The following is a 144,179-nucleotide window of genomic DNA, read 5'->3' as shown; positions in this document are numbered from 1 at the left end:
GGATGAAGGCCCAACTCATATTGCCTCACTTAACCTTTATTAACCTCTCCCTGTTTTCAAATACAGTCACACTGCAGACTCGTCTATTTCCCAGGAGAAACCTAACACACCTTGGTGTGCTCCAAGACTTTAGTGATATTCATATATAAAGTGTTATTCTTACACTGCTAGGATTGCACTAGGGTCTCTTTAGAGTATCTCATTGACACAATCCTCAGTTACATTGCACTGAGAAATCTTAGACACAGAAGGGAAGCCCGAAGACCTGTCGCTCGATTTAAGAAAAAGGCTACAGTGATGACTTTAATCACCAGGGGGCGTCACTAACTCAGCAACTGGCTCTTTAATGCAAAGACATTGTATTACCAGATACATATTTAAAGTTCCTTCACTTATTCAGAGAAATAATTACTGAATACAACACATGGGCCAAACAGTGTTCTAGATCCTGGGAGACACAGCAATGAATAAGAAAAATGAGATCTTTACCCCTGAGCTTGTTTAGATTTCGCTCAAAAATGATGGTTTGAACAGCCTAAACTGGTAAGAAATATGACACAAACAAATGGAAAGAAACCCCATGCTCATGGTTTGGAAGACTTTGTATTGTTAAAATGTCTATACTACCCAAAGTAATGTACAGACTTCATGCAATACCAGTCGAAATCCCAAGGACATTGTTTAGAGAAATATACAATTTTAAAGTTCATACAGAACCACAAAGGACCAGCAATAGCCAAGTCAAAATTAACAAAGAAGAAATCCATAGCTGATCTTTGACAACAGTGTTAGGAATACACGTGAGGAAATGATAGTCTCCTCAAGAAACGGTGCTGAGAAAATTAAATATCCACAATCCAAAGAATAAAATTGGACCCTTATCATGCATCATACACAAAAATCAACTGAAAACGGATTGAAGGCTTAAATGCAAGATCCAAAAGTTTAAAACTCCTAGAAGAAAACATAAAACGCCATGATGTTAGTCTTGGCAACAATTTCATTGATGTGACACCAAAAGCATGGAAACAGAAACAAAAATAAACAGGTGGGACTGCATCACAGTAAAAAGCTCTTTATAGCAAACCGAATACCAGCAGAGTGCAAAGGCAATTTGCGAAATGGGAGAATATGTTTGTAAACCATCTATCTAGCAAGGAGTCAACATCCCCAAAATATATAAGGAGCTCCTACCACTCAATAGGAAAAAAAAAAGTGACCAAATTTAAAAATGGGCTTAGAGGTTGAATAGCTATTTTTCCAAAGAAGACTTACATACGGCCAACAGGAATATGAAAAAGTACTCAGTATCCAAATCATCAATTCAGTCCAGTCACTCAGTCATGTTCAGCTCTTTGAGACTCCATGCACACCAGGCTTCCCTGTCCATCACCAACTCCTGGAGCTTGCTCAAACTCATGTCCATCGAGTCAGTGATGCCATCCAACCATCTCATCCTCTGCCATCCCCTTCTCCTCCTGTCTTCAATCTTTCCCAGCATCAAGATCTTTTCCAGTGAGTCAGTTCTTTGCATCAGGTGGCCAAAGTTTTGAAATTTCAGCTTCAGCATCAGTCCTTCCAATGAATATTCAGGACTGATTTCCTTTAGGAGGGACTGGTTGGATCTCCTTATAGTCCAAGGTATTCTCAATAATCTTCTCCAACACCACAGTTCAAAAGCATCAATTCTTTGGCACTCAGCTTTCTTTATAGTCCAACTCTCACATCCATACATGACTACTGGAAAAACCATAACTTTGACTAGATGAACTTTTGCCAGCAGTGATGTCTCTGCTTTTTATTATGCTGTCTAGGTTGGTCATAGCTTTACATCCAAGGAGCAAGCATCTTTTAATTTCATGGCTGCAGGCACCATGAAATTAACAGCTCTCTCTCTAGAGAGCTGTTATCAAAAAAGCAAAAGACATCAAATGTTGACAAGGACACAGAGTAATTGGAACCCTTTCCCAGTTTGTCAAAATGCAAAATGGTGCAGCTGTTATTGAAAACAGAATGGAAATTCCTCAAAATTTAAAAATAGGACTATCATGTGATCCAGCAATCTCACTTCTCAGTATTTACATAAAATAAATGAAATCAGAATCTCAAGAGATACTAGCAGTTCTTTGTTCACTGTAGCACTGTTAACAATATCCAAGATGTGGAAGCAACCCAAATGTCTATCAGCAGATGAACAGATAAAGAAAATGTAGTATGCCCTTACAACAGAATACTAGGCAGCCTTAAAAAAAAGAAAATTCTGCAATATGTAACAATATGCATAAATTCCGAGGAAATTATGTTATGTGAAATAAGTCAGGCACAGAATATATATACATCATGAAGGTGAAGATAGTGAAAGCAAAAGTCACTCAGTCATGTCCGACTCTTTGCGACCCCATGGACTAGACAGTCAATGGAATTCTCCAGGCCAGAATACTGGAGTGGGTAGCCTTTCCCTTCTCCAGGGGATCTTCCCAACCCAGGGATGGAACCCAGGACTCCTGCATTGCAGACAGATTCTTTACCAACTGAGCTATCAGGGAAGACTGATAGCTTCTGTATATCATGCTGATCTATATCATGCTGATATATATCATGATTCCACTTAAATGAAGTATCTAAAAGAATCAAATTCACAGAGTAAAAGAGTGGAATGTTGGTTGCCAGGGATTTGAGGGTGGGAGAAATGAGAAGTTGCTAATTAATGGGCATAAAGTTTTAGTCAAATAGAATGAAAGTGCTCTGGAAATCTGTACACTATTTTACTTGTCAACGATATTGTACCGTATACTTAAATTTTTAACAGGGTAAATTTCATGTCAAGTGTTCTTATCACAATAAAATAAAACAAAATTTAAAAATTGTTGAGGGATCAGACTACTGTGTGCTATTGTATTTGGACTGGATATTCAGTAGTGAATGAGACAAGGTGGTCCTAGTTTTCACTGAGTTTACAACACAGTGTGTGCTAAGCCGCTTCAGTCGTGTCTGACTCTGTGACCCTATGGACTGTACCCTGACAGGCTCCTCTGTCTGTGGGATTCTCCAAGCAAGAACACTGGAGTGGGTTGCCCTGCCCTCCTCCAGGGGATCCTCCCCACCCAGAGATTGAACCCGCATCTCTTACAGCTCCTGTATTGGCAGGCAGGTTCTTTACCACCAACATAGTAGGGAACACTGCTGCTGCTGCTAAGTCGCTTCAGTCGTGTCCAACTCTGTGTGACCCCGGAGACGGCAGCCCACCAGGCTCCCCCATCCCCGGGATTCTCCAGGCAAGAACACTGGAGTGGGTTGCCATTTCCTTCTCCAGTGCATGAAAGTGAAAAGTGAAAGTGAAGTTGCTCAGTTGTGTCCATCTCCTAGTGACCCCATGGACTGCAGCCCACCAGGCCTCTCTGTCCATGGGATTTTCCAGACAAGAGTACTGAAGTGGGTTGCCATTGCCTTCTCTGAGTAGGGAACACAGAACTAATTTTTAAGTGTCCACTTAAGACCAATGATAAGCTGGTAAATATATTGCAAGGTGATACCACAGTACGCAATAGGGTAACCCAAATCTTTTTAGAGTTTAAGGAAAGCTTTTCTAAAGAAGGAGATGAGTAAAAATAACCCGGAAAATTTTTTCCAGGAAGACACTCAAGACAGAAGTAACTAAAAACAACTCAGTTAAACATGGCATGATACAGGAATGAACGAAGAAGTGTTTAAGCACTAAGAGGGTGCATAGGAAAAGAGGCTGCATAGGAAGCTCTTCTAATTTTATTTTCTTCGTGGTGATCTGGGACATATCTGTTAATCTGCATGTAGTTCAGAGTAACCTCAGCCTTACAACAGCCTCGGGACCAGTCCAGAGCCATAGACTTTGGACGTGTGCTGGGTGTTGCTTGTCAAAACAAAGTAAAGCTCATTGAGTTTAATTAGGATGAGACTAGCTCTGAGCAAATAATAAATTAAATAACAATACATGTGACTCATGATAGAAAATGATAGAAAACATGCCGAAAGTTCAGGGCAAAAATGCAGCATAATGTGACCTAATCAAAATTACTTTCATTTTAAGAATGGCAATTAGTATGTTACAGGTATTGGAGATGGAGGGGAGGAGGGCCAACAAGAAATTCAAGTTCTTTCCTGAATCTGAGAAAATGACAGCATAGATATTTTAGGCATATTTAGTTAGCTTCATGTATGAAACAACTCAATTTTTTGTATTTTTGCTTTTTAAAAAATAGATCTGAGATGACTCTTTTTGAAAAGTGAAAGTGTCTTTTGTAAATAATATGTATTATTAAGCTTATGTATTTTTCTCTTTTGGCTTCCTAGGAAAATGATTTGAGGATGAGCTAAAATGGAAATTTAAAGGGAATTAAAAAAAAAAAAAAAAAAGGACTCACAAGAGCTGAATAAGAGGATAAAAGAATGCCAAAACAGAGGCGGGGGGAAAAGAGAATTTTGGTGCATGTAATTATTTAGTAAAATTAGTAATTATCTGTTGAAGAACTACTAAATGACAAATACTGGATTAGACTCTGAAAATGGGATAGTGGCAATATTTTAAAATTAGTAATATTTACGTCTTATCTCTAAGATTTTCCAAGTTTGATCCAGATGAGAAATATAAAAATAATCACAATACAACATGATAAATTCTGTAACCCAGGAGAATACAATCCAAATTCAAATGTGAGGAGAGACCAAAACAAAGAACGATAGACTGTAGTAACTACCATTATTTTTGCGTTTTCATTATTCTTTCCCCTTCCTTTCTCAGGTGATGGAACTTTTGTTTTCTGGGAAAAACCATATCATGTGTTTGTGTGAGGCCATAAGGATATTTCTTGTGAGACATGCGTGCTTCGTCACTTCAGTCACGTACGACTCTTTGCAACCCTGTGGACTGTAGCCCACCAGACTCCTCTGTCCATGGGATTCTCCAGGCAAGAATACTGGAGTGGGATGCCATGCCCTCCTCCAGGGGAGCTTCCTACCCAGGGATTGAACTCAGGTCTCCTGCTCTGGTGGATGGGTCACTAGCACCACTTGGAAGCCCTTCTTGTGAGGTAGGTTTACCCAAACATGGCTCTGTAGAGCCCTGATCCAAGTGAGTAGTGTTACATGCCAGACAAACATGCCCCTTTGTGAACTCTTCTTTAAGGACTGTTGGGAAAGATTATCCTACCACTGAGGTTAGTAAACTTGAAAGATTTAAGTGGATGACTTCAGCAGCCATTTTGTGGACCACCTGAAGAGCAGAGATGGCAAGAGTTACAGAATCTGAAGGAGCCTCAGGACCTAGCCATTCATAAAAGTGACCATACCTCATCACATCCAGGAAATTTAATGTGAGGTTCTTTTTCTCCCACTTGAAAGTAAAAATAATTCTGACTTACACAGGTGATATCACTATGTAACTGTTAACTAGCATATGTATTTTTACAGAGAAAACTCATCTTGATATTCAATCTTGAGTATTTATTAAAGAATTATAAGGTCATAATTTTTCCATTCAAAGGCAGACATGTCTAATGAACTCTGATTTTTTTTTTTTTTTGCATTGCTAGTTAGGTAGATCTGAAATAGTTCAAAAGCATAAAATAGAAAAGTAAGTTTATGAGATATTCGACTACAAGTCTTCTGAGATTTTTCAAACAACACAATGCCTTCTGTTAGATTCTGAGATTGTGAATCTGACATGAAGATGAAAATACACACAGGAAATGAGGTGGATTAGTGAGTGGAGAGAACCTAATTTAAAACTCATTGTAAAAATTACCTAGTAACAATTTAGGCCACTGCACTTTCACTTATAAGTGTATTTTAATAGACTAAAAAAAGAAGGAGAATTTATGAAGTGTTTAACTCCCAGCATAAAGCTGCTGGAGTTGACAAGTTCATTTTTAATATTTGATTTGAAAATCTTGAGCACAGCAGTAGCAAGTTAAGATACGAATTAAATGTTACAGGCAACAGCAGAGATGCACATTTTAATCGAATTTCCCATGAATAGAAGGTTATAACGTCCCCACTGGAGGGAAAGTATCATCATCTCACAGCCTGAATTTCACTTTGGATGGTTTGGAAGCAAGTCTCAATATTCTCTGTCTTCTTAGTTTGTTCCCCAGTTTGCATGAAGAATCTCAGAATATTATCAGAAGGACTAGTAGAACATAAGCTTTATTTACTCCAATATAAAATAAAACGTTTAAAAAAATAAAAGCAGTCAGTCAGTTACAAAGGTGACCAAGTGAATGAATTCCATGTGATATGGGATTAGCAGCAGATGCCTTGATAAGGCAATTCATTCCTTCAAGGATATCTGCCCATGTAATGCTGGTCTTGCCTTTGCAATTAAATGTCATCTGCAGGTTTTTCTCTCTGAAAGAGCTCAGTGATCCTAAAGTAAAAATTAAATCCCTTGTTCTTTGACTGTCTAAGGGCAGCCAGCTTTTTCTTCTCATGTACAGGAAGCTCTTCATGAAGTTTCATATTCAACTTTTAAGACAAATGCAGAAGATTAAAAAAATGCTATTATCAACTCTACTAATGCTGTAATAAATTGCCATAGTCTTACCATATTCCCTGAAAGACCCAGAGGCTCCCACGTGATAGGCTCCCATTTTGTGTCTAATGCTTTCTCCATAACACAGTAAGCACACAGATACATAAGAGTTTGCTGAGAAAAGAGCAATACAAGAAGGAAAATGACATCAGGAATCACATTTTGAGAGCAAGAAGATTATCATGTTCCTTTGCTGATGACAATGATGAGATTTCACAGAGAAGCTAAGGACTCAAAATAAAATACTATCAAAAGAGAAATCGCAGAATGGGAGGTGAGAGTGTGGCTTGGGTCCAGAGCCCAGATGTCATGTTGGCGGCTGTGTAATGTCAGTCCAGTTCCAGGCAGAACTGGTTACCATGGTGGTAACTGAGACAAAAGACAAATGAAGCTGAAGGACACTGAAGGCTTGCAGAAGAGGTGTCCACCACAGGGGAACTGATAGAAAACTTAGATCCAAGTTTGTAGTCAGTGAATGCTCAGAACCTATACCACACAATTAGACATAAACTCATTATTTTTAATTAACTGTTTAATTTGGGGGTCTGTCCCCAAACATCCTCATTTTTTTCTTTGCCTTGAAGTAAGTTCAGTTCAGTTCAGTCACTCAGTCGTGTCCGACTCTTTGCAACCCCATGAACTGCAGCACGCCAGGCATCCTTGTCCATCAGCAACTCCCGGAGCCTACACACACTCAGGTCCATTGAGTCGATGATGCCATCCAACCATCTCATCCTCTGCTGTCCCCTTCTCCTCCTGCCCTCAATCTTTCCCAGAATCAGGGTCTTTTCAAATGAGTCAGCTCTTTGCATCAGGTGGCCGAAGCAGTGGAGTTTCAGCTTCAACATCAGTACTTCCAATGAACACCCAAGACTGATCTCCTTTAGGATGTACTGGTCGGATCTCCTTGCAGTCCAAGGGACTCTCAAGAGTCTTCTCCAACACTACAGTTCAAAAGCATCAATTCTTCAGCGCTCAGTTTTCTTCACAGTCCAACTCTCACATCCATACATGACTACTTGGAAAACCATAGCCTTGACTAGACAGACCTTTGTTGGCAAAGTAATGTCTCTGCTTTTTAATATTCTACCTCAGTTCAGTTCAGTCATACAGTTGTATCCGACCCTTTGCAACTCCATGAATTGCAGCACACCAGGCCTCCCTGTCTACAGCCAACTCCCAGAGCCTACCCAAACTCAGGTCCACTGAGTCGGTGATGCCATCCAGCCATCTCATCCTCTGTCGTCCCTTTTCTCCTCCTGCCCCCAATCCCTCCCAGCATCAGGGTCTTTTCCAATGAGTCAACTCTTCACATGAGGTAGCCAAAGTACTGGAGTTTCAGCCTCAGCATCAATCCTTCCAATGAACACCCAGGACTGGTCTCTGTTAGGATGAACTGGTTGGATCTCCTTGCAGTCCAAGGGACTCTCAAGAGTATTCTCCAGCACCACAGTTCAAAAGCATCAATTCTTCAGCACTCCACTTTCTTCACAGTCCAACTCACATCCATATATGACCACTGGAAAAACCATAGCCTTGACTAGACGGTCCTTTGTTGGCAAAGTAATGTCTCTGCTTTTGAATATGCTATCTAGGTTGGTCATAACTTTCCTTCCAAAGACTGAGCATCTTTTAATTTCATGGCTGCAATCACCATCTGCAGTGTTTTGGAGCCCCCCAAAATAAAGTCTGACACTGTTTCCACTGTTTCCCCATCTATTTTCCATGAAGTGATGGGACCAGATGCCATGATCTTCGTTTTCTGAATGTTGAGCTTTAAGCCAACTTTTTCACTCTCCACTTTCACTTTCATCAAGAGGCTTTTTAGTTTCTCTTTACTTTCTTCCATAAGGGTGGTGTCATCTGCATATCTGAGGTTATTCATATTTCTCCCAGCAATCTTGATTCCAGCTTGTGCATCTTCCAGCCCAGCGTTTCTCATGATGTACTCTGCATAGAAGTTAAGTAAGCAGGGTAACAATAGACAGCCTTGACGTACTCCTTTTCCTCTTTGGAACCAGTCTGTTGTTCCATGTCCAGTTCTAACTGTTGCTTCCTGACCTGCATATAGGTTTCTCATGTTCTGTCTAGGTTGGTCATAATTTTCATTCCAAGGAGTAAGCATCTTTTAATTTCATGGCTGCAGTCACCATCTGCAGTGATTTTGGAGCCCCCCAAAAACAAAGTCAGCCACAGTTTCCCCATATTTGCCATGAAATGATGGGACCATATTCCATGATCTTAATTTTCTGAATGTGGAGCTTTAAGCCAACTTTTTCACTCTCACTTTCATCAAGAGGGTCTTTAGGTCTTCTTCGCTTTCTTCCATAAGGGTAGTGTCATCTGCATATCTGAGGTTATTGCTATTTCTCCAAGCAATCTTGATTCTAGCTTGTGCTTCATCCAGCCCGCATTTCTCATGATGTACTCTGCATATAAATTAAATAAGTAGGGTGACAATATACAGCCTTGACATACTCCTTTTCCTATTTGGAAACAGTATGTAGGTCTTTATAATTATAACCAAACTTATAACTGAAACCAAACAAAATTTAAAAACCCACTATTGATAAATACTATACCATATAGTTTACAGAAGGCAGGCAAAATTCAACGTTGCATATGATGAACAAAAACAAGGTTACGTTTCATAATGCTTAACATAGTTGGATTTCTACCAGTACAAACCTCTGGCACCAGAAGCATGTTTTCCCTCTTATAACCAAAAACAATTATTAATACTATATTGAAAATGCCTTTTGGCTTTTACCTTTATATCTTATTTCTGTCTTAGAAACTCAATAATTATTCCTTACTTATTAAATTTCCACAATTATATTTTTATTACATGTTTGTATGGATATGTAAAATATATTTATGTACATATACATGACATAAATACAAATAATATATATGTGTGTTGTATATATGTATGTATGGAGAGAGAGAAATGGGAGGGTTAAGTAGATTACATACACTTTATTATTTACTACTTGATGAAAACATAAAGTTGATGTTTGTTTCACTTATTCTAATTGGTATAATGCACATTTTAACATATTACATTAAACATATTTAATTTTGACATGTTACGTTAAACAGAAAGCACTTTAGTAATGGCAATGTCCTCATTCACAATGATCCAGAGAAGAAATTACTTTTCAATTTAGTCTGCAGCTATTCCTAGGAAATGTAAGCTATTAACTGCATGCAATTTTGCATATTTAAATATTTATACTTGGCTTATAAATATTTATACTTTAATAATTCTGTAGATTAAAAGTAAATGAAAATCTGCTATAAATATATACTACTACTATGTGAATAAATAACATATACTACAATTAAGTGAATGGATGGTAGGTGGTAGTTTTCAGATGACTCAGTGTTACAGTGGGAGGTTACATAGAAGCAAGGAGAAGAGGCTAGAAGATCCACATGGTAGTGGATGACAGTTGGAGACATTAGTACCCACTCATTTAGGTGAATATAGATTTGATTGTTACATGTGGAAACATATGTAGATATTATATATACATAGGTTACTCTATACACATATATCTCCTTACTTTGTTGACTTACAGGACATAGAAGCAACTTGGAAGCAATGAGCATACCTCATGCCCTGATCTTGTTTGCTGATACCATTCTCCAACAAAAGAGTCCAGGGCTCCTTGGGGCCTTGGAGAAAAGTTTGACCGTGATACTGGGCAGGAAATATACAAGATGAGGCTGGTGCATTTTGTAGGGGCAGAAAGTAAGGAAGTGCTACATTTTTAAAAATATATAAAAAAAGTATGTTGATGGGAATATGTTAAAGGCACCAGAGGAGCCAAATGAAAGAGCTCCAAATGCCAAAGTTGAGGAACAAAATAATATTGGAGTATAACCCCCAATATAAAGCAGGTACCAATGGGTCCATTCTAATATAAATAAATGAGGTAGACTATAACTCCCGACTCTTCAAGTGTGCATTGTATATAGCAACTGTTATGGCTTAAGTTGTTATCGTCCAGTTGTTAAGTCCTGACTCTCTGTGACCCCGTGGACTGCAGCACACAAGCCTTCCCTGTCCTTCAATATCTCCAGGAGCTTGCTCAAATTCACGTCCATTGGGTTGGTGATGCCATCCAACCATTTCTTCTTCTGTCTCCCCCTTCTCCTCCTGCCCTCAATCTTTCCCAGCATCAGGATCTTTTCCAGTGAGTCGGCCCTTCACATCAGGTGACCAACGTATTAGAGCCTCAGTTTTAGCATCAGTTGAACTGTATTCCCTCAAACTGTATTTGCTAAAGCCCAAGCTTTTGCTACCTCAGAATTTGACTTTATTTAGGACTAGGATTATTGCAGATGTAGTTACTTAAAATGAGGCCATACTGGGGTAGGGTGAGCTCCTAATCAAATATGACTAGAGTCATTTTTTAAATTAGTTTTTATTACATTGTGGTCGCTTTACTCTGTTGTGTTATTTTCTGCTGTATGGAAAAGTGAATCAATTATCCATATATCCCCTCTTTTTTTGGATTTACTTCCCATTTAGGTCACCACAGAGCACTGAGTAGAGTTCCCTGTGCTATATATATAGTAAGTTATCATTAGTTATCTGTTTTATACATAGTCAGCCTCATTGACATTTTATACATATATAAAATTTATATATATATATAATTTATTTATATGTATATAAGATGTCAATCCCAATCTATCCTACTCTCCACCTCCCCAACTTGGTATCCATATGTTTGTTACCTACATCTGTGTTTCTATTTCTCCTTTTAAAATGGGGAAATTTGGACACAGTCATAAATGAGCACAGGGACAACATCAAGTGAACATGAAGGTAGAGACTGAGACGATGTGTGTACAAATCAAAAAACTCCAAAGATGCTAGCGAACACCTGAAGCTGGGAGAAAGGCATGAAGCAGATTCTCCCCCACTGTCTTCAGAAGGAACTGACCCTGCTGACGTTTTTGACCTCAGGCTTTCTTGCTTCCAAAACTGTGACACAATAATTATCTGATATTTAAGCCAGCCAGTTGGTGGTACTTTGTTATGGCACCCCCAGAGAACTAAACCTTCCTTAAGGTTTATTTAAGGAAGCACCTTCCTTTCAAAGAATAGACTATGGAAAGAGAAAATAGAGTAACTCTATAGTTGAGGAATTGGAGAAGGAAATGGCAACCCACTCCAGTGTTCTTGCCTGGAGAATCCCAGGGATGGCGGAGCCTGGTGGGCTGCCGTCTATGGGGTCACATAGAGTCAGACACGACTGAAGCGACTTAGCAGCAGCAGCAGCAGCAGCATAGTTGAGGAACCTGACAACACCGTCTCAGCCAGGTTAACTCATCACAACTGTGATGAGTCATATTCATAGTATTTACCCATAATATGATGCAATGAAAAGGACATCTTCCATATGGTCTTCCTCCCAAAAACCTGTAACCCCAGTCTAGTCATAAAACAACACCAGACAAATCCCAAATAAGGGACAGTCTATGAAATACATGGCCTGTATTCCCCAAATTTTTCAAGGTCATCAGAATCAAGGGAAGTCTGAGGGACTATCACTTCCTAGAGGAACCTAAGACCTGTTAACTAAAATTAATGTGCTGGATCCAAGAACAGAAAAAGGGCATCAGAGTAAAAGTAAGAAAATATGAATAATTTATGAACTTTTAGTTAGTAATATGTCAACATTATTTATAACAAATATGCAATATGTTCATAATGGAAACTGGGCCTGGGTTATATAGGAATTCTCTGTATTTTCAACTTTATGTTAATCCAAAATGTTCAGAAATTAAGTTTATTTTACAAAGAAAATGAAAGAAATTGAATCTGTTACCTATCTCGTAATATATTTAAGATGAGTAAAGCAAAGTACTGTGAAACAGATATATTTTATGTGAAATTCGGTTTGCAATAATTGCCAACATGCTCATAAAAGTTGCCATGCACATTAAATTAAAAATAGTCTGATCATAAATTATCAATACAAATTATGTAGTTCAGTGAGGCAGAATGACATTTCAAACATGCGTTCCAACAGTTTTTTTTTTAATCATTTCAGACTTGAGACGAATAAATCTTTTTCCTATCAGTTTACTATCATAATATTCTTTGACATATTATCCTTAGACAGTTACATAAACAACTTATGGCTCATTTATTTTCAGCTGAATAATTTTTTATCTTCTACACTAAAGACTTAAAAAAAATGAATTCAAAGATTTATCAGTGTTTTTTAATCCTGTGTGTTGCATGCAAAATCAAACCTGTTTGGGGATTTGGGACAGACTTATTCTGTCATTCTTTGCTTGGTCAATTTCAGGCTATTGCTCTTTAAAATCAAGAGAAGACAAGGTAGACAATTTTAAAAAGCAGCTGAACCATTAAACTACCAAGTCATGTGTAATATATTAACTTTCCAAATAGGATAAACTTTTTTCCACAATTACTTTTTTGTGTGTGGGAAGCGGCAACATTTGAAATCTACCCTCATAGCTCAGTTGGTAAAGAATCCGCCTGCAATACAGGAGACCCTGGTTCAATTCCTAGCTTGGGAAGATTGGCTGGAGAAGGGATAGGCTACCCACTCCTATATTCTTGGGCTTCCCTTGTGGCTCAGCTGGTAAAGAACCCACCTGTAATGCCGGAGACCTGGGTTCAATCCCTGGAGTAAGGGGAAGGCTACCCACTCCAGTATTCTGGCCTGGAGAATTCCATGGATGGTATAGTCCATGGGATTGCAAAGAGCAGGACACGGCTGAGTGACTTTCCCTTTCCCTTTCTTTCTTTCTCTTAGCATAACTTTCAAGTATATAATACAGTATTGTTAACTATAGTCACTATGCTACATATTAGATCTCCAGAATTTGGCTTATAACTGGAAGTTTGTACACTTTGACCAACAGCTCTCAATTTTCCCCAGCTCCCAGCCCCTGTTAACCACCATTCAACTGTTTTTATGAGTTTTATACTCTCTGAATTTATCATTTTTAGATTCCAAATATAAGTAATATTGTACGGAATTTGCCATTTTTTGTCTGACTCATTTCATTTAGCATGATGTCATCAGAGGCCATCCATGTCACAAATGGCGTGAGTCCCTTCCTTTTACTGCTGAATGCGTGTGTGCATATGCATTTATTACATACATGCACTCAAGCACACACACACCTCTTCTTTATTTATCTGTTGATGGACACAGGTTGTTCCCATGTCTTGGTATTGTGAATGATGCTATAGTAAATATGGGTGTGCAGATATCTTTTCAATATAGGAAAAACTTTATTATTTTTTAAAAAATTGAGATATGGTTGATTATAATATTATATAAATTTTACAGGTATCGAACATAGAGATTCACAATTTTTAAAGGTTATACTCCGTTTATGAAAGAAAGTATTAGTTGCTCAGTCAACTCCAACTCTTTGCAACCCCATGGACTGTAGTCTGCCAGGCTCCTCTGCCCATGAGATTCTCCAAGCAAGAATAATGGATTGGATTGCCATTCCCTTCTCCAAAGGATCTTTCCGACCCAGGGATCAAACCCAGGTCTCCCATATTGCAGGCAGATTCTTTACCATCTGAGTCACCAAGGCAGTCCATTTACTTCTGCTTCTTAGTCACTTTAGTTTTGTCCGACTCTGTGCAACCCTGTAGACTGCAACCTGCCAGGCTTCTCTGTCCTTGGGATTCTCTAGGCAAGAGTAGTAGAGTGGGTTGCCATGCCCTCCTCCAGGGGATCTTCCCTACCCAGGGATCAAACCAAGGTCTCCTGTGTTGCAGGCAGATTCTTTACCACTGAGGCTACAGGGAAGCCCAAATCCATATATAGTTATTATTAAATATTAGCTGTATTCCTGTTATACACTATATCCTTGTAGTTTATTTATTGTATACATAATAGTTTGTACCTTTTAATCCAATACATCTGTCTTACCTCTCTGCCCTCCCCTCTTCCCACTGATAACCACTAGTTTGTTTTGCTTATCTGCGTCTGTCTCCATTTTGCTATACACACTATACATGCTAGTTTGTTGTATTTTTTAGATTCCAAATATGTGATATCATACATTATTTGTCTTTCTTTGTCTGACTTATTTGATAGTATAATACCCTCCAAGTCTATTCATATTATTACAAATTCCTTTTTATAACTGAGTAATATTCCATTGACTCAGATGGTAAAGAATCTGCCTGCAGTGCAAGAGACCCAGGTTTGATCCCTGAGTCAGAATGATCTCCTGGAGAAGGGAATTGCTACCCACTCCAGTATTCTTGCCTGGAGATGTCCATGGTCAGAGGAGCCTGGGGGGCTACAGTCCATGGGGTAACAAAGAGTTAGATACAGCAGAGTGACCTTCAGACACACACTACAATATTTCATTGTATGTGTATGTGTGTATGTAATACCTATATGTGTACGTCTTTTCTGTCTATTCATCTGTTGATGGGCACTTTGGTTGCTTTCATATCTTAGATATTATAAATGATGCTGCTATGAACATTAGGGTCATTAGGGTCTTGTATCTTTTCAAATTAGAGTTGTTGTTGTTGTTGTTGTTTTTAATATGCACCCAGGAGTGAAATTGCTAGATCATATGATAATTCTACATTTAGTTTTTTGAGACATTCATGCTGTTCAGTGGCTGCAGCAAATTATGTTCCCACCAACAGTGTATGAGGGTCCCCTTTCTCCACATCCTTGCCACCAGTAGTTATGGGTGGTCATTTTGATAATTGTCATTTTGACAGGTGTGACATGACAGCTTGTGGTTTTAATTTGCATTTATCTGATGATTAATGATGTTGAGCATCTTTTCATGTGCCTATTGGTCATCTGCATATCTTCTTTGGAAAAATGTCATTTCTGGTCTGTCCATTTTTCAATTGAGTTGTTTGTTTTTTTGATGCTGAGTTGTAGGAGCTGTTTATATATTTTTGATATTAAGCCCTTATAGGTCATATCATTTGCAAATATTTTCTCACCTTCAGTAGGTTCTTTTTTTGTCAATGGTTTAATCTCCAACCCATCTAGGCATGGACTGTCCTTAAAATATTTAGAGAAGCTGGGTCCACTGTTGGGTTTCTAATATATCAAGGGTCTCTACCTTCTCAGACCAGGAGAATCAGTATTTTCTAACATCCTTCTTATTCAAAGCATTACTCCCCAAACACTTAACATGATTGCCCTCTTAAAGGCTCCTGGTGGTCCTGTTGGATTTTTGCTTCACTCTTCAGGCATTGTCGTGTTATCTTTGCTCAACCAACTGCTGCTACTTCCCAGCTCTCAAAGGCTACTTTATAACACTTAAAGCCATGTGTCATGCTGTCACCCCTCTTCCTGTTAGTTCCTGGGCATAGCAAATGCCATTGTTGTTTCACATAACCCTTGCAGTCTCTGGCATATAAAGAGGAGAGAAAAGCGTGTTATTTTAAAGGCTACAGCCATTTCTAAATTATCAGGCAAATGCCAGCATCCTCCCTTTGCTATTATAAGGACCTCCTTGGTGACTTTTTTAGCCTCACATAAATAAGACCATGAGAAAATGAAAATGCTCATGTTTCAGATCAAGCTGTTGTTAATGTTTAATTATGTAAAAGACTTTTCTAATTTTGAGTTAAGTTAGTCTTTGCAAAGATTACTGTGTTGTTAAGGCATATTGATTTTCTCTGCCTAGAGCAAGTTGGGAGAGTGAAATAGAGCTGAGAAAAGATTAATTTATCCCAAAGAAAGAGAAGCAGCCCCCAGTGATCTGGAAATAAGCAGCAGCTGACAAAGATGTGTCTGTTGGGAGAACTTAGATCAAAGAGAATGAGATAACACAGTAGAGGAGAACGTCTTCAGATGGTCAGTTTTAACCTTTTCTTCTGTTGATTATAATTCCCTTCCATTTAAGAGAATGAACTCTGCAGGCAGACTGTCTGGGATTAAATCCTGGGTTAATCACTTATTAGTTAAATATCTTTTGGAAATTTGCATATCTCCCCATTGCTTCAGTGTTTTATCTAGAAAACAGATAATAATACTTTGTCATAGGATTGGTGGCATAATTAAGTCAATATATACAGTCTCTCACCCTAGCAAGTGCTGAATACATCATTGTTATTATTACCAATATTATGCTCTCAACACTTGGTAAAATGGCTAAAGATGAGAGTACTGCTCTAGCTGTGCTTAGAGGCTTTTATCTATGTTTTGGGATGAAGTATGCTCAGGAATGAGAAAGTTATGATGAGAACCGGGGGCAATCTGTAAGGGAGAAAAAGAAGCGATAAGCAAGACAAAATAGATTTTTAGGGCACATAAGGAGTGATATCAAAAATATTTGGGAAGAAAATTAGACTTCCTGCAATTATCCAGTATGGGAGCTTAGATCATTATGGAATATATATTAAAAGTAATAGACATCCTGAAGGTCTAAAGAATTTCAGGATACTGAGAGTTTGATTATAATCTTAATAAAGATTTTTCTATGTCGCAGACATAATTTATTGATCTTCTGTGTGTACCTGACACTTTCTAGGTGTTAGAGATATAGCTAGAGCATACATTTTGGTTGAGGAGAAAAATAACGAGCTAGTAAACAAATACATGCCAGATAATTACAAATGATGTTAAATGCTGTAAACAGAGCATAATGACAGTAATTTCAGAACACATATTTTCTGTAATGTTATCAGGAAAGGATTCTCTGAAAAAGGAGTACATAGGCCAAAATCTCAAATATATGAAAGAAGAAGCCTAAAATGTCAAGAGAATAATTTCCCAGGCAGAGGGAAAGCAAAGTGCAAGTGTTCTGAAGCCGGAAAAAGCTTGATGTGTCCGAGGTACAAAAAGCCGACCAGTCTGACTGACATCTGGTCCAGCAAGTGGTTCACAGGGGTGGTTCACTAACATCTAGCAGACAGTCATCAGCCAGGAAACACAAACTGCGTTAGGCCTATTGACAGAAGACTTATATGGAATTGGTGAAGTGGATGCTGAAGCCCAGTAACAGCCAGAAGCAACGGTAAGGTGAACACCAGATAGAAAAGGCAGGGAGCAGCTACTCCCTCAACAAGTAGGAGAAGCAGATGGAAGGGTTTGGAACTGTCAGAACCCGGAGTTCAGAGGAGTGGCTGTGGAGATATGGCTCAGACATCTGAGGACTGTATGCTGATTACCTGATGTTGGGATCTCAGAAACTCAGAAGAGTCCCTAAGCTTTGCTCTGATATTAGAGGAAGGACCATTGCTCCTCCTGCACTGATGCCTCAGAGGAGCAAATAAGGGAACTGGAGAGCCAGACCCAGGACCATGAGATGGTGGCTCTCGGGGGTCAAAATGAGACTAGTTATGAACATGCCAACAAAAACTGAAAACTAGAATCAAATTTTTCCCGAGTGTAAGTGCCACTTCTAGAGTGATACTGACAGGTACAAAGCAAATAGGAATCATGAAATTCCTTCTTTCCTTTTCCTGCATTCCAGTCTCCTCCTAGTGAGCTCTGTTTGAAGAAACTAGCCAGCAATGGGGAAATATAACTTACAGAGTTCCAACCATCAACCTGAAGAACTTAGAATCAGAATGACTTGACTTCTGGGCTCTATTCATAGAAAGTCTGATTCACTAGATCTCAACTGAGCAGCAAAAATCTGTGGTATTAAGGTATCCAGGTGAGTCTGAAGTTCAGCTGAATTTGGAAACCATGGGTCCAGAACAAACCCTTCAATCTATAGTGAGGAAACTGAACAAAGGCAGTGAAGCATCCTATGCTTTATGATGGCTCATTTTGTCTTAGTTTGCCTGGGCCATGAGGTGCCCAATATATTGAGTCAAATATTATTCTGGGTGTTTCTGTGTTTTGGATGAGTTTAACATTGAAGCTGATGGACTAAGTAGTTTGCCCTCAATAGTGTGGATGTGCTTCATCTAATCAATGGCACCCCATTCCAGTACTCTTGCCTGGAAAATCCCATGGACAGAGGAGCCTGGAAGGCTGCAGTCCATGGGATCGCCAAGAGTCGGACACAACTGAGCGAATTCACTTTCACCTTTAACTTTCATACATTGGAGAAGGAAATGGCAACCCACTCCAGTGTTCTTGCCTGGAGAATCCCAGGGGTGGAGCCTGGTAGTCTGCCTTCTATGGGGTTGCACAGAGTCAGACACGACTGAAGCGACTTAGCAGCAGCAGCAGCTTCATCTAATCAGGCTGTATAGAGTACAAAGTTGAGGAGAGAACTTCCCCTCTCTGACTGACCTTGAGCTGGGACATTGGCTTTTTCTTGCCTTCAAACTGGAAATGAAACATTGAATTTCAAGCCTGCAGGTCTTTGTTTTTGTTTTTTTTTTTTTTAAATGATACTCCATTTATTGTTTTTTTTGTTTTTTTTGTTTTTTTTTTTTTTTACTGGTTTGACAAATGTTTATTGAGTATCAGGCACTCTTTTAAACATTTTTCTTTTTTTTTCTTTTTTTTTTTTTTTTAAATTTTAAAATCTTTAATTCTTACATGCATTCCCAAACATGAACCCCCCTCCCACCTCCCTCCCCATAACATCTTTCTGGGTCATCCCCATGCACCAGCCCCAAGCATGCTGCATCCTGCATCAGACATAGACTGGCGATTCAATTCACATGATAGTATACATGTTAGAATGTCATTCTCCCAAATCATCCCACCCTCTCCCTCTCCCTCTGAGTCCAAAAGTCCGTTCTATACATCTGTGTCTCTTTCCCTGTCTTGCATGCAGGGTCATCATTGCCATCTTCCTAAATTCCATATATATGTGTTAGTATACTGTATTGGTGTTTTTCTTTCTGGCTTACTTCACTCTGTATAATCGGCTCCAGTTTCATCCATCTCATCAGAACTGATTCAAATGAATTCTTTTTAACTGCTGAGTAATACTCCATTGTGTATATGTACCACAGCTTTCTTATCCATTCATCTGCTGATGGACATCTAGGTTGTTTCCATGTCCTGGCTATTATAAACAGTGCTGCGATGAACATTGGGGTACATGTGTCTCTTTCAATTCTGGTTTCCTCGGTGTGTATGCCCAGAAGTGGGATTGCTGGGTCATAAGGTAGTTCTATTTGCAATTTTTTAAGGAATCTCCACACTGTTCTCCATAGTGGCTGTACTAGTTTGCATTCCCACCAACAGTGTAGGAGGGTTCCCTTTTCTCCACACCCTCTCCAGCATTTATTGCTTGCAGATTTTTGGATCGCAGCCATTCTGACTGGTGTGAAGTGGTACCTCATTGTGGTTTTGATTTGCATTTCTCTAATAATGAGTGATGTTGAGCATCTTTTCATGTGTTTGTTAGCCATCCGTATGTCTTCTTTGGAGAAATGTCTATTTAGTTCTTTGGCCCATTTTTTGATTGGGTCGTTTATTTTTCTGGAGTTGAGCTGCAGAAGTTGCTTGTATATTTTTGAGATTAGTTGTTTGTCAGTTGCTTCATTTGCTATGATTTTCTCCCATTCAGAAGGCTGTCTTTTCACCTTGCTTATATTTTCCTTTGTTGTGCAGAAGCTTTTAATTTTAATTAGATCCCATTTGTTTATTTTTGCTTTTATTTCCAGAATTCTGGGAGGTGGATCATAGAGGATCCTGCTGTGATTTATGTCTGAGAGTGTTTTGCCTATGTTCTCCTCTAGGAGTTTTATAGTTTCTGATCTTACATTTAGATCTTTAATCCATTTTGAGTTTATTTTTGTGTGCGGTGTTAGAAAGTGATCTAGTTTCATTCTTTTACAAGTGGTTGACCAGTTTTCCCAGCACCACTTGTTAAAGAGATTGTCTTTACTCCATTGTATATTCTTGCCTCCTTTGTCAAAGATAAGGTGTCCATATGTGTGTGGATTTATCTCTGGGCTTTCTATTTTGTTCCATTGATCTATATGTCTGTCTTTGTGCCAGTACCATACTGTCTTGATGACTGTGTCAAGCCTGCAGGTCTTTGAAATAAATCAACACCATTGGCTCTCCTAGGTCTCCAGCTTACTGAATGCAGATCTTGGAATTTATTTTGTTGTTTAAGATTGTTTTGGTTGGTTTTGTTTTTTTTTTAAATTAAAGTATAGTTGATTTACATTTCAAGTATACAGCAAAGTGATTCATTTACACACACACACATAGAACACATGTTTTCTTTTTCAGATTCTTTTCCATTATAGGTTATTACAGATACTGAATAAGTTCCCTGTGCTACACAGGAGGTCCTTGTTGTTTTTATATTTTGTATACAGAGTACATAGCAGATCTTGGAATTTGTCAGCCTCCATATTTGCATGATCTCATTCTTATATCACTTTCAATATGTATACATCCTATTGGTTTTATTTCTCTTGAGAATCCTGACTAATATACGGTCTGTAACACTGAAGTTCTGGTTAGATGTAAGAAAAAAATGAAAACTTATCCTATTTATCATCAATAATTGCTGCCTGCTTAGCATGGATCATTTGTTATTCTATAATTGGTTTATTGATCCACTGGCTATAAATTATGTTTCACATTTGCTTGAGTGAAAACATAATCACATGTATTAGATTATAATGATATCTTGTAGTTTTCCCCATATAATTAGGAGATAGCCATTAGGGTACCATAAAGCCCAGCTGAATGATGTCTAACAAATTGTTAGACATTAGACATTGTTAGAGCTGGAAGAGAGAAAGATAGCAGCAAATGTGTAAAATATGTGGATAGTGCAAAGATGAAGAATGATGCAGTAAAGGGAAAAAATGGAGTAATTATATTTTCAGGGGATTTTATGTTTACAGACTGAACAGAACAGAATTTAATATGGAAAAAAAATCCCAGTAAGTATAGCATACAGTGAGAAAAATATTCCGGTAAGATATGAGCAGCCTGAGAACAGGGCGTGACTGTGGGAAAGTTACTCTGTAAATGTAACAAACAGATTTGGTGGGGAAGAATAGCATGTTTTCAGCGTGTCATAAATCTGCATGATTTAGATTTTAAAATACCCAGACCATTGATCAAAGGGGCAGAATCAATGCTGTGAAAAGCACTCTAAATTTACCCTGTCCTCCATACATTTTGGAACAGCACAATTGCTAAGCTGTGAGGGCTACAATGCCCATGGAGAATAATTAGAATAACTGTACTTTAAGATATAAAGCTAGGAATACTTGATTACTTCTCTTCTTGAGTGTTTCTCTTCTCCAAATATATTAAACATCCCATTGCTTCCTTCTCCTCAAATATATTAAAATATAAACTATCTTTAGTTAAATTTACTATTCTCAAGGAAAATGGAGATAATCCTTGGTGTTTCAAGCCTATAAGAATTTTTCCTTGATTTCATACAGTTGTTCTACTTACCAACAATAAGTAAAAAATACATGCACAGGACTTTGCATAACATCTACTGGTTAAGGGTGTACATGAAGCAAAAGCTCATGTTTTTCCACACGCATCAGTGAACAACTTCTTAAGGCTGCCCATGTAAGGAAAATGCCTACTGGACCAGGGACTTCCTTTCACCCAAAGTGTCCCACAGATCCATTCTTTAACAGCAGGATTTCATTGTACATAAGTCAACGCTAGTAAAGCAATGCTCAAAATTCTCCAAGCCAGGCTTCAGCAATACATGAACCATGAACTTCCTGATGTACAAGCTGGTTTTAGAAAAAGCAGAGGAACCAGAGATCAAATTGCCAACATCCACTGGATCATGGAAAAAGCAAGAGAGTTCCAGAAAACATCTATTTCTGCTTTATTGACTATGCCAAAGCCTGTGACTGTGTGGATCACAACAAACTGTGGAAAATTCTGAAAGAGATGGGAATACCAGACCACCTGACTTGCCTCTTGAGAAACTTGTATGCAGGTCAGGAAGCAACAGTTATAACTGGACATGGAACAACAGACTGGTTCCAAATAGGAAAAGGAGTATGTCAAGGCTGTCTATTTTCACCCTGCTTATTTAACTTCTATGCAGAGTACATCATGAGAAATGCTGGGCTGGAATAATCACAAGCTGGAATCAAGACTGCCAGGAGAAATCTCAATAACCTCAGATATGCAGATGATACCACATTTATGACAAAAATTGAGGAGGAACTAAAAAGCCTTTTGATGAAAGTGAAAGAGGAGAGTGAAAAAGATGGCTTAAAGCTCAATATTCAGAAAACTAAGATCATGGCATCTGGTCCCATCACTTCATGGGAAATAGATGGGGAAACAGTGGAAACAGTGTCAGACTTTATTTTTTTAGGCTCCAAAATCACTGCAGATGGTGACTACAGCCATAAAATTAAAAGATGCTTACTCCTTGGAAGAAAAGTTATGACCAACCTAGGTAGCATATTGAAAAACAGAGACATTATTTTTCCAACAAAGGTCCATCTAGTCAAGGCTATGGTTTTCCCAGTGGTCATGTATGGATGTGAGAGTTGGACTGTGAAGAAAGCTGAGCACTGCAGAGTTGCTGCTTTTGAACTGTGGTGTTGGATAAGACTCTTGAGAGTCCCTTGGACTGCAAGGAGATCCAACCAGTCCATTCTGAAGGAGATCATCCCTGGGTTTTCTTTGGAAGGAATGATGCTAAGCTGAAACTCCAGTATTTTGGCCACTTCATGCAACTAGTTGATTCATTGGAAAAGACTCTGATGCTGGGAGGGATTGGGGGTAGGAGGAGAAGGGGACGACAGAGGATGAGATGGCTGGATAGCATTACTGACTTGATGCACATGAGTCTGAGTGAACTCCAGGAGTTGGTGATGGACAGGGAGGCCTGGCATGCTGTGATTCACGGGGTTGCAAAGAGTCAGACATGACTGAGCTACTGAACTGAACTGAAGTCAACACAAATAAATTAGAGGACAAAAGACAGTCAGGTTGGGACGTCCTAACCTCCGCATCTCCAGTATCTGATTATTTTCTTGAGTGCTTTCTTCTGAAAACACAGTAACTTAGTAAACCAGCAACTGAAGCAAACTTGAATGCTGGTGATTGACTGAATTCAGTAGTGACTTACAGTAACACAGAAGGTGAGTGGTAGGGATGACACTTTGTAAGATCAGTATGATCTGAGGTCAAGAGGTAAGCCTCACCACCCAAAGTATTTCTTAACATTATCTTAAATTATGCTATTAAAAGATTCTATCTTTAGTTTAAGGTATATCCCTCATTAATATGTAATAGTTTATCCATTTGCAACATAAATAGAATTATTTTTGTATTCCAAACTCTCCGCTTAATCTCTCATCTGGATCCAGGCTTTGACATCTGTAACCCCAGGTCTCGACCAAAACAGAGCGCATCACGCAAGTTCCTTGCTGGCTGGCTTCTGGCAGCTCTGGTCAATGGAAGGAAGCAGCGGGAGGACAGGCGGAATGGGGAGTGAGTATCGTGGAGTTTTTCCTTCCTAGTTTCATGCCTACGTGCTGTGCCTTTGGCAAAAGCTGAGTCTCTACCTGAGCATAGCTCCTATCCAGGGCTCTTCATTCTGTGTTCATGAACTTGACATTGTTAGTTTCCCAGTGTCTCCACCATCCTTTCTCATTCCAGCAGCTTTGGTAATGCCTCTTTAAGTAGTGACTTCAATATAGTTCTTTATTTGAACTCTGTCTTCATTTACCAGGTTCTTTAATGATAACTTTTCTAAGGGAGACCCACTTTCTGTAAAGGGGAAGAAGCGCAAGGAGGGGAGGGGTAGTTGGAGAAGGAGGAACGTTCAGGAGGCTACAGAGTGGACCCCGGTTTCTTATTTGAGATGGACCTTCCCCAAATGACAACACCTTGGTATGTGAAAGCTCCTAATCTCCAAATTAACATTCTATGTCTGAGGGCATTGATTTTATATATTATTCTGGTAGATTTTTAACTCTATAAGAGCGGAGTAGTTTTTGGTTTTGTGTTGTTGTTCTTGACTGTTTTGTCTGCCAGTAACCTAGTCCTAAAGCTGAGCATATAGCAGCTCATCAGTAAGTATTTGTTAAATTGGAGAAGTGACAGGATTCTTCTTCGAATGTGTAAATTAATGGACATATGAATGAAAGTTCATCGACTAATCATTTTCTTTAAACAGCCCGCATGCTCTTGGATCTTATCCTTACTATTTCTTGGAGACACAGTGATATGCACCAACTAAGGTATACTCAGGAAAAATAGGGGATCCTAAAATGACCTACTGTTATAGAGAAGGATTTTACCTAGATATATTTGACATAAGTACATTGTACAGTAATAAATAAATTAAACTTCCCAGCTATTGCAAAGAAACATGCTTATATATTAACTATAACAAACAGTTTTATAGAGACAACCAAATGTCTAGTCTATCTTCTGGATAGGTTACTTAAGCTCTTGATATTCCTATTTCTTCATCTATATAATAAGATACAGTATATTATACTGTTTAGGAGCAGTGATGTGCTGGTAAGAAAAAAAAAAGCATGGAGCTTCTTTATACCATTTGCTGGATTCTGTGCTATAAATATTGCCCCTAAACTCCTTAGTTTTCTGTTGCTGCCATACCAGTTTCCTACACACACTCATCTCTCTGAGTCCGCTTCTGTTTTTACATCTCTTCTCAAACTGCAGTTGGGGAAATTTCTAAGGATCAATGTTATCAAATTAACCCACCTAGATAATCCAAGATAATCTCCCCACAGTCAGTATCCTTAATGACATGTAAAAGTCCCTTTTTCCATGAAAGAAACTTGTTCACAGGTTCTAGGACTAGTTAAAACACAGACAACTTTGAGAGGACATTATTTTGCTGCTGACATTCACCATGGCCAGTTTCAAACTACCAGGGTGATGTCAACTGGCTCACAAGGCTCCTGAAAGTTTAACAAAGAGCTCTTGTGAGCCAGAAGATGCAGCTAGTTCCTGATATCAGAATTCAGAGCGTAAATTCCAGTCAGAATGCCTAGATTTGAATCTTGATTCAGCAGTATAGAACTGTGTGCTTTGAGCAAGTTACTTAACTGCTATATATAAAAAGTAAGATTTCCAAAAAAAAAAGTGAGATTTCATTGGACATTTGAGAGAATAAACAGCAGAGATAATACATGTAAAATAATCAGAAAATTCAAGCACTTTGAATTTTCTTTGTATGGTAACTCTTTGTTTTTGCTTGTATTACCTTTTTATGGAGGTACAATTGACATATAGAATTGTGTTGTACACATGAAATAAGTATAAAATATATTTGTATATATTGCAAAATGACCACCAAATAAGTGCAGTTAACATCTGTCCACATATATTGTTACAAACATTTTTCTTATAATGCAGATTTTTAAGATCTACTCTTTTAGCAACTTTCAAATCTGTGATATAGCATTAGTAATTATAGTCACCATGCTGTATCTCCCATTATTTCTTTATTTTATAACTGAAAGTTTTTACTTCTTGATCCCTTTCACCCATTTCTCCCACCCACCCCTCAGACGCTGCCTTTGGTAACCACCAATCTGGTTTCTGACCTTTATTTTATTTTGTTTTCATTCTACATGTCAGTGACATCATGCAGTATTTTTCTTTCACTATCTGACTTATTCCACTTAGCATTAATGCTCTCAGAGTCTAGTTGTCACAAATGGCAATATTTCCTTTTTGAAACTGAATAGTATTCCATGTTTAGGTATAAAACATCTTCTTCATCCGTTCATTCATCAGTGAATCCTAAATAATGCTGTAATGAACATGAGAGTATGTTCTGCATTGACTTTGTATCCCTAAATTTTGCTGAGTTTGTTTATTAGTTCTAACATTTTTTTCACAATCTTTAGGGCTTTCTATTTATACATGTCATCTGCAAATAGTGACAATTTTACTTCTTCCTTTTGAACAAGTAACCCAATTTATCCAGCTAGGTCTTTCAAAACTATGTTAAATGTTAGTGGCAAGAGTGAGAATCCTTGAATTATTCCTGTACCTAAAGGAAAAGCTTTGGACTTTTCACTGTTGAGTATTAATATTATGTTAGCTGCTGGCTTTCTTGTATCATCCTCAAATTGATATTAGGGTAACAAATGATCTTTATTCCAGTAAAAATCAATTATTAAATTTTCATGTATACAATGATCAAGTAAATAGAAAGTTCAAAGCACTTATTTCCCTCCCAAGGCACTCTGGAATGCAAAGTCAAGTGGGCCTTAGAAAGCATCACTACAAACAAACCTAGTGGAGGTGACGGCATTCCAGTTGAGCTGTTTCAAATCCTAAAAGATGATGTTGTGAAAGTGCTGCACTTGATATGCCAGCAAATTTGGAAAGCTCAGCAGTGGCCACAGGACTAGGAAAGGTCAGTTTTCATTCCAATCCCAAAGAAAGACAATGCCAAAAGATGCTCAAAGTACAGCCCAATTGCACTCATCTCACACACTAGTCAAGTAATGCTCAAAATTATCCAAGCCAGGCTTCAGCAATACGGGAACCATGAACTTCCAGATGTTCAAACTGAATTTAGAAAAGGCAGAGGAACCAGAGATCAAATTGCCAACATCTGTTGGATCATTGAAAAAGCAAGAGAGTTCCAGAAAAATATCTACTTCTGTTTTATTGACTATGCCAAAGCCTTCATTGTGTGGATCACAGCAAACTCTGGAAAATTATGAAACAGATGGGCATACCAGACCACCTGACCTGCCTCTTGAGAAATCAGTGTGCAGGTCAGGAAGAAAAAGTTAGAAATGGACATGAAACAACAGACTGGTTCCGAATAGGAAAAAGAGTACATCAAGGCTGTATATTGTCTCCCTGCTTATTTAACTTATATGCAGAGTACATCATGAGAAATGCTGGGCTGGAAGAAGCACAAGCTGGAATCAAGATTGCCGGGAGAAATATCAATAACCTCAGATATGCAGATGACATCACACTTATAGCAGAAAGTGAAGGAGAACTAAAGAGCCTCTTTGATGAAAGTGAAAGAGGAGAGTGAAAAAGTTAGCTTAAACTCGAACTTCAAAAAAATAAGATCATGGCATCTGGTCCCATCATTTCATGGCAAACAGATGGGGAAACAGTGACAGATTTTATTTACTTGGGCTCCAAAATCACTGCAGATGATGATTGCAGCCATGAAATTAAAAGACAATTGCTCCTTGGGAGAAAAGTTATGACCAACCTAGATAGCATATTAAAAAGCAGAGACATTACTTTTCCAACAAATGTCCATCTAGTCAAGGCTATGGTTTTTCGAGTAGTCATGTATGGGTGTAAGAGTTGGACAATAAAGAAAGCTGAGTGCCAAAGAACTGATGCTTTTGAACAGTGGTGTTGGAGAAGACTCTTGAGAGTCCCTTGGACTGCAAGGAAATCAAACCAGTCCATCCTAAAGGAAATCAGTCCTGAATATTCATTAGAAGGACTGATGTTGAAGCTGAAACTCCAGTACTTTTACCAACTGATGCAAAGAACTGACTCATTTGAAAAGTCGCTGATGCTGGGAAAGATTGAAGGCAGGAGGAGAAGGGGACCACAGAGGATGAGATGGCTGGGTGGCATCACTGACTCAATGAACATAAGTTTGAGTAAATACCGAGAGTGGTGATGGACAGGGAGGCCTGGCATGCTGCAGTCCCTGGGGTTACAAAGAATTGGACACAGCTGAGTGACTGAACTTAACTGAAGGCTTATGTAATTTATGTTCATAGTGATTATTTTAAAATATATCAAAAAATTCTGGAATTTCCACACTGTTCTCCACAGTGGCTGTACTGGTTTGCATTCTCACCAACAGTGTAAGAAGGTTCCCTTTTCTCCACACCCTCTCCAGCATTTGTTGCTTGTAGACTTTTGGATTGCAGCCCTTCTGACTGGTGTGAAATGGTACCTCATTGTGGTCTTGATTTGCATTTCTCTGATAATGAGTGATGTTGAGCATCTTTTCATGTGTTTGTTTTGCCATCTGTATGTCTTCTTTGGAGAAATGTCTATTTAGTTCTTTGGCCCATTTTTTGATTGGGTCATTTATTTTTCTGGAGTTGAGCTTCAGGAGTTGCATGTGTATTTTTGAGATTAGTTGTTTGTCCGTTGCTTCATTTGCTATTATTCTCTCCCATTCCGAAGGCTGTCTTTCACCTTGCTTATAGTTTCCTTTGTTGTGCAGAAGCTTTTAATTTTAATTAGATCCCACTTGTTTATTTTTGCTTTTATTTCCAGTATTCTGGGAGGTTGGGTCATAGCGGATTCTGCTGTGATTTATGTCAGAGAGTGTTTTGCCTATGTTCTCCTCTAGGAGTTTTATAGTTTCTGGTCTTACGTTTAGATCTTTAATCCATTTTGAGTTTACTTTTGTGTATGGTGTTAGAAATTGTTCTAGTTTCATTCTTTTACAAGTAGTTGACCAATTTTCCCAGCACCACTTGTTAAAGAGATGCAAACTAGATGTCCATCAGCAGATGAATGGATAAGAAAGCTGTGGTACATGTACACAATGGAGTACTACTCAGCCATTAAAAAGAATACATTTGAATCAGTTCTAATGAGGTGGATGAAACTGGAGCCTATTATACAGAGTGAAGTAAGCCAGAAAGAGAAACACCAATACAGTATACTAACACATATATATGGAATTTAGAAAGATGGTAATGATAACCCTGTATGTGAGACAGCAAAAGAGACACAGATGTATAGAACAGACTTTTGGACTCTGTGGGAGAGGGAGAGGGTGGGATGATTTGGGATAATGGCATTGAAATATGTATAATATCATGTAAAAAACAAATCACCAGTCCAGGTTCAATGCAAGATACAGGATGCTTGGGGCTGGTGCACTGGGATAACCCAGAGAGATGGTATGGGGAGGGAGGTGGGAGGGGGGTTCAGGACTGGGAACTCATGTACACCCGTGGTGGATTCATGTTGATGTATGGCAAAACCAATACAGTATTGTAAACTAAAATAAAGTAAAATTTAAAAAATAAATTTAAAAAATAAAATATATCAAAAGACTCATGGACCTCCTGAAATTTTGAAGAAAAAATGCAATGAATTGTGAAGTGTTTGTGTTGCTTCTACCTTGTTCTAGCAAAGTTCTTGGATGTTATGTTGTTAGAATTTCAAGTAGTTACAATATCACAACTTAAGAAAAGGAAAAGGATTCTAAAATAGACAGTAAAGTTGGAGTAAAATAGCATTGCAGTATCACCTTGGAAGAGAGAAAAAATGAAGTCTTTGGCAGTATACTCTACTCAAACAAAGGGGTAAAACAGGGAGGGGCTTAAGGAAAGAGTAATCTTCTAGGTTCTAGAATTCTGATAAAGTGCCATCTTGAGCAGAGGCTAAGTTGCAACATTTTGCATACTTAGCAAGATGCTGGAGAGATTACCCTGTGTCCCTCTTTATACTTCTAACTAAATAAATGTTTCCTCCAATTTTTTTTCATCATAAGTATCCAAAGTATTTCATATCTTTGGAGTCATAACAATCTACCAGACAACTCACTTGTTTGTTTATTTAATTGCTAACAAATATTTATTGTTATTATCCAGAAATTATTGACAAAAGAAGCCAAAGTAGGACAAAAAACATATGCGGCTCAGATAGAATCTGCAAGTTTACTTACTGCTCTAGCTAGCTCCTAAATCCTCTTGGTCCAAATGTATTGAGTAGATCCTGAGTTATCTAAGGTCATAGAGTAATTTAGGTGTTGATTCTCTTCTTGGTCCATGTGATTGATAAAGAAAAACGTGGAAGAGACATCCCAGATCCCTAAAGTTGCTGAGGGAGATGGAAAAAATGAAAAAATATGTACATCTGGAAGAGCTGAATAATATTAAAGTCCAATAATCATAAAATTTTGAAAAAATCTGATTGGTTATCCAACAATTCACAGATCTGGAAGCATCCAGTGTAGAAGAAGTTTTAAAGAATTGTATAAAGCAAGAGGATTTTATAAACCACAGTGAAAATGGAAGTCACTCAGTTATGTCTGACTCTTTGAGACCCCATGGACTATACAGTCCATGGTATCCTCCAGGCCAGAATACTGAAGTGGGCAGCCTTTCCCTTCTCCAGGGGATCTTCCCAAGCCAGGGATCGAACCCAAGTCTGTCACATTGCAGGCAGACTTTTTAACCAGCTGAGCCACAAGGGAAGCCCAAGAATACTGGAGTGAGTAGCCCATCCCTTCTCCAGTGGATCTTCCTGACATAGGAATCGAACCAGGGTCTCCTGCATTGCAGGTGGATTCTTTACCAACTGAACTATCAGGGAAGCCCATAGACTGCAGTGAGCAGGAACAAAGATGTTATCCTGGGTGTTTGCTGATTGGTTAAAGCAGTGTTACTTTCTTTACATGGAGCAAAGGGAAGTCTTGCAGCCAGGTCAGGAAACTTGTGCTGAGCAGCCAAACACTGAATGGGTTGACCTTGGCTTTCCTTTTCTTGAACAGTTGAGCATATAAACTTAGTTAAGTTCTGCTTGGCTGATGTGGAGTTTAGCATAAGCAGCTCCATCTTGGGCTTAGTCTAGACACTTCAGTGGTAATAATTATGATCTAAAAAAATAATCAAAGCAACATTTGGTTAGTCAGAGAAATGAGCAATAGAGACAAACAAAGGAGTCAAACAAAGGAGATCACAATGGCTGGAAGAGCCATGAAGGAGAAAGATTTAAGAATTGTTTCATTTGGGTAGAAGGCTGAAGAGAAGAGTTTATTCCAGGTATGGATTAGTAGCATGTGCCGAGGGCCAGTGTTGTCTGTGATGTGCTTGTGGGTAATGAGGAGAACATTTGGAGTAACCTCTCATTTAGAATTTTCCCCTTTCAACCCCATATAATGACCTTAAAAAGTATTTATTTATTTTAATTGGAGGATAATTACTTTACAATATTGTGATGGTTTCTGCCATATATCAGTATGAGTCAGTCATAGGCATATGTATGTCCCACTCTCCTGAACAACTCTCCCACCTCCCTCCCCACCCCATCCCTCCAGGTTGTCACAGAGCACCAGCTTCCGGTGCCCTGGGTCATACATCAAACTCCCGCCGGCTCTCTGTTTCACATTTGGTAATGTGTATGTTTCAGTGCTGTTCTCTCAAATCATCCCACCCTCTCCTTCTCCCAGGGTTCAGAGGCTGGCGTTTACGTCTGTGTCTCCTTCGCTGTCCTGCACATCAGATTATTGCTACCATCTTTCTAGATTCCATATAATGGACCTTTATTTCAGCCATTACAAACCACACTTTCCAGCTTTTCTTATGGAAAAAAAGAAAAAAAGAAAAACAGTCGTTAAAAAACAGCCATCGCTTTTATTTTCTTCATATTACTTTCTTGGCGTGGCCTCTACTTAAAACCTATTTACTTATTTTTAAAATTCTATCTTCTAATAGCATTTGTAAAATAAAGGAAATCTAATTCTAACTTTCTGCCCTGATATTTAAGGATGCTGAATGTCAAAGAATAAGACAGTCTGCTGGAGGGAAGTTTCCATGACAAGAAGCCCAGCTGTGTCACAGTGCTATTCCTTTTAGGCTCTTTTTATACTGTGTGCTCAGAGGTTCCGTTGTGTCTGACTCATTACGACTCCATGGACCATAGGCCACCAGGCTCTCTGTCCATGGGAGTTTCCAGGCAGGAATACTAGAGTGGATACTGCTTCATGCCATTTCAGTGTGAAGAAGTGTCCTGAAAACAATATACTGATAAAAAGGACATATTTATTACTGCTTCTCCACATTTTTATCAGTTTTATATCTATAATTGTACTTTCCAAAATTTATTTTGTATTGAGCCTAATATAATATACTAATATGAAGGATATATATCAGATTAATATTTTTGGTTAACTGCTCTTGTTTGGAAGGAAAAGATTAACCATGGTTCCTCCTCCGTATAGGAAACAGGCTTCTTTTTCTCCCTGATTGTTTAGTTCTGAAAGAATAGGTTGCCTTTCTGGGAGTTTGTAGCCTGTGGCTCCACCCACAAGTCAGAGAACTTATTAGATTTTCAGTATTCTCAGCATAGCATTAGAAAGAAAACTGCAAAATAATGAGGGCAGACACCTGGCCACATGTGCTTTTGTTTACTATTATATCCTCAGAACATAGCATAGTATATGGCACATAGTAGGTGTTCAGATAATATATGCTGAATGAAAAATTAATGAATGAAAACTTCTTGAGAAAAAAATTTTCAAGCTGTTGGAGTCACAGCATCTAACATTCTACCTGACTCTAGCTGATTGGTGTTTAACTGGATGAAAAAACAATCATGAATGAATGAATGCAAGAAATGATCTCCATTGAAAATGCACACGTGTTCAAAAGGGATGGGTACTACGTCCCACTTGCTTTTCTCTAACAAGAGAGACCCAAAATTGCAATCTATCCAAGGACTCTATTGTCCTAATACAGTCAAATGAATACACTGCCAGTTTGCCTCGTGAGCAGAGTAATGTGGAAGCCCCAGGCTGCAGGCTGAGGAATGAAGTATTTCTCATTGACCCTTGCAAACTATGCAGGTCAGGCTTGGCTCTGCATCTGTTACTGTTGCTCACGGCGCCAGTGTCACCACAGGTACACTTGCTGACTTTTAGCTCCCAAGGAAAGTATCTTTGCAGAGTCCGAGGAAAGATGCCTGTGTTTTCAAGTATGTCTCTGGTGTTCAGCTGTCAGATGAATGAATGGAAAATATATTTCTACTAAGAAAAAGAAAAAAAAGTGTGGATCTCTTTCTCCAAAGCAAGAACCATCAGTCTCATACTTCTGCCAGAGCTCAGGGCAAGATGCACCTCTGTTCTTACTACAGAAGTTGTAGTAAGTGTTGGTCAGCCTCAGTGTTGATCCATGTGCTTCCTATTCAACTATAGTCATTTATAGCATCAGCCCCAGTCTTTTTGGCACCAGACACCATTTCCATGGGAGACAGTTTTCCACGGACTTGGGTAGGGTGGCTGGTTTGGGGATGATTCAAGTTCATTACATCTGTTGTACACTTTATTTCTATTATTATTACATCAGGGCTTCCCTTGTGGCTCAGCTGATAAAAGAATCCGCCTGCAATTTAGGAGACCTGGGTTCAATCTCTGGATTGGGAAGATCCCCTGAAGAAGGGAAAGGCTACCCACTCCAGTATTCTGGCCTAGAGAATTCCATGGACTGTATAGTCCATGAGGCCGCAAAGAGTCAGATACACCTAGTGACTTTCAATCAACCAATCATTATTACATCAGCTCCACTTCAGATCAACAGGTGTTAGATCCCGGAGGCTGGGGACCCCTGCTCTATAGTTGACCTTAAGTTCCTTTTACTTTGACTCCTAATCTACAGGAAAAACCTTCCCAGAAGTAATGTTTCTTATAAAAGCATTAGCATCTAGATATTTTATTATTCAAAAAAATTTTCCCTGAAGGGTATGTAGACCCTAACTGCACTTCTGATCTATCTACAGAAAATTAAAGGTATTATAATTTAATTCTTTCATACTAGAATGTACTGTTCTTGAGGAAACAAAACAAAACAATGTATTCATCTCTTTATTTCTGATAATATAGATGCTCAATGAATGCTTGCTGATTAGTGTGATGAATGGATGGAGAGACAGATGGACAGATGGGAGAGACCTGTATATATGTATACCAAAGCATAGCAGCCCTCAACAGGGAAACAGTATGAGGAGGAGTCATCTCATTTCTTTGCCCTTGGTCCCAGAAATGTTATGTGAAATAAAATATTTCTCCAGTCCTCAAAGAACTTATAATCTAGGTGATAAGTGATGCAATAGAGTGTTTGCTTGCTGATTAACCTTTGGGAAATGCTTCCTATAAATGGAAATTCTAAATTACTTTTGAGAAACTTGTACCTGTCAGGTGATCAAAGCAGCATCTCTCTCTGATAAGAATAAGCAACGTGGCAGGTGAGGTAGTATAGGGAGAGAATTGACTGCCTTTGGCCTCATTTGGGATGAACTTAAATTGGCATATATGGTAAGTCAGGGGTGATTCATAGCATTCCCAGAAACCAGCCTGGGATCATTGCCAAGCTAACTGGGAAGCAGTTTTTAAATTTGAGAGATTGACATTTGGTCTCTCTTCTTCCAACAAAAAAAGATTCTGTGCTATTAAATGGAACATTTTCTCTCTCTATGTTCATGTGAATTTATTGTCTGTTTTGTCCATAATGATAATAATGGTAATATGTTTTTACTTACATTTTTTGTCTAAAAATCAAGTTTCGTGTATAAGTCATAAAATATTTTGGTATAAATATGTGGAAAAAAAAACTGCTCCAAAAGAGCAGCCTCAAAATTAGGCAAATTTAGTAACCTCCTTTGTGGAAATAATTGAAGGAGGCCAGGAAGGCTCTCACACACTCTACCATTGCCCCAAATGTCTGAATTTGTGCATTGAAATCTATACATCTTATTATGTATTTTTTCAGGCTTTTGGAGGCTCCTTATGAGAGTGATAACACTTAGTGGTACTAAATCACCTTTAAGTTGAATTCTCCAGGTATGTGATGCATGAGCCATCATAACATAATCATCTTCTCTCTTTCACTCATAAATTGGTGCCAGCACTCATGGAGTCAGAATCTTCCAGACAGATTTCTAGGTGGCCATGCCAAGGGGTTGAGATTGAGCTGCAAAATGATGTATATTTCTCTCCCAGTTCTGAATAGATCTACTCAGAGCTGGCAGAGAACAAGTGATTAGCCTACCTTTATGTCAATATAAAACAATGCAAATGATCACAGAAAAAAATAATCCCAGTGATAATTTTGCGCTTATCAATGATCAAAACGTTAGTCACTCCAAAGGAAAATATAACAATCATCTGGGCTTTTAATACTTGTGATAAATGAATGATGTAAAGTTAAGGAAAAGCACAAAGAAGCATTCATCTCCAAAAAAATTGATTTTGTGAATAAATGCTCCATATCCATTTTGAACATTGTCATACAGGACCCCAAGGAAATTGAATAAATGTATATGTTTTGCCCTAATGAAGCTTCTAATCAAAAGGAAAGCTACATTGTTGAACTATGAAACCATAAAATTCCATTAAGGAACTGAGTAAAAATATAAAGCAAGGACTAAGAGATTCAGAATTTAAAAAAAGAAAAACTGGCTAATAGCATAGTATAGTAACAGCATTTTAAAAACCTGTTTTTCCATACCATTTTCACAATTTTTTTATCATTTCTACATATGACTTATATAATTATTGAGATGAGATTTAAATTTCTATGAAGTATAATTGCTTTACATGCTGTGTTAGTTTCTGTTCTCTGCGTGTGTGTATGTTCAGTCACCAAGTCATGTCTGACTCTTTGCAACCCCAATGGACCGTAGCCTGCCAGGTTCCTCTATGCATGGAATTTTCCAGGCAAGAATACTGGAATAGGTCGCCATTTCTTCTTCCAAAGGATCTTTCCAGCCCAGGGATGAACTCCTATCTCTTGCATCTACTGCATCAGCAGGCAGGTTCTTCACTACTGAGCCACCAGGGAAGCCTGGTGTTTCTGCTGTACACCAAGGTGAATCTGCCATCGGTATATATCCCTTCCCTCTTGTACCTCTCTCCCATCCCTCTGTTCCCACCCATCTCGGTCAGCACAGGACAGCGAGCTAAGCTTTCTGTGCTGCACAGCCGGCTTCCACTAGCGATCTGTTTCGCACGTGGTAGTGTATATACGTCAGTTTTACTCTCTCAGTTCATCCCACCCTCTCCCCCGCTTCGCTGTGTCTACATTTCCACTCTCTATCTCCATGTCTCTATTCCTTCCCTGAAAATAGGTCCATCTGTACCGTTTTTGCGAAGAAGGCAGTGGCAACCCTCTCCAGTGCTCTTGCCTGGAGAATCCCAGGGACGGGGGAGCCTGGTGGGCTGCCGTCTATGGGGCACACAGAGTCGGACACAACTGAAGCGACTTAGCTGCAGCAGCTGTACCATTTTTGAAGATTCCACAGATATGCGTTAATATACGATATTTGTTTTCTCTTTCTGAGTTTCTTCATTCCGTATGACAGACTCTGGGTCCATCCACATCTCTGCAAGTGACTTCATTTTGTTCCTTTTCATGGCTGAGTAATATTTCATGTATATATGCACCACATCTTCTTTATCCATTCCTTTTTTGAAGGCCATTTAGATTGCTTCCATGTCCTTGCTATTGTAAACAGTACTGTAATAAATATTGGGGTACATGCATCTTTTAAAATTATTTCTGGCTATGTGCTCAGTAGTGGTATTGCTGGATCATCTGGTAGCTCTATTTTCAGTTTTTTAAGGAACCTCCCTGCTGTTGTCTATAGTGGCTCTGCCAATTTATAGTCCCACCAACAGTATAGGAGGGTTGCATTTTTTCCACACCTGCTCCAGCATTTATCATTTGTAGATTTTTTAATGATGGCCATTCTGACCAGTGTGAGGTAATACCTCACTGGAGTTTTGATTTGCAAATCAAAGCAATATTGACTTTTTAGTCTATATGGAATCTCTTCTTATTCTCAAAATTTATTTGATAAATGCTGGCATAGAATTTTTGTGAATGTCAAATATCACATTAGAAATATTTTTATTATATAAATCAAATAGAGCTTTTAAGCTGACTGTCCCACTGATTTATCATACTGAGCATCCCTGGTTATTGTGGGAGAGCAGTGCTTCTGATGGACCTATGGGTTGGTTTCCAGGTTAAATGTGAGGCACAAAACCTTAGTTTCTGTAAGCAAGGCACAGACTCCAGTCGAACCTTCTAGATATGCTGGTCCCAAATCCCCATGTCTCCTTTGTGGTGATGTGTTGAACCCAATCATATTTGTTGAACTCACGCTATGCACAATATATCAAATATGGTGATATAGTAAGGCATAAATATAAGGAGGATGGTTTTATTCTTTTAATAAGCTTACAATCTCTAGGAAAACAAAGAGAAACAGTACCCAACGTTACCCAACAATGAGTGCCAAACCCAATACAAACAAACTCTATACTTTCAAATATTATACCATACATTTTTACAGTGCTTAATAGCAACAATGCTAAAACTTAACTGATATAATGACTTAAGGTACCCACTGAATTAAAATCGCCAGCTTGATCCCAGAAATCCGAATTTTTAGAAAACTCAGCAATGACTCTGATGATCAGCCAGGATTGGCAGCCACTGTTTTAAAGTTTAGCAAAGTGAGGAACATTCTGTTAAAACCATTTTTTACTTCTGATAAAATAATCACAGTGATGTGGAGGGAAATGCCTTAATGAATGCTAAAGAAGGTAAGGCTTGCACTCAGGCCAGAGCAGACTGCACAAACTTTAAGGAAAAACAGATGATGTTTAGCATAAGGATGGAGGGGTGTGTTGATCACTCTGCTTCTTGTCACCATGAGTGTCCCAGAACCTGGTACCCTCTGCTCATAAGGATATATTGAGGATGGTCCAAATACTGTTAGGTGAAGGTCTTGATCATTTTGGGTGAGATTTCTTCTTTTCAGAAATGATTGAAAGAAGCTAGGACAGTCAACCCTCTGCATCCTCCAGTTCCACATCCACCAACAGTGGATCAAAAACATTTGGAAAAAAAATTCTATAGCATTTCAAAAATCAAAACTTGAATTTACCAAGCATGGGCAAGTATTTATGTAGCAATTACATTGTATTTACAACTATTTATATAAGATGACATTATATTAAGTTTTATAAGTAATATAGAGATAATTCAAAGTATATGGGAAGATGTTTCTAGGTTATATACAAATACTACACCACTTATATAAGGACGTCAGTGAATTTTGGTATCCGTGGGGGTCTTAGAATCAACCCCTCAGGGATACTGAGAAATGAGTGTATGCTATAGCCACAGGTGGAGCCAGCCTGAGTACAAGGACAGTTCATTGGCAAGAGTGGATTTGAGAAGCTCACTGAGAATTAGTATAAAAGCTCCAAAGCCCTCCTTTTATAGGAGAGGATGCTCTAAATCTCTCCCAAACTATGTACTTACCAGTAAGCGAACTCATACATTCACTTTATTGTTTTCTCTGCTTTGAGTTAAATTTTGCCTTTTTTACATCCTAAACCAATGTAACAATTCATTTATTAAATATTTACTGAAGACTAATTTTGGATAACATATTGTTCTTAGCACTTAGGAAATATTAATGAACAAATAAAGAACCTGTCTATAGTTTGGTGACCAATTGCTGTCATGTACTACAAGCTACTAATAACTGGAAATATTTGCTTGTTTGAGAGTAGGGCAGCTATAGTGTTTGCACCTAGCCAGTTAGTCTAGTTTTTTGATTAATATGATCATTCATTTGGTAATGATTTATGGAAGCCCTATAAACTAGTTAATCTATTTAGTGTATGTAACTGTTAGTACATTAATAATGAGCTTTTTCCTTAGATAATATACTTTTTAACATAGTTTAAATCCATCTGCTTCGAGAAGGAACTTAAAATGAGAATGAAGAGATTTACATATTTCAGTTTCCTACAGAAGACTGCCTGCTATATATGTAAGAGAACAGACATTATTTTCACCCTTAGCCATGAGTTAGATTTACTGATGGTTACCCAAAACATGACTTTGACTATAAATGTTGTGTTAAATGCTACTCTTTTCCCATTGACTGACATTTCCTTCAGGCCCCCATTAGGTCATCTTCCCCTCTACTTTCTATCTAAGCTTCTTCTACTAAAAGGCTTGTAAATACGGGCTGTATCTGAATGAAGTCATCTAGCTCATAATCTCATATTCTCTGACACCATGGGGGCTTTGCTTGTCTACATTTCCAGCCTGGCTCTTCAGATCTAATAACAGTTATTCATATTTTAATGAGAATTTTACTTAATATGTTTCCTGTCTGGACTATTTCTACTTTGTCTATTTCTCCTTATAATAAAAATGCCAAGCAGAGAAGGAAAACATCATGGCATGCTGTCACATGCCACAGGTGTGGCCACCAGCTCCTCCTGTTTGTTCCAACCCTGCTTTCATTTAATCCTGTCGTCCTCTGAAGTTATTGAACTTAAAAAAAAAAAATTCCTTAAATCACTTATGTTCCCAGTTTTATCTTATCTCTTTTATAGTTCCTGTCAATGTGTAGTCTTAATAAATTCCCAAAGAAAAGGCTATTTTTATGTGCTTGGTTCAAGACCTGCCAAAAGCACCCGTCACTAGTAGACTTTTTTGATATTTTAATAATTATATTCTTCAGGCTGTAAATTCTCTGGGGAAATAAACCTTGGTTCATGACTTCATTCCATGCTTTAAAATGGAAGACCCTAAAGTGTTTTTGTTCCTCTTGTTGATTATATCTGGCTATATTTATCATATTATAAATTAAAACTAAATTAATGACATGTTTATTGATAAATTCATTTTAAAATAACAATTATAAGTTAATTATATATTAATAGAAACACTATATTTCATTAAAAATACTATACTTTCCAAAACAGAAAAATAATATAGAAGAGTAGCATGCCTAGGTTAAGTAAGGTTCTTCTAGAGATCAGTGTTTCTCAAAATGTGATCCTCAGACCAGAAAATCACAAGTACCTGGAAACTTACTAGAAATACAAATTCATAGGTCTTAACCCAGATATATTGAATCATTCACCAGGGATGGGGCCTAGCAATCTGGGTTTCAACGAATGCTGATGCACACCGATGAGTGGGAACCACTGTCCTAGCCGTCTATTCTACTCAGGAACAAAGCATATCCCCCATTAAGAAAAGATGAATAAACAAGACACACAGCCAAGAACTGGAGCAAAATGGGGCCTTCTTTGAGTCATGTAAAACTCTTTCAGTTAGCAAGTACAACAAGAAACATAGAACTCTGGATAAATCGGAGATTATTGGGGGACCATCTGTTCCTGGAGAGGTATGTTGTTTCACGCTAAACAATAACAATGTATGTTGAAAACCACTGAGTTTAAGAATGAGGATTTTGGCTGAATTTGCATGAATGATTGAATGAATTGTGCCATGATCAACTATGTGTTATGGATACATAGACATGAGAGAACAACCCTCAAGCAGTATTTATGCTATCTTAAATGTATCTAGCCCTTTCAAACTTAAGTGAAAATAATTGAGACAGAGATATTAAGGAACTTGGCCAAAAGTCAACAGTGAGTGAGTTTCAGAACCTGAACTAGAGATTCAGGACATCTGACCCACAATCTAACACTAATGCTTTCACATATGTCAGAAGGCAGTAGCTTCACAGCTCATACAATGCAATTTTTACATATTTTCACACAGACTCTTCTACTAAAAGCAGAGCTGTTCCTCTGCCAGATTTTACTAAGTAACTAAATAGCTCCTTTAGAACTGAGTGCTGCATTCTGTTCAATGACTAGGAGTGGCAATTTAGCTTCTTTACATGTTATTCAAAACAGTGCAATTCCCAAACAGACAAGACAAGAACAATTCTCTTCCAGAAAGACAACTTGATACATTAATTGAAGCAGTGTTACTGAATCCAAAAGTAATTACATTCCCAAATACTTAAGAAGAATAAAGAGGGGGATTGTTTTCTTAAATAGAGACATGCAATTCAATGTAATGAATTAAAAAGGAAAGAAAGGGAAATTAAACTTGGATAAAGGACATCCTGACAGTATATACTAATGAATAATGGAGCACACTGCAAGAGAGACACAAAGAAGATCCATTACTTAGGAAGCTGCTTTCTCACAGCAAGATTTCCTTTTGTAAAGCTATAGGATGGAAGACCAGTTTCTGCTTTTATGCCTTATTTTGTATTTGGAAGAATATATTTCATAGATCTTGGAAAGGGAAAGGATTCTCTTAAAATAAAGGTCGTATATTTGCCACATATTTTAGTGGGACAACATTTCATTAGAGATACATATTACAATTAGGAAAAATTAAAACTATTCATGAAGCTTTTGCTATCGAAGAATAGTAAGGTTAAAAAGGATCTTGCACAAAAGCGTCAGGGATTTGTCCCCAAAAAATCTCAGCTTGTCAATGAATATTTAACCCTTGCTGTATAAATGCAAAGAGAAGAAAAAGCTAAAGTAAAGAGAGGTCAAGATTATGGTAGGAAATACATACATTGACAGAAAAGACAATAGTAATGAAAGTGCCCTTACGTTTGTTCATACTAGTCTCAGAGAAAAAGCTTTTGCATAGACTCCTGAGACTCATATAAGGAAGTAATGAAGAATTCCAGTCCAATCAAAGTTATATATTGTGGATAGACCATCACTGCCACAAACTTTTACCAGGATCAACAACTCAGTGTATCTGGCAAAATTAATAAAATTCATAGAAGAACTTTGAAAATAAGGGATTTTAGAGGTCATGAAATCATAGATAATAAAGCCATAAACTCTGATATAGAAGAAAGCTTAGAGATACTCTATTAAAATCATTTCTCATTGCTTTTCCTTCTTTTTTTCCTTGCTGTTTATTGAACATATTTCTAAACTTTACCATCATACTTTCTTACTTGTTCAAGCAAAAAATTCTGAACATAAATTATACTTTGAACTTTAATTAATGACTCAAAGTTATCAGCCTAAAGGAACATGTATTTAGTTCTCTCTTGTTGCACAGTAAATTACCACAAACTTAATGACTTGAAAAATGCCTCTTTATATGCTTGTAGTTTCCATGGGTCTGGCCTGTATTAGCCAGTCCTATACTCAAAGTAATAGAGGAAAACAACCAAATGGGAAAGACTAGAGATCTCTTCAACAAAATTAGAGATACCAAGGGAACATTTCATGAAAAGATGGGCTCGATAAAGGAAAGAAATTGTATGGACCTAACAGAAGCAGAAGATATTAAGAAGAGGTGGCAAGAATACACAGAAGAACTATACAAAAAAAGAGCTTCATGACCCAGATGATCGTGATGGTGTGATCACTTCCCCAGAGCCAGATATCCTGGAATGTGAAGACATCCTGGAATATGAAGTCAAGTGGGCCTTAGAAAGCATCACTATGAACAAAGCTAGTGGAGATGATGGAATTCCAGTTGAGCTGTTTCAAATCCTGAAAGATGATGCTGTGAAAGTGTTGCACTCAATATGCCAGCAAATTTGGAAAACTCAGCAGTGGCCACAGGACTGGAAAAGCTCAGTTTTCATTCCAGTCCCCAAGACAATGCCAAAGAATGCTCACTACCGCACAATTGCACTCATCTCACATGCTAGTAAAGTAATGCTCAAAATTCTCCAAGCCAGGCTTCAGCAATACATGAACCGTGAACTTCCAGATTTTCAAGCTGGTTTTAGAAAAGGCAGAGGAACCAGAGATCAAATTGCCAACATCTGCTGGATCATGGAAAAAGCAAGAGAGTTCCAGAAAAACATCTATTTCTGCTTTATTGACTATGTCAAAGCCTTTGACTGTGTGGATCACACTAAACTGTGGAAAATTCTGAAAGAAATGGGAATACCAGACCACCTGACCTGTCTCTTGAGAAAACTGTATGCAGGTCAGGAAGCAACAGTTAGAACTGGACATGGAACAACAGACGTTCCCAATAGGAAAAGGAGTACATCATAGCTGTATATTGTCACCCTGCTTATTTAACTTATATGCAGAGTACATCATGAGAAATGCTGGACTGGAAGAAGCACAAGCTGGAATCAAGATTTCTGGGAGAAATATCAATAACCTCAGATATGCAGATGATACCATCAGAAAGTGAAGTGGAACTAAAAAGCCTCTTGATGAAAGTCAAAGAGGAGAGTGAAAAAGTTGGCTCAAAGCTCAATATTCAGAAAATGAAGATCGTGGCATCTGGTCCCATCATTTCATGGGAAATATATCGGAAAAGAGTGGAAACAGACTTTATTTTTTTAGGCTCCAAAATCACTGCAGATGGTGATTGCAGCCATGAAATTAAAAGACACTTGCTCCCTGGAAGGAAAGTTATGACCGACCTAGGTAGCATATTCAAAAGCAGAGACTTTACTTTTCCAACAAAGGTCTGTCTAGTTAAGGCTATGGTTTTTCCAGTGGTCATGTATGGATGTGAGAGTTGAACTGTAAGGAAAGCTGAGTGCCAAAGAATTGATGCTTTTGAACTGTGGTGTTGGAGAAGACTGTTGAGAGTCCCTTGGACTGCAAGGAGATCCAACAAGTCCATTCTGAAGATCAGTCCTGGGTGTTCATTGGAAGGACTGATGCTGAGGCTGAAATGCCAATACTTTGGCCACCTCATGTGACGAGTTGACTCATTGGAAAAGACTGTGATGCTGGGAGGGATTGGGGGCAGGAGGAAAAGGGGACGACAGAGGATGAGATGGTTGGATGGCATTACCCACTCGATGGACATGAGTTTGAGTAAACTCTAGGAGTTGGTGATGGACAAGGAGGCCTGGTGTGCTGCGATTCGTGGGGTCACAAAGAGTCAGACACGACTGAACGACTGAACTGAACTGATACTCACGCTTTGTGTCAGAAGGCTGATTTGAATGAAAAAAAATTAGGAGAAAAGAGTGTCTTGAAAGCTAATTTTGCTATGTTCTAGTTTTATAATTAATATAAAATGTTATTTGCCCAGTCATGTCTGACTCTTTGTGACCTCATGAACTGTAGCCCACCAGGCTCCTCTGTCCATGGAATTCTCCAGGCAAGAATACTGGAGTGGGTTGCTATGCTCTTCTCTAGGGGATCTTCCTGATCCAGAGATCAAACCCTGATCTCCTGCAATGCAGGCAGATTCTTTACTGTCTGCACCACCAAGGAAGCCCTTATGATTAATGTGTGTGCATGCTCAGTCACTTCAGTTATGTCTGACTCTCTGTGACCCTATGGGCTGCAGCCTGCTAGGCTCCTCTGTCCATGGAATTCCTCAGGCAAGAATACTGGAGTGAGTTGCCATGCTCTCCAGGGAATCGTCCTGACCCAGGATTTCAAACCTGCCTCTCCTGTAGGCAGATTGTTTTCCTCTAAGCCACCACTTCAGTACAGTTCAGTTGCTCAGTCATGTCCGACTCTTTGCGACCCCATGAATTGCAGCACGCCAGGCCTCCCTGTCCATCATCAACTCCCGAAGTTCACTCAGACTCACGTCCATCGAGTCGGGGATGCCATCCAGCCATCTCATTCTCTGTCGTCCCCTTCTCCTCTTGCCCCCAACCCCTCCCAGCATCAGAGTCTTTTCCAATGAGTCAATTCTTCACATGAGGTGGCCAAAATTGGAGTTTCAGCTTTAACATCAGACCTTCCAAAAAACATTCAGGAATAATCTCCTTTAGAATGGACTGGTTGGATCTCCTTGCAGTCCAAGGGACTCTCAAGAGTCTTCTCCAACACCACAGTTCAAAAGCATCAATTCTTCGGTGCTCAGCTTTCTTCAGAGTCTAACTCTCACATACATACATGACCACTGGAAAAACCATAGCCTTGACTAGATGGACCTTTGTTGGAAAATTAATGTCTCTGCTTTTCAATATGCTACCTAGATTGGTCTTAACTTTCCTTCCAAGAGGCAAGTATCTTTTAATTTCATGGCTGCAATCATCATCTGCAGTGATTTTGGAGTCTAAAAAAGTAAAGTCTGTTTCCACTGTTTCCCCATCTATTTCCCATGAAGTGATGGGACCAGATGCCATGATCTTCATTTTCTGAATGTTGAGCTTTAAGCCAACTTTTTACTCTCCTCTTTGACTTTCATCAAGAGGTTTTTTAGCTCCTCTTCACTTTCTGCCATAAGGGTGGTATCATCTGCATATCTGAGGTTATTGATATTTCTCCCAGAAATCTTGATTCCAGCTTGTGCTTCTTCCAGCCCAGGGTTTCTCATGATATATATACTCTGCATATAAGTTAAATAAGCAGGGTGACAATATACAGCCTTGATGTACTCCTTTTCCTATTTGGAACCAGTCTGTTGTTTCCTGTCCAGTTCTAACTGTTATTTCCTAACCTGCATATAGATTTCTCAAGAGGCAGGTCAGATGATCTGGTATTCCCATCTCTTTCAGAATTTTCCACAGTTTATTGTGATCCACACAGTCAAAGGCTTTGACATAGTCAGTAAAGCAGAAATAGATGTTTTTCTGGAACTCTCTTGCTTTTTTGATGATCCAGCAGATGTTGGCAATTTATCTCTGGTTCCTCTGCCTTTTCTAAAACCAGCTTGAACATCTGGAAGTTCACAGTTCACATATTGTTGAAGCCTGGCTTTGAGAATTTTGAGCATTACTTCACTAGCGTGTGAGATGAGTGCAACTGTGCAGTAGTTTGAGCATTCTTTGGCATTGCCTTTCTTTAGGATTGGAATGAACACTGAGCTTTTCCAGTCCTGTGGCCACTGCTGAGTTTTCCAAATTTGCTGGCATATTGAGTATAGCACTTTCACAGCATCATCTTTCAGGATTTGAAACAGCTCAACTGGAATTCCATCATCTCCACTAGCTTTGTTCATAGTGATGCTTTCTAAGGCCCACTTGACTTCACATTCTAGGATGTCTGGCTCTGGGTAAGTGATCACACCATCATGATTATCTGGGTCGTGAAGCTCTTTTTTGTATAGTTCTTCTGTGTTTTCTTGCCACCTCTTCTTAATATCTTCTGCTTCTGTTAGGTCCATATCATTTCTGTCCTTTATTGAGCCCATCTTTGCATGAAATGTTCCCTTGGTATCTCTAATTTTCTTGAAGAGATCTCTAGTCTTTCCCATTCTAATGTTTTTCTCTATTTGTTTGCACTGATCACTGAGAAAGGCTTTCTTATCTCTCCTTGCTATTCTTTGGAACTCTGCATTCAGATGCTTATATCTGTCCTTTTCTCCTTTGCTTTTCACTTCTCTTCTTTTCACAGCTATTTGTAAGGCCTCCCCAGACAGCCATTTTGTTTTTTTTGCATTTCTTTTCCATGGCGATAGTCTTGATCCCTGTCTCCTGCACAATGTCACAAACCTCTGTCCATAGTTCATCAGGCACTCTATCTATCAGATCTAGTCCCTTAAATCTGTTTCTTACTTCCACTGTATAATCATAGGGATTTAATTTAGGTCATACCTGAATGGTCTAGTGGTTTTCCCTACTTTCTTTAATTTAAATCTGAATATTGCAATAAGGAGTTCATGATCTGAGCCACAGTCAGCTCCCAGTTTTGCTTTTCCTGACTATATAGAGCTTCTCCATCTTTGGCTGCAAAGAATATAATCAATCTGATTTCGGTGTTGACCATCTGGTGATGTCCATGTGTAGAGTCTTCTCTTGTGTTGTTGGAAGAGGGTGTTTGCTATGACCAGTGCATTCTCTTGGCAGAACTCTATTAGCCTTTGCCCTGCTTCATTCTGTACTCCAAGGCTAAATTTGCCTGTTACTCCAGGTGTTTCTTGACTTCCTACTTTTGCATTCCAGTCCCCTATAATGAAAAAAAAAACCCATCTTTTTTGGGTGTTAGTTCTAAAAGGTCTTGTAGGTCTTCAGAGAACCATTCTACTTCAGCTTCTTCAGCATTTGTGGTTGGGGCATAGACTTGGAGTACCATGGTATTGGATGGTTTCTCTTGGAAATGAACAGAGTTCATTCTGCTGTTTTTGAGAGTGCATCCAGTTACTGCATTTCAGACTCTTGTTGACCATGATGGCTACTCCATTTCTTCTAAGGGATTCTTGCCCACAGTAGTAGATATAATGGTCATCTGAGTTGAATTCACCCATTCCAGTCCATTTTAGTTTGCTGATACCTAAAATGTCAATGTTTACTCTTGCCATCTCCTGTCTGACCGCTTCCAATTTGCCTTGATTCATGGACCTAACATTCCAGGTTCCTATACAAAGTTGCTCTTTACCGCATAGGACCTTGCTTTCATCATCAGCCACATCCACAACTGGGTGTTGTTTTTGCTTTGGCTTCATCCCTTCATTCTTGAGTTATTTCTCCACTGATCTCCAATAGCATATTGGGCACCTATCGACCTAGGGAGTTCATCTTTCAATGTCCTATATTTTTGCCTTTTCATACTCTTCATGGGGTTCTCAAGGCAGGAATACTGAAGTGGTTTGCCATTCCCTTCTCCAGTGGACCACATTTTGTCAGAAGTCTCCACCATGACCCGTCCAGCTTGGATAGCCCTACATGGCTTGGCTTAATAGTTTCATTGAGTTAGACAAGGCTGTGGTCCATGTGATTAGATTGGTTAACTAACACACAGTCAGCATTCAATAAATTGGTATTTATTATTAATCTTTCTTCAGTGGCATAGTATTTTGGGCTTGCCGTATCTATAAGTGATTTCCTCTTCCCCCCATTTGCTATAGCAGTCTGCTATTAACACCAATGATTCTAATCTTTGCATTTTTGCTGCCCTTCTTATCATTTTTTTTTTTACCTCGCTTGTAAAGCCAAGGCTCTATTCCTTTTCTTAAAATCTGATAGGACTGATAATCACAGTATTTTTTTGTTTATGCTTGATAAATTAATTACCTCAATCAGGATAATAGGGATTTACAATGAAACATATTTTTCTCACATAGTTTTTGTGCTCTTTGTTACAAATAGGCTATGAATTTCTCTTCCATGCTCCAGAATCCAGACTGATCAAACTTTCTTATTTGAGACATTACTGATCTCAGAGGAACATAATGGAAACACTGGAAGGCTCATGTAGCTTCTGCTTAAATATGATACTCATATGTCACTGGGCACTCTAAATTATATGACCAGAGTAAAAACAATGGGGCAGGAATTCACTGCCTTTCCACAGAGAGAAGTGGCAAGTATTTTAGTACAATCAGTTACATTTCAGTGGTCATCTTTGTAGTTCAACTATTTTCAGCTGTCATGCCTGTTTTTTCTTTATGTTCAACGGCTGTTCTATGGCTATCATGCTGTGTTTTATGATGCTTTGTGGAAGGGGTATTATTCATCATTTTTTATAATATAATCTCAGAAGTACATTATTTTAAAATTGCAACCAAAACATTCTGAAAATAATATTTTTAAATAATCTTAATTCAGAAATATACTCTGAATATATGTAACCCATTTTCTTTTGCTGGCAAACCATAGCAACACTTTATTCAAAATATTTCAAAAGCAAGAACGTAATTATTTAGAAATCAAATAATTTAATCACATTTATTTGAAAGTGAAGTGAGTCAAAAATACATATACTCTGTAATACTTTTAATAGTTTATACTTTAAAATTTTATTTCCAGATAATTTCAGAGAAATTACACCATTTCCTATGATCAGTAATAGATTACACTCTCATGTCTATTGCATTGACTGAAGAAACAGAAAATACAATGTAACATAAAGGTCTCTATAACACAAGAGTTTTCATATATTTTGTTTCTTTATATCAAATGAGAATTAGACATTTCAGAATATTAGAGCATAATTTAGCCACAAAATGATGTACTGTTACACTAACAATATACTGATCATGAATGAGGTTACACTCCAAAATGGCTTATAACAAATATTTTTAAAGTATCATGCAAAACAATTATTTGACAATATAAAGAATTTTGTATGTAAAGTCTTGAATGTTTCCTTAGTTTTATCTGAGATACAGAGGCCCTCTTGTGGTGATATCTAGGCATTTGCAGTGACTGTTTTTTAAGTTTCAACTTGTCTGGCACAGATATGGCTTTTCAAATGAATTAAGTCCTGGGTCATTTAAAATTTTTGAGGTCTTCAGCATGTATAAAAATGGCCAAAAAGATGTCTACAAAGAATATAATATAGTTCATTTAAACTTTTTAGGACACCTACTAAAACGAAATATAAATCTGCTCTTTAAAATGAGAGAAAAGATCAAAAATACTAATTCACAGTGTATGACTGGGTGTGTAGGCTATCAACAGAACCAAATTTAAATGTGTACAATACTCAGCTTTCAGGGGAGTCAGTTTATCTCTGTGATTTTGACATGACTGTTTCTGGTAACACAGATGAGTGAAACCTAATATTTAGTTCCTCTGGGTCAAATGTTCCTCTTTCCCAATTGTCCCAATTCCCTGCCTCAGTTCCTGATGCCACCCTGCCTAGTCTTGTGAACAGATGAATTGTCTCAAAAGACTATAAACTAAAATAAAAAATATTTCATATCTAGCATAGTACACAGCCTGCTCTATTTTCTTCTCTTTTCCTCCTATGTTACTCTAGGGTCTGTGCTTACCATGAAAAATGAAAATAATAATTGAGAGAGTACTTTGAGCAGGAATTATGTAGAAAGGGCAGTGACCTTCAGCTTCTCTGTATGTAAATATCACTTGAGAATATAGATTCTTCAGGTCCGTAGCCAAAATTTCTGACTTAGGGGTCCTGTGAAACTCAATTTTAATACCCATTCCAGATTTTTTTAGGTCCATTTGGCTACAAGAGTAATTCTTAGCTTTGGCTATAGAATCAACTGAGGGACTTTAAAATTCTGATTCCTAGGATTCACTCAAGATTACTTCAATCAGGATTTCTCAGAATGGGTCCAGGCACCTCCTGCTGATTCTAACATGCAACTAATTTGAGAACTACTGGAATAGAGCACAGAAGCATGGATGTGCGGTAGCCTGAACAGCCTAGGACCACCAGGTACCCACTTAAAGTTCAACAAAGTTGGGTTGATTGTCTCATTGCAATGAGGGAGATTGCACACTGAAGGAACAGTGGTGTCTCACTGAGGAACGGCCAAGACAGGGTTATTTTAGGTCATGGGTATAGGGTGGAGTTGAGTATTTTTATAGACTCAAAGCAAAACAGCTTGTATAAAGAAATCAACATCAGGTCTGCACTGCAAAGTGCACCTACAGTCCTGTTTCCTTGGACACACTAACGTTGAGACAGAGGGGCAGTGTTGTATCCAGAAACCCTTTATCAGAGGCTCTGCACTCAGGTTGTCAATCAAGACCATTTTTCTGTGTCAAAGTGACTTACATCCTCCAGACAAGAGAGGGATATTTCCTTCTTACTGATATGATTTCAGACAGCAAACTTTCTGATAGTCTGTGATTTTGGATAACAAAATTTCTCAGTATGTAAGAAAGCAGCAGTCACTCAAAGTGGACACTTTGCAGCTGCAGTGTATTTAGTGAAGAAATACTGAATCCTGTTAACTTTGCAACTGGTTTCATCTGTGTCAGTTATTCCAGCTTGATGAATGGCAGAGCAGAGTCTGATCTAAATTTTACCTTTTCAGACAGAATATTGGCCCCAACTCTGTTGCTTTCAGAAGGAAGATGGCACAGGAAGAGGGCCCAAGCATGACAGCGTGTAGATATGATTCATGCATTAATTCAGCAGAGACTTACTGAGTCCCTACTACATGTGGGGGCCTGTGCAGGGTACTGGAAATTCTGTGATGAACAGAACTGTCTCTTCCCTCAAGAAACTTTCAGACTCGTAGAAAAAAACAGATAAATAGGCAAATACAGCAGGGCATAGGTGCTGTAACTAGGGCTGCCAAGGACAATTAACTGAGTCTTGGTGGTTCAGGGGACTAGAAAAAGTTTACCCTAGGTTATGGAAGAGAGAGGGCTATGGAGGGGAAGGGGGCAAGGGAGTCAAAGGCAAAATGTTGGAAGCAGAGGAAAAAGGACTTTGAAAACAGAATCATCTAAGCTCTGATCCAGGCTCTACCAGACTGGGTATCACTGTAATCCTGAACTGCAGTTTTCTCATCTGTAAAATAAGGATACCAAAACAGAGACACATTCAGTAAGTGCCAGACAGAGTACTGAGTAATAAAATTACATCAGTGAACAAAAGAAACAAGCTCCCTGACCCTTGGATAACATGCACGAAGGTGGAGGTTTACAAAAATAATAACTATAATTGAATTATAAATTATTTAGTATATTAGGTAATAAATGCAGAGTGGATAAAATTGAAAGTGCTAGTTGAGGGCATGAGAATGGCGAGTGGAGGTTTAAGGATGTGAAGTCAGAAAAAAACCCTTTGACATAGTCCAGGGGCATCTGATGAGGTTAGGGACAAGACGCTAGCTTGACTAAGCTACAGGGGAAACCCAAGTCCTGCGTCAGCTACTCTTTCGACCTCACTTGACACTTCCCTTTCTTCTGAACTACTGCTTTTTTAAATTCAGGAAGCCTATGTCCCTTAGATGAAGTCCTCATTCTGTACACAGCAATGATGCCCAAGACCTCATTGCTAAATGGCCTTGTTTTGCAGCCACTATTTTCAAGGGCTCTCTATGTGTCTGAATAGCTAGGTATGGTAATATGGCTCTAACTATTGGTGATTACTGATATCTACTGCAAATAGCCCAGTATTTGGGCATCACCTGTTTTGTGTTAGGTCAATATGCAATATTATCCTAATCTGTCAGTCTCTTAAGTCTAAGGGAACATTTAACTAACTGAGCTGAGACACATAGCAATAATCATAACCCATCCCACCTCCTGGGCCTTTTCCCATTCCCATCCTCAAAAGTGGTATCTGTTTGTACCACTGATATGAATTAGAGATATTGTTTTTCAAAATGAGAAGTAGGAATAGAGAAAGTTTAGGAAAAAATAGATATATCGATTTCCCTCCTTTATTCTCCTTAGGTTAGTAGCAACATGATGTGGTAGGAGCCAAGCCAACAACCTGCCTTTGGATCCTATGTCGCTCAATTGCGACATTAATCAAGGCACTCAGTCTTTATAGTCTCCTTTCCTCTCTTGTAGAACTGGGCTGTGTACCTTCCTTTTAGGGCACTGGAAGAATTAAAGGAGTAAATACTTGCAAAAGACTAAGCCAAAAGACCCTGGTTCATTACAGGCAATGAACAATATATTGATCTCATTCCTTGGTTCTTCTTTCTTTTTTAACCCATAAAGCATAACCAGGGGACTGTCTCTTACTCTATTTCTTTGCTCCTGGCATTAAACAGATTGTCTGACCCAGGGTTTGTATTCAGTAGTACATATATACTGAATAAATGGATTTAACATTTTTTTTTCATTGAAAATTAGCTATATTTGCTAAGGTCTCTTACATCCTGGAATCTGCCCATGCCTGCTATATTACTTCCCTTCATATACTTTGTTTTAAACTGGCAATGACAATAGGATATGATCTGTTCATTCGTAAAAGAAATATTGTAAAAGATTTAAGCCGATATCTGTTTTATCCAATAGACCAATCAAAGACAATCCAAAGGCTTACCTATGGTGTAGAATTTCATGTTATTCACCTCAAAGTGATCAATTTATACAAATCAATATGAATTAATATAAAAGTGGTTAATTAACTGATTAATAAATTTATTAATTAAAGCAGTCAATTTTATTAATTTATGTAAATTATAAATTTATATAAATATACTTAAATATGCTGTTTTCTTATGAATCTTCATAACCTGATAATTAGAATATAAATGGCAACTTAGCAATATGTATCAAGAGCCTTAAAAGTTTTCCTAGTAAGTAACCTCATTTCCAAAAATGTATCCAAATGAAATAATTTATATACACATGTAGAAAATGATCATGCACCATTTTTTGAAAAGAAGGAAATCATCTGAACACCCAACAAGGGAAGAAAGGATGAATGAAGCAGGGTAAACAATTATAGTCATCTTAAGTACAGGCTTAGAAGAAATTAATACACATATTCACCAATACCAATAGATAACTACAGAAAGTTAATAAAAACCCTGTTCATGAGAGGTGCAAACTGGAATCTACTAAAATCCCTAGTTACAGTGAAATGGATATGTAACTTATAGTATCTGCATATAATGAAATAGTATTTATTTATGAGAAGGAGCAAGCAATTGCCACACAAACAAGATGAATGAATTTCAACAAAGTAAATTTGAATTCAAAAGCCAGACATTAAAGAATATATAATGTATTATTCCACTTTTTAAATTTTTTTAAAATGGATAATACTAAAATTAAGTGGGAAATAGATGGGGAAACAGTGGAAACAGTATCAGACTTTATTTTTTGAGGCTCCAAAATCACTGCATATGGTGACTGCAGCCATGAAATTAAAAGACGCTTAGTCCTTGGAAGAGAAGTTATGACCAACCTAGACAGCATATTCAAAAGCAGAGACATTACTTTGCTGACTAAGGTCCGTCTAGTCAAGGCTATGGTTTTCCCAGTGGTCATGTATGGATGTGAGAGTTGGACTGTGAAGAAGGCTGAGCGCCGAAGAATTGATGCTTTTGAACTGTGGTGTTGGAGAAGACTCTTGTGAGTCCCTTGGACTGCAAGGACATCCAACCAGTCCATTCTAAAGGAGATCAACCCTGGGTGTCCTTTGGAAGGAATAATGCTAAAGCTGAAACTCCAGTACTTTGGCCACCTCATGCGAAGAGTTGACTCATTGGAAAAGACTGTGATGTTGGGAGGGATTGGGGGCAGGAGGAGAAGGGGACAACAGAGGATGAGATGGCTGGATGGTATCACTGACTCAATGGATGTGAGTCTGAGTGAACTCCGGGAGCTGGTGATGGACAGGGAGGCCTGGTGTGCTGCGATTCACAGGGTCGCAAAGAGTCAGACACGACTGAGTGACTGAACTGACTGACTGATGATTGTGAAGTGAGATAGTTATTAAAACATTTAAAGATATTGGAAAATGCTCATAATTTAATAAAAGACAGTAACATTTAAAACTATATATAATATATGATCCCCATTCTGCAAAAAAAAAAAAAAAAAGTTGCTGTGAGAAACATCAGTCAGGATCTCAATAGGAAATGTATGACACACTCAAATTAGGATAATTAGAGGAGGCTTTGTCTTAAAAGCCTGGGCAGGGTGTGGGGGACCACAAGGGGCAGCGATGCAATAGTGTTACTACCCCAGACCTGATGAGACATGAGCAGGAGAGGCTCCCAGTGCCAGGAGAGAGCTGTTCATAGAGGAGAGGGTCACTGGCCCTTAGGTAAAGATGCAGCCTGGCTGCAGTGAATTCAAGGGAGGAAGGAAGGGAACATTTAACTCATTCTCCTCCATCCTCCCAGCCTCCCACTGGGGCTCCCTGCTAACCCTGAAGCCAAAGTGTCATGGCTGTGGTCCTTACAGGTCAGCCCACCAGGAGGAGCACAGGCTGCACGGGGAGGGTGTGGGCGTGGCACACGTGCCCTCTGATTGCCGAAGCGGGAGGAGGGGTTTCAGAGAAGACCCATTTTGTTCTTTATGTACCTGTCTATTTGTTGCAATAATATACAAGGTTTTTAATTCTAGGGGAAAATGTGCGTCCGAGTGTGTGAAGGGATGTGTGCCTGTGAGGTTATGAATGTAAAGGAATTTATGTGTGTGTGTGAGAGACAGTGCAGGTGGGTATGTGTGAGCGTGGATATGAACGTATACAGGTAATGTGAGATGGTGTACTTGTGCATGTATCTGTGGGGTATGAATGGTAATGAGCGTGTGTGTGTATGAGTTGTGGGAGGGAGGCGTGGATGCATTTGTGAAAGCCCGGGTGTGAGAGTGCACAAGTGGATCTGAGGTGGTATGTGCGTAAGGTTGTCTATGGTGGGGAGTTGTATGTGAAAAAGCGTGTTAGTGTGGGAGGCTGTTTGTGTGTGAGTGTGAATGCATGTGAGAATGTTGTACAGGTGGATGAGAGTTTCTGTTCCTGTAAGGGGCAGACATGTTTGTGACAGGTGTGTGCGAGGGGACGTGTGCATTTATATGAGTGAGTACCCTTGTTGGGCTGTGAGGACAGAGAGAGGGTGTGTGAGATGTGTGTGAGTGAGAGGGAGGCGGGTGAGTAAGACTATGTGTGAAGATCTGTGTGTATTAGTGTGCATGTGTGCATAAGCATGCACATAGGTGCATTTATATGTTGATGCATCTGTAACATAGAAGTGAAAACGTTTCCTTCAAGGAAAATAGAAAAGTGGAGAAAATATTTTCATAATAGTAGTCTCTAGTGGTGGAATAAGAGGCAGATCTAATTTTCTTGACTCTTCTGTTATTTTGTAGTCAAAAAAACAATGAACATTTCAGTCTGTTTCCTTCATTCCCAGAGCACATGGGAAATATTGTACTTTTCTGGAAACAGGTAAAAATAATAAAACATCTTGACTGTTATAAGGTTTCTTGACAAGAATGTGTTTGAAAATTGGACTTCTCTCTTTCTTAACATATAACCATACAGATATCTTAAGTCTCTGGTTAATTTATAGAATGAGATCCTGTCTTTACATATGAGAACCATATGAATGTTTAATTCTTCATATAATTTCATTAATTTTCAGCTGTTCCCATAATCAAAACTAATAGTTATTGGTATTTGCAATCCAAGGCCCTATGGTCTTCCATTAGTGGATTGGCATTAAGAATCTAATGAACCACCATGTCACGCTGTTTCGGGAGCTAAAGTGCTTTAGGGTTACCAAAGCCTCAAAGTGTAAACACAAATATTAACAGGGATTATCAATGATGGAGTGGCTTAGGTAATTATTACTATTTTTTCTTTTAATTTTTTCCTTTTTAAGGCAGCTTTTTAAAAAATAGTGATCCTGTAGGGCTTATGTAATAAGGTTTCTGTCAAACTGGTTTAGTAGCAGGTTGTTTTCCTAAGTCTGCACAAAAGACACCACTATTCCATCATCTCTCTGCTGCCTCACTTCACTGATAATAAAATATGAGGCTTTCCAGATTCTAGGCTATATCTTACTAAAAACTTGTGGCAGTCAATGGCTGGAGTGTTAGTCTATTTTTAATTTATTTCAACCTTGGCTGTTTTTTAAAAGTGATTTTCTATCATCAACATCAGGCCTCTGCAGCCTAATTTATTTTGCATTGTTACCTGTGGGCTCCACAGTATAACTAGAATGTGAATTAGCTACTTGGAGTTCTGAGTGACTAGTTTACTTTTATGTAGATTATAATAAAAAGGAATTCTGTATATCATATATATATATATATGTATTACCTTTCTTTTATACTTAACGTGCTACCTCAGCTATTAAAATATACACAGGACATATTCTATTACAAATGCTATTTAGTTTGGCTTAAGACAATCTTGCTTGCAGAACATACGTTACTGAACCCTGAGCAAGGACTCAAACCCGCAGATGCTTTTTATGGTCTGATTAGTGCTTGTCAGCACTCTGCTTGTCTCAATATTGCATCTAGCAAATAGTTCACTTCAAACAACATTACTGGGAAACTTCTAGTAAAATGTTAACAGAAACCATCTTCAAACCATCTACGACCTTTTTTCTAGGGCTAAAGCAAGAGCAGTGGGGCTTAATTCGGCCACCTCAGACCACTGCTGTGGTTCAGTGAACACTTTATTATCCCACTTGAATTTGAGCTCTTCTGCAAGATCATTCCTGCCGATCTTGCGGAGATGGCGAGCTAGGAGGCGAAGTTTGTCGGTGGAATTTGGGAGTGATCTTTTCCAAAAACAAAGAAGTTCATGGGTCTGTTCTGTGAGATCATCAGGGTTCTTCAGTTTGATGAGCTGAATGGTGCTGCGGCGAAGAGGGAGTGAGGAGGAGAGACACAGGGCATTCTCCTCTGAGAGCTCATCCGCCAGCCAGTAGAGCAAGTTGTCCCACAGGGCTTCTGCCAGAAACACAGGGGACACTCAGAGTTAGAACCCTTTCCTGGGGGGTGTGCTCATCCAACCCTCCACCTGTTCACAGGAAACCTGTTCAATCTCTGGTTTGGCCTCTCGGCAGCAGAATGATGTCGGCCCACCCAGAACAGCTGAGAGCCTTTGGGATCTTCTTCTGAGGGAACCACCTATTGCAGAGGGTTAGAAATGCTTCTCCAATGTTAACTTCCCTGAGATCAAGGAGGGCTTGTTAACATGGTACTCAGGTCCCCACCCTGGATAGTCTAAATAAAACTAGGATATGGGCAAAACTTAGCATTTTTAACAAGCACCCGCATGACGCTGATGCTGAGGTCCCCAACCACATTTGAATAGTACTATGTTAAAAGACATTTTTAGGTTCAAAAAATACTTCTCTTAACTAGTGCTAACCTAATACATAAACAATTGCAGCAGTTAGGCAATCCTCACACCCCAGTCCCCCAACTACAGACATACACACGCACACATACATAAACTCACCAAGATCCACTCTCCACAGATGAGTTCTACAGAAGGTCCATTGCATGTCCTTCCCTTGGCTTCTGGACTATTTAGAACCATAAACATCTCTGAATATATCCCATATGTTCAGCTTACCCTTTCCCTTACCCTGTGACTCCTGCTACCGCTTAAATGTATGATTCCAATTTTCTATTGTTGTTACTTATTTTGTTGTGTAGCCCTCACTCTTAGAAAACCCCTCAGACCCCACCATCTCTCTCCTTCCGCATGTAAGTTCTAACCTGCATCACAGCCACTTTCTCCCACTCATGCGAAAGTCTGCACTAGTTTCCCTGGTTTGGTGTCAGAAAAGAGCTCTCTGTCTGCCACCTTTTACTGTATTCTATCCACCTCCTCACATAGATTGCACCTGCTTTTACATGATAAATCATACCACTTTTCTGTGAAAGCTACTCAGGAAATGGAGCCAACACATCCGTCCTCTCCACTGTCACTTTCATACCAACATTCCGCTTCCTTCCTGCAATATATTCATTTTAATGCCCACGCTACATGGGTAGGCCTTCTTCTCCCTGACAGCATCATCTGTCTCTTGCCGTTGGCAGGCCCCGTCATCAGCAATCCTGTCAATAACTATTTGCACCTCTGACCTCCTCATTTCTAAATCTCATCAACATCACCGACCTGTGTGATGACTCAGAAACTGACTTTCATGGCCAATCCTTACATTTCATCACCAGCCGGAATTTTTCTGTCTCCTTGGCTTCACCTGCTCAGTATTATTGCTAACCACTGCCCCTAAACCTCCACAGCTTTTATTCCTTTGCTCCTGCTTAATATGCTTCTTGCCTCATTACAGCAAGTCCTTTGACGCCCACACCATTCCATCATGTCTGCCTTTGAATGCATACTACCCATAACAGTCAGCTCTATATGTCAATGATGGGCTTGCATCCTCCTTAAAGTCTGCTGTCCTCTTTAGCTTTCGATGTTCTCAATTTGTCAGCCATCAATTCTGTCTTACTTACATGGTAATCAACTACTGAGATATCCCAGGTTATAAAAGAAACAGAATGTGATCCTCAAGTTCTATGTTCTGCACACATTTTAAGTCTTCAGCAGCTTACAAATTCATTAAAAATTCTGTTTCCCGAGTTCAATTTAAAATTTTCCACAGGAGTGTCGATCAAGTCTCAGTCTCACTCTTACTGTGTTTCACTTAGCCAGCGGCTCTTCCTCCTAACTTTCCCCAAGGCCATTTGACCTGAGTTCTCATCATCTCACGTTCATTTCAAAGTCACTTTTTTATAGAATCTCACTCCACTGTGCTTGACGGGTGCCATCCCCACAGTGTTTTTCATCAAATAATTTCCCTTCACACCATTTCCTTAACCACTCTTCCATCAGGCTCTTTCCAGGCTTCCCACAAGTAGTATCAGGCTTTCCTTTCCTTGTTTCTCCTACTGTTTCTAGCTCCCAGGCTCGCTCTCTGCTTCCTATTCCATAAAATCTTTTTGTGCCTAACGTAAATTTGATGCCTTAAATCCATCAATATAAACTCTTTCCTAGGCCCTTGCTTTGGGGTTATATAGCCTCTTTAAAAAAAATTATTTTATTTAAGTATTGTTGATTTATATGGTGTGTTAATTTCTTCTGTGCAGCAAAGTGACTCAGATATGTATACATTATTTTTCATATTCTTTTCCATATAGTTTATCACAGCATATTGATATCCTCTTTTAAAACTCTGTTTAAGCTTTTCTTTCCAATCTTTCTAAAGCCCTCTTAGATACTACTTATAGCAAATGATTCTGCATCTTCTCCAGCTTCCACAGAGCATTTTACTCCTTCCCATGGGTTCCATGGCCTGCCCTGGTGTTCCTGTTTTCTCTCTCTTCCCTCAGTGCTGACTTTCTTCCTCCTAATTGTGCTGAATTGCTGCTTCCTAGCTCAGGCCCCTTCTATTTCTGCCCCTCCCCTTGAAATTCACCATCTGCCATAACCATCTCCCCTGGGAGATGTGAAATATCCCAGATCTAGTGTATCGTCATCTTTAACTCTGTTTTCCTAAATCCCGGTACAGGCACACCTTGTTTTCTTGTGCTTTGCTTTATTGCCCTTCATGGATACTGCATTGCTTGTTGTGGTTGTTCGCAAATTGAAGATTTGTGGCAACTCTGGGTCAAGAAAATCTATGAGTGCCATTTTTCCAACATCTTTGCCCACTTTGTGTCTCTGTGTCACATTTTGGTCCTTCTCACAGTTTTTCAAATTTTTTCATTATTTTATTTGGTATGGTGATCTGTGATCCGTGATCATTGATGTTACTATTGTAAAAAGATTATGACTCACTGAAGGCTCAGAAAACGGTCAGCATTTTTTTAGCAGTGAAATATTTTTAACATATGTACATTAGTTTTTAGACATAATTCTATTGCACACTTAGACTACAGTATAATGTAAATGTAACTTTTAAATGTACTAGGAAACCCCAAAATTCATGTGATTTTATCATGATATTTGCTTTATTGTGATGGTTTGAAACCAAACCCGCACTCATCTGCAATATTCATCTCCTGGTTATCTTTACCAGTTTATAGTACAGCAAATTTAAATTCCACATTACTAAAATTGAAATCAACTTTAGTTTTTCCCTCCCTCCACCTGATCCTTTACTCTATTCACTATTTCAGTAAATGGGACCACTCAGCTTAGTATACTAACACACATAAGATTATCCCAGTTTCTCAAAGCCTATTGTATCTTATCACCTATACTCAAGTTTTATTGGCTCTAACTGTAATCATACCTCAGATGTTTCTCCCACTTTATAGTCTTATGGATTCAATCATGCCCTACCTCTTTTTTCTGGAAAACTACAAGAACCAGGGTTATAACTCATACCCCTGCTATCAATGTAGGCTGACTTTCGTCTCCTACACAACTAACAACAAGAAGTTTTCAAAGTCTAATCTGATCTTGTTCATTCCTTGTTAATACATCTCTTGGGGCCTCCTTCATTGTCTAAACTTCTCAACTTAGCATTTAAATCTGTTTATAATTTTATCCTGCTACCATCACCCTGCAGCAGCTCAGATCGCATTGGCCATGCAAGACCACATTGTATAACAATTTAAGATTCCCTGGTACACGTAAGAAAGCTCACTATACCCTTGTCCTCTCTAGTGGTTGTTACCAGTGGGAGTGGGAGAGCTTTTATTTGAACACCAAGTTCTTCAAAGTCAACACTATCAACCCGCTGGGTTTTCATCTACTACTATTGTTGTTTTAGTGGGGATTTTTTGTTTGGTTTTGGGGGTTTGGGCTTTTGTGTTTTCTTCTTGCTCTATCTCCTGCTCTCACTGAAAATATCAATTTTATTGCCTCTGAGAGAGTGTATAATGCTAAGGTTTATGCCCATCCTACTTACTTCTAATTTAATTCAGCAAAGCTTGTGAAGTGTTTATACACCTCCACAAAGAAAACCCCTAAACGAAATGCTATGCCATCAGTTGGGAGACTGACACAATAGTCAAGACGCACTCAATGATATCTTTCGAAGACCTATAAATTGTCACAATAGTAATTATTAGCATCACAAAATGAATCATTCAGAGACTAAAAAAGAATAAAAGTGTCAAATTCTGAAATATGTGTCATTGTTATATAGCTGGATTAACCATAACCACAATCAAATTTTATATTTCTCTTGTGGTTTCATACCTCTATATATACCTCTATTTAAAATCTATTTTAAGATTCAAAACCTAATAGTCAACATTTCAGAACAAACCATAGTAGTTTGTTTACCAAATAAAGCAATTACTAGTTACCTTAGTTAAACAGTACTTAGTAAAGTTTATATTTCTTATAGACTTTCATAAAAGTGTAACTACATCTCCATGTAGGAATTTTGTTTGTATGTACATGACTTATAAAGGAAAACTTATTTATTCGGCTGATAAGAAATGATTATTTAGCAAACTATTGTTAATAGCGAAGTTCTCTGTTTTTTCTAAGATTCACATAAAATATAAAATATAAGAAGAAAAGAGCACCATCATAATGAGGACACAGCAAATATTCCTTACCGAGTGGATCTGCAGAAATTCTTTTGGTACTCTGTGGACGGTTGATTAATTTTTCATGCTTTGGAGAGAAAGGGACACAGAATAAGCAGAAGAAATCATTAATTTATGAACAAGATACACATAAAAGTCCTTCTGAACTTCACCCCTGTTTGGGAAAAGTCCTGAATTGCATGCCTTGCAAAATTACATTGTGTATTTGTGTCTGCATGCTCAGCAATTGCTTTCCCAAGATAAGGCAACATATATTAACACAAATCTTTCAGAAAATATAAATCAGGAATATGCATATAAATATTATTATAGCAGTTTAATTAACTCTGAATAAACACTTTCTAAACTAAAATTTAAAACTGTTAATACAGCTAACAAAGAGCAAGCTACCTCTATGATACAAACATAATATTTAGTAAAAGCCACTGTGGCCCAGGCACCTTGCTCAACACTCAGCACCAGGCCTGGTACCTGGTGGATACTCAAACATTAGTTTTTGTGAATAAATGAGTGAATCAATGTGCAGACATAATGCTAAAAACAATCAAGTCTTTAAGCCAATATTATCCTGAAATCAACATTTCGTCAAGAATAAATCAAATATATAATCATTACTTTTCTACACTGTCCACAGAATGGTTTGTTCTCAGTTGCTATAGAATCAGGAAAAATAGCACAGGAGAGTAAGTAAAAATATAGAAGTTTGAAAACCTGGTCAGTGCTCTGGACAGTTTATTTTCGTCCTCAGCTCTGAAACATGATTTAATAAAAGCACACACACACCTCAGAAACCTATACACAGATATTCATAGCAACTTTATTTGTAATAGCTAAAAACTGGAAATGACTAAAATTTTTTGCAGCAGGTGAATGGCTAAAAAAACTATTGAACGTCCACAGGTGGGATACAATTAAATAATAAAGAGGATAAGTCACTGATAAATGCCACACCTTGCATGAACTTCAGAGTATTGTGCTGAGTGAAAAATTTCAGTCTCAAAAGGTCATATATTGTGATTCCATTTATATCACATTGTTGAACTTATAGAATTACAAAGATATAGAACAGATGGGTGATTTCCAGGGGTTAGGATGCTGGTAGAAGATTATAAAAATGTAGCACAAGGTAGGTCTTTGTAATGCTAGAACAACTGTATATCTTGAATGCAGTGGTTACACAAATCTACACATCTGATAAAAGAGTAACAGTACTATATACCCATGTTTTATTGATGTCAACTTCCTGGCTTTGATATTTTGCTATAGTTATGTTAAGGTGTAACCACTGAGGAAAACTGGGTGAGAATATCTAGCATCTCTCTGTACTATATTTAGCAACTTCCTGTAAATCTATAATTATTTCAAAATAAAACTGATTTTTTAAAAAGTCTTCTCATAGCAATGATACAAGAATGATGTAGAACTCTATATTAATGCATTATAAACTGCTTCATTAAAAGCACTAATTTATTAAATCTGAATATAATACTTTGTAGGTATTCTTGTCATATATACTACATAGACATGTATATAAAACATCCATTAAGGCTTACAAGCAAAATGGTGGCATAGGAAGCTCCAGATCTAAAAATAGATTAAAGGTCAATGTAAGATCTGAAATCATAAAATCCTAGACAAAAACATAGGCAGTAACATTGTGGATCTCACTCCAAAGGCAAAGGAAAAGTAAAAATAAGCAAATTGGACTACATAAATTAAAAAAAATAACTTCTGAAGAGTTAAGGCAAACTGTTATCAAAATGAAATAGCAGCCTACTGAATGGGAAAAGATATTATTTATCTATGGGATTAATATCTAAAATACATTTAAAAAACTCACATAACTCAATAACAAATAATTTAAAAATGGACAGGGAATCTGAACAGACACTTTGCAAAGAAGACATAGAGATGGCTAACAGGCATAGAAAGATGTTCAACACTACTAATTACTAGGGAAATGTCAATCAAAATTATAATGAGACAGTATTTGCAGAATGGCTATTATTGAAAAGAGAAAAAATAACAAATGTTAGAGAGGACAGGAAAAAAGAAAGCACTCATTGTTGTGGGGCTGCAGATTGGTGCAGCCACTATGGAAAACAGTATGGACGTTCTTCAAAAATTAAGAATAGAACTACTATATTTCCACTTCTTGGTATTTATCTTAATAATATAAAAGCACTAAGTTGAAAAGATAGATGCACCCTTATGTTTATGTTTATTGCAATATATTACAGTTGTCAGACATGGAAAAAATCTAAGTGTCCATCAATAGGTGAATGGATAAAGAAGATACATTATATATATATATATATATATATATATACCCGAGGCTTCCCAGGTGGCTCTAGTGGTAAATAACCTGCTTGCCAGTACAGGAGAGGTAAGAGACAACAGTTTCGATCTCTGAGTCACTAATATCCCCCGGAGGAGGGCACAACAACCCACTCCAGTGTTCTTGCCTGGAGAATCCCCATGAACAGAAGAGGCTGGTGGGCTACAGTCCATGGGGTCACAAAAAGTTGAACATGACTGAGTGACTTAGCATGCACAAATATATACAGTGAAATACTGTGCTATGTGCTTAGCCACTTAGTTGTGTCTGACTTTTTGAGACTCCTTGGACGGTAGCCCACCAGGCTCCTCTGTCCATGGGGATTCTCCAGGCAAGAATACTGGAGAGGGTTCCCATGCCCTCCTCCAGGGGATCTTCCCAACCCAAGGATCAAACCTAGGTCTCCCATATTGCAGGCAGATTCTTTACCATCCAAGCCATCAGGGAAACCCAAGAATACAGTGAAATACTACTCAGCCACAAAAAAGAATGAAATTCTCCCACTTGTGACAACTTGGATGAACTTCAAAGGTATTATGCTAAGTGAAATAAATCAGATGGAGAAAGACAAATACCATATGATTTCATTCATATGTCCAATCTCAAAAGAAAAATCCAAAGGAATAAATAAAATAAATCCAGAGCAAACTCAGATACAGGTATCAGAATTGTGGTTTCCAGAGGAGAAGGGGGCTGGAGGGGTTAGTGAAATGGGTGATGGAGGTGAACTGTACAAAGACGGAGGGTAACTAGACTTGTAGTGGTGATCACTGTGTAATGTATACACATATTGAATTCTAATGCTGTACACCTAAAATTTTAAAAAAAACCTTACAGTAAGAAATTTTAATGGGAGGAGATTAAGAATCAACATAAGAACAATATAAATCCAAGAATATTGATACTGTAGTATTTCAAAAGAAGTGCACAGATTTTTGAGGCATTAACTTTGTACTTAATCCTCGCCAAAAAAAATGAGAAATGCCAGTTTAAATCATGCAGCAGATTCTGTCATTCCCACCAATGGACATATGACCTGGACTGAGTCTAGGACGAGAGGTACACATTGGATTTTTTCTTTATTGTATGTAAACAATTTACCACCCACCCTTCCAGTCATTCTTTCTTCACAGATGGCTCGTAGCACCTTGATACACTGAGAGTGATTCTGGTGTTCAAGTATATGTATTTTTTGACATATGTGAAAATTCAAGCCATGTTCTTTATCTGGAACCCAATTGCAGAAGCAGTGAATTGTGGATGCATGGGAAATCTTGGGTCTTTTATACTTCCAGGCACTATGCTGGTCTCCCATATATTCTCATCATTCAGGGATTTTCAGCACCCTTCTTATTCCTTCCCTCCCTCTTTCTTTCTTTTTTCTTTTCATTCCTTTTTTTTTTCTTCTGTGCACTATTTTTGCCTTGCATACCACCTTTAAAATCTCACTGGTGCTCAGGGTCAGCTCCAAGCCAAGCAGGGAAGCCAATGCTTGTCCTACAGTGTCTGCTCCCACAGATTCTGTGTCTACACAGGGTTACCTGGATGCCTTCACTGGCAGGATTGACTCTGATTTTTCCCTACTTATCTCTCTTCTCTTCTTAGCATCAACAAATGCTATTCTGTTGCATCCCCTAAAGGGTCTACTATTTGCTAGAGGAAATTTTGTTATTCCTCTCAGGTAACCTGCTCTTATGCTAATATTGTAGCCTTTATTTTGACAAATAAAGTTTCTAAAATGACGCTTTCAACATGTTACTTCTCAGGAAGGCTGACTAGCAAATCTAAACCTGACTCTCAAGTTTTCAGTTTTACGTATATACCTTGTAAAAGGATGTAGTGGGGTTTATGGGGCAGTTTCTTCTTCACTATACTCCATCAGTATAAGAGTGTAAATAATTCAAATATATACAAGTATGTCTTGTTACAACACAGCTCTCATTGACTTGGAAGTGTTTTTAAAAGATTGGAACTAAAAACAGTCACTTACACCTGGAAGGGGTATTGTGTCTTAAGTGTTACAGGCCACTGCTTTCATACAGAGTGAAGTAAGCCAGAAAGAAAAACACCAATACAGTATACTAACACATATATATGGAATTTAGGAAGATGGCAATGACGACCCTGTATGCAAGACAGGAAAAAAGACACAGAGGTGTATAACGGACTTTTGGACTCAGAGGGAGAGGGAGAGGGTGGGATGATTTGGGAGAATGGGAATTCTAACATGTATACTATCATGTAAGAATTGAATCGCCAGTCCATGTCTGACGTAGGGTGCAGCATGCTTGGGGCTGGTGCATGGGGATAACCCAGAGAGATGTTGTGGGGAGGGAGGTGGGAGGGGGGGTCATGTTTGGGAACGCATGTAAGAATTAAAGATTTTAAAATTAAAAAAAAAATAAATTAAAAAAAAAAAAAGACTCCTTCAATTACTATTGTTTCCATGTTCCTTAAATACAACCCTGTTACTGAATTTTTAAAACTTAAGAAACATTTTTAGTTGAGTTTATACCAACTTGGTCTTTTATGAGCAACAACAAAAATATTAATTTGAGCACATCCTTTATTTTATCTGACATTATTTTTAGTGATCCACCTAAAAGTTTCCCTTCATTGTATCTTTTCACCGCTCCAGAAACCAGCCATGATCAGTCTGGGCTCTGCTTATTAGACTATCATCTCTTTGAGGGCCAATAAAGTACCTTGTTCCTATATTAATTCTTCTTTAATATTAATATTAAAGTATTAATTGTTCCTATATTAATGCTTTACATGGTATTGACATGTACACATAGGGTGGTAAGAACTATTTAACTTTTGTGATACTTTCTCTTGACTTGAATGATCTCTTCTTTCATATCCTACCATGTTTCCAAGACCACTGATCATTTCCACTGCTTTTATCAACTCCTCTGGTTCCTGGTTTCTTATCTGAGGATTTATGTACTATCACTCAATTTATCTCTTCATGTCTTGTGCTGTCATCAATGCCACTCATATACCATTACTTGCATATGTTTGTTTTCCCTCCCCAGTTAGACTTTCAGTAATTTTTGTATCCTTGTATTTTCAATAAAATAATTATTTTTATTACCATAATAATATTTTCCCTCATGGTAAAGTTTTGACTCCAAATAATTGTCAGGTCTGCTACTCAAATGAACTTATTGTTGGGTGATTTATGGAACATTGAAGATACCTGTTCCCTGTCCAGGTTAGGGCCCATTGCCCTGGTCTTCACTTTCCTTCTCTAGCCTCTCAAGGGCCTTTGCAAATACCTCTTTTATTTTACGTCCAGAATCCCCTGAAATGCATCAAGGTATAATATCAACTTGAACAGAATACCAAGAGCTCATCTCCTATTGAGATCTTGACAAGGACTTCTCCATCTTTTGACATGGAAACTTCCATGTCAAAAAAGCTGAGTTAAGCAACAAAACAAATTGATGAGACTGATTACATCAGATAGTGTGCCACACAAAATTTAAAGTCTCAACAAAATACGTATCTCCTTCTTAGGTGTTACACAGAAATTAAAGTCCCAAAATACAGACAATACCATCCTCTACCCCTTGTTCTGATTCATCAGTCTTAGCCAAGTCAACCATATTCACACTCCCTGTAAGAGTCTGGTCCCCTGTACAGCTTCTTTAGCAGTTGCTGTATGAAATCATCTTCCAAAAATAGCACAGCTCCTTTGGCAGACACCTCCAGAACTACAGAACTCCAGCTCTGAGTCTCATGAGCCACACAGCACAGCACAGCACAGACTCAATATTCCCCAGAGCTATCTGGTCACACAAGAAAGAGCAAAGCACCTCTGCTGCTAAGTCACTTCAGTCATGCCCGACTCTGTGCGACCCCATAGACAGCAGCCCACCAGGCTCCACCGTCCCTGGAATTCTCCAGGCAAGAACATTGGAGTGGGTTGCCATTTCCTTCTCCAATGCGTGAAAGTGAAAAGTGAAGGGAAGTCGCTCAGTCGTGTCCGACTCTTCGCGACCCCATGGAGCCTGTAGCCTACCAGGCTCCTCTGTCCATGGGATTTTCCAGGCAAGAGTACTGGAGTGGGGTGCCATCGCAAAGCACCTCAAGATTTAGAAGTAACTGAAAGCCAGAAACAAATGTAGCTAGCTTCTCTTACTCCTGCAAGAGTCTTTATCACTAATTCTCATATGTGAGGGCATTTTCCAAACAAAAGTTACTTCCTCAAACAAAATTATTTAACAGTTAGTTACAGCTCATATTGAGGTCATTAACCACAGACCATAGCAGGACATTAGGGTAAGCAAGGACAGTGTGTAGACAGAGAGAAAATGAGGAAACAAAAGATTCTATTATTTCAGCTTCTTTAGGGTCTCAGCCAATCTCCACTGCTTGAGCAGAATCCATTAGACATAAATGGCTGACCTTCCTTCAGAACAATTGCTTTTCTTTACCTGCCTGACCAGGTCAGCAAACATCTGTCTCTGTCATCTTTGCAATCTCCTTTGCTTTCTCCTCCTTCTTGCACCTTTTGGTCACTCTGCCCTTGACTCCATCGATTGGATTCTGAAGATAATTCAGAGTGCTTTTCCCAAGGCTTTCCACCTGTGCTTTTATTGGAAGAATTTATTGTCTATTTCCTACAACCTGATCCTATTATGCCCATATGCTCTCCTGTGCATGCCAGTGCAAGGCACAATAGCCTCCTGCCCTCACTGATGACTGGAAACAAACTGCTTGAAATGTTCCTCAGGCTGCAACACTTCCACTTTCTCTGGTTCCTCTAGTTCCATGATATCCAAGAGCTGTATTTCCCCTGCTACTTCAGAACCACAGAATGGATGTGAGCACAGAAGCCGTGGAACATGGAGACCCCAGAGGCCAACCGGAGCTCTCAGTGTCATGATCTCTTTCCCTACAGGACCATGCCTCTGTTGAAATAAATCTCTAGGCCCAAGAAGAATCTGCACTCCTTCCCAGGATGCCACATCAGCAAAGCAAAACTTAGAAAACATTCATGTCCTCATAAATGTTCTGCTTGACCAGACATACAGTGTATCCTGTCAGCCAGTCCATAAAGGCCAAGCCCAGTCCAGGCCTTCTCATGCCCATCAGGGGTGACTTTGTGGCCCCAGCCAGTTGGATATTTTCTGTCTGTCTCATCCTTGCTCTTGTTCTTTATCTTATAAATTTTTTTAACCTTTTGCCCCATTTTGTAGTTCCTTGAAAGGAGACCATCCACTTCATGAAGTCTTAAAGTTTACTTGTATCACTTAAGCTGTCTTCTTTAACCATTGTTAAATTTCTTTACAGTTGTACATCAGTAGATCCTATTGTATCATTTTCTGTGTTTTCTTTTATATCAGTGCTTCTATTTACCACAGGGTTACTACACCATACCCTCAAGCCTCAATTCTTCATAGCTCTGGGGATTCTCTGTGGACAGTTATGAAGACTGTTATCACCACAAATTTAAAGTCTGTTGTTTCAGCTGGGGACTGGGACTGCTCAGCAATATTTTTATATGTCCCTGAAGACCTCTTCCACCATTGCTTACAGAAACTATCGCACACATTTACCACTCTTTGCAAGACTTCTACCTCACCCTTGCCCGACACTCTCAGCAAGGGGCTTTATCTTCTACTCACAGAGAAAATAAGGCAGTGTTCTCAAACCATAGCATTCATGAAAATGAATCTTGAGTAAAAGGCAAAAATTAAATTCATACTTTGAATTGGTCTCAGATAAGGCCACATTTGTAATACAGATTGTTCTTATTCCAAAGTATGGTGGCTCCAGTTTGAAAAGCACCATTGAGTTGGACTTAGCATCAGTTATCAACTAGCATTCCAAATGTGTCCCAGCAATGTATGGAAGAATGAAACACATATCTTTATCCAAGAAATAATGGAGATATCTAATATCACGTCAGGGCCAAAGTGAGATTCTGATTGCTTCTTACACAACCGATGCTATAGAGGTGCAGTAATAAAATTGATTTCTCACTCAAAAATTGCTTCATAGGAGTTGCACAGATGACTTCACTCTGACGCGTACCTCCTCACATAGAAACCCCAACTCAGGCAAAGTCCCACCCAGGTGTTTCTGGCAGCCTTATGGGCTTTACTCTGTTGGTATCCACACGTTCCCCCAGCTTCAGCACAATGGTCAGCCAGGCGACACAAGCATCAAAGCTCTTTTTGAGGGCACAGCAGTTTCCCTTCCTGTGTATATCACAGAGTCTATCATGTGTCCTCCCAGGTAGTGCCCTGAGTGTTCTACCCATACCACAGTTTCGCTCCCGAGGTTTCACGTAGGTGCAGTTATTCTGTATCAGGGGTTACCATGGCTTTGTCTGTTGCAGCCCCACTACCATTCTGCTGGGTCCTTAAGCAGTGACACCATTCTAACCTGCTCCACATGAAGCCCATCGTCTTTCCTACTTTTCTCCAGAGCAAAGCAGTTCTCCATCAGTGACCACTATGATCTCTCCTGGTGTGTAAATTGTGTGGTGAAATGTGACAGAATGAAGTAAGTGTCTCCCTACCCCTTGGGTTACATGACATTACGGTGATATGAACTTTGCCCTGTTGTGTCACAGGACTCAATTAAATATATCTTCTGTTTTCAAATTATAATCATTCCCCTTAGGACAAGGAGCTGAACTGAGACTCAGATTTCATTAATAATTATAGTACTCTGTTCTCAACATCTGATGGCCTGTATGCTTTAAATGTATTTTAATATGTGACACATTTAACATAGAATATTTGGTATAAATTTAGATGTCTTTAATAAAAAATTATTTATATTCTAATATATATAAAAATGTGTGTAGGGGAGGGCAAACACACTCTGAGTCCTCTGCAAATAGAACTCTGTCAAGTCATATCTCATATTCAGTTATTTCAGACTCAGCAGTGAATACAGTTTAATTTCTTACTCCAGGAATCACTTCAGCTTCTATGCAAATAATCTTATGAGTTGGATGAATCTCAGCACTTATTTATCAGGCTTGTCTGAAACTCTCAAAATTGAGCCTGCTTCAGAGTTATTTACAAAGTGTGTTCTTCTGGGTTATCTCATCTGACTTTTCCCAAAATGCTGTGAGGAAGATAAGAGTTCTTACTCTTTTCCTCTTGGATGAAAGAGACTATCAAGGCTTAAAAGTAGTGAGGTCTTGTGGCCGAGACTTCAGAGTGAGGGAACTGTGGCCTCAATACCACTCTGATGAACTCCAAAACATATGCTTTCCTTAATACGAGGCTGCTTGAGCATGAGGGCTCTTGGGTAAGACTGAGTCTAAACCTCATTCTGTCCATTGTTGACTCCTGAGTCAATTCATGCCTTGGTTCCCTAAACTTTAAAATTTCTATCATTATCGTGTCTCCTTCCTAGATGTGTAGTGAACTTTAAATGAAATACAATGTGTAACATACTTTAGATGAAATAAAATGGAATACTTTCATTGAATTCCTTGCACAGAGTGTGTGCTCAGTGTCACTTAATTTTGTCACACGATTCTTGATAGACCTAGAGTCTCGTTTTGTATCAGAAACGTTTTGATACCTCTCAAATTCCAATACAATAAATGATTGTCCAAAGATCCATTTGTAGAGAAAAGCAAGTACCCTATATTAACACATGTATGTGGAATCTAGAAAATGGTACGGATGATCTTATTTGCAAAGCAGAAACAGAGACACTGATGTAGTGACCACACAAATGGATACCAAAATGAAGGGCAGTGGGATGAACTGGGGGACTGGGATTGTCATATATACACTACTCCTACTATGTATGAAATAAACACTGTTGGTGGGCATGCAAACTAGTACAGCCACTATGGAGAACAGCGTGGAGATTCCTTAAAAACTGGAAATAGAACTGCCTCAATTCATGGGGTCGCAAAGAGTCCAACACGACTGAGCAACTGAACTGAACTGAACGAGCAATCCCACTGTTGGGCATACACACTGAGGAAACCAGAATTGAAAGAGACACGTGTACCCCAATGTTCATCGCAGCACTGTTTATAATAGCCAGGACATGGAAGCAACCTAGATGTCCATCAACAGATGAATGGATAAGAAAGCTGTGGTACATATACACAATGGAGTATTGCTCAGCCATTAAAAAGAATACATTTGAATCAGTTCTAATGAGATGGATGAAACTGGAGCCAATTATACAGAGTGAAGTAAGCCAGAAAGAAAAACACCAATACCGTATACTAACGCATATATATGGAATTTAGAAAGATGGTAATGATAACCCTGTAGGCGAGATAGCCAAAGAGACACAGATGTATAGAACAGTCTTTTGGACTCTGTGGGAGAGGGAGAGGGTAGGATGATTTGGAAGAATGGCATTGAAACATGTATAATATCATATATGAAATGAATCACCAGTCCAGGTTCAATGCAGAATACAGGATGCTTGGGGCTGGTGCACTGGGAGAACCCAGAGGGATGGTATGGGGAGGGAGGTGGGAGGGGGGTTCAGGATTCAGAACATGTGTACACCCATGGCAGATTCATGTTGATGTATGGCAAAACCAATACAATATTGTAAAGTAATTAACCTCCAATTAAAATAAATAAATTTAGTTCTAACACAAATAGAGGTTTGGGAATGCTTTTAAATTGGTATGTTAATCAATCAAAAAAAAAAAAAGGAAAGAAATAACTAATGAGAACCTACATATAGCACAGGGGGCTCCATACCCAGTGCCCTGTGGTGACCTAAACGTGAAGGAAATCTGAAACAGAGAGGATATATGTATATATACAGCTGTTCATCTTGCTATACAGTGGAAATTAATGCAATATTATAAAGCAACTCTACTCCAGTGAAATTAATTTTAAAAGATCCATTTCTAAATGAGGTAAATCCTATAACTTTATGTATAGTGAGACACAACTTAAGTGTTACATGACATAATGGCATTGGAGATGGCCCCTTTCCCTGTGTTCTCATAGCCCACCTGGGTTCAGCAGCTGCAGACTATTAAATCTCTGATAGAAAGAAGCTCAGAGTTTCAATCTTGGTCAGGGCTCACCCTTATTATAATGTGCTTTGAGGAATCTTAGGATGGCGCCATAGTTAAGTAAGGTAGCCTCACACTAGGAGTGTGTTAAGTGAAGTGTTCAGTCACTCAGTTGTGTCTGACTCTTTGTGACCCCATGGGCTGTAGCCTGCCGGGCTCATTTGTCCATGGAATCCTCCAGGCAAGAATACTAGAGTGGGTAACCGTTTCCTTTTCCAGGGGATCTGGGAACATACACCAAAAAGACTAGAGTGAAAAATAAAGCAGTGGAAACAGCCATTATAGGCTGGCTTCAGCACTGATTTGTTTTAGTTCAGTTCAGTTCTTCTTCAGTCATGTCTGACTCTTTGCAACCCCATGAATTGCAGCATGCCAGGCCTCCCTGTCCATCACCATCTCTCAGAGTTCACTCAGACTCACGTCCATTGAGTCCGTGATGCCATCCAGCCATCTCATCCTCGGTCGTTCCCTTCTCCTCCTGCCCGCAATTCCTCCCAGCATCACAGTCTTTTCCAGTGATTCAACTCTTCTCATGAGGTGGCCAAAGTACTGGAGTTTCAGCTTCAGCATCATTCCCTCCAAGGAAACCCCAGGGCTGATCTCCTTCAGAATGGACTTGTTGGATCTCCTTGCAGTCCAAGGGACTCTCAACAGTCTTCTCCAACACCACAGTTCAAAAGCATCAATTCTTCAGCACTCAGCCTTCTTCACAGTCCAACTCTCACATCCATACATGACCACTGGAAAAACCATAGCCTTGACTAGACGGACCTTAGTTGGCAAAGTAAAGTCTCTGCTTTTGAATATGCTCTAGATTGGTCATAATTTTTCTTCCATGAGTAAGCATCCTTTAATTACATGGCAGCAGTCACCATTTGCAGTGATTCTGGAGCCCCCAAAAATGAAGTCTGACACTGTTTCCACTGTTTCCCATCTATTTCCCATGAAGTGATGGGACCGGATGCCATGATCTTCGTTTTCTGAATGTTGAGCTTTAAGCCAACTTTTTCACTCTCCTCTTTCACTTTCATCAAGAGGCTTTTTAGTTCCTCTTCACTTTCTGCCATAAGGGTGGTGTCGTCTGCATATCTGAAGTTATTGATATTTCTCCTGGCAGTCTTGATTCCAGCTTTGTGTTTCTTCCAGTCCAGTGTTTCTCATGAGATACTCTGCATATGAGTTAAATAAGCAGGGTGACAATATACAGCCTTGATGTACTCCTTTTCCTATTTGGAACCAGTCTGTTGCTCCACGTCCAGTTCTAACTGTTGCTTCCTGACCTGCATACAGATTTCTCAAGAGGCAGGTCAGGTGGTCTGGTATTCCCATCTCTCTCAGAATTTTCCACAGTTTATTGTGATCCACAGTCAAAGGCTTTGCATAGTCAATAACGCAGAAATAGATGTTTTTCTGGAACTCTCTTGCTTTTTCCATGATCCAGTGGATGTTGGCAATTTGATCTCTGGTTCCTCTGCCTTTTCTAAAACCAGCTTGAACATCTGGAAGTTCATGGTTCACGTATTGCTGAAGCCTGGCTTGGAGAATTTTGAGCATTACTTTACTAGCGTGTGAGATGCGTGCAATTGTGCGGTAGTTTGAGCATTCTTTGGCATTGCCTTTATTTGAGATTGGAAGGAAGACTGACCTTTTCCAGTCCTGTGGCCACTGCTGAGTTTTCCAAATTTGCTGGCATATTGAGTACAGCACTTTCACAGCATCATCTTTCAGGATTTGAAATAGCTCAAGTGGAATTCCGTCACCTCCACTAGCTTTGTTCATAGTGTTGCTTTCTAAGGCCCACTTGACTTCACATTCCAGCATGTCTGGTTCTAGATGAATGATCACACCATCATGATTATCTGGGTCATGAAGATCTTTTTTGTACAGTTCTTCTATGTATTCTTGCCACCTCTTAATATCTTCTGCTTCTGTTAGGTCCAGACAATTTCTGTCCTTTATCAAGCCCATCTATGCATGAAATGTTCCCTTGGTATCTCTTATTTTCTTGCAGAGATCTCTAATCTATCCCATTCTATTGTTTTCCTCCATTTATTTGCACTGATCGCTGAGGAAGACTTTCTTATCTCTTGCTATCCTTTGGAACTCTGCATTCAGATGCTTATCTCTGTCCTTTTTTCCTTTGCTTTTCACCTCTCTTCTTTTCATAGCTATTGGTAAGGCCTCCCCAGACAGCCATTTTGCTTTTCTGCATTTCTTTTCCATGGGGATAATCTTGATCCCTGTCTCCTGTACAATGTCACGAACCTCATTAGATCTAGGCCCTTAAATCTATTTCTCACATTCACTGTATAATCATAAGGGATTTGATTTAGGTCATACCTGAATGGTCTAGCGGTTTTCCCTACTTTCTTCAATTTGAGTCTAAAGTTGGTAATAAGGAGTTCATGATCTGAGCCACAGTCAGCTCTTGGTCTTGTTTTTGTTGACTGTATAGAGCTTCTCCATCTTTGGCTGCAAAGAATATAATCAATCTGATTTTGGTGTTGGCCATCTGGTGATGTCCATGTGTAGAGTCTTCTCTTGTGTTGTTGGAAGAGGGTGTTTGCTATGACCAGTGCATTTTCTTGGCAAAACTCTATTAGTCTTTGCCCTGCTTCATTCCGCATTCCAAAGCCAAATTTGCCTGTTACTCCAGGTGTTTCTTGACTTCCTACTTTTGCATTCCAGTCCCCTATCATGAAAAGGACATCTTTTTGGGGTGTTAGTTCTAAAAGGTCTTGTAGGTCTTCATAGAACCATTCAACTTCAGCTTCAGTGTTACTGGTTGAGGCATAGGCTTGGATTACTATGATATTGAATGGTTTGCCTTGGAAACGAACAGAGATCATTCTTTCGTTTTTGAGATTGCATCCAAGTACTGCATTTCAGACTCTTTTGTTGACCATGATGGCTAGTCCATTTCTTCTGAGGGATTGCTGCCCTCAGTAGTAGATATAATGGTCATCTGAGTTAAATTCACCCATTCCAGTCCATTTTAGTTCACTGATTTCTAGAATGTCAATGTTCACTCTGCCATCTCTTGTTTGACCACTTCAAATTTGCCTTGATTCATGGACCTGACATTCCAGGTTCCTATGCAATATTGCTCTTTACAGCATCAGACCTTGCTTCTATCACCAGTCACATCCACAGCTGGGTATTGTTTTTGCTTTGGCTCCATCCTTTCATTCTCTCTGGAGTTATTTCTGCACTGATCTCCAGTAGCTCATCATTGTGCCTTCCATTCCAGCTTAAAATAACAAATATGGGTAAAATTAGGGAATTAAACAAAGTTGTTGCTGAAATTTCTGCAAGTTCACCACAATAACCTATAAAACCAAATTGAAAGTACAAAAGAAGTCAGGAAAATTATAAATCCTTATCATAATAAAACATATTTTGAAGTGAAAAATGGAAAGAGTGACATAAAATGACATCTTTTGCACCTCAAGTAATATCCTATTCTTTTGTTTTTCTAATTTTGCTTTATATTTGATTGACAGTGCTGTGTTAGTTTCAAGTGAATGGTATACTGACTCAGTTATTTGCGTGCTAAGTTGCTTCAGTCATGTCCAACTCTTTGCAACCCTATGGACTGTAGCCTGCCAGGCTCCTCTGTCCATGGGACTCTCCAGGCAAGAATACTGGAGTGGGTTGCCATGCCCTCCTCCAGGGGATCTTTCCAACCCAAGGACTGAACCCATGTCTCTTATGTCTCCTGCACTGGCAGGCAGGTTCTTTACCAGTAGTGCCACTTGGGAAGCCCCCAATTATAACATGTGTGGTTACTAATTTCAAGGATACCTACAATAATTCAATTCAGTTCAGTTGCTCTGTTATTTCCAACTCTTTCTGACCCCATATACTGCAGCATGCCAGGCTTCCCTTGTCCATCACCAACTCCTGGAGCTTGCTCAAACTCATGTCCATCAAGTCAGTGATGCCACCCAACCATTTTCTCTGTGTCCCCTTCTCCTCCTGCTTTCAATCATTCCCAGCGTCAGGGTCTTTTCCAATGAGTCAGTTCCTTGCATTAGGTGGCCAAAGTATTGGAGCTTCAGCTTCAGTATCAGTCCTTCCAATGACTATTCAGGACTGATTTCCTTTAGGATGGACTGGTTTGTCTCCTAGAAGTCCAAGGGACTCTCAAGAGTCTTCTCTAGCACCACAGTTCAAAAGAATCAATTCTTCAGTGCTCAGCTTTCTTTATAGTCCAGTTCTCACATCCATACATGACTACTGGAAAAACCATAGTTTTGACTAGATGGACCTTTGTTGGCAAAGTAATGTCTCTGCTTTTCAATATACTGTCAAGGTTAGTCATAACTTTTCTTCCAAGGAACAAGCATCTTTTAATTTCTTGGCTGCAGTCACCATCTGCAGTGATTTTGGAGCCCCAAAAAATAGTCTCTCACTGTTTCCCCATCTATTTGCATGAAGTGATGGGACTGGATGCCATGATCTTAGTTTTTTAAATGTTGAGTTTTAACCTAGCTTTTTTACTCTCCTCTTTCACTTTCATCAAGAGGTTCTTTATTTCTTCTTTTCTTTCTGCTATAAAGGTGGTTGTCATCTGCTTATCTGTGGCTATTGATATTTCTCCTGGCAATCTTGATTCCATCTTCTGCTTAATCCAGTCTGGCATTTTGCATGATGTACTCTGCATATACATTAAACAAGCAGGTTGACAATATACAGCCTTGACGTATGCCATTCCCAATTTCAAACCAGTCTGTTGTTCTACATCCAGTTTAAACTGTTGCTTCTTGACCTGCATACAGATTTCTCAGGAGGCAGGTAAGGTGATCTGGTATTCCCATCTCTTTCAGAATTTTACAGTTGGTTGTGATTTACATAGTCAAAGGCTTTGGTGTAGTCAGTAAAGCAGAAGTAGATGTTTTTTTCTGGAATCCTCTTGTTTTATTGATGATCCAACAGATGGTCGTAATTTGATCTCTGGTTCCTCTGCTTTATCTAAATACAGCTTGAACATCTGGAAGTTCATAGTTCATGTACTGTTGAACGCTGGCTTGGAGAATTTTGAGCATTACTTTGGTGCAGTAGTTTGAACATTCTTTGGCATTGCCTTTCTTTGGGATTGGAGGGGAAACTCGCCTTTTCCAGTCCTGTGGCCACTGCTGAGTTTTCCAAATTTGCTGGCATATTGAGTGCAGTGCTTTCATAGGATCATCTTTCAGGATTTCAAAAATAGCTCAACTGGAATTCCATCACCTTAACTAGCTTTGTTCATACTGATGCTTCCTAAGGCCCACTTGACTTCATATTCCAGGATGTCTGGCTCTAGGTGAGTTATCACACCATCATGGTTATCTGGGTCATGAAGATCTTACTATTGCTATTTGGTGGATATAGAAATAACAAGTTATAGGCTTTTCTTCTTTAATTTACACATGCCTACTATTTCTTGGGGGCTTTCCTGGTGGCTCAGACAGTAAAGAATCTGCCTGCAATGCAGGAGAGCTGTGGTTGGGAAGCCCCATAGAGAAGGAAATTGCAACCCACTCCAGTATTCTTACCTGGAAAATTCCATGGACAGAGAAGTCTGGTTGGCTACAATCCATGGGGTTTGTAAAGAGTCAGACATGACTGAACAAGCAACAAACACACTAGTTCTTGGAGTCTCTACTGAAGAACCAGTTTTTGTGTAAAGTAACATGTTAAAAACCTTCCAGTACTTTAAGTACCATCTAACATGGATGCCACACAGAATTATAGCTAAAGGGCAGCATTACACATCCAACAAAAAAAAATGTGATGCTGATATTAGCATTTTTATCATTTACCTTAAGGCAATTATTCATGGAGAGATTTTCACAGATAATTATGATAATATCTTGTGGCAACAACTCCTCCATCCAGCCTTAACTGTCATACCTCTCCCATACCCCAACACTTATTGTAGATTTTTCTGATAAATAGGTCATTTATTTTGTAGTCAAAAGATATAAAAGTGGAAATGGTATGAATAATATATCAAGGAAATATGTATAATTAGTATATTTTTGTGTATCTTTAGCATGGATTTTGCCAAAAGCCTTTAAGATATCATAGCTACATGCAAGTTTTAACCGCTTACTTTACTCTTTATTTATTTCACATAGAGGCCTCTTCAACTAAGTAATAGCGGCCATTTGCTTAACTTGAGTTCATTTATCACATCATAGTAATAAACTGTAGAGTTTCAAACTTCATAATGTATGACTCCTATAAAACTCTTAGAGATTTTATATTATAAATACATTAGATAGAATATTGATCAAAGAAGTAATCTGATATAAAATACTAATGTTAGCATAAAATCTCTGTGCTTCAGTTATGAGTCCAACATAATACAAGTCAAACAAGAGCTTATAGTAGCACTGAGTGAGGACCTACAGGCATGAAGAACTAGGCTAGATTTTCGGTTTCCAGTTAGGCATGTGAGAGGCTAGAAGTTGCCATTCTGTCCTAAAGAGTGAAAAGCAGAACAAGCTGAAAAATCAACAACTGTCTTTAAATTTGTCAGAGAAACAAGGTCATAGGGGCAAACCTCTTTGTCAAATTTGAAGAGGCTGACAAGGAGCTACTGAGAATCACAACTAACCAGAGCAGAAACCCACAGCACAAACAACCACAGGAACTAGGGCCAGGCTAAGGAAACCTGAACTATAACTGACAAATTGCTGGAGGCACAGTGAGGGCAAGTCCAAGAGCTCAGGAGAAGACTCTAGGAGTTCCCAGTCATGGGGAAATTGTCCACACTTTTGTGAATTTCACCTCTAGGAACTCAACCAGATTCTTACAGTGAATATCTGAGAAAAATCCCATTGTGCTTCTTGTAGGGAGAGGGGAAAGGAAGCCTTTTGAAATACCCCAGAGCACTCTGTTCTATAGAAGGCCTGCCCTCAGAAGAAACTATTTAACCAAAGCTTAATTTGCTGGTGTTTTATCAGGCATAACTGACCTAGGGGGAGGGAAATAGCCATCTTCAGGTCCCTCTAGCCATCCAGTCCCACCAAAGGTGGACGGGAAGGAGACATGGGCTCACTGAAGACTGAGACCAAGTCATAGACCTATAGAACACGTGCCTTCCCTCATGCTTACCACCACATCACTAAAGTTCTATTTATAGCAGTTCCCTTTACCCAGTACATCAGTACATCGTGTTCAGCCATCAAGAGAAGCAATTACAAAACAGGCTAAATGGCAAAAAGCAGTTTGAAGAGACCAAGTCAACATCAGAACTAGAGTCAGATATAGCAGTACTGTGAGAATTATCAGATAGGAATTTTTTAAAACTATGATTAATATGCTAAAGGCTCCAGTGTAAAAGTGAACGGCATAAAAGAACAGATGTGCAGTGTAAGCAGAGAGATGGAAAGTCTCAGAAAGAACCAAAGAGATATGCTAGAGATCAAAACATTGCAAGAGTAATGAAGAATGTCTTTAGAAGGATTATTAGTACATGGACATGGACATGGAAAGAATTTGAGCTTGAGGATATCTAAACAGAAAACCCCAAACTGAAAATCAAGAGGAAAAAGATTAAAATGGAACATCTAAGAACTGTGAAATGACTATAAAAACCTGTGTGCAATAGGAATTCCAGGAAAAGAGAAAGAAACAGAAGTATTTGAAACAATAATGGGTGAGAGTTTCCCAGATTAATATCAGACACCAAACCACAGATTCAGGAAGCTCAGAGAATACCAAGCAGGATTGGTGGCAACAACTGGGCTAAATGTGTAACTATATTATTTCATTCCAAACCAAGTTTGAAAATTTGCTATTCCCTTTTCACAGATGTAACTTTTCCAAGGTAACATGGAACTAATCTTGAAATCCAGTTCTATCTAAAGCCCTGTCTTAAAGAATTCCAATTAAAGCCCTGAGTTAAACATTATTTCTTCCAGTTAATGATATTAGCTACAATTTTAATTACTTATCATGTACCAGTAATAACTTTAATAACTGAAAATATATTACATAACCTTGGTGGAGTCTAGTATATCTATACTTTTGTGAGGTAGTTCTTATACTCACTTTACAAATGAGAAGACTGAAGTTTATTTTTTTTAATTGAGATATAGTTGATTTACAATGTTAATTTTTGCTCTACAGCAAAGTGATTCAGTTACACATATGTGTGTGTGTTAGTCACTTAGTTGTGTCTGACTCTTTGTGACCCCATGGACTGTAGCCCACCAGGCTCCTCTGTCTATGGGATTCTCCAGGCAAAAATACGGGAGTGGTTAGCCATTCCCTTCTTCAGGGTATACATTTTTTTTCTATTCTTTTCTACTATGGTTTATCCTAGAATACTGAATATAGTTCCCTGTGCTATATGGTAGGACATTGCTATTTATCCAGTCTCTATATAATAGCTTACATCTGCTAACACCAACCTCCCACTCCAACCCACCTCCAAACACTTCTTCCCCTGGCAACCACTTGTCTTTTCTGTACATCCATGAGTCTGTTTCTGCTTTGAAGATAGGTTCATTTGTGTCATATTTTAGATTCCACATATAAGTGATAACATATATTATTCATCTTTCTCTTTCTGACTTATTCACTGAATATGATAATCTCCAGTTGGATCCATGGAGCTACAAAGAACATTATCTCATCATATTTGTGCCTGAGTAGTATTCTGCTGTATACATGAACCACATCTTTATCCATTCATTTGTCCATTGACATTTAGGTTGTTTTCATGTTTTTCGTATTGTAAATAGTGCTGCTATGAACATAAAGGTGCATTTATCTTTTTTGAATTATAGTTTTATCCAACTATATGCCCAGGGCTTCCCTGGTGGCTCAGAGGTTAAAGTGTCTGCCTGCAATGCGGGAGACCTGGGTCAGGAAGATCCCTGGAGAAGGAAATGGCAACCCACTCCAGTATTCTTGCCTGGAGAATCCCATGGACAGAGGAGCTTGGTGGGGTACAGTCCATGGGGTCGCAGAGTCGGACATGACTGAGCGACGTCACTTTCATTTTCATATGCCCAGGAGTAGAACTGCTGAATCATGAGGTAATTCTCTTTTTAGTTTTCTGAGAAACTTCTATACTGTTTTCCACAGTGGTTGCACCACTTACATTCCCACCAACTTACATTCCCACCAACAGTAGAGGAGGGTTCCCTAGAAAACTGAAGCTCAGAGAGATTAAATAACTTGACCAAAAACATACATATTAAGTATCAGATGTGAAACCCAGGTCTCCTGCATTGTAAGCAAGACGCTTTGCCGTCTGAGCCACCAGGGAAGTCATCCTGAAGCTAAAATTTGTAAGACTGTGGATCCTTTATTTATAGCCTGTGTATATAAAGGGAAGGATGTGAGACAGGGCTTTCCCTTGGCCATTCTAGTACCTTTTGTATTAAGCTCACCAGTCATAAATATCATCACTGCTCTGGACTTGGAAGCAGTATTAGATAGAAGGACAGAGGTCAATTCCTAATGATACTATCTATCAACCTTGTGATCTTAAAGTTTGTGTCCCATTTGCCTCATTCATGAAATTGACATGATGATATACAGTATCTGCTTCAGAGTGCCCTTAAAAGAAATCTTTTGCTACATCATATAACTTTGAGCAGATCATTGCATGTAATAAGTACTTAAGATAATAGCTATTACTTAACATTTTTCTTTAAAACTACTTTTGCACCTACAGAAATACATTTTAAAAAATCATATTTCAGGCATAAGTGGAAATACCATTTAACTTGTATAAATACATGGAAATCTTAAAAACAAATACAATTAAAAATCTTATTATCTTGCCAGCCAAAATCTCTGAGCCTGAGAATTGCTCTCTGCTTGTTAACTCTGCAGGTATTTCAGAGAGCTAAGAAATCATGTAAGCACCAATCTAAGATCTACTGAGAGGATCAGGGATTCAAAAGGATTAAAAATAAAATAAGTGCCTCACTATGTGAATCTATTTTATTCAAAGCTGGTATGTTATTGTTCTAAAAAATAAAGTACTTAGAATTCTAAAATTTTGGGAAAATGTAACTGAGCATCGACTTTTATTTGCCAGTAATCTTACCTTTTACCATCTTTTACTGTAAACATGCAAGGAAAGTATTTTTGTTCTTTTAAAACCATAAAGAACATTTTGAGAGTACTGAGTGATAGGTCAGCAACAAAAAGTTAAAAATGTGAACTCATAACCTGAGCCAGAGGAAGCTGGAGCTTTCATCATGCTAAAAAGGATAGCAGTGTCTCTGCTCTGAAAATGAGGAGCTATGAGCTATCTATGTGGATAGAACAGAGGAACCTACTGGGCTGTTCAGAAGTCACTGTGTATGTAAAACCAAGATGACAGAGAAATCTGCTTCTGCCTCAGGAGCTTAAAATTCCAGATAACAAAGTTTCAGCAAAAGATTCAAGCACCCTGGCTTCCTGAAAGATCTAGAGTTGCCAAATGCATTGAAAGGGGCAAAAGATAGGAGAGGAAATACGATGTCGTGACAGAAGTGGCAGACAAAAGGAAACAGAAGACCCAGCTTGTGTAAGGAATGGGGGAAGCGGAAGAGCATGGGACAGCATGGGAGCACCGGGTCTTCGCACAGCCTCTGCCCTGGGAGATCATGTGAGTCGAGCCAAGTCATCTAAACTCTTGCTAAAATCTCAGATTGGTGAAACAGAGATGATGGCTCCTACCTCTGAAGTATGCTCTGAGGCTAGATTAAGGTGATGTCTGTAAAGGATGTCACCTACACTGAGAATTCAGCAAATGGAGGAGGAGACTTACAAGCCAAGTGCAACGTACCGATACTTTTCAGAACTCGTTTTTTGAACAAATTCATAATAAAAGGAGGAACGTGAGTCAGTAGGTAAATATAGAACATGGCTTGGGTAGTAGATACTATTAGTAAATAACTACTAATTCTATTGGGTTTTGCCATTGTTTGTTAAAAAATCCTTACCCTTAGAGAAACATACAGAATTATTTACAAGTAAAGTGATGGAATAACTGTGACTTGCTTTACAATACTCAAATAAACAAATAAAAATTCCCTATTAGATGAAACAAGAAGGGCAAAAAAAAGTAATGAGTCCATGTAGTTTCATTGTAGTTCCTCTATTTTTGTGTGTTTCTGAAAATTTCCACACACTCACACCTTTAAATATATACATATATATATATACATACAGATTAAAAGACACAAGCATCAGTCAATAAATATCCTGTTATTGTTTTCATCACAGTTATTATTTTTACTGCACAGTGTAGAACTTCCTCAAGGCTTGGTCCACACAATGAAAGGAAGGGCTTCTACATAGAAAGATCTAAAGATCCTAATAAGCCCACAGAGAAGTAAGATTACTGTGGAAAAAAAGTTAAAACTGAGTTTAGAGCTAAAAGAACTGACCCAGAGTGGTCTCACTTGGAGATAATCTAGAAATTAAGATCTTAGGAAATGAAATCAGGCAGTTACCAATCCTAGAAAATGTCCATTTTGTTTTGCTCAGATCTCTCTTAGTTTTAAAATTGTACACTTTTTACTGGAGCCAAACTTTTGTTTCTTCATTATTTTTTTTTAAATTACTTCTTAGAAAATGACTCTATTTAAGGCTTCAATTTGATTATGACTTTCTCAAGAGGAAGGAATTGATTATCTCTCAACCTTTGAAGGAGTCCATCACAAAAGAAGACAACCTGAGGACCCAGGAAACCAGATAGACCAACCCAAAAAACCCTAAATGATCAAAAGAGCTGGCAACAGGGAGAAGACTCCTATCTTAGGGATGACTGCAGGCATAAAGTAAAGTAAGGTCCTGGATAACTCAGGAAATATAGATAGCACCATGCACTCAATGGACATGAATTTGAACAAACTTCAGAAGGGCGTGGAGGACAGAGGAGCCTGGTATGCTGCAGTCCATGGGGTCGCAAAGTATCGGACACAACTTAGCAACTGAACAATAAAATGGAGGACACATGGAATCAGTAAAGGAAAGTCATCAAGAGCAGTCTGGAATAGATAAACCTAACATATAAATTGGTGTCTCCAGATTGATATTTTTAATCTACCGAAGGGTGAGGCAGTAGACGTAACATGTGGGGTTGCAGTGAAGATTAAATGACTTAATGCACATAGAACACTTCAAATATAGCTGGAATTTACCAAGTACTGTATCAGTGTTAACTATTGGGAATATGCTTAAAACCCTGCTCACTATTCCAAGCAGTTCTGGCCAAAGCAGAAGCTTTTGATGCATAGATGCAGTTATGTGGGAGACCATATTGATTTTAAAAAACAACTCAACAAATCAAACATACACAGCACTATTAGAACTTGTATAAGCTTTCACCTTGTCTCTTCATTGTTTCACTTTTAAATTATAATCCCAAGTTTTTGTCAGGCACAAATATCTGTCATAGTTCCTGTTCAACTCTGAACAAGATTCTCTGGGATATTCTAACATTTTTTTTTTTTTTAATTTCCTGGCTTGTTTTTTTTCCTGCTTCTAGATAGGAATAAACTTTCTAACAGAAAGGGTGATGATATGAATGTGCTGGGAAAGGCCTGGATAGCTACAAACATCTTCCTCCCATCTGTGGCCAGTGTGTGAAATCCCCACATTAGTCATTCCTTTGTAGGCATGAAAGGCTTCTGCTAAATGTAACTGTTAGCTGGGAAAGGAAGCATGTAGAGCTTTGGTCAGCTATTAAGACTCCACCTTTAATTGTTTTATCAATTTCCCCAGCATGCATTCATTTATCCTTTGATAGTGCAACAAAACATTATTGAATGTGTATTAGAGATGGGATTAAAGAATTGAATGAGCTATTCGCCCAGCTCTGAGGAGCTCTATCACAAAAGGAGTCCCTAGGTAGAGGAGTTGTGAATGCCATCATTGGAATCAGACAAATTTGGGTTCTCAAAACTCTATATCTCACGTTCTTCAACCACTGACTGTTTCAGTAAATGGTTTAATAATGTGTAAGTGTTTTACCAAGTTGCTATCCAAGAATAACAAATATTAGCTATATTATCATTACTTTTATTATTATATAAATTAATAACAAACCAGAAGTTAGTACATATTCAAAGTTCTTTGGTTCTAGCTACTGTGTAGTACCTTATTCTGCCTGGGAAACTTAAGAGCTTCCTCTAAAGAGATGATAATAGAGCTAAGTGGGGAGTCAGTGCTCACACGGACAACTTTGGGAAGAGCCATGAGGCAATTAAGACAATAATGTGTGAAAAAGTGAGAGCTTAAGTGGAAGTGGAGCAAAGATGTTTTTTGGGTAAATGTAATATGAAGAGTTGCAAGGGTAAGTTGTGGGTGTTTGTGAAGGGTCTTATATGTGGGTGAGTGGCTTGGACTTTGATCAATAGATATAAAGTACCAATTGAGATGTTTTAGGAGAAAAGATAAAATCGTATTTATTTTTGAGAAAAACTACCTATCATTCATGTAGCCTAGAAGTATTGATAGAAAAAGGGACTAGTGATAGGGCTTCAAGGAGAAAGTTGCAGTGACCTACTGGATGAGACGTTAGAGAGAATGGAGATGAAATAGAAATTTGAACACACCCCCAAACTAAAATCAATGAAACATGAGGTTGTGTCAAAGGACAGCCGCTCAATCCAGCGTCCTGAGAGCCACCTAGAAGAGCCCACTCCACAACCTTGTCCATCTCCCAGTGTCACCTGCCTCCCATCCCCACACGTATTCACTCCATCACCACGTCCAGTTGCTCCAACCCTGCTCTCCACTCGCCATCCTTGCTGCCATGGTCTGAACATCAGGCTACCACCATCTAGTCCAAAGACTGCCTCATTATATTTCTATTTTACTGTAGCTGAAACTCATCTCTTTCTAATATATACCTATAGGCTGTCACAGTAATAAGCTAACAAAATTTGATCACATCACCCTCCTGGTTAAAATTTTCCAATCACTAGCCACTACTTATAGGATCAAAGATAAGCTCAGTGATGACTAGTTAGATACCTACTTCCCTATCCTCAGTATGGCCAGACTCATTCCAAGAATCCAGTGGCTAAGAGATTTTGCTGTTTACTCATATCCTAAGGATGTATGGTTTGAATTTCTCCCTTCTACATGATTTCTCTATGATGAAATCAATCACATTCTTTTGACAAAGTTTGACAGAAAGGTTCCCCCATAACAATTTCACAGAGACATTTGGATGAGCTAAATAAGGCATTCAGATCCCTCTATGATCTTTCCCTAGCTTATTTCCAATATGATTTTTCCAAATCTTTCACTCAAGCCATGCTGTTCTGTTCAGTGTCTTTTCTTGAAACACACATTGTGCTTTGATACTTGTAAGTTTCAGCCCATGCCATCCCTCTCATGTGGAACACACTGCCTCTTTCTCTCTTCCTCTCCAGAACCTAAACATTCTCTACATCTGTCTTGCTCTGTGAAATGTCCCCAAGTCACCTCAGTCTACTGGAAATTCTCTGAAATGTCCTAGCACTTAGCATCTCAGTCACTTATTTGCAATTTATCGTCACTTCCTGTCTTAGGATATTACTGTATTATTGTATTCAATTATTATTTATATTTTGCATTGTTTTAGAACTTTTAAAGTGTTTATGCTTTATTTCCTTCACTGGACCATAATTTCCTTGAAAGTTAGGACTGACCTGTGTTCATTTTTTAAGCCCTTTATTTTATATGTGTATGTGTGTGTGCGCGTGCTAAGTCGCTTCAGTCATGTCTGACTCTTTGCCACTCTATGGACTGTAGCCTGCCAGGCTCTTCTGTGAATGGGATTCTCCAGGCAAGAATACCGGAGTGGGTTGCCATGCCCTCCTCCAGAGGATCTTCCTGAACTATGGATTGAACCCATACCTCCTGTGACTCCTGCATTTCAGATGGAATCTTCACTGCTGAGCCACAGTAAAGAGTTCAGGACCTAGTAAATTGTTTGAATTAATGATCATTTTTTACTTATTAAATTTTATAATCATAACAGAATAAATTGAAATATAGCGATTAACCTATTTTTATTACATTTTTCCAGACAGGCAGGAATGTATGTGCTTCCTTGATGAAAGAACCATTAAAACTATATGGCCAAACACTGTGCAATACTTGGTTTAGTTGTACTGCCCACTGAGCAGAGAACACCTTGCCTTTTAAGGACAGAGGGTTAAGGAGGAAGGAGGAGGGGAGACAGATAAAGGGGAAGAGCAAGGGAGGCGAAGAGAGGAGAGGGACGAGGAAAGGGAGGGGAAGGCAAGCGGAAGGAGAAGGGAAAGAGAAGGCAGTTATTCTCTTCCGATTGAACTGGCGGGCAAAGCCCTTTCCAAAACATATAGGATCCTGTTGCTGACTAAACCAGTTTTGCTCATTCTCTCCCTTTGGTGTGTCATGTATGATATAAAGTCCATCTTTCACTGGGCAAAATTGTCTTTGAAGGTCATTCTGATGGCTTAGAGGAAGGTTAGGCTACAGGCTGGGAAGGCATGTTTAGGCAGCACCTAGGATGCCAGCACTGAAACACTGGGAAGAGTAAGAAGGCTTTTAAAACTTTCAGAGGATAAAGACATTGACGTGATGTGTCTACTTACCAAGATTCTAGTGCCTTTTTTCTATAATTGGTAGGGGTGGAATATGAAGCAATACAGTATTGTAATTAGTATGGAAAACATGAGACTAAGTTATCAAAAAATGTTAAATTACTATTTTAAATTTACCATTCCCCCCAACACACACAACTCTGATTTCTCTCACAGGTTATTTTTTTTTTTAATTCTTTTTTCTAACCTGCTTTCTTACCAATAGCATTAAAAGTTCCATTTCATTGTTGAAATGTAATATAATTTTATAAATTGTTACAACTAAAAAGCCTGGATAGAACTGTAGTACCTGTGAATATAAACATTTTCAATAGTGGAAACATCTCATTTATTTAATCAGGGTCATTTTTTAGTAGTCATATTGTTGGGGGAAAAAAAATAATCACACAGCAAAGAAAGTTATGACCCACTGCTGGGCATACACACTGAGGAAACCAGAATTGAAAGAGACACATGTACTCCAATGTTCATTGCAGCACTGTTTATAATAGCCAGGACATGGAAACAACCTAGATATCCATCAGCAGATGAATGGATAAGAAAGCTGTGGTACATATACACAATGGAGTATTGTTCAGCCATTAAAAAGAATACATTTGAATCAATTCTAATGAGGTGGATGAAACTGGAGTCTATTATACAGAGTGAGGTAAGCCAGAAAGAAAAACACCAATACAGTATACTAACACATATATATGGAATTTAGAAAGATGGTAATGATAACACTGTATGTGAGACAGCAAAAGAGACACAGATGTATAGAATGGACTTTTGGACTCTGTGGGAGAGGGAGGGGGGGATGATCTGGGAGAATGGCATTGAAACATGTATACTATCATGTAAGAAACGAATCGCCAGTCTATGTTCGATACAGGATACAGGATGCTTGGGGCTGGTGCACGGGGATGATCCAGAGAGATGATATGGGATGGGAGGTGGGAAGGAGGTCAAGATTGGGAACTCATGTACACCCATGGCTGATTCATATCAGTGTATGGCAAAACCAATACAGTATTGTAAAGCAAAATAAAGTAAAAATAAAAATTAAAAAAAAAAGAAAGTCAGCCCTTGCAAGGCAGGGAGATGCTAATGAAAGTCCTAAATGGTAAGAAAGTGGTGATTCTGAAGAACTGAATGTTGCACCAGCCTCTGCATGCTTCCTCCCTTTGACACAGCAAGTTATTTTATGTGGTGAGAAAGTAAGGGTTGATGCAATACCATTATTTACTAGAAATCACATGTCAGGAGTTCATTTTAAAAAAATTAAAAAAAGAGGAAGTTCAGGCTAAGCAAAACTTGGGTCAACGGCTGGCTTACGTAAATATGAAGGTTAGGTATGACTGCACCCTTGAATACAGTCCTGCAGAAGCAGCCACCTGGAGCCTTTCTCTCCTTCAAAGCAAAGCCTCTGAGCAGAAAGGAAGAGTCACCACTCAAAGGCAGCCACAACTCAAGCTGGTGCAAATAACGGAACTGCACAGACAGCCACCTACGTGACGTGATTTCAGAAGCTCATACACACGCTACTTCCTGCCACCTAAAAGCCTTTGACACTTCTTTGAAACTTGCCTGGTTTCCACCAAAGCACGAATAGACATCATGTGAACTGAATTGGCTTGAGTATTTTGTAAAAGGAGGAAGTTTGAAGCACATCTTAAGAAAAACTTGGAAATAAATCACCTTACATTTTCACATATATACTGATTATGCAACCATTTTCAGAAGATCATATTGAAATGCCAACTATCATTAGGACCCTCTTTAACTTTCAGACCTCAAGCCCTTTCTCTGTCCCTCACGTGTGCATTCACTGTAGTATTCTTCCTTCCAGTCCTTGGTGAGAAGCTCGTGCCCACTGCCATTTTGTTACCTGCTGTTTGTCACCCTGGGTGCACTCCTGATCACACAGCACACAGACTTCTTGTCACTGTGACCCTTCAGCCCAAAAGACACCTCCACAGTGAAGCCCTTACTGGCCATCTCATCCATAAGCAGCCACTGCCAATTCTGTCAACCCTCTGATGCTAATTTGGTTTTCTTCTTGTTGCTTCTTACTTTCTTCTTTACACTTCTGGTATTTTAAATGCAAGCTCTATTTATGAATTCACCCATGCAACAAACATTTCTTGAGGACTTAACTTATGCCAGATACTATCCTATAATAGTTCCTTGTGATTCATCAGTGAACAAAACAGATAAAGACATCTGCCCTCAAAGACCTTATGTCCTGGCTGTGGAGTGGAGGTGCTCCTATGATAAACATAATACATGAGGAAATAGATGTTTGAAGGTAGCAGTGCTTTAGAGGAAAGAAAAATATCAGGGCAATTTCAGAAGGATCAGGAGTGTCAGGTTGTATGGGTAGGAACTGACTGCAATAAGAAATAGAATCAAGGTGGGCCTCAGAGAAGCTGAAATTTGATCAAACTGAAGGAGGAGACAAAGGTGTTAGCCGTGTAGGTATCTAATGGTTGGAAGAGTATTCCAGGCAGGGGGAACCACTAATACAAAGACCTAAAGCCTATGCATTATCAGCAAGTTCCAAAAATAGTCAGAGAGCCGTTGTGACAATAATTAAGTAAGTAAAGAGGAAGCAAAAGTCTTAGTGTCAAGGGGGCAAGTTCATATAGAATCTTTTACTCTGAGTGAAACCGAAAGTCACTGTAGTGTTTGGAGCAGAGGCAGGAGGTGATCTGACTGATGGTTTAAAGGCTACTCTACACTCTGATTTGAGAGTAGTCTGTAGAGATACAAGGGAAGAATGAGACCATATATATTGGAACACCACAGTATGCATGGCCCTAGGAGACAAAAGATGTGTGTTAGATGAATTAAAATATGAATGAATGGAATATGGAGGCTGAAGAATAAGATAAACAGAGATACTTAAAAGCATGAAGTAATGGGTAATATATTCACATTGTTGGAAAACAGAGGTAGAACATTAAGGTCATACCTTATAATTATTTGTATGCCAATGTGTGTGTGTTTATATCTATATACATAGATATGAATATTTACCACTTACCTTCTCTGTGGAAAACACTTTGAATTTTGACAGATGTTTTCACCTAATTTATGCCACATCTATAAATGTATGTGTATTGCAGTATGCATTAATGCCAAGCTCTATATAATGCGGCTACTTCCATTTCCTGAAAAATAGCACATCCTAGTACTGTCTAGCTGAGACGGAATTTTTTAAAATTCTGAACTTTATGGAAGAAGTCTGTTCTCACAGAAACAGAGGTCACGGTTTCAATTCCCATTTAGATATGTTAGTTTTAAATGAGGGAAATAATTTTCCAGCCACAGATTCTTTCTCAATGCCAAGAAACTTACTTATAAAGAGATAGTTTGCATGGATGCTCAGTTGCGTCTGACTGTTTGCAATCCTATGGTCTGTAGCCTGCCAGGCTACACTGTGAGGAAAGGTCAAAAGAGTGAGTCTAGAAATCCCTATACAGATCTATCTCGGAGGGAAAAAAAGACAGATGGCATACTTGCTATACGTTTATGTAAGAAAGGCAGCGGACCTTTAAAATGTCTTTTTTAACATGACAATATAGTCTCAAGATGATTAATTTCAAGGTTAGACAATTTTAGGATTGGAAAAATTATCTCATTTATCTAATTATTTAGTTACTAAGTTGTGTCTGACCCTTTCGTGACCCCATGAGCTGTAGCCTGCCAATCTCTTCTGTCCATGGGATTTCCCAGGCAAGAATACTGGAGTGGGGTGCCATTTCCTTCTCCAGGTAAATAATTATCAAATGTGTACTATAAACATGGCGCTGACAAGCCAAAGTTGAGCAGAGTAGTAGACGCATCTGCATGGTTGATTATACTCATTCCCAACCAAGGTACCATCACTTTTAAGGACAGAAAATTTGTTGTTAGGTAAGACAAAAAACCTTAAACTTTTAATGTGTAATATATATATATATACACACACACACACATACAATACATAAACAGTTATACAGTCTGAAGATCCCTTAGGAAGAGAAAAGAGATGGAGAAACACTTGTCTATTGGAAAGCAAGTAATTATAATAAAATATAACAACTCCAGTGATAGGGACAGCATAGAATGTTGTGGAAACACATGCCAGGAGCAGCTAACTTGGTAGAGAAGGAGGTAAGGGAAGGCTTCCAGAGAGAAGTCACACTTCAGCAGAGCTATAAGGGATGGCCAGTAGGAATTGCTCAGGCAAACAGGTGGAGGGAGAAGTTGTTCTAGAATCAAAGCAAAGGAAGAGCTCATGCAAAAGATCTGGACAATCTCTAAACAGACTTTCATTGAGAAAAATCCTATATAAACCTCTTAATTTTATAGCTTGGCTAATTTGACTAATTAATTCATGAAGTTGGGCCATAGAGAAATCACTGCAAACTGAAAGCTGAATTTGGGTCACATTTTGTACCTCAAGTTGTCCTCTCTCACATAAGAGCCTTTCTTTCCTTTTTTCTGTCATCATCGCAGTGAAACTCTGGCCAAATCCTGTCAGAGAATTCTAACAGCCTCCGTTACTTGTCTCCCTCTTTGTTATCCAATAGCATTAGAAAAACATAATGATCATAGGAAGTAAAGTGCTAAATCAAAGTGCCTAGAGTGCACCCCTGATGAATCCTTAATCTGCTCTCAAATCCTCAATATTGATCCAAATCAACCCCTTGGCCTACCTGCCAAGTGTTTGAACACAGCCTATAAATCACTGATATGGGAGTACTCAAGTATTCCATTAAGTCAGTAATTCCTAAACTTTAGTAGAAGCTAAGGGACTCTGTAGACTTCCCCTCATTCAACCAGTCACAAATATTTAGAGTGCCTACAGTGTGACAAATTTGGAAAATTTGGAAAACTCAGCAGTGGCCACAGGACTGGAAAAGGTCAGTTTTCATTCCAATCCTAAAGAAAGGCAATGCCAAAGGATGTTCAAACTACTGCACAATTGCACTCATCTCACACATTAGTAAAGTAATGCTCAAAATTCTCCAAGCCAGGCTTCAGCAATACGTGAACCATGAACTTCCTGATGTTCAAGCTGGTTTTAGAAAAGGCAGAGGAATCAGAGATCAAAATGCCAACATCCACTGGATCATGGAAAAAGCAAGAGAGTTCCAGAAAAACATCTATTTCTGCTTTATTGACTATGCCAAAGCCTTTGACTGTGTGGATCACAATAAACTATGGAAAATTCTGAAAGAAATGGGAATACAGACCACCTGACCTGCCTCTTGAGAAATCTGTATGCAGGTCAGGAAGCAACAGTTAGAACTGGACATGGAACAACAGACTGGTTCCAAATAGGAAAAGGAGTACGTCAAGGCTGTATATTGTCACCCTGCTTATTTAACTTCTATGCAGAGTACATCATGAGAAACGCTGGACTGGAAGAAACAAGCTGGAATCAAGACTGCCGGGAGAAATATCAATAACCTCAGATATGTAGATGACACCACCCTTAGGGCAGAAAGTGAAGAGGAATTAAAAAGCCTCTTGATGAAAGTAAAAGAGGAGAGTGAAAAAGTTGGCTTAAAGCTCAACATTCAGAAAACAAAGATCATGGCATCTGGTCCCATCACTTCATGGGAAATAGATGGGGAAACAGTGGAAACAGTGGCAGACTTTATCTTTTTGGGCTCCAAATTCACTGCAGATGGTGATTGCAGCCATGAAATTAAAAGACGCTTACTCCTTGGAAGAAAAGTTATGACCAACCTAGATAGCATATTCAAAAGCAGAGACATTGCTTTGCCAACAAATGTCCGTCTAGTCAAGGCTATTGTTTTCCAGTGGTCATGTATGGATGTGAGAGTTGGACTGTGAAGAAAGCTGAGCACTGAAGAATTGATGCTTTTGAAATGTGGTGTTGGAGAAGACTCTTGAGAGTCCCTTGGACTGCAAGGACATCCAAGCAGTCCATTCTGAAGGAGATCAGCCCTGGAATTTCTTTGGAGGGAATGATGCTGAAGCTGAAGCTCCAGTACTTTGGCCACCTCATGAGAAGAGTTGACTCACTGGAAAAGACTGATGCTGGGAGGGATTGGGGGCAGGAGGAGAAGGGGACGACAGAGGATGAGATGGCTGGATGGCATCACGGACTCAATGGATGTGAGTCTGAGTGAACTCCAGGAGTTGGTGATGGACAGGGAGTCCTGGTGTGCTGCAGTTCATGGGGTCACAAAGAGTTGGACATGACTGAATGACTCAACTGAACTGAGCTGAACAGTGTGACAGGCATTTTTCTAATCACTAAAGGTAGAGCCAGAACATGGACCTTGCTCTCTCAAGAAGCAATTGCAAGTAGAAATAAATAAATAAATCTAATGATTTCAATTAATGATAAGTGGTATGAAGTAAGTTTTAAAAGGTTCAGTAATTAAAGAGCACCTTGAGATAAAGAGATGGAGGAATGTAGATAAGGAGGTGATATCTGAGCTAAGACCTAAACAAGAAGAATCAGCTATACCAGAGTACCTTACCTGCCTCCTGAGCAATCTGTATGCAGGTCAAGAAGCAACAGTTAAAACCTTAGATGAAGCAACAGATTGGCTCCAAATCAAGAAAGAAGTACATCAAGGCTGTATATTGTCACCCTGTTTATTTAACTTATATGCCAAGTACATCATGAGAAATGCCAGGCTGGATGAAGCACAAACTGGAATCAAGTTTGCCAGGAGAAATATCAGTAACCTCAGATATACAGATGACACCATTCTTATGGTAGAAAGCGAAGAAGAACTAAAGAGCCTCTTGATGAAAGTGAAAGAGGAGAGTGAAAAACTGGCTTAAAACTCAACATTCAGAAAACTAAGATCATGGCATCTGGTCTCATTACTTCATGGCAAATAGATGGGGAAATGATGGAAATGGTGAGAGACATTATTTTGGGGGGCTCCAAAATCACTGCAGAAGGTGAGTTCAGCCATGAAATTAAAAGACACTTGCTCCTTGGAAGAAAAGCTATGACCAACCTCAACAGCATATCAAAGAGCAGAGACACTACTTTGCCAACCAATGTCCATCTCATCAAGGCTATGTTTTTTCCAGTAGTCATGTTTGGGTGTGAGAGTTAGACTATAAAGAAAGCTGAGGGCTGAAGAATTGATTCTTTTGAAGTGTGGTGTTGGAGAAGACTCTTGAGTTCCCTGGACTGCAAGGAGATCCAACCAGTCCATCCTAAAGGAAATCAGTCCTGAATATTCATTGGAAGGACTGATGCTGAAGCTGAACTTCCAATAATTTGGCCACCTGATGCAAAGAACTGACTCATTGGAAAATATCCTGATGCTAGGAAAGATTGAAGGTGGAAGGAGAATGGGACGACAGAGGGTGAGACAGTTGGATGGCATCACTGACTTGATGGACTTGAGTTTGAGTAAGCTCCAGGAGTCGGTGATGGACAGGGAAGGCTGACGTGCTGCAGTCCATGGGTTCTCCAAGAGTCAGACACAACTAAATGACTGAACTGAACTGAACTGACGTGACTATCAGAGGGAAGAGACCCCCAAACACAGGGAGAAGCAAGGGCAAGGACCCTAAATGGAAATGAAAACGCACAACCGATAGTGAATATACACCTCTCTAGCTATAAGTAAGTAAGTAAGTAAGTGAAGTTGCTCAGTCATGTCCAACTCTTTGCAACCCCGTGGACTGTAGCCTACCGGGCTTCTCCATCCATGGGATTCTCCAGGCAAGAATACTGGAGTGGTTACCGTTTCCTTCTCCAGGTGATCTCTCCGACCCAGGGATCGAACCCAGGTCTCCTGCATTGGAGGCAGACGCTTTAACCTCTGAGCCACCAGGGAAGATGCTATACCTTTCTTAAAATGTCATTTTCAGTATCATTGGTTTGCTACAGTCAGCTACCTTACTCATGCCTCCTAAGAACCTCAGGATGTCTCTCTGAAACCAGCAAGTAGAGTTAATGTCTCTGGGCCCCTGCAAATGGCTATTTTCAGTGCCAGTGACCAGAATCTATGTCCTGTCACCTCTACACTAAAGCATATTATACATCAAATTGTTTTACAACTTCCAGGGAGAACCAGAGTGTCCTAAAATCCATCTTGCATCCTTGAATAAAAATCCTTGTGTTACCTGCTCAAGAAGCAATAGTGCTCTGTGGTTGCCCATGTGTGAAGCAGATTTTCTGGGTCCGAAGTCCACTTCTGACACTTATTAGTTTTTGGTCCATGGACAACTTGCCTAAAATTTCTGTGCCTAAGTTTCCTATAAAATGATAATGCCTCATGTGATTTTTATGAGAATTTAATAATACAATGAATGGAAAACACTTGAAAGATTTTTGGTACTTTATAAATTATTATAATGCTTATTATATGAATTCTGAATTCCTGCTGAACTATGTCTACAATCCCCAGTCAAATTCATTCCATTTCCTCAGCCTGACACAGGTTTTCTTCATTTCCAGTGGCCAAATTTCTAAATACTTATAAAGCTCAGATAAATTGCCATAACCACCTTGAAATTTTTCTCGAGTTTAACTTTCAGGAAAACAATTTCCCTCCTCTGAATAACTATTAATACACTGTTTATACCATTAATCTAATTATTCACTATCTTAAAAGGTAATTTTGTTCATGTTTTGCTACTCTGCTAGATTGTAAATAATTTAGAGCAATGATATCCTATAGAAATATACTTTAAAATATTCTACTTAAAATTTTTTTAATCAGGTGAGATGAGTTTTAGTAATACATTTTTAACTCCATATCCAATAGATTATCATTTACAATGAAATCATTATAAACAAATTAATGAAATATTTTCTATTTTTGTACTAGGTCTTTGAAGTCCAGTGTGTATTTGACATTTATGGTACATCTCAGTTTGGACTAGCCATATTTCAACTATTCCATGGAAAGATGTGGATAGTAGCTACCATTCAGGACAATGCAGTTTTAAGGCTTGTATCATCCTATATAGCTCATTATTTATCATAATGCCTAACTTAGCACATTTTCTATTTCAGAATTTCAATTAATATTTATCAAATTAATTACTTACTTTACTAATGTATTTAAAGTAAATGCAAAATCTTGTCCCATAGAAAACATGTTTCTGCTATTCCTAACACAAGTAAAAATATAAAAACCATAAAAGTAAGAAAACTACTCAACTTTCTTTAAAGGATAAAAAATTTGTTCTTCCTCTGGAGTGAAACATTTTTCACTTCTCATTAGAACATAGTTAAGTACAAGTCCTGGATCTCTAAAAGAAATAGTATGTATAGCAATAACATCATTGACTTTGTGCTTCACAAGCTGAGGGGAACAACTCAACCCTACTTTCCCAATACAAAGAAGAATTTTAGACAAAAGCAATTGTCTCTTTTTTTTAATTGAAGTAAAATTGCTATGTTACATTATTTATGATTCAGGTGTGTATTACCATTTAATATTTGTAGATGCTGCAAAGTGCACAAAACCAAAAATCTAGTTATCAATCATCACCATGCAATCGACATTCTTCAACCATTTGCTCATTCCCCAAAACCCCCTCCCCTCTGATTGGTAATCACCAATCTGTTTTCTATATCTATGAATTTATTTTTGTTTTGGTTTGTATAATCATTTGTTGTTGTTGTTTTTTAGACTCCACATATGAGTAAAATCATATGGTATTTGTCTTTCTTTTGTCCAACTTATATGACTTAGTCAATAATATAACTAAGTACCATAAAGTCCAGCCATGTCATTACACATGGAATATTTCATTCTTTTAATCCCTGAGTAGTAGTCCATTGCATATATATACCAGATCTTCCTCTTCCATTCATCTGTTGATGGACAGTTAGGTTGTATCCATATCCTGGCTATTGTAAATAATGCTGAAATAAGGATAGGGTATACATATCTTTTCAAATTAATATTTTTGTATACTTTGAGTAATACCCAGAAGTGGAATAGTTGAATCACATAGTAATTTTTTCTTAATTTTTGAAGTATCTTCATGATGATTTTCACAATGGCTGGACCAATTTAGATTTCCATCAATTTACATTCCCACCAACCCCAAAGTGTACAAATGTCCCCTTTTTCCACATCCTCTTTAACATTTGTTATTTCTTGTCTTTTTGACAATAATCATTCTAGATGAGAGATTTGAGGTATATCTCTTTGCAGTGTTGAATCTCATTTCCCTAATAACTAGTGATTTTGAACATCTTTTCATATGCGTGTCAACCATCTGCATATCTTCTTAGGTAAAAGCCTGGTTCCTGATCTTAGTGTAAATGCTTTCAGTTTTTCACCATTTAGTGTGGTGTTTGCTGTAGATGTGTCATGTATTACATTTATTATGTTGAGGTACCTTTGTTGATATTTTTTCATAAATGGATGTTGAATTCTGTCAAATTCTTTTTCTGCTTCTATTGAGATGATCATAGGATTCTTATCATTTATTTTGTTAACGCGGTATAACACATCGATTGATTTTCAGACCTTGAACTATTCTTGCATTCCTGGGATAAATCCCACTTGATCCTGCTGTATGAGTCTATTGTTGGATTCAGTGTGCTAATATTTTGATGAGGATTTTTACATCGACATTTATTAAGGATACTAGCCTGTACTTTTCTCTTTTTTGGTGGTATCCTCATTTGGTTTTGGTATCAGGGTAATGTTGATTTCATGAAATGAGTTTAGGAGCATTCCCTCCTTTTCAACATTTTGGAAGAGTTTGAAGGATAGTATTAAATATTCTTTTAAATTTGGGGGAGAATTCACCCCTAATGCTTTCTGATCCTAGACTTTAGTTTGTTGAGAGATTTTTTTTTAATCACCATTTCAATATCTTTACAAGAAATCAATCTATTCAGATTTTCTTCATGATTAAGTATCTTCTATTCCGTATATTTATCCATGACTAAGTCTTAGAAGATAGTTTGTTTCTAGGAATTTATCCACTTCTTGTAGGTTGCCTAGTTTGCTGGTCTATAATTGTTTATAGTAGTTTCTTATGATATTTTTTATTTTTATGGTGTCAATTGTAACTTTTTCTCTAGATGTTACATTTATAAATATATACGCACCCAGTATAGGAGCACTAGAATAAAGAAAGCAAATATTAGGGCTGACCTAAAGGGAGAAATTGACAGCAATACTTGGGAGCTTGGAGTCGTAGCCATTGGACTACCAGAAGTCCCGCTTGAATATTACACTTACGTCAATGGATACATCATCCATATAGAAAAATAGTCAGCAAACATCAATTTTAAACAACACATTAAACCAAACGAACCTAATAGATTAGATATACATATATAGAGTAAAAAAAGAAACATTCCATCTAAAGCAGCAGAATACACATTTTTCTCAAGCGTACATGGGCCATTTCTACACACTTAGGTCACAAAACAAGTCTCCATAAATTTAAGGAAAGTGAAATCCTGTCAAGCATATTCTCTAAACAATGTCATGAAACTAAAAATCAACCATAAGAAAAAACAGAAAATGACCAAATGTGTGGAGATTGAACAATATGCTACTGAATAACCAATAACCAACTAGAAATTCAAAGACACAAGCACAAAATACATAGGCAAATGAAAACAGAAATGTAAACACAAAAATCTATGCTAAAGCAGTTCTAAGAAGAAAGTCATGATAATAAAACAGGCTTATTTCAGAAACAAGAAAAATCACAAATAAACAATCTAGTTTTATACCTAAAAAAAACTAGAAAAAGAAGAGCAAAACTGCCCAAAGTTAACAGAAGAGATGAAATAATAAAGATTAGAATGGAAATAGGGGCTTCCCTGGTGGCTCAGATGGTAAATAATCTGCCTGCAATGCAGGAGACCCGGGTTCAGTTCTTGGGTTGGTACAATCCCCTGGAGAAGGGAATGGTTACCCACTCCAGTACTCTTGCCTGGAGAATTCCATGGACAGAAGAGCCTGGCAGGCTCCAGCCTATGGGACCCCACAGAGTTGGATACAACTGAGTGATTAATACTTTTCCTTTTTTCAGAGTGGAAATAAATAAAATAAAGTCTGAAAAGACAGTATAAAAGGTCAATGAAACTAAGAGTTAGTTCTTTGAAAAGATAAATAAAATTGAAAAAAAAAAAAAACATTAACTAGATTAACCAAGAAAAAAAGAACCCAAGTAAAATCAGAAATGAAAGAGTAATTAAGTCTTAAGTGTGCAGGATTTGTTTATCCTGAATGTATTTCAAAACAATTTTTCTGCTCACCATACGATTTTTCTAAGTGTTGTGTTCCAAATATTTTCAATGTTTTTATAATTGGTTTTTCTAGTTAATCAGATGCAGTTATAGAAAATGAATGACATTTTTCAGTAGTCATTAACAACATCCTGTCAGGATCAAACCAACTTGAACTGTTCCTAGAATAATGATGATATGAAAGAACTTTATATACTGATATGTATTCTATTATTCTTAAATTGGACCTACTTACTCCTTCCCTGTCACCATTATTCCTAGCTTTCCTTTTAACCATAAATATCCATATGTCTACAATATTGAATTTGTAGAGAATTATAGGAAATTAACAAAATATAGTAATTAGGGAGGTAAAATTACTCACCTTTGGCAATCTCAATGCTAATTTGCAAATTGGCAACTGATCATTGTTTTCATTAAATGTCAGAGATTCATCCAAGTTGTGGACTATCTTTTCTCTAGGTACTTTATAAACTACAATGGCACCCTTATAATGAGGGCAGCTATAGTTTCCAAATTCATCCACTTCTTTGATTTGGAGTTCCAGTCTAGGTTTCCTTTGTAAGTGAAAAATAAGCTTGTAGTCTTTCCCATAATCCTTCCCATTGCCTAAATAAAAGTAAAATGTATTTGTTACTATTAATACATATCACATTTCTAACTTAATTTTTAAAAATTCAAATAGTCATTCATCTTTTAAATTTATCTGTTGCGTGTAAATACTTCTTGAACCTAGCAAAGTGGCACTAGACTGAGATTGTGTAAATGCTAAAAGAATTCTCATCTATACTTGGACTATGTTCTCTCTGGCTGCCTCTAGATCTCATATCCTTGGTTCTTTTCTTTTTTTATGCATTTGTGGGAATCATCATTGATCTGATTTTCACTTTCTGTTACATTTTGCTACAAGAAACCATAGGAAATATTTAGCTGTTTCTCTACTTAGAAAATTGTTTTCACTTCTTAACAATGACATTTTTTCCTTTCACTTAACTATCCATATCACATTGCACACTATCATGATCTTACAATAGACATTCTAGAAATATATTCTCCTATATGGTAGCAACATGTAGCTTTTAAAATTAAAGTTGAAACTAAGATTAAAAATTCAATTCCTTAGGCATTCTAAGTGAAATAACCACATTTCAAATGTTCAATAACCACATCTGTCTGTAGCTACCTTATTGGAGAGTACATATATAAAACATATTCATCATGGCAGAAATACAGTGCTGTTCTAGAACTTTCAAATGTAATAGTTTCTAGATTTAATAGTTACTGAAATTTCTATTAAAACCTAATGAATCCCCCCCATACAAGGATACGTAAAAGTCTTCTCAAAGATCCACTGAAAATAATGGAACTTTAGTGAATATAACATTTCACTCATGGGGGTTTTTGTGTGACTATCAGGCTATTTCACCTTCTCATTGCAATAGTAAAACAGACACTGTCACACCCCCTAAGACAGGTGTGCATCACCCTTCACAAATTTAAAAGGAAGCTATAAAGTCACAGTTATAGTATGTTTCTGACATAAAGATCTAGATCCAAGTTCAGCTTCTAGTATTTATTTACATGGTAATATTTATCCAGTTCTCTCACATCTGAACGTCTTAGAGCTTTCGCTTCCTTACCTTTAAAACAAGAGAAATAAAACTTACCTCCTAGGATTGTTCTGGGAATGAAATGAGATACTGTGTGGATAGAATGATTAGCAAAGGGTGTGGCACATAATAAGAGCTCAGTAAACAAGAGCAAGACAGCATATGAGAAGAAACAGACGGGATTCTTACATTGTTTTGAATTTGTATTTATGACAAAAACAACCCACTTAAATTTCTTAAAGAAATGTCAGTATGAAGCTTTTATATCAGCAGCAACTTCCTGCTGCTCTGAGAGGCCTGAAAGTTGGCTTCTCCAAGATCTCTCTCTATCTACCTATCTCTATCTTCCTCGCTATCTCTCTGACTGGAAACTTCCAATCTTCCCAATGAAATAAGAGTTGAGAGATGTAGGTGACATCAATACTTTTCTCATTGTTGTGACTGCTAGAGGTCATTTTGGTGGCTTTCTAAAGCACAGTTAAATCTCGAATTAGAATAACTCCAGGTTATGGAAAGTATAGCAGTATGCTCCTTTGCACAAGGCTGTGTTTTAGGGGCAACCTGGTTCCTTGAAGAAAACAAATTCCTAAGACATTCTAAGATAAGCATGACTAGACAGATTTGCCTTAAAAGAATCACACTGGTTAAAAAGAAAAAAAATGGGAGTGGTGGGGAGGAAAATTATTTGGAGTCACTGAAACTGAAACACCATCTTGAAAATAATAAATTAGAGTTTCTAGATCACTGGGGGAGCACCTAACAAACTCCTACTTCCATCCCTCTAGAGTACTAGCAAGCAAAATGTTGCTACTTTTGTCCCAGTAGGATATAATTTACTAAATTTCTCCTTCTCTCTCATGAATGGTGCTCCCTGCCAGGTACACACTTATTCATAAGGAATAATTTACATACATACATTGTATAAAGATTGAGGATGAGAAATAGTCACATTTCTATTTTGACCTAAACCTTATCGACCTTTTATTGCCAGTTAATTTAAAAAAACTAAAGATCTAAAATGTAAATCTCTAAGAATCACATTTACTTAAGAAATAAGGACAAAATTATTGAGCATTTACTAGTAATAAATAACATTACCTTATTGTTCTATATAGAAAACATTATGTAGCTTTTTAAAGTTGGAATTTCACTGTCACTAAGATATACTACACTATATTTGGAAGACCCTTTGTCACAGTTTAAAAAAAAAAAAAAACACAGAACCTAAAGAGGATGAGTAGCACAGAAAATTGCACCATTTTATTTTTTTTCTCCCACTCTGTCATATTTAGAGAAGTAAAACCAAAAGTCATTCATTACATAACAAAATTATAAAAGCAATCATAAGTTGACATTTTGAGAACTTTTCTCCTTCTGCATATTATGTATACAGTTCCTAGTAGGAATAGTAGGATAGTAACTATACAGTAAAAATTTGTCATAGAAAGAAGAACAAGATTTATTTATATTTTGTAAGTTACTAGATATTTCTTATAGCAATATATTTTCTCAAGAGTGGGTTTTGGAGTATTTTTCACTGAAAACATAGGAAGTACAAAGGTAGTAATACGTGCTTTTGCTTAGAAAGGTAAGATGAGGAAGTAACAGGCTAGGGACACAGAGAACCAGAAGACTGAAAACCACTGGCTAGGGATATTTCTGTGTCCTAACACATCTCTACTAGTTACAGGTACTGTCACTGTAAGCATATTTGCTATAGACATCTTTCTCAGAGCCTTTTTCCACAGACATTTTTGCCATATAACTCTCAGGCCATAGGGCTTCCCTGGTAGCTCAGCTGGTAAAGTATCCACCTGCGATGAAGGAGCTGCTGCTGTTGCTGCTGCTAAGTCGCTTCAGTCGATGTCCAACTCTGTACGACCCCATAGACAGCAGCCCACCAGGCTCCCCTATCCCTGGGATTCTCCAGGCAAGAACACAATGGAGAGCCTGGTTCAATTCCTGGGTCAGGACGTTCCCCTGGAGAAGGGATAGGCTACCCACTCCAGTATTCTTGGGCTTCCCTGGTGGCTCAGATGGTAAAGAGTCCACCTCCAATGCAGGAGACCTGGGTTCAATCCCTGGGTTTCATGGGCTACAGTCCAAGGGGTCATGAAGGGTCAGACACGACTGAGTGACTAAGTACAGCACAGCACATGTAATATCACAGATTTAGTGATCAGGCCACAAGATAATTTTGCTGTAAGAGATAAAATACCTGGTTAATAGGTTCATTTGACATATACAACCAAAAAATCATGACAGATGACAATGATTTACCCCATGAATTGTTATTGTTGTTGTTTTTTCTTTGAAACACTACATTGGGGTAGAAAGAGGCTGAGACCACGGGCCTGACAGACCCAGAGTTGAACACATATTTCTTTGTGGCTTATCTGGTACAGAATCTGCCTGAAATGTGGGAGGCCTGGGTTAGGAAGATCCCCTGGAGAAGGGAAACACTACCCACTCCAGTATTCTGGCCTAGAGAATTCCATGGACTATATAATACACGGGGTCACAAAGAGTCAAACATGACTGAGTGACTTTCACTTTCACTTTTCCCATAGAACTTTGGAACATGTATCAATGGACATGTGACAATATGCCAAGGACAGACAGTATAGAAGATTTTTGCAGTCCACCACAAAGCTCAGTTACAAATATGCATCCCAGTATTTGGAAACTGATACCTCTCGCAGTGATGGATGAAGTTTTAGTGAATAAAAAAATAAAAGCAATGCCAAATAAATAAACTAGTAAAAAATATATAAAAAAACAATGAACAAATACCTAGAGACAAGTGCTTAGGTACAACTCACAGAATAAAATCAGTTATCTGTGCAGCATTGGCATGGAACTACACACATTTTAATTGTATTTAAATATTTTATATTTTACAAAAAGTTTATAATTTTGTTAATCATTTCTCATGATTCATTAGGTGGTTTTGTTGTTGTTCAATCACTAAATCAAGTCCAACTCTTTGCAACCCAATGGACTGCAGCATGCCAGGTTTCCGTGTCCTTCACTATCTCCCAGAATTTGCTCAAGCCCAAGTCCAGTGTGTCAGTGATGCCATCCAACTGTTTCATCCTCTGTCACCCTCTTCTCCTGCCCTCAGTCTTGCCCAGGATCAGGGCCTTTTCCAATGAGCCGGCCCTTCACATCAGGTGGCCACATGCAATCTTCAGCTTTAGCATCAGTTCTTCCAATGAATATTCAGAATTGATTTCCTTTAGGATCAACTGGTTTGATCTCCTTGCTGTACAAGGGAATTTCAAGAGTCTTCTCCAGTGCCACAGATTGGAAGCATCAATTCTTTGGCACTCAGCCTTCTTTATGATCCAATTCTCACATCCATACATGAGTACTGGAAAACTCATAGCTTTGACTTTGAAACTTTTGTCAGCAAATTGATATCTCTGCTTTTTAACTTGCTTAATAGGTTTTTCATAGCTTTCCTTCCAAGGAGAAAGCGTCTTTTGACTTCATGACTGCAGTCACTATCTGCAGTGATTTTGGAGCCCAAGAAAATAAAGTCTGTCACTGTCTCCACTTTATCCTATTTGCCATGAAGTGATGGGACTGGATTCCATGAGCTTTGTTTTTTGAATGTTGAATTTTAAGCCAGCTTTTTCACTCCTTTCACTTTCATCAAGAAGCTCTTTAGTTCCTCTTTTGTTTTTTTTTTTTTCTGCCTTTAGAGTGGTATCATCTGCATGTATAAAGTTGTTGATATTTCTCCCAGCAATCTTGATTCCTTCTTGTGATTCATCCAGCCCAGCATTTCACATGATGTACTCTGCATATAAGTTAAATAAGCAGGGTGACAATATACAGCCTTGATGTACTCCTTTCCCAATTTGGAACCATTCCATTATTCCGGTTCTAACTTGCTTCTTGACCTGCATACAGGTTTCTCAGGAGGCAAGCAAGGTGGTCTGGTTGAGAATCTTCCACAATTTGTTGTGATCCACACAATCAAAGGCTTTAGCATAGTCAACAAAGCATATTTTTCCTGGAATTTCTTGCTTTTTCTATGATCCAACACATGTTGGCAATTGATCTCTGGTTCTTCTGCCTTTTCTAAATCCAGTTTGTTAATCTGGAAGTTCTTGGTTCACGTAGTACTGAAGTCTAGCTTAAAAGATTTTGAGAATTACCTTGTTAGCATATGAAATGAGGATCATTGTATGGTCATTTGAACATTTTTTTTCATTGCCCTTCTTTGGGATTGGAATGAAACCTGACCTTTTCCAGTCCTGTGGCTACTGCTGAGTTTTCCAAATTTGCTGATATATTATATGCAGAACTTTAACAGCATTGTCTTTTAAGATTTGAAATAGCTCAGCTAGAATTCCATCACCTCCACTAGCTTTTAAAATTTGCTTTTAAATGTCCCTTTTTTATTTTTTGTCACTATATCTTTTATGGCAAAATTGCCTTATGATCAATAAATTATTCAGTAAAACTGCTCACAGCAAAGATATCTATGACAAAAATACCAGACATGATTTCTAATGTCTTTCCCTCTAAACCTCCAGCATTCTTTGCTTGGTTCATTGCAATGGCTTATTGATGTATTTTCCTGCTGCTAACTTGCCTTACATCATCTAATATCAACACAGATATAATCTGACCCAGATTGTGTGACAACCTTGTTGAAAATCCTTCAGGGCTTTCCATTTCACTTAGAATAAAAGGAAAAGTCCTTGAAATGCCCTTCAAGGCAGGAACAGTATCCATTTCATCTCCTCCAAGTCTCATCTCCTTCCCTCTCATCCAGCCATCTCAGCCTTCTTGTTCTCTCTGGGACAGACTCTCCTGGGATAGGACCATGGCTTGCTTTCTTATCTTTGAGCCTCTGCTGAAATGGTACTTTCTCAAAAAGATCTTCTTGGATGAGTCTATTTAAAATTACAAATCTGCCACTCTCTCTGAGACTTTCTATATCCCTTCCCTGCTTTATTCTTCTTTAAGGAAGCTTCCATCTCATTAAGCTATACATTTTACTTACTTATTTGCTTCTTCTATGTCGCTCTGCAGTAAAATACAATGTAATAAAGGAAAGGAATCTTTGTTAAATGAATAAAAGGATGGTCATTTTAACACTCTAACACTTGTGTCTGGGAAAACTACTTCTCTAGGCCAAAGGGTATTGGGGGAAACTTGGACACACACAAACCTTTTTAGGGCATTACTTAGTGTTATGAGTGAGTTGTGCTAAGGCATCATTATGTAAAATTCTCTCTGCCCCTTTCCCAGCATTTTATGAATTTTATGAGCACTGGGGGCTTAGATGGGATACACTAGAAAGCTTAAGTGCTATATCAACACCTATAACCTAGAAAAAGAAAGCAGATTCTAGCTGTGTCCAGAGGAACGCCAAAGGCCAATGTAAAGGGGAACACCTATATGTCTGATTTTCTCTTAGAAGTAGAAATAATCTCCATGTGGCAAGATCCTCAATCAAAAGAATAATCTATATTCCATGTAATAAATTTAGAGGGCTTCCCTGGTAGCCCGGGCTTCCCTGATAGCTCCAGCTGATAGCTCAATTGGTAAAGATCTGCTTGCGAAGCAGGAGACCCCGGTTTTATTCTTGGGAAGTATCCGCTGGGAAGATCCCACTCTAGTATTCTTGGGCTTCCCTGGTGGCTCAGATGGTAAAAATCCACCTGCGATGCAGGAGACCTGGGTTTGATCCCTGGGTTTGGAAGATCCCCTGGAGAAGGTTATGACCACTCACTCTAGTATTCTGGCCTGGAGAATTCCATGGACTATATAATCCATGGGGTCACAAAGTCCATGGAATCAGACATGACTGAGCTTCTGACTACAATTAATCTGCAGATTTTGATATTTCTCAGAGAGAAACCATCTAAATTTATTAAAATTTTAAATACTTTCAATCACACAATACTATAATGTTGAGTTTATCCCCAAGGTTTTCTCTTCATTCTTTGAACAAATACTTCTTATAGCTTTTAGGTACCATTCTAGGTGCTTGGAATTGAAGTTCTCACTAATTAAAGAGATATTCCTCTCTTGGGACTGTAGTCAGAGACACTGATGTTGATCAAGCAATTAAAAAATAAATAGAAGATTAAATCTATGGCCATTTCCAATGAGTTACATAGAAATCTGAAAAAGTAAAATATGAACTGACATAATCAGGAAAGACAGGAAAGACTTCTCTGAACATGATCATTATAAATGAGAGATGAAAATATAGTAGGAGATAACTGCAGAAGCCAGTGGGGATAGGTCGAGAGATGGACCTGCAGGCAGACAACCTCTGGCTGTGTGTATTTGAGATTCACAGAGGCTACCACAGGTAGCCAGGTATCAATTCTGGTTGTTTTTTTTTTTAATTGGAGCATAGTTTATTTAAGATGTCGTGTTACTTTCTGCCATACAACAAAGGGAATCAAACAGAGGTATCAGTTCTTTACTGAGGGACTTGCTCCTCTTAGATAGTACTGGGGGCTTATATGGGATACACTAGAAAGATGGATGGAGAAAATCCAGTGAAGCTCCAGGTCTGAATATACATCTCTAAAAAAGGCAAAGCAGGAAGGATCCTGGCACTCAGCCTGATGAATTTTCCCTGACTGAAGAGGAGTATTCCATTCCTATATTGAGGAACTGTGAACACACTGGCTGTTTCCAGGCACTTTTATTTTAGCATATGCTCCTCACTTCCCCCTTATAGATGACAGTACATTTCACCACTGCCTATGAGAATCACAGTAACTCTCTCCTGTTTAGGGCAGGAAGTAAACACAGCTGCTGGCCCAAGTATTACAGGAAGTCTTTTGCATCATTAGTTTGGGTGAGACACTTCCAGGTTTTGACTATATCTTAGAGAGATTGTCCCAGGGTGGTTTCTTCTCTGGAAGCCAAGTAGGAGGGATGTCTTATACCCTTCCTTCCTCTCCTCCGCTCCTTTCCTTCCCCTTTTTCTGATATTGTGTCACTTACTCCCTAGGTCCCGACAGCTGGCTCAGATGGCTGAGACAATGTCTGTAACAGTGGAAGAGATACTTCAAATTGGGACACTTTGAATCTCACTTATTTCTGAAAGACCAAAAAAGGTCAGCTGAAGCTTTAAGCCACATCATTTTGGAAACAATAAAGAACAAAAGAGCAGTGGAGCTTGGAGTAATTTTCAAAATTAGAAAACAGAAACCATTAAAAAATCAATGGGATCTATATTAATTTATAAATAAACAGAGAATATTACTTTAAGTCAAGTCTATAATGGGACTCCTGGGCCAGAAATCCCCACAAAACCCATTCCTGAATTTCCTGCCACACCTCCTCCTTTACATGCACACTGTTAGATCTTATTCTACCTCAAGGAAGGGAGTTAGAAAGGGAAAGGAGTCTTTTTCATAAAAATAAACGCCTATGATGGCAGCACCCCCAAAGATCTTCTCTTCTCTCACACAGCTGTTTTCTCTCTGTGTTCTTTTTGCTTCCTTTTCTTTATCTCTTTTTAGCTTTTCTACCTCAGTCATTTCCTTACTTCTCCTACCTCTCCTGTCACCTCTCATAGTCATTTACCTTGTTTTCCTTGGCGTCATATATTCATTCATTCTCTATGTATTTACTGAAAGCCCTTGAAGTGCCAGGCACTATTCTGGTCTCAGGGATGCATAGCAAGAAAGACAGAGTCATTGCCCTTGTGGAATCTACGTTCTAGTCAAGAACACAAATATAGGAATGAAAACTATAAGAACAAATAAATAATTTCAAGTTGTGGTAAGATTTGTAATAAAAATAAAAGATCACTAGATAAATGTAAAGATAAGAGGTAAGCAGGGGTATGTCATCGGGATTTGAGGTTCGTAGCAACTTTCAAAACCATTTGAGTGTGGTGAAACTTACTGACTCCTTCTCAGTGTAGTCTTTTAGGCATATAAAATAAAAGAAATGAAATTATAAATAAGGCAATTATACTGAAACCTATTTCTCTCCATTCATCTCTTGGGAGTGCACTGACCCCAGATCAGATTCTTTGCAGGACAACATAAAGAGTTTTGATATTGTTTGAAGTAGAATAGGAGGTAATTATAAAGTTTTAACTGGGGGGAGTAATAAAGTATGATTTATATTTTTAAAGGATCACTGTTGTTACTGTATGGAAATACATTTTGTTTCACATGGCTAATAGTAGAAGCAAAGGAATATTTAGAAAGCAACTACATTGGTGTTGGAAAGATGATCCTAACATAGTCTCAGCTAGAGCCGTTATGGAGAGAAGACTATTTCCAAAAGAGTGTCACTTAGAGTAGGCCCATAAGGGAACATGCGTGCCCTAAGAAGAGAAGAAATAGACTGGAAAGAAAGATGTAAATAAGTCCTTTTCCTTTTCCTACTTTTCCAAAGCCTTCCCTCAGTCCTTTGAAGACTCTTTTGAAGCACATTTAGTGAACTCCATCTGAAGCACGTGGCTGATAGCCCACAGCATATACAAAACAATTTCATGATACTTACTTGAAGCAAATATATTTCCAGTAAATCGTAAAAGAAGCAATTCTCCTTCTTTCACTTGGAAATGGCGAGATGGTTCTGGAGGACCACTAGAAGCTTCTGAGCACAAGTTCCCAAGCACCTGGTATAAATCTTTAGAAGGCACCACTAAAATAACAATTCTATGTGGGTTGTCTTTCCGGTAATAAAGTATAGCACAGGCAGTGGTGCTGAACATGGCTTCTTCCAAAGACTTCACAAAGGAAACCAAATGGCTGTTGTCCACATTGGAAGAAGAGTGAAGCACGATAAACCTGCATGGAAGTAAAGAGGAGTGACCTGAGGGAAAACAACCAGTCTCAAAAATATCACAAATAACTAATAACACCTCCCCAAAGCCATTAAAAACCAAGCCTCCTTTAAAAATCAAGCATTCTAAAGACTGATTAAATTCATTAATGGAATGAATTTGAATGAATGACTTGAATAAAACTCTTGGCAGTCAGGCAACCAGCTTAAATCAAGCTAAATCTAAAACAGATGCCCATAAACAAAGAAATCATCCAGTTTCAGCTTAGCTCTACCTATGGCAACATATTTTAAGTTACATTTTACCTAGCATTACCAAAGAGTACCCCGTCAAAAAGAGAAAGATAATCAAGATAATCCACTTATTATCAATAATAACCTAATATTAATAGGATAAAAATTACATCATATTCAGTGGGGATTGAAATAGTCATCTCATCACTGTGTGATAAGGGTTGTTATGGTGTACCCAAATGGTTTGAATTGTGTCATTTCCACCCAACTTCCGTATTGGAGGGCAGATCCCCAATACCTCAGAATGTGACCTTATTTGGAGGTATGTTCTTAACAGAGGTAATCAAATCAGTGTGAGGTCGTTAAAGAGCCCCCTCCCCAGCACAGCCCCACATCCACAGACGAAGACTAACTGATGAAAGGGTATAAAGCCAGTCTCCTCGGTACTCACATCAGGGCTCTCCTGAGGTGTCAGGCTGAGGCAAAACCTCAACTTAAGCCACAGTTTCTCGCATTTCTTCCCTTGCTTCTATCTGCTTTTCTCCTCAACAGGAGTCCCCTGGGAGCCTTCTCTCAGTCTGTCACCTGCATTCTCATTTTAGACCCTTTCTAGGGAAACTGACCCCCAACAATTGTAGATGTAAGCTCTTCCTTTGTAAGATAAAGGCTGTCTTTGGACATGTGATGGCCCTCTCTTTATGAGTGTCTGCTTCTCATGAACTTTAAAATGTCTAAAACCTCTTCTTGTAATGAGCTGTCTAGAAAACATGGAAATGAGAGAGCAAAATGAGGACACAGAAATAACAAATTCAGTTAATACATACGTAGGAGATGAGCATAATAAGACCAGTTAATTACTATCTCCATGGAATTTCAGAAATGAAGACACTATTTTAGAACTATTTTGGAGTTAGAAGAAAGCTGTAAAAATAAGTCTAAGTTAAGAGTGGTTTCCAACAGCACTTATTAAACTATCATGAATGAAATTACAGATAGTGTATTCATGTCAGATCTAGTTTGCATTTTAAACACACCCTAAAGGACTATTCATATCTCTATCTGAGAAATAAAAAAAATCTAATCCTATGATTCTACTTCTATAAACATCAATTACAAGCCATCAGAATATAATATCATCAACATTTATTGTTTACTATTGTATTACCTCTCTAGATGTTCACACAATTCAAATGATATCAAGCCACTCTGCACGGATCTCACCACGACATCATCAAGCACAAACCAACCACTCTCCCGGCTTCTGAATCCCAATAATTTAAAAGATTCACAAGCATTGTTCCTGGGTCTTCTTATGGAAGTGCTTTTTGTCCTATATTACAGTAGCAGAAGAGAAATTTGTAAGATTTGTGTAGCATAAATCATATTTAATTCATTCATTCTTTCATTAAGTGAACGATCCAATAACAGTTCTTTAAGTATATGTTGTGTGCCAGTCATTATACCATGCACCAAGAACACAAAGATCAGAAATATTTTGCCCTTGCTCAACAGAAGCTCACAGTATTAATCACAGGACAAGGTGATCTGTGTAGGAATGAAGGGAATGTATGAGACAGTTTAACAACAGAAGGAGAGCTTGCAAAGTGGCAATGCTAATATTCAAGATGAGCTTTGGAGAATGAGAAGCATTTTGCTCCTAGCAAAAAAGTTAAAGGAATATCCCAAGACAGTAAACTCACTGATGTAAACCAATACTTTAGGATAGCCAAGACTCATGATATAGCAACCATAAATTCTGGAGCAATGCCACCTACTTCCAAATTCTGGATGGCTCTGCCTTGACCTCCCTATATCTCAGTCTTCTCATCTGTAATATGAGTGTAATGATACTATCAATCTTATAGGATTAAATGAGTTACAGTTTGTAAAGCACATAAAATTGTATAAGCGTAAATGGTATTGATATTCTCATCCTAATTCTTACAGCAGGCTTGGTCAATTAGCTTTCTTGTACAATTCTCCTTGCTAACCTGCCCCACCTTAAAGCCTTAAAAGAGGCAGTTATGTGATACTTTCCCCTAACCAGAGCTGATTTTGCTAACAGTGGATCAATTTCCAACACCTAGACAATTTGATTCCTGTCTTTGAAATTTAACTAATAAAGAGGCCCAGAGATTGTATTATAACTTGTTGCCCTTTGGTTGTAGTGCCCTGGGCTATGAAAACGAGTAAGCAGAGAGATTATTAAGAAAGAAATGCCAGAGCAGATGTGAAGAGAGAAAAGGAAAAACAATAAACAAAAAAACATGATCAAGTAGTGTAGGCTAGGAGATGGAGAAAGCAGAGATTAAGTATTGAAGCCTTATAATTAATTCTTCTTTTCTTAAATTCACTGAAATAGATAAGCGTTCCTCATAATTAAAGAAAGAAAATTCCTTGATACTGAATATCTTGCTGTAAAAAGAAAAACGAAACCTGGTCTAATGATGCTACATCCCATAAGAGGATAGAACAATTCTAGCTCTACATCCCGTAAGAATGAAGACAGGGGTCATACCTGGTGGGCCAGTGGTGAAGAAATGCCCTGCCAGTGCAGAGGATACGGGCTCATTCCCCTGATCTGGGAAGATACTACATACAGTGGAGCAACTAAGTCCAAGCGCCGCAATTATTGAGCCTGTACTCTAGAGCCCAGGAGCCGCAACTACTGAACCTACCTGCGGCAACTGTTGAAGCCCATATGCCCTAGAGCCTGTGCTCCGCAGCAAGAGACGCCTGCACACCCCAATTAGAGAGTAGCTCCAGCTAACCACAACTAGATAAATAGCCTACCCAGCAACAAAGATCCCACACAGCCAAAAATAAATAAGTGAAACTACATTTTAAAAAATTAAAAGAATTAAGACAAGGACTTCCCTGTAGGTCTAGTGGTTAAGACTCCTTGCTTTCATGACAAGGGATGTGGATTTGATCCCTGCTCAGAGAATTAAGATCCCACATGCCATACTATGGGGCCAAAAAAGTTAAAACAGAAAAAAAAAAAAAGAAGAAGAAGAAAAGAAAACAAACAAAAAAAAAGAATGAATCTCACATCTTCATTTGTGAATAGAATTAGGTATATGTTTAAAACCACTTTAGTTTCACAGGTTGAGCTATCTTATGAACTGGAATGAGGAACTGAACTATGTTTAAAATGTCTACCCTTAAAAATTTAGACTATGTTGATCAGCCCAGATTAAAATCAAGAGGATAGGGGAAAATGTAAGTTTTTAGCTTTTGGCTTATAACTACAAATCTGGTAAATTTTTAACACTTGGAAGTTAATGACCTATTAACACAGGAAGATATACTGAATCCAGAGTTTTAGTCATTTACTATACATTGACTTAATTATGTGTAATATTAATTTTTTCTGATTAAAGACTACTTTTTCCCTGCTAATGGCCTAAGTTTTCTGTGAAAATCTACATGTTATCAACTGTGGTGGGATTGACCCTACTCCCAGGTCTAGGTGGGTGTTTGATTTGAGCCACATAGTACATTTGGCATTCGTCAGTGCTATTTGCCAAAATACCCGATTTCTGCACATTCTGAGCACATGATAGAATTGTACTTCCTTGTTCCCTATGGTTGAGTGGGGCTATGTGACCAGTTCTGGTTAATGAATATTGAGAAATGTTATTTTGTCATTTTCAGGCTAAGTATGTAACTGCTAGTTTAAGTGTATCTAACGCTCTTTTTTCTGCTACCATGACAGCAACAAAATGATGACTGCCCTTCAAATTAAGTCTGGGAGAGAGATGACCAAGAGGCAGCCTGTCTTTGATGAATCAGGTTTTTATTATCATGTGATAAACTAGGCGAGCCTGCCTTGTATAGCACATCTTCCTTTTGTTTTCAGTGATCTGTTTAGTGATGGGTTTGTGACAGATTTGGAGTAAGAATAAGACTCAGGGGTTTTATGTATAGTCGTGGGGAAAGGATGATTCTCCTTTTCTACTGAACTTGGAGTTTTGAAGATGTAGAAATATTGCCAGCATGAGGAATATGTATGTCAAAGAATGAAACCAGCACAGAAAAAGGCAGAAAGAGAAGAAATACTTAAAAATAATATTTTAATATTATTCTTTATGGCTCAAGTGAAATATTAAAATAAAAGTATTCCTAGATTTGTAATTTACATTGGAGAAGGCAATGGCACCCCACTCCAGTACTCTTTCCTGGAAAATCCCATGGACAGAGGAGCCTGGTAGGCTGCAGTCCATGGGGTCGCCAAGAGTTGGACACGACTGAGCAACTTCACTTTCACTTTTCACTTTCATACATTGGAGAATGAAATGGCAGCCCACTCCAGTGTTCTTGCTTGGAGAATCCCAGGGACAGGGGAGCCTGGTGGGCTGCCATCTATGGGGTCGCACAGAGTCAGACACGACTGAAGTGACTTAGCAAAGGATTCCATTTCTTAAGCACTTTGAGTTTGTTTTTCTGTCACTTAAAATCAAAAAAGTCCTTAATGATATGAAGATAAAATTTAGACTATTTTTTTCCATTGAGATACAATATACATATAACTTTATGTGAGTTTGACATGTACAATGTGATGATTTGATACTTGTATATATTGACAAGTATTGCCATAATTAGGTTAGTTAGTACATCTATCATTTAAAATTTAGTCTTTAATATGATAATAGACACAACTTGTATTGAAATTAAATAATTTGATGACATCCTTATTTATCCCAGATGTTCTTAACAACTCTGCAATTAAACTCTTTGTTTTATACATACCATTAGCAAACTTTGACAAGTAGTATTACCTGGCAGTGAGTAGCCCTTGATCAGATTCCACAAAAGATGAGATTTTGATATACAAATAGTTCCATAAAACATAATCAACCTTTATTAAATCAACTTGTTTATTCAAGAACAGCTGACTTTGCTATTTCTTGGGTACAAGACTCTCCATGTCCAAAATTCCAGGCATTGAGGGAATTATGTTTGGCCCATTTGGGGTCAAATATTCAATTACACTGAACACTGAAGAACATGAAAACTTCTATGAGCTCCACATGGATGGAAAAGACAATTTCTAGAATATCTGGTATAATTACCTAAAAAAAAAGTAGAAGGATACACAAACCAGTACATATCCACCCTAGGCTGCCTTTTTCAAGTCTTACAGTGTATTGATAACATAATTTCCAGACACATGCCTTAGTGCCACACAATTAAAGATTTTTCTCCAAGATAAAAATATCTGTTCCAAAGTACCTCAATATTTTGTCTCTGCAAATAGACAATACAGGGGATTTTTCAAGGATACTTTCTTTTTTTGTTTATTAGACTATATTTTTAGTGCAGTTTTAGATTCATAGTAAAAAGGAGAGGAAGGTACAGAGATTTCCCATATATCACCTACTCCCGCAAATGCATAACTTCCTCCATTTATCCCATTCCCCATTCCCCACCAGAGTGGTATGTTTACTATAATTGATGAACTTGCATTGGCATAGCATAGCCACCCAAAGTCCATAATCTCATTAGCATTCACTCTTTGTGTTGCACTGAACGGCTCACAGTTAAACAATCTGGCAGTTAAAAAGTGAAAGTTGTTCAGTCTGTCCAACTCTTTGTGACCCCATGGACTGGTCCATGGAAATCTCCAGGTCAGAATACTGGAATGAATAGCCTTTCCCTTCTCCAGCAGATCTTCCCAACCCAGGGATCGAACCCAGGTCTTCCAAATCACAGGCAGGTTCTTTACCAGCTGAGCCACCAAGGAAAACCCAAAATACTGAAGCGGATAGCCTATCCCTTCTCCAGCAGACCTTCCCAACTGAGAAATTGAACCAGGGTCTCCTGAATTGCAGGTGGATTCTTAACCAGGTAAGCTATCAGGGAAGCCCTAAGTGCTTCACAGGAGAGGAATGTTCTGACAATGAACATGCCCAGGAATCTTCCTTAGACGAGGCATTCAATTCTAATTTCCCCTACAGGAACCCTAGAAATGGAAATGGCAACCCACTCCATTATTTTTGCCTGGAGAATTTCATGGACAGAGGAGCCTGGCGGGCTACAGTCCATGAGATCGAAAGAATAGGACATGACTGAGTGACTAACACTTCAGTGGATTTGGACAAATACATATGGACACATATCCATCATTATAGTATTGTACAGAGTATTTTTACCAACCTAAAAATTCTCTGTACTGTGCCTGTTCATCTGTCACCAATGCCAAACTCCTATAACTATGATATTTTACTATCTTCATGGTTTTGCCATTTCCAAAATGCCATACAGTGTGTATCAGACAGTAGGTAGGTAGCCTTTCCAGACTGGCTTCTTTGACTTGGCAGTATGCATTGAAGGTGCTTCCATGTCTTTCTATGGCTTGTTAGCTCATTTATTTTTGGTGCTGAATAATATTCTATTGTGTGGGTGTTACTTATTCATTCACCTGCTGAAGAACATCTTGCTTGCTACCAAGTTTTGACAGATAAGAATAAAGCTGCTATAACATCTGTGTGTATACATTTTTAACTCCTTTGGGGGAAATACCAAGGAGTGCTATTGCTGGATCATATGGTGGGATTATATTTAGTTTTGTAAGAAATCAGCAAACTATCTTTTGAAGTGTACCATTTTGTATTTCCACCAGCAACGAATGAGAATTCCTGTTTTGCCCCATCTTCACCAGCATTTGAAGTTGTCAATGTCCTGGATTTTGGTCATTCCAATAGGTATGTAGTGATATCTTTGAGTCTCACTTATAACATATGATATGGACCATCTTTTCAAATTCTGATTTGGCAACTGTATGTTGTCTTTGGTGAGGTATCTATTAAAGTTTTTGGCCTATTTTTGAATCAGGTCTTTGTTTTCTTATTGTTGAGTTTTAGGACTTATTTATAAATCTTGGATAACAGTCCTTTATCAGATGTACATTTTGCAAATATTTGCTCCCAGTTTGTGGCTCATCTTCTTACTCACTTGGCATTTTTTGCCCAGTGTAGAAGTTTCTAATTTTATGAGGTCCAACAATGTCAATTATTTCTTTCACAGACTATACCTTTGATGTTTTATCTAAAAAGTCGTTGCCTTACACAAGACCATTTAGATTTTCACCTATGTTAATTCTAGGAGTTTTGTATGTTGTTGTGTTTCATATTTATGTTTACATGCTACTATTTTGGATTAACTTTTGTAAAGGGTATAATATTTGTGTCTAGATTCATTCTTTTTGCATGTGAATGTTCACTTGTTCCAACTCCATTTGTTGAAGAGACTGACTTGGCTCCATTGTATTGCCTTTTACCCCTCATCAAAGATGTATACAAGTTGGTTGTATTTCCTGGGTTCTCTATTCTGTTCTATTGGCCTATGTGTCAATTCTTAAGTGGTCACTACCACACTGTCTTGATCACCGTAGCTTTATAGTTCACCTTGAAGTCAGGCAGGGTCAGTCTTCCAATGTTGATCTTCCTTAATACAGTAAGTCCCTTATATATGAATGAGTTCTGTTCTGAGAGAGTGTATAAGTCCACTTTGTTCATAAGTCCAACAAAGTTAGCCTAGATACCCAACTAACGTGATTAGCTATATAGTACTATGCTGTAATAGGTTTAATATATTTTTCATGCAAATAATACATAAAAAACAAACACAAAAAATAAAGGAATAATTTTTAATCATGAAGTACCTTGAAAAGTACTGTAGTAGATTACAATAGCTTGCACACAGGGGCTGCCATCTAGTAAAGAAGCAAAAAGAGTTGCTGACTAGAGGAATGAGAAGTGGGAGATGGTAGAGCTGATGGATCATCAGCAATAGGAGTTGGAGGGCAAGCTTCAATTTCACTCATGCCTGACGTTGATGGCACAGATTCTGGTTTCTTGCTGGATTAAATTCTATCTACCCTCTTGAAAAAAAAATCCAGTGATGTCTGGTAGTAGCTCTTTTTTCTTGTCATAGATGACAAGGTAGCTTTGGATTGCATTCTGCAATAGCTGCTGCAACCTTCCTGTACCATTCTACATCTGGGTCCTGTCCCTCAAGAACCAACAGTACCTCCTCAGATAAAGAAAATCTCCTTGCCATCTCCTGTGTCATGAATCTCTTTGGTGTTTCAGTTACTCCTTTTTCCTTTGGTTTCTCTTTGTTCTTTCTCTGTTGCACATTCGCTGTCTCATCCACATTAAAAACCTGCTTAGGTAAATGAAAGCATTAGCTGCTCAGTTGTGTCCGACTCTTTGCGGCTTCTTGGACTGTAGCCTACCAGGCTTCTCTGTTCATGGGATTCTCCAAGCAAAAATATTGGATTGGGTTGCCATTTCCTTCTCCAAGGGATCTTCCTAACTCAGGGGTTGAACCCAGGTCTCCTGAATTGCAGGCAGATTCTTTAATATCTGAGCCACAAGGGAAGACTAAGTAAATACTTGCTTTCATCAATGTAGTGAATATAGTGAAGTCGCTCAGTCATGTTCGACTCTTTGTGACCCCGTGGACTGTAGACTACCAGGCTCCTCTGTCCATGGGATTTTCCAGGCAATAGTCCTGGAGTGGCTTGCCATTTCCTTCTCCAAGGGATCTTCCCAACCCAGGGATTGAACCCGCGTCTCCCGCATTGTAGACAGACGCTTTACCAACTGCCAGGCAGCATTAAGCTAAGTGGGACTTGATGCTGATCCAGGTGGTACTAGTGGTAAAGAACTCACCTGCTGATGCAGGAGACATAAGAAACTCTGGTTTGATCCCTGGGTCAGGAAGATTCCCTGGGTTAGGGCATGACAATCCACTCCAGTATTCTTGCTTGGAGAATTCCAAGGACAGAGGAGCCTGGCAGGCTACAGACTGTAGGGTCACAAAGAGTCAGACATGACTGAAGCAACTTAGCATGCATGCATTTACACACTTAGAAGTTTCTCCATTTCTTCTATCACTTTTCCATGCTTCTCAAATATTATTGCCAGCATCACCGACATCATCAGCACAGCAGACTTCACACGTTCTATAATCTTCACAAGTCTTTTTTCTTTAGAATCATACCAGAACAATTCATGTTATAAGAATAAGACATGTCTATCGTCTTTTCGCCTCACTCCACTCTCTCAATTATTTTCACTTTTGTTTCCATCATTATCTCTTGGCACTTCTTAGCAGTACCAACTGTATCACCACTGCTTTTACTCTTCTTTCCATATACCCTGGACTTGAAATAAAGATACTGTTCTACTGAATACTCCATAGAACAATAAAGTATACAAAATCACAGCCACTTGTAGAGAACGCATACACACGATGACGTATGCCAGACATGTGAACTAACTTACATGACTGGACATACAGACATATGTTCACATCTTTGAAAATTCACAACTTGCATGTTTGTATGTAGGAGACTTACTGTATTCTGTTGGCCAGTCTGAGCGATATTTTCTTTTTGATTTGGAAAATTAAATTCTTACTTGACTTCCTAATCCACATAACAAAGCTATATAGTATTTAGGAATAAGCCTAATAAAATGTATATAGTACATGTGTGGAGCCTTTGGCAATGCTTCATTGAAAGACATTGGAAAACAACACAAATTGAAGCATATATTACAGGTAATAGATTTAAAGACACAATATACTAAAGATGTCATCTTTCTCCAAACTGACCCATATGTCAGAGGCAATTACCAGCAAAACCCCAACAGTTTGTTTTTGTGGACCTTAACAAACTGATTCAATTTTATATGAATGGGAAAGTTTCAAGGATAACAAACAAAAAAAATGTGTCTGGATAAGAATAATATGATATGGCTTACCTATCAGGGATCAACTTATCATAAAGCCTTAAATGTTACGACAGTGTTAGATTAGCTCAAAACTATATAACAAGACTGACCAGTGGAACAGTTCAGAAGAAAATCCGTTATACGACAGAGGAGGTTTCACAGATTGTTAGGGAAACCATTCAATAAATCACGCTGTCTATCCACATAAAAACAATATATGAATTCCTGCCTCACATTGTATGTAAAAGCCAATTTCAGATGGATTGAAGATTTACATGAAATCCAAACCTTTAAAATTATAAGCTAATAAAGAAGAACATTTTTATAATTTAGGAGATAGAAGCATTTTAGGACTGAGACAAAAAAACACTGATAATAAAAGAAATATACAATAAATTAGTCACATAAATATAAAAATACAGGCCACAAATTGACAAAGGTTTAGCACTGAAACCATTAAAAAATGCTATAAATCAATGCAAAAAGTTCAAAAATGAGCAAGAAATTAACAGTTACCTGACATATAAGAAAACACAAATATCTAATAAAAGCCATTATGAAAGATGTCACCTTTATTTTAATCAGAGAACTGCAGATTAAAGCCACAAAACTCCATTTTACAACTATTAGATTTTCAGATTACAAAATCTGGCAATATGCAAGGCTAAAAAATATAAAAAATATGAGAAGGATGAAATTTAGTTCTACCAGTTTGTAAAACCTGTAAAACTGTACATGTGCATACACTATGCCCAGCAGTAAGACTGGTAGATACTCTGAAGAAGTGCTTACACAAATACACTTTGAGTGAAGAATAACCAAAATAGTAATATCCATGTTAGCAAAAATTGAAACTACGCTAATAACCCCCAATAAGAACAGTGATAATTGAAATACGAAGCTATTCAATAGAATATTATACAGAAATGAGAACAAACGTTATACAATTATAAATGGAATAGCAAGACCATAAAACTATATGCAGAAGGGTAGCATTTTTACAAATGGCAAGCACAGACAAAGCCAAACAAGACATTATGTATGGATGAATAAAAATATATTGATGAAAGCAAAAAAAATTAAAAGCAAAGGAACGAGTCAAAATTTTCTAATAGTGGTTAACTTTGGTGAAAATGAAGAGTAATTAGGGTAGGGAGGTAAGGGATAGGATGGGAAGAGACAAGTAAGGAGATATAATTTTGTTGATAATATATAATTTCTTGAGTTATGAGATAGTTTTACCAGTTTCTCCATTTTATTATGTTTTATATGACATGCATATTGTACAGATATTCTTGTATATGACTCACATATTTTGATAAGGTAATCTTAAAACCAATAGCCTTTTGTAGAAATGGCATTTTTCATGCAAAAAAAAAAACACTTTCCCATCTAATTCTCTAAAATATTTCTTGCATAATATGGAATAAGCTTCTATTTAATAAATTAATTTCTCCTTTCATTCAGTTCAGTTCAGTTCAGTTCAGTCGCTCAGTCGTGTCCGACTCTTTGCGACCCCATGAATCGCAGCACACCAGGCCTCCCCGTCCATCACCAACTCCCGGAGTTCACTCAGACTCACATCCATCGAGTCCGTGATGCCATCCAGCCATCTCATCCTCTGTCGTTCCCTTCTCCTCCTGCCTGCAATCCCTCCCAGCATCAAAGTCTTTTCCAGTGAGTCAACTCTTCGCATGAGGTGGCCAAAGTACTGGAGTTTCAGCTTCAGCATCATTCCTTCCAAAGAAATCCCAGGGTTGATATCCTTCAGAATGAACTGGTTGGATCTCCTTGCAGTCCAAGGGACTCTCAAGAGTCTTCTCCAACACCACAGTTCAAAAGCATCAATTCTTCGGCGCTCAGCCTTCTTCACAGTCCAACTCTCACATCCATACATGACCACTGGAAAAACCATAGCCTTGACTAGATGGACCTTAGTAAGCAAAGTAATGTCTCTGCTTTTCAATATGCTATCTAGGTTGGTCATAACTTTTCTTCCAAGGAGTAAGCGTCTTTTAATTTCATGGCTGCAGTCACCATCTGCAGTGATTTTGGAGCCCCCCAAAAATAAAGTCTGACACTGTTTCCACTGTTTCTCCATCTATTTCCCATGGAGTGATGGGATTGGATGGCATGATCTTCGTTTTCTGAATGTTGAGCTTTAAGCCAACTTTTTCACTCTCCTCTTTTACTTTCATCAGGAGGCTTTTAGAAATCTTTTCTGGCTCATAATTAAATAACTGTCTTGTTTTGCCCAGAAATCATTCACACATGAAGGAATGTACTACAACAAAAACCTTTTATTCTTTATTTTCAAACTATATTTTGACATCAAATCATTTTATCTTTTTTATATTCTGAGGCGTGGATTGCTTCATTGCGTTTCTATTTCCACAGAAAATGTTCAGCTAGCTTTTACTCTTTGATATAAGGACGTTAAATAAATAGTTCATATAGGTTTTTACTTAATTGTTTTATGCTCCTCTAGATAGAGAAAATGCATCTCCCATGTCTAGCACTAATAGCAGCAGGGCATATCATAATTTATCAATTTAGTATTGTCAGAAAGTACAGAAAATTAATGGCATGATTTATTTTTCCACAAATTTACTCATTTAATTATTTAATTCACCTAATTCAACATGGCACCAACTATGTCGTAATGATGCTGAGTGATTATAAATGGAAAAGAGAATTTAATAACACTATGGTGTGAATTAAGATATACAACAGAACAGGGCTGGCACTACGAGAGGAGCAGTCAATCCCTTCTGGAGATCATAGACTATCTTGACATAAGGAGAGAGCTGAGCTTCAACTTACAGAACAAATGAGAGTTCTTCAGCTAATCACGGTAGAAAAAGCAGAGAGATCGTGTACTAAGGCAAAGAAATGGAGAAGAAAAAAGAAATTTGGCTAGTTGAATTGATGACAAATGGCAATCTTAGAACACCAGACAAAATGACACATACACAAATACACAAGTTAGACAAACTCTGAAGCTGGAAAGAAAATCCCCTAGATCTGGGGGGAAAAAAAAATCTCAAAAAGCTAGAATTCTTTTTCCTCCCTAGGGAACACAAGGGATTGATTCCATGAATCAGCCTGCCCTAATCCCACCAGTCACGCACACATACCAGATGTGTGGGGTCTGGAGTCTAACACGCACTCAGGCACATTACATACAGCCTCCAGCTGTCCGCTAGAGCTAACTCAGTCATAAAACTGGAATCCCCAAAAGGACAGTACTGGCCTTGAAATGAGAAACAACAAAAACAACCAAAATCCCTTTGAACACTGACTCAAGAAAGCAAGAGTGAAGCACATAAAAGCTTCTCTGGGTGGAAAGGAAGGGAGAACAGTTGATCTGATCAAAAATGATCATCAATACTTGGAAATAAATTTCTAAGGTTAAAATTCATAGAGTAGAATTAGTATGAAAGACAATTTACTAGTTTACACCATGTAAATAGATATCACAGTTAATATCATGCTCAAAAATAATCTGAATGAGACTTAAAATGGAAGTGTTTACAATGATCAAAGGAATAAAAGAAGAAATAGTAAGCATAATGAAAAAATAGAGGACCTCAGAAAAGGTTTTTAAAAAATTTTAAAGTATAGCAATAGCCATTTAGAAGAGGATTATAATTATTAAAATGAACAAGTTAAACAATTGACAGTAAAATTGGTAAACTATATGATAAATCTAAGGAAATCTCCACAAATGTAGCATGTAAAATATTAAATATATTTAAGATTAAGGTGGACATTCATATACATTATGTTTAACCTATTTATATTTACTTAATATAAATGATTATTTTATTTATATACCATTTTCTATTTAATTTCACCATGCTCTGTTACCACTTTGCCATATGAATTTTTACTTTTCTTTTGCTTTTATATTATTTATATTCAATTCTAAATTTCTGAAAATGAGTTAATGTCCTATTCTTGATCTGTTAAATTTTATTTTATCCTCAACTCATTAATTTTATCTATTTATTTATTTTGCTAAGAACGAGTGAGTAGTACATTTTGTGAGCACTTGTATTAAAAAAAAAAAAAAAACTTGCTTGTTAGGTGAAAACCCTAATTCCACATCTTCCCTTCAAAATGCTGAAGGCTTTAGTCCGTTTATCCTTGATATTTCATGCTACACAGAATGAGCCTGGGGCTAGACTGATTTTATTCCTTCTTACTTAATCTATTTCTGCTGAATGAATGCTTATGGACTTACATTTTATTTTAAAATACATTTCAATTTGCTATGTTATGTCTAAAGTATAGGTTTATTTTTTTTATAAATTTTGAAATCAACACTTTATAACTCAAGGTTTCAGAAAATTACCTTTCTATGCCTTTGATTATTACTTCTTTCGTGGTTGTTTTGGTCTTTTTCTCAATGGTACTTAAAATTCTTAAGTTATATCACTTTAGATGAGTCCTTATCATACCTTGGTGACTTTTCATCTCAGTTTCTTATCTTTGTATCTCATCCTGTGGTTCTTTATTCTTTTCTGCCCCATCCTGATGGTCACTTCTATATTTTTTTTTCATTGTTATGTTTGTTCTTCTTTGAGGTCTTGGTGTTGATTGGTATCATTTTTTTCCCTTACAAAAATCATGGAGGAGTTGGGTGTTTTCTTATCTTCAAGTGAACATCTGTTCACCCATTTTCAATTTGGTTGCATTTGAATCTTTCATAGATCTAGAGGGCAAAATTTCTAAACCAGTTTTCAGTGTCTAGTCATTTTTGCTGAGTATAATTTCTCTGGACAAAGGTGTAACTTCTCCTATCGGCATTGACTAGATTTCCAGTACTTCGAGTCAATGAAGTGTATGAAAATGTGCCATCCCCAGTAAGTGTATCCTTTAGAGATCTTATTGCCTCTACTGTTATCCCTATATTTTGGCGATTTCACTTTTGACAGTGCAATACACTGCCTCCAATTTCTCTCCACATTCTGCCCTTTTGTTTCTGAGGGAGGCGGAAATACAGCAAGGGAGAGGCAAAAGAAATATTGATCCAGTCACTTGCACAAATGATATTTGCATATGACGGATACGTTTTTATTCTCATGGGTGTATATAGACTATGAATAAAATCAACAATTGGGAACAGGAAATTGTTTTATTATTATCTTTCTGGCAAATGTAGCTACTTTGTTTTTATTATATAAAGTACATGTCAACACAAATTTATTTTTATTAATCCTTCTCAACCTACCCTAGAGACAACTGAAACACTTACTGCTGCTGCTGCTGCTAAGTCGCTTCAGTCGTGTCCAACCCAGTGCAGCCCCACAGAGGGCAGCCCACCAGGCTCTCCCGTCCCCGGGACTCTCCAGGCAAGAACACTGGACTGGGTGGCCATTTGCTTCTCCAATGCGTGAAAGTGAGGTCACTCAGTCATTCTGACTCTTAGCGACACTATGGACTGCAGCCTACCAGGCTCCTCTATCTATGGGATGTTCCAGGCAAGAGTACTGGAGTGAGTTTCCATTGCCTTCTCTAGAAACATTTACTAGATTTTAGCAATAGGTTACCAGTAAGAATCAGATTTTAGAGTTAAGCTCTCATCTTTAAATATATATATATATATATGTATATATATATATAGATATATAAAATATATGTATATAAAATGAGAGGATATTTGAAAGAGAATGTCTTAATCTGTTAAGACTCATATGTTTAAATAGGAAGCTCCAGGGTATTTCTGGTTTTAAATCTTACATTTCCTTGATATACAAGAACATGGATTAACTCAATGGCAGGATATAATGCATATAATTTTGTACGGCAAAAGCACATACAATTGAATCGTGTCTATATTTCTATGTTCGCTCTCACATACCTAATACTAAGAAAAGTTTAACTTGATCTCCTGGCCAATGTTCTACTACTGTCAGCTTCCTTAATTAGAAACACAGTGGTAAAGAGCAAATAATCTACCTCTCAATTTCTAATCTTACAGCCTCAAAATAAATACATGGCAGATTCATGTGCTATAGAGAGTCATGATTAAAGATAAAATATGTGAGTCCAAACCAAGCTCACACACTTCTTAGCCACAGTCCTTACTCAGTATCTGGGTGCAAGAGACTGATTTCAGGACCCCCAGTTCAGTTCAGTCACTCAGTCGTGTCTGACACTTTGCAACCCCATGAATTGCAGCACGCCAGGCCTCCCTGTCCATCACCAACTCCCAGACTTCACTCAAACTCATCTCCATCGAGTCAGTGATGCCATCCAGCCATCTCATCCTCTGTCGCCCTCTTCTCCTCCTGCCCCCAATCCCTCCCAGCAACAGAGTCTTTTCCAATGAGTCAACTCTTCGCATGCATGAGGTGGTCAAAGTATTGAAGTTTCAGCTTTAACATCATTCCTTCGAAAGGATACCCAGGACTGATCTCCTTTAGAATGGTCTGGTTGGATCTCCTTGCAGTCCAAGGGACTCTCAAGAGTCTTCTCCAACACCGCAGTTCAAAGGCATCAATTCTTCAGTGCTCAGCTTTCTTCACAGTCCAACTCTCACATCCATACATGACTAATGGAAAAACCATAGCCTTGACTAAGCAGACATTTGTTGGAAAAGTAATGTCTCAGCTTTTGAATATGCTATCTAGGTTGGTCATAACTTTCCTTCCGAGGAGTAAGCGTCTTTTGATTTCATGGCTGCAATTACCATCTGCAGTGATTTTGGAGCCCCCCAAAATAAAGTCTGACACTGTTTCCACTGTTTCCCCATCTATTTCCCATGAAGTGATGGGACCAGATGTCATGATCTTCATTTTCTGAATGTTGAGCTTTAAGCCAACTTTTTCACTCTCCTCTTGCACTTTCATGAAGAAGCTTTGATGTATGGCAAAACGAATACAGTATTGTAAAGTAAAATAAAGAAAAAAAATTAGATTTAAAACTACTTAATGAAAGAGTGAGAGAGAAGGAGAGGGGAAAAGGCAGAAAGGAAGATAGAAAGGAAGAAAATCTATATAAAATGATTTAAATCTGTATACAATCAGGAAGCAACAGTTAGAATTGGACATGGAACAACAGACTGGTTCCCAATAGGAAAAGGAGTATGTCAAGGCTGCATATTTCAACCCTGCTTATTTAGCGTATATGCAGAGTACATCATGAGAAACTCTGGGCTGGAAGAAGCACAAGCTGGAATGAAGATTCCCGGGAGAAATATCAATAACCTCAGATATGCAGATGACACCACCCTTATGGCAGAAAGGGAAGAGGAACTAAAAGCCTCTTGATGAAAATAAAGAGGAGAGTGAAAAAGTTGGCTTAAAGCTCAACATTCAGAAAACAAAGATCATGGCATCTGGTCCCATCACTTCATGGGAAATAGATGGGGAAACAGTGGAAACAGTGTCAGACTTATTTTTGGGGGCTCCAAAATCACTACAGATGGTGACTGTAGCCATGAAATTAAAAGACGCTCACTCCTTGGAAGAAAAGTTATGACCAACCTAGATAGCATATTGAAAAGCAGAGACATTACTTTGCCAACTAAGGTCCATCTAGTCAAGGCTATGGTTTTTCCTGTGGTCATGTATGGATGTGAGAGTTGAACTGTGAAGAAGGCAGAGCGCCGAAGAACTGATGCTTTGGAACTGTGGTGTTGGAGAAGACTCTTGAGAGTCCCTTGGACTGCAAGGACATCCAACAAGTCCATTCTGAAGGAGATCAACCCTGGGATTTCTTTGGAAGGAATGATGCTATAGCTGAAACTCCAGTACTTTGGCCACCTCATGCGAAGAGTTGACTCATTGGAAAAGACTCTGATGCTGGGAGGGATTGGGGGCAGGAGGAGAAGGGGACGACACAAGATGAGGTGGCTGGATGGCATCACCGACTCGACGGATGTGAGTCTGAGTGAAGTCCGGGAGTTGGCGATGGACAGGGAGGCCTGGCATGCTATGATTCATGGGGTCGCAAAGAGTCGGACATGACTGAGCAACTGAACTGAACTGAACTGAAAGTGAAATAGTTAGGAAAATATTTTAATAAAAATCTAGATATTCAACTGAGAAAATAAAAAAGGGCTTTTTAGATCCTCTTCACTTTCTTCCCTAAGGGTGGTGTCATCTGCATATCTGAGGTTTTTGATATTTCTCCCAGCAATCTTGATTCCAACTTGTGCTTCATCCAGCCCAGCGTTTCTCATGATGCACTCTGCATAGAAGTTAAATAAGCAGGGTGACAATATACAGCCTTGATGTACTCCTTTTCCTATTGGGAACCAGTCTGTTGTTCCATGTCCAGTTCAAACTGTTGCTTCCTGACCTGCATATAGGTTTCTCAAGAGGCAGGTCAGGTGATCTTGTATTCCCATCTCTTTCAGAATTTTCCAGTATTGTGATCCACACAAAGGCTTTGGCATAGTCAATAAAGCAGAAAGAGATGTTTTTCTGGAACTCTCTTACTTTTTCCATGATCCAGAGGATGTTGGCAATTTGATCTCTGGTTCCTCTGCCTTTTCTAAAACCAGCTTGAACATCTGGAAGTTCACAGTTCACGTATTGCTGAAGCCTGGCCTGGAGAATTTTGAGCATTACTTTACTATCGTGTGAGATGAGTGTAACTGTTTAGTAGTTTGAGCATTCTTTGGCATTGCCTTTCTTTGGGATTGGAATGAAAACTGACCTTTTCCAGTCCTGTGGCCACTGCTGAGTTTTCCAAATTTGTTGGCATATTGAGTGCACCACTTTCACAGCATCGTCTTTCAGGATTTGAAACAGCTCCACTGGAATTCCATCACCTTCACTAGCTTTGTTCGCAGTGATGCTTTCTAAGGCCCACTTGACTTCACATTCCAGGGTGTCTGGCTCTGAGTGAGTGATCACACCATTGTAATTATCTTGGTCGTGAAGATCTTTTTTGCACAGTTCTTCTGTGTATTCTTGCACCTCTTCTTAATATCTTCTGCTTCTGTTAGGTCTATACCATTTCTGTCCTTTATCGAGCCCATCTTTGCATGAAATGTTCCCTTGGTATCTCTAATTTTCCTGAAGAGATCTCTAGTCCTTCCCATTCTGTTGTTTTCATCTATTTCTTTTTATTAATTGCTGAGGAAGGCTTTCTTATCTCTTCTTGCTATTCTTTGGAACTCTGCATTCACATGCTTATATCTTTCCTTTTCTCCTTTGCTTTCTGCTTCCCTTCTTTTCACAGCTATTTCTAAGGCCTCCTCAGACAGCTATTTTGCTTTGTTGCATTTCTTTTCCATGGGGACGGTCTTGATCCCTGTCTCCTGTACAATGTCAGGAACCTCAGTCCATATTTCATCAGGCACTCTATCAGATCGAATCCCTTAAATCTATTTCTCACTTCTACTGTATAATCATACAGTTTGGACCCCCAGAGGTACCAAACTCTATGGATATTCAAGTCCTTTTTGTAAATGGCATAGGTTTTGCACATAACCTAGACACACATCTTCTTTTTAATCATCTCAAGACTAATTATAATACTTGATACAGTGTAAATGGTATATAAATAGTTGCCAGTACATGGCATATTCAAGTTTTGCCTGGGGGAACTTGCTAGAATTTAAAAAAAATATATTATCTACCTGCGATAGATTGATCCTCAGATATACAACCTTCAGATAATTGTAATACAAGTTCTTAGTCTCATTGAGTTTCAGACTTCCATGTGACAAAATGAAGGTGAGGTGGTGGGCAGATTGGATGAGATAATATACATAAGGAATCTGGTTTAAAAAACTAGCTTCTCAGTTAATAATTGTTATTATTTCTGTCTGTAGTTGTTTCTCCCTCTAATTTTTTTTCAAAAAAGAGAAAGAAATTGCCCTCAGAATCAAAGAATGTAAAGGTTCCTGTTTACCTTTCTTATTAGGAAAAAAAAACTATTAAATGAAAGGACAGAAATAAAGAAATAAAGATTACGGTTACTATTTGTGTATTTGTGTGTGTGTGTGTGTGTGTGTGTTTAGTCACTAACTTGTGTCTGACTCTTCTGAGACCCCACAGACTCTAGCTCTTCAGTCTCCTCTGTCCATGGGGTTTTCCAGGCAAGAATACCAGAGTGGGTTGCCATTTCCTTCTCCCGGGGATCTTCCTGACCCAGAGATCAAACCTGCATCTCCTACATTGGTAGGCATTGGCAGGCGGATTCTCTCACCACTGAGTCACCAAGGAAACCCCAACTATTATTTAGTGCCCACTATTTATTGCTAAAATTTCATATCTGTTTTATTCTGGCTGGCAACTCATTATGTATATTAGTCTCATTTGTGGGGAATTTTTTTAATTATAAAAATTAGGACAGAAAGTAAACTGCCTATGTGGCAAATAAAGACTCAAATTTATTTTTTTAAAGATCAGATTATTTTTTTTCTACATTAATGGAACACTTAAATATAGAAATTAAAATCATCATATCATATCTTTGTAATTAACCATATCATAAATTTTTTGAAAGCAAGGATTAATTTTGCCTCTTTTGTGTCAGTCTTTTCTCATAGCATACTTTTGGACCCATGACAGCTAAAGCTATTACCCTTCCAGATCCACATTTTATTTCTATATTAAAAATATTTCAATGCTGACTCTTAACTATATCTGATTACACTTTTAATTATGTTTCTTTGTTTACCATCAAGTCAACTAAAGCCATTAGGGTCAAACTTACCTGTTGAAGTATAAAGGTATGATTCTGTTTGTTGTGATACAAGCTGTTCTTTTATGATCTATTTCAGATCCAAGATTTTTTTTGTCAGGGTGTGGAGAACAAGGTAGGAATACAGTGACTGGCTTCTGAAAAGGATGTGTTGATGGGTGCTGAATATGAATCACAGGGCTTGTGGATAGTACTGAGTAGGAAGTCTCTTGCTGAGTTTTTAAATATGCCACCAGAGATGGATCAACTGGTTGAACCTAAACAAAGACAAATAAAGGATATACATTGCTATATCTTAATAGCAGAAGGTGCAAAGTATCAGCACATGACTAAGTCAATTTTCTAAAAATTTACTAGAACATAGTTTTATACATTTTTCTGTGCATTGTTGGCTAGAATCAATACTATCTTATGAAAGATCATAGCAACTGGTCCTCTTTTTACAAAGCCTTTGTAAAATCTAGGTTTCTTGTTCTATGGTATAAATAACTGATATCACTCTTAATTGTAGGCAACAAGATGACCCAGAAAACAAAATAGACATTTTACATAATTTCTAATTAGAACTATTGTTAGATCAAGTGATCTTCAGAAACTAGACAAACAAGACTACATTTATTTGTTTCTTCTTACATAAGAATGGCTAATAAAAATAACTAGCATGATTTCAAAATTTCACAGTTTATAGAAAATATTTATGAATCAATTATGTATAATATGTTTTCTTCCTGACTTTTCTTCTCTTATCCATTATGGTAACAACTGGGAAAAATTAGGAGAGCATGAGGGAGAGTTAGGCTAGAAGGATAAGAAATACTGAGGAAATATGTTTTCTAAAATGTATATTGATACATAGTTGTACATCTTGTAAATAATACTTGTATGAATTAAATTCTCATCTCCAAAGAACTGTTTTATAATTAAATATAACCAAATATTCATAATCATAAATGTTTTAATTGATTAGCTTCTTTTTTAGACATCCTCTCAGGTGGAATTCTTGAATTATATGAAAGCCCCAAAGTCCGACATTAATTCTATCATAGATATTCAACATTTTTTTGTCAACAAATATCATAAACAATACAACAAAACAATACAAAAAATAGCTAGAAAAGGCTTCAAAATAAGCCAGGGATTTCTTTGGGAAAGAGATTTAATATGCTCTAAATCATCACTTTTTCACTAATGGCACTATAAGTTAGGTGATTAAAAGTATAAAAATTCATTTATTGCTATATTAAATATTTGTATCTTCTTCCCTTTAGGACAAAGTTTGATAACCCACCAAAAGCCTCACCAGTTTTCAATATTTACCTTTATTTGTACAAGCACTGATGAGTTGAAAACTCCTGGAGGGTAATTTAAGGATATTCGGGAATCCATGCTTGTCTTATGAGTAAGACCTTTCTTTGTTACTGTAAAAGACTCTTTCTTTAAACAAGATACAACAGAAAAGATCCCCAACTTGTAAACTTTCACTTCAGCACAGGTCCCCTGTATGGATTGAAGGATATTAAGACAATGACATTAAAACACATTAGTAGTGCATTGTTCTGGAAGTATATGCTGTACATATTCTACAGCTGTGGGGAAAAAAGAAAAAACAACAGCTATATACTGTTCCTGTCATTGAGAATTTCTTCATTAACCCCAAATGGATGGTCCTTTCATAAGATAAACAAGAAGTAGTTACTAGGAGTTTCTCAAATTCGAACCACACAGTAGAAAAAAAAGAGAAATATATTTTAAAATTTAAATTATTTCCCTGAAAAGGTAAATGGATAATGGGCAACCACATTTAGTGTTTCCACAAATATTAATCATGTTTGGATTCCTATCCTCTTTTACCAGAATGGACTTTAAGCACTGGCCTCTATCCAGAAAGTTTAACAGTTTTAGAAATTCCGAGGGCTAAAATTTCATCATTTGGGTAGTTTACACAAATCCTACAGCGCTTGTACTGTCAGCAAATTCCTTCCTCTGACAATTCATAACCTCCTGATAAAGTCATTTTCTCTGTTTCTCTCTTCCATGCAAGGGGAGCAGATGATTGCAGAGACACACTTGTGTTTCCTTTTTATATAGTGACATTTAAATTTGGAATGCATATATGCAAGGACATATTCAAGCTTTTTTTATCACACAGAAAGAAACTGTGTACATAAATGAAAACATAATTATCTACTCAATATAATCACCAAAGCTTAAAATGAAGAGGAGGACTTAGAAGTAATCTGGTCTATTCAATGCTTCCCCAAACACCAGCCGAGCTCCACCCAGGCATGAGAGGATAATCATCCAGACACACACACAAACATTTCAGGGACAATCACAATGGAAAATAATCTATCATTTGAAAACTAACTAAGGAAGAGATTTCACAATATCTCTGCATGAATCTGTTGCTGGGAAAATTCACGGCATGATGAATGTTCTTAATTGGCCAGAGGGAAAATGGTGAGAGGTAAGAAAAAAGGTTTTCTCGGAACTCATGATGGTTGCCATGCAGTTAAAAAGTATATTTGGCAGATAGTGGGGAAACGGAAGGATTTTTAAGCAGGGGAGTGTCATAAGCAGAGTTCTGACGATGGTTTATCTGACTCCAGAATTAGATTTCTTAAATGTCGTATGAACCATATAAAAATTTGGAAGGAATCCAGAGTTTAAATTTTCTTAAGCTAAATATAGGGATAACTACCATTAGAAAACTATTAAAAGAAAAGTGTATGCTTTTATTTTTCTCAGTAGAAATGTTCTCCCTATTTTTTCTTTTGCACTATTTATTAACCATCTTCATATCTATTTGGTGAAAAGCATATGTGCTATGAACAGTTTTTGTTATTATTATAATAGTCACATGGATCGGTCAATGGTAAAAGGCCACAAGCTACTTACAGACTTCTTAGACTGAATAGAAAATGTCCTGGTTGCATGAATTGAAGTAAATAATTAGAACAGGCACAGCTTTCATATTCAACTGTATAATCTCGTTTATAACTCAGAAAAGACCCAAATTGGAAGAGGAAGAGATGAGTCAAGAATTCTTTGTATGTATGGCACTTTTTTTACATTTATTCCCTACCCCCATCTACAAATAATGACAACTTATATAAAGCTGAAAAGTAAATAATTTTAATTATTGAAAAATAAGTTCCAGTGGTCCAGAGAAGAACTTCAAATTTTAGTTCCCATGGACTCTATGCTCAGTTTAATAATTGTGCGTGTATTCTTTCTTCAAAGCACATGATTTTGTCACCACAGATGGCCTGCCGTTCAGTTCAGTTCAGTTGCTCAGTCATGTCGGACTCTTTGCGACCCCATGAACTGCAGCGTGCCAGGCTTCCCTGTCCATCACCAACTCCTGGAGCTTGCTCAAACTCATATTCATCATGTTGGTGATGCCATCAAATCACCAAATCCTCTGTCATCCCCTTCTCCTCCTGCCTTCAATCTTGCCCAGCATCAGGGTCATTTCCAGTGAGTCAGTTCTTCACATCAGGTAGCTAAAGTATTGGAGCTTCATCTTCAGCATCAGTCCTTCCAATGAATATTCAGGACTGATTTCCTTTAGGATTGACTGGTTTGATATCCTTTCAGTCCAAGAGACTCTCAAGAGTCTTCTCCAACACCACAGTTCAAAAGCATCAAATTTTTGGCGCTCAGTTTTCTTTATGGTCCAACTCTCACATCCATACATGACTACTGAAAAAAAACATAACTTTGACTAACTGTCCTTTGTTGCCAAAGTAATGTCTCTGCTTTTTAATATGCTGTATAGGTTGGTCATAGCTTTCCTTCCAAGGAGCAAATGTCTTTTAATTTCATAGCTACAGTGATTTTGGAGCCCAAGAAAATAAAGTCTCTCACTGTTTCTATTGTTTCCCATCTATTTGCCATGAAATGATGGGACCGGATGCCATTTCCTAGTTTTTTGAAAGTTGAGTTTTAAGCCAGCTTTTTCGCTCCCCTCTTTCACTTTCATCAAGAGGCTGTTTAGTTCCCCTTTGCTTTCTACCATAAGGGTGGTGTCATCTGTATTTTTGAGGTTATTGATATTTCTCCTGTCAATCTTGATTCCAGCTTGTGCTTCATCCAGCCTGGCATTTTCCATGATGTACTCTGCATACAAGTTAAATAAGCAGGGTGACAATATATAGCCTTGACGTACTCCTTTCCCAGTTTGGAACCAGTCCATTTTTCCATGTCCAGTTCTAACTGTTGCTACCTGACCTGCATACAGATTTCTCAGGAGGCATGTAAGGTGGTCTCATATTCCCATTTCTTGAAGAATTTTCCATGGTTTGTTGTGTTCCACAGTCAAAGGCTTTAGCATAGTCAATGAAGCAGAACTAGACGTTTTTCTGGAATTCTCTTGTTTTTTCAATGATCCAGCATATGTTGGCAATTTAATCTCTGGTTCGTCTGCCTTTTCTAAATCCAACTTGAACATCTGGAAGTTCTTGGTTCATGTACTGTTGAAGCCTGACTTGGAGAATTTTTAGCATTACTTTGCTAGCATATGAGATGAGTGCAACTGTGCAGTAGTTTGAACATTCTTTGGTATTGCCTTTCTTTGGGATTGGAATGGAATAGATGGCTTTAGAGTTATTATAATAAAGTCTACCATATTAGTGATAGTTTATTAACTACTATCATGTGTTTATAGGCTTCCTTCCATCATCTTGGGTGTATTTTCTCATTTAATCCTTATTACCCTACCTGGTAGACACTATTATTGTATTCACTTTTTAGATGGAAAAATTGGGTCATAGCAAGGTTACATAATTTACTCAAGTTGACATTGCAAGCAACCAAAGTCTGATGTAGGAACCAAACTTCGCACTCAAGCCAGTCTTCCTCCACAATCCATATCCTAACTACCACATTTACTGTTTTCCATATATATACTAAACATGATTTATATTAAACATGATTTATCTCAGTGCATACACACATACAAGAACACAAAGACACTCAAATATTTTCTCAACCCATGAATGATAAAAATAAAGCTACTGTCATCTAGAGGTTCTAAACAGAAGCTCATCCCATTAAAAATGTTAGTCTAAACTAGTCTAAGATATGAAGCTAATTAAACAATGACATTGGTTTTGCTTTCCAGGCAAAAATATAACACTTGCTGGTTCCTAGAATCAAGTTTTTCACTCCCAAATTTGACCAAAAAGCTCTGCTGTTTGATCTTTATATATAGAAAAATGAAACAAACAAACAAAAATAACACTTGAATTGACCAGCATAAATCTCATCAATCCTTCCATTTTTACCAATGAAGCAATTGTATCTATACAATCATCTGGTAGTCTGAGTAATTAGTTAGAAGAGTCAAAGAGCAAATATAGGTGTAATCAAGGATTGACCAACCTTGTAATTTCCTCTCTTTCCTTCCAGTGAATTTGGAGTTAGATAACTTGATTGAAGGTTTATGTCAGACACTTTCACCATGATATCTCTGTAATTTCCCCTGTACCGTGCAGTAAATGGAATCGCAATGCATATTGGAAATGGAATTCTCTTTTCCGTATCTGAGCACTCCACAGTGATGACATTGCTGACCAACTCTTCATTCTCACTCACTATTAAAGAACTCATGCTATTAATTATCCTGCATTGTAAATGTTGTAGAACGTAGGCTGGTGCTGTAATATAACAAGACACTTGGGGGACAGTGTCATCACTCAGCACATCAAGATACCTGCAGGGGGAAAGCGGACATCATTGTTTTTCAGTTAGTTGATTTATGGACTATATAGTGAAATGTCTAAGAGTACCAGTTCTAGAGTCACACTGTTGTTGTGTGAATCCCAGCTCTCCCATTTCTGACACTGTGACCTTGGGCAAGATACACAACTTCTCTGTGCCTCAATTTCCTCAGCTGTAAAATAGTGAAGAATAATACCAGTCTCATATGAAGGCTGTGAGAATTAAATGAACAATTATGCAGTAAAGTCATTTAAAAGCTATGCCTGGCACATAATAAGTACCATGTAAGTTATCCATTATTATTGTTGTTATTACAGTTATTTAGGTGGTCAGTTCATCTCTCAGTTCTGCTCGCTTCAAATATAAATCTGAAGATTGCTGAAGCTTCTTGATAAATCAAAAACTAATACCTGGATAGTTTTCTAAATTTTGAGGCAAGGAAATGTATATATATATATAGTCTTGGAATTGTCTAAATGTCATAAATCAAGTGATGATGCTTGTTACATTTTTAAGAAAAATTGAGAAAGTATAAAAGTACTGTAAATGTATGTTTAATCAAGGTGAATAGAAACAGAATATTCACAGTCCTCGAAGAATCAATCCAAAAGCTTATTTTTACATTTGGTTTTACTCTTACTTTCTGTACCATTGGCTTTGCCAACCATTTTAGAATCTTATAGATTTGAATTCAAATTTGATATTACTTACTAACTGTTTGATCTTTAACATCAATAATAATTATTAAAATAGCTATCAATAATATTTTAGCTCTTTCTGTGATCAGGTTTTGTGCTATACATTATTTCATTTAAATTCCCATGCTATGGGGTCAGGCATGCCCTACTGTCATTACCATTTTATACAGAAACGGAGATTTAGAAGTTTTAACTTTCTGAAAATTACACAGATAGTAAGTTGTAGAGTCAATAAATGAATCCATCTGTCTTTAACACAAAAGCTCAAACTGTCTATTATATCAGACTTCCTCAAATCACTCTAAAACACTGGTTTCATTATCCATTATAAATGGAAACAAATATCAAATACACAATACTGTGAAGATTGAATGAGATTAAATGTTTCAACTTCTTATAATAGTGAATTAACATAAAATGAGTTTTCAATAAACATTAAATCTCTACATTATAGCTACCAGCTTGCACTTCTTCTCTTCTTGCTATTTCTTGTTTCCTACCCAGTGACATGACTGAAACATAAATAGTGTCAAAGAGAAATAAGAGAATCTTTAAAAAATATTTTTTAAAAAAGAAAAGGGTCTTTATGAAATACAGCGTAAATATCCAGTTCTAAAATAATCAGGTTTTAACTATTTTCAATTAATAAATTTAACTTTAAAGTGCCCTGTAACACAGAAATCTAAAAAATATGTTGAAATAGAAGAGAGGGTTATTTATTTATATTTACAATTCTGAACCCATACAGTTAGAAGGAATAGAAAATTATTCAAGTCATTGGTCTGTTTGAGTATTCTCTGATCATGATGATAATGGTACTTCAGAAAATTAGATACATTGTTTAATGGAAGGTGCAAATGATTCTGCCTTGTATCACTTCAAAACTGACTCTCTTCTCTGCCCTGGAAGCCCAACTCAATACACTCTCCTTCCAAAAGACTGACAAAGTAGAGCGAGGAGACCTGTTAATGCTTCCATTTCCCCTAGATCTAATCAAGCAGATCTAGTCCAGCCACCAAAATAATCATATTGGCTTATTCCAGTGTTGTTTCCCTTTGAGTCTGTATATACTAGGACAATTACCCTGAAAGAGATAGACTTTTAAAAAAATATTCTCCAGGGGGGAATCACGACAGATTCCGAACTAGGTTTTGTTTATGACTCTCATCTTTCTGGAGGCACCATGGCTTCCTAGCCTGAGGAGCTTCAGTGAGTAGTCATCTTAAGAAACATGCAAGCCAAGCAAAATTGGTTACATTGCCACAGAGAGGAAATCACCAACAAAGAACACCTAAAGGAGGTGTTAGAGGGAGTGGTTCAGCAGTGACTCATTGGTTGATGCATTGAGTCATTTCTGAATGTGAGGATACAAAGTGTTAATGTTTTTCTCAAGTGAGATGGGAACCGCATATTGACTGCTTTTAACAGTTGTTTTTCAGAAGCGTAAGTCTTTCAAACCTGGGGGGGGTCTTTCATGCCTTGAATATGCTCCTGTGACATCTATGAAATCGACTAGATTTTCAGACATGTAGGGAACCTCAGAGCTCAACCCTTTCCTTTTATAGATGAGATAACTAAGTCAAAGTGAGCAAAGTGACTTGCCTGAGACCATAGACTCGTTTGTGGTGGTGTCCTGGAAATGGTATTGTGTGTTTGAAAGAGCACAGATGGGATAAGTGATGTTTGATGGTGTGTGTGTGGTGGAGAAAGTGAGGGTTGGTGGTGGTGAAATAAATCAACATAGAGATCTTTAGCTGAGAGTGAAGGTCGGCCAAGCAACAAGGTACTCGACCTTTTAGATGATTTTCTCCTTTGATCTTATCAAATAATCCCAGGAAGTATATATAATTTCTACAAATAAGAAAATGGGTCTAAGAAATGAAACAAGTTGCTCAGGGTCACAGAACTAGTATGGAATAAAACAGGAGATAAATTTATGTCTATCTGGCTTCTAAACCAATGATATTTTTATTCCCCATTGTCTTCTAAGAGTCTTATTTTTACTGGGAAAATATAGCTTGTGAATATTTTATTTCATTTAGAGAAATATGGATTACTATTACCTTGTATAGGGGTGATGATTCATAAAATAGACCAGTCAATTTCAACATATTTTTTTTAAGTCATGGGCTCTTTGAGAATCTGGCTAGAGCCAGATTGTGGTCTAGAGCTGGCTCTAGACCATCTCCAAGGATATAAAGTAGTTGTGAAAATATGTATTCAATTTTAAGAATCTCCTGCAGCTTATGCATGAGCCCTCCCAGAGTTCTACAGACACAGGTTACAGATACACAATGATTTATATTAATACATAAAATAAATGTGAGAATTTGAAAATATACATAAAATAAATCAGAGGCTAGGAAATTCTCTTCTAATAGTTGAACTCTTCAGTCTCCTAGTTGCTTTTTCCTCATGATAATCTAAAGAGTACTGATTTAGGAAACTGTCCATGTTCAGGACAATTGTTCATTTTAACCACTTTCTTAAACAGTCAATTCCTTCTTCCATTAAAGAAGTATTTTTTTTTTTCTGGAAGCTGTAAGAAACTAACAGTACTAGTAATACCAGCCTTATAAATTTTTATGAGAGTCATTTAAACAGTTATTGATTGTTAATATCTTTTGGAGATATGAAATATAGATATAAAAATTTATTTATACATAAATTGTTTTATATACAAGTAGAAACACGTATAAGTAGGCGTACACAAGCACCTCTTACATTGTATTTACTTACTCCTTTTCCATTATGTTATTCTTTTGCTTTAGACTCTCTGAGTCACTGGGAAGACTATTCACACATTTATTGGAGCTATCACATGTTATTGAGGATGTGGTAATCTCTTCTCTTTGGCTTTCTGAGATCTCTTGAATTTCTCTTTCTGTTGTCTGGATTATGTCATGCAACTCTTCCCTGTTGCCATTTATGCTCTCAATAGTCATGTGTTCTATTTGTTTATCATCTTTATTTTCTGCATTATCTGGGAACATTTTGTTCTGTGACTCTTCTTGCCCTGTTACATCTCCATTCAATGATGTATTGTTTTCTTTTTCCACTAATTCTGAACTCCTATGTATTTTATTTTTTTTCAACTGGACCTGGTTTGTGTAATGACTTTCCTCTCCATTTGTGGGAGAAACAGTAGCTGTTTCTATGACATTTTGTTCCCCTCTTGCAGCAATGTCTGTTGCTTTGATATCTTGAATGGCGGACTTTGTCTGCAGTGGAGTGCATTCATCATGCATGCCGCATAAATTACACATCTCCTTTTCTTCTTTCTTTAGAAATGTAGCAGTGCTCCCCAAATATTCATTTATTTTCATGAGGCAGTCTATGAACGTAATGGTTTCTATACACACAATACACACAGAGACACATAAAAAGAATAAATACAAAACTAAACCACATTATGTTTCTCTACTGACATGTAATAAAGTATGGAGAAATTATCCTAGAAATCTGTAAAGACCCTTGTGTGTGTAAGACCCTTACTAGGCTTTAAAGCCTGTATCCCTCTTAAAGAAGTCATTTGTTCAACTGTAATTTTTTTAACACATCTAGAAATTGGGGACAAATTGTCTTTTTAACATAAGAGCAGAGAGTAAATCCAATTCCTCTTGCTTGTGAAAATTCTTTGAATATTTGAAGGTATCAAGACCCCCTCCCCCATAACATGCTGTCCTATTGAAGTCAACATCTCCCTCCATTCATTCATTCCTCATTTGGTATGATTTTGGGAAAATTATTTTTCTTCTTTGAATGTACTATATAGTTTATGATCTATCTATAATGATTTGCCTGAAGTTTAGTGGAACGCTTCAAATAGACTTGGTTAGCAGGCGTGCCATATCTACATTATTTCTGCTGATGCAGATGCTATATTTTGTTGAGTACTTTGTTTGCTATTATGATTTAATTAGGTTCACACTGTTCGTCCTGCTGGGCTTGTGATCACTGACAATTTTCAAATAAGGCTTTCAAAGAATAGCTCTAATGACACCAATTCTCTTTGGAACGTGGCTACTCAAAAACTAATAAACCAAGTCAAACCTCTTTGCTCTGATGTAAACCTTCACTGTGATCTGATCTGACAGAGTCTCTCACTCCATCCCTATTTCTTATTATTTTCCTATTTATTCATTCCTCCTCTCCTCACAGCTGGGGTTACCTGATGGCTTCTTATAGGCTTAGCAACTCTCCAATCTTTATAATTCAACTCTGAACTCAGGAATATGTAATTTAAGGTGCCGTATAGCTCAGTGTTTTCAAAGTCATCACTAAATTATCTTCAGCTAGTCTAACCTTATCACGGGGCTCTAGTTCTGACTTTGTTTTTTGTTTGTTTGTTTGTTTGTTTGTTTTTTGTCTTTTATCTGAGAACCAGTCTTTATTTTGAACTCCTCTTCTAGGAGCTGACCTTATCATTCTCCATGAATAATCATGTCTTCATATGTTGCCTAGAATCACATTCACTTCTTTCTAGAGATTTAACTCCTGTCTCTGAATTCCACCTGAGGGTCTCTGGGTCATGCTGCTTTTGGACAGATTTCCCTCAATGTCCATTATCTGCTCTCTAGACTGAATTTTTAACATTATCTTCCCTGGGTTCCCAATTGATGAGACCTGCCCACTTGCCTTGACACCATGTTATTTAGAGTTGGATTTCATGATGCCCATCTTCTTATCTAGAGCAACTGTTGTCTGAGATAATAGGCATTGGGTACCACATTCTTCCTGCCATGCTGTACTTAGCATCCATAACTGGGCTTATTCCCAAGAAACTGCACCCCTCTTTACGTGTGTCTTGGTGGTGTAATTTCATATTCCATCCCACACTGGACTTCCCAATATTTTTGCTATTAGCAAGTTCAAGTTCAAATAAGTCTAAAAATAGAATATCATATTTCAATATGGAAAAACTGATCAACCTTCCTCAAACTAAAACTATATTTTCCTACTTCTAAGTGTTGGATCCTGCTGATAACACCTCTGCCTGGAATGTTCTTTCAAGGTGCCCAAGTTCTGGCTGCATAAACCCAATCCATTCCTTCACCCTCAGGTTAGATGCTGTGTTTGTCTTAGCAAAATTCTCCACCTGAGAAAATGTAATCTCACCTGTTTCTGAAGACTGTTTAGGCACTTCATTCGTATGTCTGTAATGGGATTGTTCTCAATGTCCCTTGTGTTACTGTGCAGTTGTGTTACTTCCCACATCAAATCGTTTATCCCTTATGGACTGAGACCTTAACCTAGCCTCTGTGTGCTCATTAGCCCTCTCAGAGTGGCTAATAAATATTTTTTAGAGAAAGAATAAATAAATACTTGCCTTGTCTCCAGGTACAATGATTCTCTTTGTCAAGCAGTGCATACAGCTGCTGGCAGGTGGAGCGCAGAGTCCCTGCAGTGTGCTCCAAGAGTTGGTGAAGGGCCCCACTGAGCTCCTGACCCAGAAAGACCACTGTGGCGATCCAAGTGGCCCCACCAGCCCCTTCACAGTGGTCTTCACCCAGAAGCACCTGCGTTAGCATCAGGTTTTGTCTCCAAATCTGCTTCAATATATGGCCTAGTTTACCTGAGCCCATGTCTTCTGCATCCATCTTACGCTCCAAGAGTGGAATGTTTCCTGACAGCAAAGCCTAAAGGTTTAGCAAATTTAATCTTGGCTATGGATTTTTTTTTTTCTTCTAAAATCTAGGAGATAATCCAAGTCAGCTCGCCAAGCACTTTCCTGCAACATAATAGTTTATTCAGCTTCTGTTGACCAGTGAAAAGTTACTAGGTGACCAAAGGAGGGGCATTCCAACACCCTGGATGCCATTGTGTACAGAATGGTAAACCACGGGGACAGAGTTAGCTCACACAGTCCCACTTGCCATGTAAGTTTTACAGTTTTGATATACCGTGGAAGCTCCATGTATTTTTCACGTTTTAAGGCAACAAAATGTGGATTCTGTGGTA

General features: G+C 38.0%; 1 protein-coding gene across 1 annotated transcript; it reads right to left on the bottom strand.

Annotated features, from left to right (window-relative positions):
- Positions 1–48,574: 48,574 nt before the first annotated feature.
- Positions 48,575–143,849, bottom strand: DTHD1 (death domain containing 1). Its single transcript, XM_004010053.6, has 10 exons — positions 143,548–143,849; positions 140,958–141,570; positions 137,182–137,512; positions 133,114–133,293; positions 131,809–132,053; positions 112,548–112,712; positions 110,864–111,153; positions 101,113–101,357; positions 61,588–61,645; positions 48,575–57,000 (listed from the first exon to the last, which is right to left on the bottom strand). Exons 1-10 carry the CDS (start codon positions 143,816–143,818, stop codon positions 56,639–56,641), a joined length of 2,760 nt encoding a protein of 919 aa, XP_004010102.3. The 5' UTR covers positions 143,819–143,849; the 3' UTR covers positions 48,575–56,638.
- Between the last annotated feature and the right edge of the window lie 330 nt (positions 143,850–144,179).

The sequence above is a fragment of the Ovis aries genome, chromosome 6 (assembly GCF_016772045.2).
Source record: "Ovis aries strain OAR_USU_Benz2616 breed Rambouillet chromosome 6, ARS-UI_Ramb_v3.0, whole genome shotgun sequence".
In the NCBI taxonomy this organism is placed as follows: Eukaryota; Metazoa; Chordata; class Mammalia; order Artiodactyla; family Bovidae; genus Ovis; species Ovis aries.
The sequence above is the reverse complement of the archived record's forward strand: the minus strand, read 5'-3'. Positions and strand labels throughout refer to the sequence as shown.

What these genes read in the sequence shown, in the direction of transcription:
- DTHD1 (XM_004010053.6), bottom strand. Translation starts at nt 143,818, where the DNA reads ATGGATGCAGAAGACATGGGCTCAGGTAAACTAGGCCATATATTGAAG. An exon ending in TTGTGTGAACATCTAGAGAG is followed by an intron (nt 111,154 to 112,547) that starts GTAATACAATAG and finishes ACTTCCATGCAG; the next exon opens with GTTTATCGTGCTTCACTCTT. An exon ending in AATTTCTGCAGATCCACTCG is followed by an intron (nt 57,001 to 61,587) that starts GTAAGGAATATT and finishes TGTTTCTGGCAG; the next exon opens with AAGCCCTGTGGGACAACTTG.